General features: G+C 43.6%; 3 protein-coding genes, 1 long non-coding RNA gene and 4 other non-coding genes across 14 annotated transcripts; 1 reads left to right on the forward strand and 7 right to left on the reverse strand.

Moving 5' to 3' along the window:
- Positions 1 to 8,377: 8,377 nt before the first annotated feature.
- LOC106580079 (ubiquitin-associated protein 2) lies at positions 8,378 to 34,036 on the reverse strand. Of its 7 annotated transcripts, none has more exons than XM_082966223.1 (27): positions 33,896 to 34,036; positions 32,093 to 32,230; positions 31,339 to 31,416; positions 29,259 to 29,369; positions 28,399 to 28,555; positions 25,844 to 25,930; positions 24,238 to 24,301; positions 23,974 to 24,059; positions 23,564 to 23,619; positions 23,410 to 23,471; positions 22,795 to 22,984; positions 22,385 to 22,631; positions 20,196 to 20,476; positions 19,759 to 19,952; positions 19,435 to 19,663; positions 19,087 to 19,126; positions 18,821 to 18,950; positions 15,190 to 15,247; positions 14,798 to 15,008; positions 14,410 to 14,501; positions 14,144 to 14,194; positions 13,753 to 13,831; positions 10,718 to 11,065; positions 10,332 to 10,436; positions 10,023 to 10,096; positions 9,584 to 9,775; positions 8,378 to 9,156 (listed from the first exon to the last, which is right to left on the reverse strand). In XM_082966223.1, exons 2-27 carry the CDS (start codon positions 32,186 to 32,188, stop codon positions 9,064 to 9,066), a joined length of 3,411 nt encoding a protein of 1,136 aa, XP_082822349.1. In that variant the 5' UTR covers positions 32,189 to 32,230; positions 33,896 to 34,036; the 3' UTR covers positions 8,378 to 9,063. The 7 variants fall into 7 exon arrangements, with proteins under 7 accessions (XP_082822349.1, XP_082822351.1, XP_082822350.1 ...); XM_082966225.1 differs by having other exon boundaries at positions 14,144 to 14,191; positions 14,831 to 15,008; positions 22,370 to 22,631; XM_082966224.1 differs by having other exon boundaries at positions 14,831 to 15,008; positions 22,370 to 22,631.
- On the reverse strand, positions 17,173 to 17,248 carry trnav-uac (transfer RNA valine (anticodon UAC)). Its single transcript has one exon. It is a non-coding gene; the product is annotated as a tRNA-Val (tRNA).
- LOC123729368 (small nucleolar RNA SNORD121A) lies at positions 19,293 to 19,368 on the reverse strand. Its single transcript, XR_006761154.1, has one exon. It is a non-coding gene; the product is annotated as a small nucleolar RNA SNORD121A (small nucleolar RNA).
- A 13,624-nt stretch (positions 34,037 to 47,660) lies between the features above and the next one.
- LOC123729129 (uncharacterized) lies at positions 47,661 to 64,997 on the reverse strand. The gene is made up of 13 exons (XM_045702991.2): positions 63,877 to 64,997; positions 63,481 to 63,643; positions 59,401 to 59,498; positions 55,396 to 55,632; positions 53,445 to 53,532; positions 53,161 to 53,282; positions 52,632 to 52,737; positions 52,457 to 52,528; positions 52,177 to 52,286; positions 49,916 to 52,053; positions 49,185 to 49,722; positions 48,833 to 48,924; positions 47,661 to 48,637 (listed from the first exon to the last, which is right to left on the reverse strand). The coding sequence occupies exons 1-11, from the start codon at positions 64,605 to 64,607 to the stop codon at positions 49,616 to 49,618; spliced, it is 3,972 nt and encodes a 1,323-aa protein (XP_045558947.2). The 5' UTR covers positions 64,608 to 64,997; the 3' UTR covers positions 47,661 to 48,637; positions 48,833 to 48,924; positions 49,185 to 49,615.
- A 747-nt stretch (positions 64,998 to 65,744) lies between these two features.
- Positions 65,745 to 65,816, reverse strand: trnah-gug (transfer RNA histidin (anticodon GUG)). The gene has a single exon. It is a non-coding gene; the product is annotated as a tRNA-His (tRNA).
- Positions 65,817 to 68,610: 2,794 nt separating this feature from the next.
- On the reverse strand, positions 68,611 to 68,682 carry trnah-gug (transfer RNA histidin (anticodon GUG)). The gene has a single exon. It is a non-coding gene; the product is annotated as a tRNA-His (tRNA).
- A 4,037-nt stretch (positions 68,683 to 72,719) lies between these two features.
- On the reverse strand, positions 72,720 to 75,027 carry LOC106580077 (uncharacterized). The gene is made up of 4 exons (XR_001322799.3): positions 74,893 to 75,027; positions 73,921 to 73,961; positions 73,215 to 73,325; positions 72,720 to 73,109 (listed from the first exon to the last, which is right to left on the reverse strand). It is a non-coding gene; the product is annotated as an uncharacterized LOC106580077 (long non-coding RNA).
- Positions 74,772 to 80,255, forward strand: ub2r2 (Ubiquitin-conjugating enzyme E2 R2). The gene is given in 5 exon segments (NM_001139937.1): positions 74,772 to 76,032; positions 76,432 to 76,518; positions 76,623 to 76,720; positions 78,434 to 78,568; positions 78,774 to 80,255. Coding segments are annotated over 5 exon segments (756 nt in total). The 5' UTR covers positions 74,772 to 75,855; the 3' UTR covers positions 79,033 to 80,255.
- Positions 80,256 to 106,860: the final 26,605 nt, after the last annotated feature.

Consider the following 106,860-nt stretch of genomic DNA (forward strand, 5'->3'; position numbering starts at 1 on the left):
AGACGCCGCTATAGCCTACATCCACCACTGAGACGCCGCTATAGCCTACATCCACCACTGAGACGCCGCTATAGCCTACATCCACCACTGAGACGCCGCTATAGCCTACATCCACCACTGAGACGCCGCTATAGCCTACATCCATCACTGAGACGCCGCTATAGCCTACATCCACCACTGAGACGCCGCTATAGCCTACATCCACCACTGAGACGCCGCTACAGCCTACATCCACCACTGAGACGCCGCTATAGCCTACATCCACCACTGAGACGCCGCTACAGCCTACATCCACCACTGAGACGCCGCTATAGCCTACATCCACCACTGAGACGCCGCTACAGCCTACATCCACCACTGAGACGCCGCTATAGCCTACATCCACCACTGAGACGCCGCTATAGCCTACATCCACCACTGAGACGCCGCTATAGCCTACATCCACCACTGTGTGACACGGTACTAGTTGAGCTGGATAGAAACATCAAGTCTGAGGCAACAGAGTTATAACAGCCTATATACCCTAAAAATATTATCTTCACATAAGGGGGGCTTGGGGGTCTTCAGTTGGGGCCCATTATTGGGCTTTCCCTGTAGTGAAAAGGCCTCCTCAGTTTTATCCACCTGTACATGGAAAATGTGAAGATTTTTTTTTTAAAGTGCCCCCTTCAAAAATACAAAGGCGGGTGAGGGCCAATCGTATTGCTATGCAGGGGCTATCTATTGCACACCAGATCAAACATTAGTCCTCCAACTAAAGCAGCATACAGGGCCAGAGTGATTCATTCCTGAGGCAGTAGCCTCGTACTACCATGATGACCTTGCAAGCTTACATTCTGTTTTGCTACACAGATTCAGTGATTGATTGATGAAGTGAAACGAGAGTGCATCGGTGAGGCTGGTTGGGGATCAGGCTAGAGAAGCAGAGCCCTGCTGGAAACCAGAAGCATGAGTTAATTACCAAGTGGCCAAGGTTATACACATTCATAATGATCAAGACAAATCAGGGATGGAGATAGAATAGAAAGGACTATTAAAACTGTCTGTCTATCCGGACCTTTCTTTCTTCCTCTTGCTTGCACTCTCCTTCCCCACTCTCTCTCTCTCTGGGTTGGCTTCCAGAAAGCGAGATTTGACTTTGGCCTCTGACCCAAGAGCTGTGTAGACTTCTGTAGTTGAGCACAATGGCACCAGCCACTCACCCTCCCTCGTCCTGTCTCGTTTGGTCGGAATACGGAGCTCTATTCTGTGGGCCACAAGATTCTTCTTTTCTGTTTTGTCGAAATATAATATATATATGGATCCATACAGTACTACTACTTTCTATCATGTAGTTTAGAGAACACTGTCTGCACCTACACAGAATTAAGGTACTTGTATATGGTAAGACAATAGTATTGGTCGTTCCACGAAATGAGTGTCTTTTGCGTCCATTTAATACTTTAAGTAGAAATTGTGCACCAATATGGAATTTTAAGAGCCTGTTATATTCAATGAGGTGCCCTTTATTATAGACCACATGAGCTGCGTTTACACAGGCAGCCCAATTCTGATATATTTTTTTCGCAAATTGGTCTTTTGACCAATCAGATCAGCTCTGAAAAATATCTGATGTGAAAGGATCTGATTAGTCAAAAGCCCAATTAGTGCTATAACATCTGAATTGGGCTGCCTGTGCAAACACAGCCATGGAGAATTCAATAAATCTATTTTTTTAATATAAATGAAGGGCGTATTTGCTCAACTGACAAAATTCTGTGCATCCTCTGTGACTTCCAAGAAGATTTTAACCCACTTAACCCCCATGGTTTTCACCATCATTGTAAAGCCCTAGTTATTTAGTTGCTTTGACAAAGTCAGTTCTGAAGATTAATTATTTCATGTGATTAGTGATTCATTTAAAGACAAAAATTGACAGTGTTACGTGAACTGAACTCTTGTTTTAATTTGTAAAAAAAAAAAAATTATAATCATATTCAAAATTAACATTGAACATCTATTAGTCAAATCAGTGTAAAAGCAGGTGAGCTGGTTCTACTCTTCTTGGCCATTCTCTGGTGGAGAACTGATGGAGCATTACACATCATCCCTGTTACCCATAGATAGACAGGCTAGAAATGTTTAAAATGTTTTTATATTTGTGAACCTTGCATTCTATTTCCCCCTCCCTGTTGCATACATACAGTGCATTCCGAATGTATTCAGACCCCTTGACTTTTTCCACAGTTTGTTACGTTACAGCCTTATTCTAAAATGGATGAAATTGTTTTAATCCATTTTCTCTGAATGTCCTCGAGTGGCCCAGCCAGAGCCTGGACTTGAACCCAATCAGCTGTGCAGCGAAGCTCCCCATCCAACCTGACAGAGCTTGAGAGGATCTGCAGAGAAGAATGAGAGAAACTCCCCAAATACAGGTGTGCCAAGCTTGTAGCGTCATACCCAAGAAGACTCGAGGCTGTAATTGTTGCCAAAGGTGCTTCAACAAAGTACTGAGTAAAGGGTCTGAATACTTATGTAAATAAGGTATTTTATTTTTTTATTTTTAATAAATTAGCAAAAATGTCTAAAAACCCCTTTTCACTTTGTCATTATGGGGTATTGTGTGTAGATTGATGAAAAAAAGTGTTTCCATTTTAGATTAAGGCTGTAACGTAACAAAATGTGGAAAAAGTCAAGGGGTCTGAATACTTTCCAAATGCACTGTAAGTGTCCATTTCCCTTGTCACAAAGGGATTTATAGCCGATTTAATATGAAATCATCAATCCTGTCACTGTCCTTGTTATCCGTAATCCTTGGGACATCCCTACCCCACTGAAGTTGAAATGTAAAATGTTTAAGGTAAAGGTTAGTGTTAGGTAAGGGTCATGATTAGGGGTTGGGGTTTAGGGTGGCGGCGTCCCAAAGATCCCAGATAGCATCAACCACCCTCTTAGAGTGCCTGTAACTTTTTTTGGCACTTCAAAAATATATTATATTAATTCAACCTCTTGAGAAGGGAAAACATGTTTTTTTATTAAGTTGATGACAATGTTAAAATTGGGTGAAATTAAGTTCTGTTCCACATCTCAAAAGGCATCGAATTGGCGGAATGACCCATGTACATTCCATAAGACATTGAGTTATATTCAATGGGTATACCCAACAGCAGGAAATGTTCCGTGGCTTTAATAGATGTTACCTCAAAGGTAATGATGCTGTATCTTATAGAAGCTCAGTTGTATCTTTATAATGAGTACAACAGATTAGCAGTAGCATCAGCATGTTTAATGTTCCAATTTTGTTGCGCAATTTTAAGTTGACTATGGTGAATATCAGGTGGAAACTCCCTCTAGTCGTACCAATAATTACACCATTCTAATGCTTTATGATTAGAAGGGTTCAAGTGCACATTTTATTATAAGCGTACAGAATCAGGATCTGGCCTAAAACAGGCACCTAATAGAAGTCCTAATTCCAAGACCGCTTTGCGCCCTCCAGTGGTGAACAACCACATTACAGAGAAGGTATTTTTGGTGGTCAGGAGTAGGATTCTACTGTTAAAAGCCCATGCTGTGTACCACCTGTGTATTCTCATCATGAGTGATGCTCCCTCGACCTGTGTGTGCTTCTCTCTCTCATGCTGAACTGCCATATGGCATGGGAACAAACCACTAGCTGGAAACTACAGTAAGCCTGAATACAGTGCCTTCAGAAATATTTACACCCCTTGACTTTTTCCACATTTTGCTCCAGCCTAAATTTAAAATGGAGTAAAAAAACATTGTCACTGGCCTACACACACACACACACAATGTCCCATAATGTCAAAGTGGAATTATGTAAAAAAGGCACCAGTCCCTCCTGCAGCAAAGCACCCCCACAACATGATGCTGCCACCCCCGTTCTTCACGGTTGGGATGGTGTTCTTCGGCTTGCAAGCATCCCCCTTTTTCCTCCAAACATAACGATGGTCATTATGGCCAAACAGTTCTATTTTTGTTTCATAAGACAAGAGGACATTTCTCCAAAAAGTACGATCTTTGTCCCCATGTGCAGTTGCAAACCTTATTCTGGCTTTCTTTATGGCGGTTTTGGAGCAGTGGCTTCCTTGCTGAGCGGCCTTTCAGGTTATGTCGATAAAGGACTTGTTTTACAGTGGATATAGATACTTTAGTACCTGTTTCCTCCAGCATCTTCACAAGGTCCTTTGCTGTTGTTCTGGGATTGATTTGCACTCTTCGCACCAAAGTACATTCATCTCTAGGAGACAGAACGCGTCTCCTCCCTGAGCGGTATGACGGCTGTGTGGTCCCATGGTGTTTATACCTGCGTACTATTGTTTGTACAGAGGAACGTGGCACTTTCAGGCGTTTGGAAATTGCTCCCAAGGATGAACCAGACTTGTGGAGATCTAAAAAATTTTTTTTTTAAATGTCTGAGGTCTTGGCTGATTTCTTTTGATTTTCCATTGATGGTCAAGCAAAGAGGCACTGAGTTTGAAGGTAGGTCTTGAAATACATCCACAGGTACACCTCCAATTGACTCAAATGATGTCAATTAGCCTATCAGAAGCTTCTAAAGTCATGACATCATTTTCTGGATTTTTCCAAGCTGTTTAAAGGCACAGTCAACTTAGTGTATGTAAACTTCTGACCCACTGGAATTGTGATGCAGTGAATTATATGTGAAATAATCTGTCTATAAACAATTGTTGAAAAATCCCTTGTGTCATGCACAAAGTAGATGTCCTAACCAACTTGCCCAAACTATAGTTTGATTTAACAAGAAACTTGTGGAGTGGTTGAAAAACGAGTTTTAATTACTCCAACCTAAGTGTATGTAAACTTCCGACTTCAACTGTATATACAGTGCATTTGAAAAGTGTTCAGACCCCTTGACTTTTTCCACATGGTTACGTTACAGCCTTATTCTAAAATGGATTAAAAATAAAATAAAAAATTCAATCTACACACCATACCCCATAATGACAAAATGAAAACAGTTATTTATTTATTTTTTTAAACAGAAATAATCTTATTTACATAAGTATTCAGACCCTTTGCTGTGAGACTCGAAATTGAGATCAGGTGCATCTTGTTTCCATTGATTATCCTTGATGTTTCTACAACTTGGGAGTCCACCTGTGGTAAATTCAATTGATTAGACATGATTTGGAAAAGAACACACCTATCTATATAAAAAGGTCCCACACTTGACAGTGCAAGTCAGAGCAAAAACCAAGCCATGAGGTCATAGGAATTGTCCGTAGAGCTCTGAGACATGATTGTGTCGAGGCACAGATCTGGGGAAGGGTACCAAAACATTTCTGCAGCATTGAAGTTCCACAAGAACACAGTGTCCTCCATCATTCTTAAATGGAAGAAGTTTAGAACCACCAAGACTCTTCCTAGAGCTGGCCGCCAGGCCAAACTGAGTAATTGGGGGAGACGGGCTTTGGTCAGGGAGGTGACCAAGAACCCGACGGTCACTGACAGAGCTCCAGAGTTCCTCTGTGGAGATTGCCCAATCTTCCAGAAGGACAACCATCTCTGCAACACTCCACCAATCAGGCCTTTATGGTATAGTGGCCAGACGGAAGCCACTCCTCAGTAAAAGGCACGACAGCCCGCTTGGAGTTTGTCAAATGCACCTAAAGTCCTCTCAGACCATGAGAAACAAGATTCTCTGGTCTGATGAAACCAAGATTGAACTCTTTGGCCTGAACGCTAAGCGTCACGGCTGGAGTAAACCTGGCACCATCCCTACGGTGAAACATGCTGGTGGCAGCATCATGATGCTGTGGGGATGTTTTTCAGTGGCAGGGACTGCAGACTAGTTTGCATCGAGGGAAAGATGAACGGAGCAAAGCACAGAGAGATCCATTATGAAAATCTGCTTTAGAGCACTCAGGACCTCAGGCTGGGGAGAAGGTTCACCTTCCAACAGGACAACAACCTTAAGCACACAGCCTAAACAACGCAGAAGTGGCTACAGGACGGAGCCCGGACCTGAACGAGCATCACCGGAGAGACCTGAAAATAGCTGCGCAGTGACGCTCCCCATCCAACCTGACTGAGCTTGAGAGGATCTGCAGAGAATGGGAGAAACTCCCCGAATACAGATGTGCCAAGTTTAATTTTTTTTATACATTTGCAAACATTTAAAAAAAATAATAATAATAATCTTTGTCACTGGGTATTGTGTGAAGAAATTTTTTGCAAATAATTTTAGAATAAGGCTGTAATTTACACAATGTGGAAAAAGTCAAGTGGATGCACAAGTGGGATGTATAGACATTGTGGACAGTATGCTATTGGTATGCTTGTAATCAATAAGGACTAGGGAGTTAAGATAATAGAAGAGAAAAGAAAATGAAACGGAGAAAAGCAGACAAAATTCTAGAGGAAAACCTGGTTCAGTCTGCTTTCCACCAGACACTTAGATGAACTCACCTTTCAGCAGGACATAACCTTAAACAAGGCCAAATCTACACCAGAGTTGCTTATCAAGACAGTGAATGTTCCTGAGTGGCCAAGTTAGTCTTGATTTAAATCTACTTAAAATCTAATGTCAAGACCTGAAAATGGTTGTCTAGTAATGACTAATATCCAATTTGACAGAGCTTGAAGAATTTTTAAAAGAAAAATGGGAAAATGTTGCACAATCCAGGTGTGGAAAGCTCTTAGCGACTTACCCAGAAAGACTCAGCTGTAATTGCTGCCAAAGATGCTTCTACAAAGTATTGACTTGGGGGTGTGAATACTTATGTTAATGATATTTCACTGTATTTCATTTACAATACATGAATTTATTGTTTTCATTATGGGATAGTGGGTAGATGGCTGAGAATGTAATATTTAATCAATTTTGAATTCATGCTGTAACAAAATGTGGAATTAGTCAAGGGGCGTGAAAACTTTGAAGGCACTATAGGCATATGCTTACACACAATCTATCACAGCCTACAAAATAACGTAGTTTGTGAAGTACAAACCTATGTTACTGGCTTTGTGTATTATATACCCATAGCAGCCAACGTTCAAACAGCAATTGTTAAGATTAAGGTTGCGTATGCAGTTGACCGTTCTTTCTACATTGATTTAAAAAATAAATAAAAAACATGTAAAGTGTTGGTCCCATGTTTCATGAGCTGAAATAAAAGATCCCAGAAATGTTCCATTTGCACAAAAACTGATCTCTTTCAAATGTGTTTACATCCGTTAGTGAGCATTTCTCCTTCGCCAAGATAATCCATCCACCTGACAGGTGTGGCATGTCAAGAAACTGATTAAACAGCATGATCATTACACAGGTGCACCTTGTGGTGTGGACAATAAAGCCACTAAAATGTGTTGTTTTGTCACAACACCACAGATGTCTCAAATTGAGGGAGTGTGCAATTGGCATGCTGACTGCAGGAATGCTCATCAGTTTTGCTAGACAATTTAAAATGTTAAATTTCTCCACCATAACCCGCCTCCAACTTCGTTTTAGAGAATTTGGCAGTACATCCAACCAGCCTCACAACCGCAGACCACATGTACCCATGCCAGCCCAGGACCTCCACATCCGGCTTCTTCACCTGCGGGATCGTCTGTGACCAGCCACCCGGACAGCTGATGAAACTGAGGAGTATTTGTCTAATATTATTATAATTTTTTTTATTTAACTAGGCAAGTCAGTTAATAACAAAAAAATTCTTATTTACAATGACGGCCTACCGGGGAACAGTTAACTGTCTTGTTCAGGGGCAGAATGACAGATTTTTACCAGGTCAGCTCGGGGATTCGATCAGCAACCTTTCGGTTACTGGCCCAACGCTCTAACCACTAGGCTACCTAAAGGCCCTTTTGTGGAGAAAAATTCTGATTGGGAGCCAGGGCTAGCCAGTGGGTGGGCTTATGCCCTCCCAGGCCCACCCATGGGAGGGGCGCAGTTGCACCCCTGCCCAGTATGTGAAATCCATAGATTAGAGCCCAATTAATTTAAAATTGACTGATTTCCTTCTATGAACTCCGTAAAAACGGTTGAAATTTCAGAGTTTATATTTTTTTGCGATTAGAGATCCAGCTGTAAAGGGTACAACTTGAGCATCTCCAGAGATCTTGCTAGGGTTTCTGAGGATGCGTATTGTGTTTAGCCAATGTGAAATTAAATTGCTGCCAAATTAGCGGTGCGCTCGCTAATGTCCGCCCTTCTGCGAGTGACATCTGTGCCGGTTCAGTGGTATGGACGATGCTTGAGTAAGGTGTCGTGGTATATCTGGTCAATTCGAGCTCTGGTTAGGAAAGGGACAACACGACACAAACATACACACATTTATGACAACAAATAAGACCACAGTCTGCCTTGACAATAGTCCCTCTCAGACAGAAAGAACTTCTGTGCAAGACAAAGTTACAGCGCAGAACTTTTATTTAGAGGTAAACAATGGTTAAAATTACATTAAAATATAAAATTTGAATGGGCAAGTCTTTGAGGGGGATCGATGCGGGGAGGGCACAGAGGCGCCCCCCCCCTCCCCAGAGCCCCCCCCACCAGAAACAGAAAACAGGGAAGGGGGAAGAGATCTACGGCTACAAAATTGAAATGGAGTTTTAAAAGAGAGTCAAAATGAGTGGGATTAGCTGGGTCACTCAGATGTGTATAAAAAAAGGAGACAAATGCAGTTTGTTAATGTGGAAACCCTCCATCTGAGATGTCCTCATTTCATCAGTGGTAAAGCTCTTTCCATTTCTCTATAGGAGTTCAGATTTTGCTGTAACGTCTTCCTGCAGTTTTGAAAAAGTGAACAAAAACGTCCTTCAAAAATAAAAATGCAGCAACCACATTTCTTGTTCAACTATTACATATACAGTATATATATTTATATATATAAATACATACATAAATATCTTACATGTACAACCAATTTGAAAAAGGGAAAAGAAAGAAACTGTAAAGACTTTGGGGGTGAGGGAAGTTGGAGAAGGAGAGTTATGTTTGGGCAGTGTGTTTTTGTTTAGCTTCACACAGAGCCTTTAGGATGGGGGGGGACCATGGGGGGGAAGGACAGACTCCCCTAGGTGCCACCACAGTGCCCTTCAGTTGGCCCAGTAAGGGCTGCCATAGCTGGACTTGTTGCCCTGGCTCTTCTGCTGCATGCTGCTGGACTGGTTGCGCTGACCCGGACCACCCTGCAAGGGGGGTGAGAGAGCGCACACATACACCCAAGTCAATAGGCAGGTTTCAATTGACTCAAGTTTATTCGGCTAAAGCAATGTCCGGAAAAAACGATGACATGTGTAACGGAAACAGCAGCTATAGGAGAAACGTCAAAATGCCTACTGCTTGCTAAATCAATTTTTTAACTATAAAAATAGTGTTTCTTGCAGGACAAGGATTATCTTGACTTTCAAGAATGCCCGAATTGCGTCGACCTTGCTTTTCTGGTTGGCTGGATGCAAGTTTCACCATCCAATTATTTAAAATCTAGTCTACAGGAGTGCAAGTTCCACCATGGAGGCGTGGTACGGCTCCCCAGGAGACCATGGTGTTTATTAACAGCAAGTGGAGAATACAAGTCTACGGTGGTTATTAATAACAGGTTGGGGGGAGTGTTACCTGTCCATCTTGGGCGAGGTGATGGTGCAGCATCTGGGAGTGGGGCTGCTGGTGGGCAGGCAGGATGTGGAGGAAGGGGGCTGGGGCGTAACCGGGGGCACCACCGGGGTTCAGGGGGCCTGTGCCCCCCAGGGCAGACGGCAGGCTGAAGGGAGGGGGGGTTCCCGTGTGGAAGCCCTGCTTATCAAAAGCCTGGAGTGGGGTGAGGGGGCAGAAGACCATTATATTATGTCATGTCTGAGTATAATCCTGCATTTATCCTTGTTTATGTTTCAATCCTGTGGTACTGAGGTTGTGTGCTCCTCGATCAGACAGCTTTGCTATTAACCACAATTAATCCAAACAGCCGTTTAAATTCAAGTCTATTCGTTATTCTCAGACACGACATGGCTGAAACGCCCAACAGCAACAACTAAACACCAGGTGTGGACTGACTCACCTGTGTCTTGCTGTACATTGAAGCACCCATTTCAGGCACCCCTCCACTGCTGCCCGAGCCGGACAAACCTGGAGCTGTGAGCGAGAGGACACATCAAACGACATGTCAGTTTGACCCTGTGAGGTGGTAGGCAATGTTCAACATTTCTAGTGAGGGAGTTGAGCATTTCAAGAGTTAGTAGTGAGTGAGGTAGTATTTGTTAGTAGTGAGGAAGGTGTTTCAGAACAGTAGTTGTAAATCACGGCGGATAACAGTGAAGGAGGCGGGGGGGGAGGGGCGTCCTGGGGCAGCCGAGTTCAGTGAGTGTACCTTTCCCTGGGCCGCTGCCAGCTGATTTGGCCTGTGACTGGGCAGAGCCTCCGTACCCTCCCTTACTGTACTCCCCCGCGTGGCCCTGAGACAGGTCGTCAAAAGCTGAGAGAGGAATGGAAGAGGACCAGGAGGACCGAGTGAAGTGGAGGGGGGAGAGTAAAAAAAATCAATAAAAAAAAGACAGCAGAGGAGGAAGGGGGAGAAGAACCGAGAGAGAGAGAGAAGCAATAAGGTAACTGGCTAGAATAGCATGTGAACAGCGACTATATCCGGCAGAGGGGGGGGGCGGGGGGAACGGCATGCTCGCTAAGCAAGATCTCCCTCTCAGCCACGCACACAACAGACACCCACGGTCTGATTTCAGGTCATCCTCTCACACATACCTGTTCCATACGTGTGCTGGCCGTAGCTGGGCTGATGCTGTTGGTGGTACTGGCTGGAGGGGTTCCCCAGGCCCATGTTGGGCTGCTTGGCCGAGGCCGGAGGCACAAAGACGGTGGGGCCGTACTGGAAGGCGCTGGGCACCCCGGGCATGCCGGCGTAGTAGGGCAGGCCGGTGTAGCCGTAGCCCGGGGGCAGAGGGGGGTTGAGGAAGGCCTGGTTCTGGGTCTGCTGGCCCTGGCTCTGGCCTTGGCTCTGAGCTTGGGGGGGCTGCGAGGAGGGGCCCTGTGAAAGGCTGGTGGGGGGAGCCGGGGATGACGAATCCCCTCGGCCAAACTTGGTCGCTTCACCTAAACAAGAGAGAGGAGAGATAGTGATCAATATGAAAAAAAGGCAAATGCATAGAAGGGGATGAGAGCCAAAATGGGGTTTTGTTCCTGGGAATTTATCTAGAATTATTTGTTCAAGTTTTTTTGTTGTTGATGTGCAGTATTATTTTCAACTTTTAGTTTATTTGAAAGCTAATCAAGTACTGAATACAAAAATCTAGTTTTCTAAACCGAAAACATTTAACTAGCCTACTTATCCAATCAACTAGCTAATTGTTTGGATTCGAATACTAGCCACTTCTCTTATCTCCTGGATAGAAGGTCGGACCAAAGACTAAGAAATGGCAGCAACTTTCCTCCACTACAAGGATTCCGCAGAAGTTTTAGATTTTTAATAATTTTTTTAAACAACCCTGTGCAAGTAGCTCAAGAACAGCCTTATGCCATACGGGATCTTCTGGAAAACATGCAAAGACATGCAAAGACAACGAGGCGGTAGGAAACTGATCAGCAAATGAAAGTCTATTGTGCGCACTCGCAATGCGAGCAGTACAAGCACAACGGAGTTGGACCAATACATTTTACTTGCCAGTTCTGCAGGCTATTGACGACACCCACTCCAGTCCATACAAAGCGCAGCGGACCAACCAAAATGCAATGAATCCATTTCCACCAACGCCTCAACACGTTTTACACTCTACAATACATAAAACAAGTCTCCTCTTCTGTATGAGTACATGACATGATCTGCCTCACTGAAAGAATGTAGCAGCTCCACCTGGATACAAATGCATTGAAAAGGTGCACAGCCATATTTTAAACCCACAGATTGCTGCTCGTTCAGTCTTTTGAGTGCCCTGCTTTTAAAATGTAAACAACTAAAATCCTATTCTTGTTTACCGCCTCCCCAAGACAAGCACCTCTTACCTCAGTTTTCTTAACTATAATAAAAAATATAAAAACGCAACATGCAACAATTTCAAAGATTTTACCGAGTTAGTTCATAGAAGGAAATCAGTCAATTGAAATAAATTCATTAGGCTCTAATCTATGGATTTCACCTTACTGGGCAGGGGCACAGCCATGGGAGCTAAGCCCACCAACTGGGAAGCCAAGCCCAGCCAATCAAAATTGAGTTCTGCCCCACAAAAAGGCTTTATTACAAACAGAAATACTCCTCAGCACCCCTCAGATGATCCTGCAGGCGAAGAAGCTGGATGTGGAGGTCCTGGGCTGGCGTTGTTACACATGGTCTGCGGTTGTGAGGCCGGAGGTTGGTGCGGTTTGCACAGCGCATCACCGGGGTCAAACTACCTGCCCTCCAAGACACCTGCAGCACCCGATGTCACAGGAAGGCCAAAAAGTTGATCAAGGACAACAACCACCTGAGCCACTGCCTGTTCACCCCGCTATCATCCAGAAGGAGAGGTCAGTACTGGTGCATCAAAGCTGGGACCGAGAGACTGAAAAACAGCATCTATCTCAAGGCCATCAGACTGTTAAACAGTCATCACTAGCACAGAGAGGCTGCTGCCTAGATACAGACTTGAAATCATTGGCCACTTTAATAAATGGAACACTAGTTAGTCACTTTAACATTATTAAAGTGCCATTGTTTAAAGTATCTTACATTACTCATCTCATATGCATATACTGTACCTTATACCATCTATTGCACCTTGCCTATGCCGCTGGGCCATCGCTCATCCATATATATATTATATGTACATATTCCATCCCTTTAGATGTGTGTATTAGGTAGTTGTTGGGAATTGTTAGATTACTTGTTAGATATTACTGTACTGTCAGAACTAGAAGCACAAGCATTTCGCTACACTCATATTAACATCTGTTAACCATGTGCATGTGACCAATAAAATTTGATTTGATCAGTTGATGTACTGCCAAATTCTCTAAAATGGCGGAGGCGGCTTATGGTAGAGAAATTAACATAAAAATGATCTGGCAACAGCTCTGTTGGACAATCCTGTAGTGAGCATGCCAATTGCACGCTCCCTTTATCTGAATGACTTCGCCAGCAGCTACAGGAGGGTACACCGCTGTCTGAGCTCATAATATTTATCTCCATCTGATCATCAGATTGTCATTAACCAATCACACGTGTCAGTTCAGTTCACATTTATTTGGGAATATATTCATTTCGTAGAACAGACACGCTTCTGTCTATTAGGCTAAGTCACCTCCAAACCAGCCTTCTGCTACCTTGCCTCTCGCTTATGGAACGCTCTCCCTGACCATGCACCTCCATCATTGGGAACTTAAAAAAAATACAGGCCATAAAAGCCACTTCTACAGACTATTTTTCACAGTCCTAGTCCCAATGTATTTAACACCCATCCCACTACTACCATTTTACCTGCCTTGATTCTAAAGGCATGTTGTTTTTATTGTCTAATGTTTTTCCCCCACAGTAGAGTTCAGATAACTCACGAAAAGCGATATACAAATTAAATGTATTATTAAATAGTAAGTATGAATAGTTCCATCGCGGGATGGGGCTGAATCAGCCATTTGTTCAATTCATTAGTCAGAGGAGATGGGAGATTCAGTCATTGAGGTAGTCCACATATTAAGATTCAGCTATGTGCTTGTAACCATCATCATCTCCATATTATGGTGAACACACAAGATTTGGTTCTGGCCTCAGAGATTAGTGCATTTGTAAACGAGTGTGCAACAAGCGTTACCTGAGTATGGATTGTTGGCTAGCCCATCTCTGCCAGGCATCGTTGCCGTTGTACCAGGGAATGTGACTCCATAGTAGTCCTACAGAGAGATGGAGAAACACACCAGCTTAAACGAGAGACGGAAGGAGAGAAAACTAACATCACCAAATTAAATTACATCCTACACAGATGGGAGATTGTGACTGAGGTGGTCCACATATTAGGATTCAGCTAAGTGCTTGTAACCATCATCATCACCATATTAAGATGGGCACAACAGACAATATTAATCATTAACATTTATTTATGCCTGGTCTACTAAAACTACATCTGTACCAGAGATCCTACGAGAGTCCATCTGGGCAAACAGAAACCTACACAAGTGATGTTCCATGTGTGAAAGGTCACTCACCATAGGCAGACGAGACTGAAGCATCTGCAGGTCCTCATAGCCATAGATCTGCTTTAGAGGAGGACAAAGACCAAATGAAAACAGGTCCGTTGATACATCTCAACTGAAATAGTCAAAATATTCAACCACAACTCGCTAAGCAAGAACCAATGGCAGGCTAGAGAGAAAGACTAGAGAGAAATGGATGGGAATTCATGGGAAAAACAAACAAAAAAAAAAAACAGATCAAGAGCACGCAAGAGGAAAAAGAGGGGTAGCATAGTTACCGGGTATGCAGGAAGCAGGCCTCCAGGGCCCATAATGTACTGATTGGCCAACAGAGGGGGCACTCCTTGGGCCAGGTTAGGGGGGGGTTTGCCTGTGGAACACGAGAATGAGGAGTCAAAAAATCACACTGGTCTATAAATCAACGGTGAAATAAGCAGAGGGATTAGGACAGGGTTTCCCCAAACTCTTTCCCCGGGATCCCAAAGGGTGCACGGTTTGTTTTTATCTAACACCACACAGCCGATTCAAATGATCAACACCTGATTAGTTGGTTATTATAATCAGCTGTATAGCGTTAAGGTAAAAAACTAAATGTGCTCCCCTTGGGGTTCCGGGGACAGAGTTTGGGAAACCCTGGAGGAGAACCATTAAATAACCGTAACAAACCTATGTGTGACGGCAGGGTTCTCCTGGACTCACCCGAGGTGGTGGTCAGCAGAGGTTGGGCGGTGCGCCCGGCGGCTGAGAGGGTGGCGTTGCCAGTCAGACCAAGCCCTCCGGGGCCGTGCATCATGCCATTGGAGCTGCTAACAGCGGCGTTGATCGAAGGGCCCGAGGAGGAGAAGGCGTGGAGACTGCTGTTCTCCTCACTAGTCATCTGTATGGTAGGGTGTGGGAAGAGAGTTAGCCTGACAGAAACTTAGCTTTAATCGGGTTGCCTTTTTCCCTCTCCGGCGTCTGTGCTTATTTAAGATCAGTCCCTCGGCGATCAACAACCATAGACACACACTGTCTAGGAAGTGTTTTACGTTAGCCCAAGAAGAAGAGGTGGTGCTTACCGTGAGGGAGGAGCTAGTGGAGAGGGCAGATCCTGACGAGTATGTACTGGTCACATGACTGGAGAGAGAGCAGCAGAGAAAACAGGTAACGTTAACGAAGTATTAACCCAATGAGTCCCACCTTAACGCCAGCGCGTTTGACCTCTAACCCCTTTTAACCCCCTAGAATCCCCCCCAAAATCAGTCAGGTTAAGCTAGAGATCTTTTTTTTTTGCATTTGATGCGTCTCAATCCATCGCATCCGCCGACATCGCACTGTGGCAGACCTAGAGCGGTGTTTGACTATGAGACATTACGAAAAATCGGTCTTCTCACAAAATCTGTACTGTCTGAACGGTTTAGTCTACAAACTTATGACCCCTCTAAGGAAAGATGACTCTCACGAACACGTGTTCTTCGTTTTGCTCTACGACCAACACAAGCGTCTTGGGACTCGTCTGAAGTCAGTACAGCCGATCTGCCAACTTGTCTGTAGCGTCCGAACAGTTTGGGCTGCACACTAATATGACCCCTCTGTGGAAAGGTGACTCACGAACATGTTGGTTTTGCTCTAGGAACCCACAGGCCTCATCTGAAGGTCCCCTGCTACCAGTTTAAAAACAACATGAATGGAAGTATTTATGGAAGAAAAAAAAAGTTTACATCCATTAAAAAAATATATTTTAAAGGTCAAAAGCTTGGACACCTATTCATTCAAGGGTTTTTCTTTATTTGTACTATTTTCTACATTGTAGAATAATAGTGAAGACATCAAAACGATGAAATAACACACATGGAATCATATAGTATCCTAAAAAAAGAAGTGTTAAACAAATCAAAATAGATTTAATATTTGAGATTCTTCAAATAGCCATCCTTTGCCTTGACAGCTTCGCACACTCTTGGCATTCTCTCAACCAGCTTCACCTGGAATGTTTATTTTTTATTTAACCAATGCTTTTCCAACAGTCTTGAAGTTCCCACATATGCCGAGCACTTGTTGGCTGCTTTTCCTTCACTCTGCGGTCCGACTCATCCCAAATTGGTTTAAGTCGGAGGATTGTGGAGGCCAGGTCATCTGATGCAACACTCCATCACTCTCCTTCTTGGTAAAATAGCCCTTACACAGCCTGGACAAATGTGTTGGGCCATTGTGTCGTTGAAAAACAAATGATAGCCCCACTAAGCCCAAACCAGATGGGATGGCGTATCACTGCTGAATGCTGTAGTAGCCATGCTGGTTAAGTGTGTCTTGAGGTGTCACCAGCAAAACACCCCCACACCATACGGTGGCCTATACACATGCAGAGATCCATTCACGACACGCAGGTCGGAACCAAAAATCTCAAATTTGACCAAAGGACATTGTTCTTTTGCCTGCCAGTCTGAGATGTCTTGCTATTCGTAACTCTGCCCAGAAAGCCAGCATCACGGAGCCCCCTCTTCACATTGAGACTGGTGTTTTGCAGGTTCTATTTAATGAAGCTGCCAGTTGAGGACTTGTGAGGCGTCTGTTTCTCAAACTAGACACTAATGTACTTGTCCTCTTGCTCAGTTGTGCTCCCACTCTTTCTATTCTGGTTAGAGCCAGTTTGTGCTGTTCTGTAAAGGGAGTAGTACACAGTGTTGTACAAGATCTTCAGTTTCTTGGCAATTTCTCACATGGAATAGCCTTCATTTCTCAGAACAAGAATAGACTAAACGAGTTTCAGAAGAAAGTTCTTTGTTTCTGGACATTTTGCGCCTGTAATTGAACCCACAAATGCTGATGCTCCAGATACTCAACTAGTCTAAAGAAGATCAGTTTTATTGCTTCTTTAAAACAGCATAACAGTTTTCAGCTGTGCTAACAAAATTGCAAAAGGGTTTTCTAATGATCAATTAGCCTTTTAAAATTATACATTTACATTTTACATTTTAGTCATTTAGCAGACGCTCTTATCCAGAGCGACTTACAGTAGTGAATGCATACATTTCATACAACTTCATACATTTTTTTTTGCTGGCCCCCCGTGGGAATCGAACCCACAACCCTGGCGTTGTAAACACCATGCTCTACCAACTGAGCTACAGGGAAGGCTAAACTTGGATTAGCTAACAACATGCCATTGGAACAAAGGAGTGATGGTTGCTGATAATGGGCCTCTGTACACCTTTGTAGATATTCCATTAAATAAAAAATAAAACAGTTTCCAGCTACAATAGTAATTTACAACATTAAAAATGTCTACTGTATTTATGATCAATTTGATGTTATTTTAAAAATTGACTATTTGCTTTTCTTTCAAAAACAAGGACATTTCTAAGTGACCCCAAACTTTTGAACGGTCGTGTATATACTGTATTTTACACCATCTATTCCATCTTGCCTCTGTCATTGCTCATCCATTTATTTTTATTCATATATTCTTATTCCATTCCTCTACTTAGATGCGTATGCATTAGGTAGCACAAGCAGTTCACTAAACTCGCAATAACATCTGCTAACCATGTGTATGTGACCAAAACAATAGTAAAAAATATTTTTTTTTTTTAAACTTCAAAAAAAACTTGCGTAGGTGTTCTAAAACTTTTGACATGTAGTGTGTATACTTTTTCTGATCTTTCTTATATCTCATACATAGACTTCAGAACAATTTTTTTTTTTGGGGGGGGGGGCTCTGTTCCATGTAGTGCATCTTATTCAATGAGTTTGTATGAGCTAATAGCATTAAGGACAAACAAAAATGTTAAATAAATAAATATATATATTTTAATACTTCTAGAGTTCTTAAAATTCAAAATCAAATAGTTAAATTATTCTTGGTGTGACCTTTTAAAAGCAATTCCATACAGCTTGGTATGCTTAGACAGGGCTTAGAGTGCAGAGAGTTAAACATTGCGTGTTTGGATTCGTCCATTTTGTCTGCAGCCGTAGATACCATTAGTTTGTGTGATTAACACTAGAGCACTGTTTGAGACAATGGTGGATCCCGAAGGGGCCGGGTCTTAAAATTTTTTAAAATATTGTTAAGTCCAAATGGTTTGAGCTAAAAACGAGACTCTCACGAACATGCTTTACTCTATAAACCTCACAAGCTATACAAGAGTCGTTAGAAGGTAAGGAGTTCTTCTAGACAGATCCCAGGAAATCCCAGGACAGTGTTTATAACACTGTAATAAGCTCACAGTTGCTGTCACAAACACCAAACAGTTGTCACTGATTAGCTGGATATTAATTTCCCAGCAAACAAACAATCTGTACTTACAGCATTCATATAAATTCATTTTTATCAGGTTGGTTTGGTGGACTTTATTTTTTCCAATTGACATTAGTTAATAAAACTCATGAAAGCAACTGTTTAGGTCAAATTGTTTTGTTTTCTACTTGTGGCCCTGGTTGTCCTGAAAATAACATGGTCAAACACTTCGTTGTGAGGCTAAATATAAGGGCTGGACATGCAGACAAATGAAAAGACAACGTTTCCTTGGGTCTCGGGACTGATGGGGTTAAAAAGGGTTGAACCAACCGATAACAAGGACTTTTATTTTACAATTCTACTGAGTCAACACAGGAGATTCAGTCATTGAGGTAGTCCATATATTAAGATTCAGCTATGTAGTCCGTAAATATTATCATGAGAATGACTAAGGGGGTGAGTTATGGGCTTACCTGCTGAGGGATGGCAGGGGGGCGGAGTGGGAGGGCATGGGGGCCGGGGAGGGAACATGGTGGACGGGGCCACTTTCACTGCTCATGGGGGGCGACTCTGGCTTTTGGGTGCGAGAGGCCAATGACGTTGCTGAGAAAGAAGAGGAGAGAGACCGACAGATAAGCAAGCACGCCGGACTCGTTTTTGTCTTAAACATGAACTAAGAAAACCTTTTCCTTCAAAAGGGTTTCTGTTTTGTCAACCACAAATTCTCATGGGTACTTACAGTCCTGTGGGCCCTGTGTCCTCATGCCACAATAGCCATTCTGTGAAAGAAGACATTGACACTCAGAGGGCAATCTGATTTCACTAACAATGATACGTCCTGTATCAGTGGCCACAAGCCTTTTGATGTTCTTGGGCATATCGTGCTGTTACATTAAAGCTCTAGTAATCTTAAAATCCCACTTAGAGTATTGAAAATGTCCATTGACCATAGGAGATTCAGTCATTGAGGTATTCCACATAATAATCAGATATGTGCTTGTAACCATCATTATCTCCAGGTTTACGAGTGACAGGAGGAGTTGTCTTAATCGAGTCAGAGACAGTGTCTATAGTGTGGGTTACTCACGGTGAGAGGGGTGGAGGGGGCGTCTTTGCTCTGGGAGTAGCCCAGGTGCGAGGGCATGCTCCGCGGAGGGCCACTGTCCACTCTGCTAGCCGAGGGGTTGGAGGAGGGCGGAGTGGCGCTGGGGAGACCCAGGGAGGGGGAAGGTGTGGCACTGGGCAAGCCCAGAGACGGGGAGGGGAAACTGGGGTCCGACACAGGAGGCATGGACGGCAAGCTGCCCAGGGGCTCACTGCAACAGAGGGCTAGTGTGAGACAAGTTCACCTTGGCCTCTACGCTCATATTACAGTGAGACTAATTAAGCCCCAAAAAATGTTTAAACACACCTGACAGGTCCAGGTTTTGAGAACAAGCTACTCTGGGGTTGAGGTACGGCTGTGGAGGCCGGCTCCCTGGCAGGCTCAGCCTGTTGGCCCATGTCAGTCACACTGGGCTCCGAGCCAAAGTCCAGAGCCCCAAACTGCACGTTGAGACCAGACACGTCTGCCGAGCCTGGCATCTCCACCGCAGACGAGGGGATCTGAGGAGAGAAAGTGAGAGACGTAAAGAAAGAGGGCGAGGGACATTTACAAATGAAATCACATCAATGTACATACGCTATTCACAGTGTGATTAATGAGCACACTGACATTTCAGACCCAATGTGTAAGAGCATGCAAAGTTATTCACTACCTGTAGATGTTTACAAATAGAGAAACAAACTCCTTGTATGTACCCTCTGAGTGAGCAGGCAGCCTCTATTACCACACACACGTTTCCTAACCTTGGAGGGAGGTGGTACTCTGCGTCTCTGGGTCTTGATCTGCCTCTGTGGGGGTTCAGCCATGGGGGCCTGGTGGTCGAGAGCCAGCTTGACCCCGGGGGAAGTCCCGTCTCTGGGAGGCGGGGGCCCGGCTTCGTAGTGGCCGTGGCCTGGGGGAGTGGGGACCGAGGGGGGAAGAGACAGAGGCTCTGCCTGAGGCAGAGAGCTCTGCTGGGCCTGCTGCTGCCGCTGGGCTAGTTTGCTGAGGACAGGGGACGGCTCCGGCTGCATCTTCAGATCCACTGGAGAAGACAGAGACCAACAGAAGGGTTTATGGTGGTATTGGGAGTACGGTAAATACATGCATGAAAAACTTGTGCCAGTATGGCTGCTGATCCGAAATTGACTCCCTTCTCCTTCAATGTTTGCGCCACCACCACTACACTGCTTACACCTACCCAGACTCATCAGATCTGGGGTTAGGACCCAGGGGATTGGACTAAGGAATAAATAGGGACCGATGTGCGGCAGCTTTTACAACAGAACTCTGACTTAACTTCTTGGTGACAGGGGGCAGTATTCGGAAATTCAGATGAATAACGTGCCCAAATTAAACTGCCTGCTACTCGGGCCCAGAAGGTAGGATATGCATATTAGTAGATTTGGATAGAAAACACTGAAGTTTCTAAAACTGTTTGAATGATGTCTGTGAGTATAACAGAACTCATATGGCAGGCAAAAACCTGAGAAAAAAATCCAACCAGGAAGTGGTTTCTAGTTTTTCAACTGATTGTCTTTCCAAACTACAGTGTCTGTGGGGTCATTTTGCACTTCCTAAGGCTTCCACTAGATGTCAACAGTCTTTAGAACCTTGTTTCATGCTTCTACTGTTACTGGGCAGAGAATAAGAGCTGTCTCAAGTCTGGGACCAGTGAGTTGTTTACTGCGCACTCATGCAGGCGCACCGCTCCTTTTTTCTCTGTAATGAATACGCTATTGTCCGGTTGGAATATTATCGAATATTTATGTTAAAAAGACCCTAAGGATTGATTGTAAACATCGTTTGACATGTTTCTACGAACGGTAATGGAACTATTTTACTTTTCGTCTCGGGTTTTGCACTCACGCATTATGCTTTTGGATTAGTGATCTGAACGCGCAAACAAAATGGAGGTACTTGGACATAAATATGGAATATCGAACAAAACAAACATTTCTTGTGGAAGTGGGAGTCCTGGGAGTGCATTCCGACGAAGATCAGCAAAGGTAAGTGAAGATTTAAAATACTATTTCTGAGTTTTGTTGATTTGCTTTGATGGCTGAGCTCTGTACTCAGAATATTGAACAATGTGCTTTCGCCGTAAAGCTATTTTGAAATCTGACACAGCGGTTGCATTAAGGAGAAGTGTATCTATAATTCTTTCAATAACTGTCGTAAATTTTATCAACATTTATGATGAGTATTTTTGTAAATTGATTTGCTCATTCACCGGGAGTTTTGGAGGCAATACATTTTCTGAACATCACGCGCCAATGTAAAATGGGGTTTATGGATATAAATAATAACTTTATCGATTCAAAACATACATGTATTGTGTAACATTGAGTCCTGGGAGTGTCATCTGATGAAGATAATCAAAGGTCAGTGATTAATTTTAGCTGTATTTCTGGTTTTTGTGACTCCTCTCCTTGCTTGGAAAATGGCTGTGTGGTTTTTCTTGTTTAGGCGCTGTCCTAACATAATCTAATGTTATGCTTTCGCCGTAAAGCCTTTTTGAAATCGGACAATGTGGTTGGATTAACGAGAAGATAATCTTTAAAATGGGATATAATAGTTGTATGTTTGAGAAATTTGAATTATGAGATTGTTGTTTTGAATTTGCCGCCGTGCTATTTCACTGGCTGTTGAATAGTGTGTACCGCACTAGCGTCCCACATGTCCCAGAGAGGCTAAGGTTCTTGGTATACCCTGATGCTTCTCCCCACTGTCACTGGGGGAGAGGTAGAAAGAGAAGTTGAACAGAGTGATAATGTACTGGGGGAAAAATGCAATTTGAGGACAGAAGGAGATTCAGTCAGCGGTAGTCCACATTAAGTTTCAGCTATGTGCTTGTAACCACTATCTCCTATTCGACAAGCCGATATACAGACAATGACGTACCCACACTTGAAACTTGATTTCCGTGTGATAGTACCTGCGTGTGTCTTACATTGAGAGGTTGGAACTAGGCCATGTTCCACTCTTGGGGCCTTGAATTCGCTGGTGGAAATGGGCGAGGGGACTTCAACTGCAGGTGGGCCGGATTCTTTGGCGACACTGCCGTTGCCCGCTGTGACCAGCTGCTGATTGGGCCGCGGGGCGAGCCGGGGCCCGTTGAGCTGCTCTGGTATCCTGACCTCATCCGGGGCCGGCTTGGGCCCACTCAGAGCCCCAAAACCAGAGCCCAGGACTGAGGACTGTCGGGGGGGGGGGGGGGAGAGTTGATAAGGTCTGAAAGCATTTCCAGGTGTCTAAATTCACTTGAGAGCATAACACTAGTGTGTATGTATGTATAAGCATAAGAAAGAATATGAATGCGTGTAACCATGTTACGGGCATGCGTTCGGCTGGCTGCCTCACCAGGGCGGCGGGGGCGTAGCTGTTGGCGGCGGCACTGGCGTAGCTGTGTGTGGCGGTGCGAGTGCCATTGTGATGGGAGTTGGTGAACACCAGGCTCTGGCCCCCGAGGCCCTCGGCGGCGGGGGGCTCCATGCCACCCAGCTCTGCCTCCACGCCGCCCGTCTTGGGCAGCAGCAAGCCTAAGTCCACACTACAGAGGGGGCGATAAAACAACCAGCAGTCTACAATGGGACACTGAATGCAAAGTGTTGTACCCGGATACTGCTTTGTCACGATTAGATATCACTTCAATTTACTTATAATGCGTCTCATTTATTTCTCAACGAGAAGTTGAGCAGAGTGAGAATGTAATGGAAAAATAATGTACTTACAGGACAGAAGGAGATTCAGAGATTGAGGTAGTCTACATATTAAGATTCAGCTATGTGCTTGTAACCATCATCATCTCCATAATTTGAAAGGCCGGTAAAGAGAAACGCATACCAACCCCGGCCAATGTACTTTATTTGTTTGTGTGGTGAGAATTCGTGCTAGCAGAGAGAGTCAGAGGTACTCGAGTTTTTCATGGGTGTAAAGTGTGCTTTACTGTGGTGAGCATTAGATTGGAGCCCTTACTTGTGTCCAGGTGTGATGTGGTTTGCAGGAGCAGAGGCAGTGAACACTTTGGTCTCAGACAGCTGTTGATAAAAACAGAAACATCAGGAAGAGAACCTTTGTTGTGTGTGTGTGTGTCCACTGCAATATAAAGCCAAAAGTGGCAAACACTTACATCCTCATTCCAGTCTTCCGCAGCCCAGTCTTCTAAGGTGCCTCGCCATGTTCCTCCTACGAGGGTAGGGGACAGTAGGGGTACAGAAGTTAGACACGTCTTCATGCCTGGCCTACTCTGGCCAACAGAGTTCAGTCAGCAAAATAAAATCTGGGTTGTGTTCATTAGGATGCCTCCTAAAGAAAACGCATACAACGGGAAAAAAAAAGAGAAAAAAAAGGAGTTTCTTATTGGACAAACCTAGGTAGTCCCTTCCTGTGTTCTCCCGAATGAACACAGCCCTAGTTTTTTACTACTACACTTTAAAGCTCTAAAACATACAACTTGTAAAGGAGTGGGCCTTCATTTCACACCTCGGGGAAACCCATTTGGCCATCTAAAAATCAACTGGCGTGCCAGAAAGGTCTCACCTGTTCCATCGTCGATCCCCTCAGTTTCCCAGGTTTCCTGGCGAGACGCGCCCGAGTTGGCGTTGTAGTCAGCAGGGTTGAAGAGTCTGGAGGCGAAGAGGGGTTGTTTAGAGGTTCGTCTGTGTGTAATCATTAAATCGGCAATATTCAGCAATGCTACGATACAGTGAAACAGCCACCCACACACTAAAGACCTCCTGGATACCGGGCTAAATAGACATGAACAGCGGGAGAGAACGGTTGGGCTCTTTCTTTCCAACTCACCCCATCCCCTGAGAGGAGAACCGGTTCCCACCAGCTGCTCTTCCTCTGCCGCGACCCCCCGACCCTAAGGACACACACAGACACACGTCTGACCTCTGCTGCAAGACACACAAGCCTCTGTCTAATAATCACACGTGACGTTTGTGAGTTAAAAAATAAACAAAACAGACATACGTTTTCCGCACTCGTCTGATATGTTGCTTTAAAAACACACAGCATAGGTTAGAGGGGGGCATGTTAATAACCGGCCAGTTCCACGTGTAGACCGGTAGAGAATTTTGAACAGACATAAAGCCTAACGTTACTTGCTTATCAGAAATCAGTGTTTAGACTTTAGCTTGACAACAGCGACACCATTTGACAGGCTTTAGATCAGTATACGAGAGCGGGCTTAGCCTAGACAGCTTAAGTTAAAACGTATGACGAAACGCATCTAGAGACAGAAACTGCCGTCATAGGCACCCCTGACCCCACCCTCTCACTATGTACGTCTGTCTTTGACTGTCCCAACCAAAACAACCCCCCAGCCCCCACCTGGCACCCTCTCCCTAGCAGCTGCAGGACACAGGACATTTCACACGTTGTATGGCACTTGTGGTAATAGCTGGGCGACACAAATAGACACATTGCCAACTAAAATTCTACACCCACCCTACTAGACGTACAAAATTCCCACATCACATTTTGGATAGACAAGGGCCCCGTAGAGTAGAGGGAGTGGGTTTCGCAAAACTAAGATCAGGGAGGGTTATTGTGGAGGCTATTGTAGCGTACAGCATAGTAGTGGAATCTCATTGTGGGGCACACAGCACTCTACATTGGGACCATTTTGGTAGTATATACACATATATAGCTTGCTGTGCGAACTATTTTTATTTAACTTTTTTTTTTGGGGGGGGGCACCGGTGTTACGAGAAAAATTAAATAAGACCCAGATGAATTGTTCTAATAACTAGGTGTGGCTGTAGTATCCTAAAGAAAGGTGCCGGTCATGGTTGCGCCACTGCCACAATGAAAACAGATGTGTTTTTCTAGCCCAAGATATGTCCTAAATAACCAGCGTTACATATTTTCTCTTTCCATCACACATTGGCGGGACACATTTTTCCATCCATGTCGCGGGCAGTTCTGAAACTAATTCGACTCGCAAGCCGCTAATCATTTGTTTACACGTTGTTCAGTTATCTAGCTACTTAACAATCCGGTAACTTGACCAGTATATCCAAACATTTGAGGGCACAGAAATAAAGGAAAAGGGATAGCTTCTTCAGGAGATCACTGACCATAGCAACGAATGAGACGGACTGATCTCTTGCATGTTGTCAAACTTCTTTAGAAAGAGTGTGTACAATTTTTAAAGTAAGGCAAGGATACAAACCAGTGAGGGCGCACAAAGGTGACATTTTTCGCACCTAAAAAAATGCTACGACTACAAGAAATGTGACTATTTTCAGAGTGAGGTCGTCACAAGCTCAGCGTTTCACTAACGATGTGATACTAGGCCAAGTGTCACGATACCAAGTACTATCGGGATACCACAGGGTTCCCATTGCATCAAAGCTAGAGAATGTGGCTCCATTCTTTTCTTAGTACCAGTAACACTCACCTCTGCCTGCAACGCCTCTCCCCCTGCGACCACGGTCTGCCCCTCTATCTCCAGGACCCATTTCAAACACATTCTCCTCTGACCGCACTGAAAGGTAAGGGGGGGGGGGGGGGGGGGATGGGGGGGGCAAAAAAAACAATGACATACGTCAACACACTCGCAAAACAAAGAGGCGATTTAACAGTTTACAGAACATTAAGAATACCTCTTTCCACGAGACTAGCTGAAAGCTATGATCCTTTATTGAGGTCACCTGTTAAATCCACTTCAAAAATCAGTGTATATGAGGAGACGGGTTAAAGACTCATTTTTTAACCTCGAGACAATTGAGACATGGATTGTGTATGTGTGCCATTCAGAGGATGAATGGGCAAGACAAAAGACTTAAGTACCTTTGAAAGGGGGATGGTAGGTGTCCCTAGGGCTGTGGCGGTCATGAAAATGGACTGCCTGTCTCACAGTAATTGACCTTTAATAAACAAACACGTTTAGCTAAATCCATACACCTGGTGCCTAGGCTATGGTCTAGTTAATTTATAGCAGACAAGATATGCTTATAATTCCCATTATATGATTTTAGTTATATGAATACAAGTGACCATATAGCTGAATAAAATAGAAAGGATATTTCTCAAATGATTGCCAAGGGAGTGTGCACATTGAGCGGCCATTACATGTGGTGTAAAAAAGTGATTTGAAACAGGTCTTATACGCTTAATTTTGAATTATTTAGCAACCTTTGTGATAAAGCGTAGAATGTCTTAGAATTCAAAATATGGGCAGCATGATGCAATTTGATGATTGGGGAAAAAAGTCAAAGGCATTCGCTTGGTTTCTGGCCTAGACTGCAAACGCAGCCAGTCTCACTCCCAAGTGATAATATTCATCTCAACCATCAGACTAGTCGCAATTTAATATTGTCTTTACATATTATACTAGTAAATGGAAACCAATTTCACACATTAACGGGCCATTATCAGGACATGCCATTCGTATGCACCAATTTGGTAATAGCATATAGGAGTAGGCTACTCCGGATGTAAAGTGAATCATTGCGCATTAGGAGTTGAGAAATAAAATATATTATGACTAGAAAGCTGGGATCCTCCTTTTAAGAGGCCATCGAAACTCGTCGCACATGATTCCGTATAGCAACGTTGCTCAATGACTGGACTTAGAGAAACACTTATTTTACTCAATGCATCAACTAGCTGTTTGGGGAGCTGCCTCTGTCTGTGCGACCTATTCCTCTCAAACTCTATGCCGGGGCTCTCCAACCCTTTACCTGGAGAGCTACCCTCCTCAAGGTTCACTACAACCTCAGATGTTTATAATCCGATTCAGCTTAGTCCAAATGGCTACCGTTGCGTTAGGCTTCGAGTTTGAAACAAGATTGACGTAAAAATTGGATTGCTACTATAATAGAGCAGATTTTGGGTTCTAGCAATTTAATTGTTTGCATAATTTCTAATCCCCCTTATTCCACCACCCCTCCCCTGATTAGAGTCGGACCAACGGACAACAATACTTCCACTTACAGCTATTTTTACTCACATCTACAGCACATGTTTAATGATTTCCTCTTTCTGCAAGCGCTGGATTTTCACCCACAGCGGTCAATCCACCATTCAGTGTGATCTTAACTCCAACCCTCCGATGTCCACAGTATACCATTTTGCAATACATCCCTCCGAGGGTCTTGAACCTCCCCATTTGTTACATTTCTACCAATATTACCCTAAACAATACTTTACCAAAAGGGTATAATGATATTTCCCATTGACTGATGGTGTTTTTACAGATCCTAACATTACAGTTTGCATGTGCATCTAAACCCTAATATGACGTGGCCACCGTTCACTCTTTGTCTTTGCGCAAATTTAGTCACTACATCTGCATCTAAGTTATATCGCCGAGACTACCTTTAAGTGAAAGTGATATTTCTATTTAAAATTATTAGTGTAAGGCATTTATAGTTTAATGGGTGGCAGACAGACATTCTTTAAGAAATGTCCTCTTCCAACTGTGGCAGAGCCACAATATGTTGGTTGTAATTTTGTATTGAGCATACACCTCGAAACACTTAGTTACGTGTGACAATTTTACCGTTTACAATGTCTTCATACATATTATACACATTTTTCCCAAGAAAATGTGTTTTACCCCCTCAGTAAATTTGAGTTTAGCCATATTACCTGCTGTAATATTAGATCCGCCTTACCTGGAAGATGAAGCCATACAGAGTTGGCTGCAACTTAATTTACGCTAGCTGTACCCATAGACTTCCAGTCATTGAGCCAACAACTATCTACTTAAAACCGCATCTCGGCAGAAATATCTAAAGCACCAGTGAAAAGTTTGGACACACCTACTCATTCAAGGGTTTTTCTTATTTTTACTATTAGCAAGTTGGTTAGGCTATTCCTTTACAGAGCACAGCTTGAGTAGTTACAGTGACTCAACGATCACGTCGAATTTGACCACATTCATGACTCTTGACCGCCGTTGTGGCGGTAATATGTTCACCGTAACAGCCCTATGAGTCCCGCTCTCACCTTCTCGGCTGCGGCTGGTTCCACGGCCCCTCCTGTTGGGGCCCCCGCGGCCCCGGCTTGCCTCGCGATCCCTCTTCTCTCGGTTGTCCTTTGTCTCAGAGGGTCCTCCCTCCTTCCCGGGGCCTCGTGCCTTTTTTCCAACAGTCTCCCAGGAGGTCTGAATGACAAAGAGACCTTATTGCAAACAAACACACTCAACACTAAATAAGCAAACATGATAAATAGGTTGTAGATTTTTGTTATGAGAATACTTTGAGAGCGCAAACTTAGGACTGACTAATAAAGTAGTTAAAGAGCCTACCTGCAATTGGTATTCATTTTTGTACGCAAGTTAATGATGTATAGTTCAACTGTCATACTCCATAAGAACCCAAAATACAAGCTTGTAAAAAATGTAATTGTGATCAAACACCGTTTAGCAGGGCACTCCAAACCTGTCCTTGGAGAGCAACCCTCGCGTAGGTTTTCGATCCAACCTTAAGTTGTAACTAACCTGATTCAACCAGCTAATTATTAGAATCGGTAGGCTAGATTAGGGTCGCAGCAAAGACCTATAGGACAGTAGCTCTCCAGGTACAGGGTTGGAGAGAGATGTTCTGTATAGGCTGAAAACATGATTTAAACTATCATTTGGATCTCATGTATAGTCAGTACTAGCATCCATAACAGTCTCTAAATTTGAGAGTGGTTACACTTCTCCAGCCCTATCTACTCAGCCGTTTACCAAAACAGTAGCAGGGTGTCTGCTTTGTGGATATTTGAACTGCAGATTTCCCCTTTAAATTAGAGAGTTAGTGTCACTGGATGTGTATTCATGTGTCAGAGCATGGATGCTTGTGAGCGCCTGCGGTGAACCTCACCGTGTCAGAGGTGCTTTCCAGCAGGAAATTGATGGCTCTGTTGACATCCTCGTTGCAGTCATGGAGGGCCACCATACACTCATCTTGGGTCTTCCCAGTCACCTCAATCAGCTGTGGGAATACACACATATGATCAGCACTAGGCGGCAGGTAGTCTAGCGGTTAAAAGCATTGGGCCAGGAACCAAAAGGTCGCTGGCTCAAATCCCTGAGCCAGCAAGTTGGACAAATCTGCCGTTCTGCCCTTGAGCAAGGCAGTTAATCCCCCAACAAGTTCTCCCCGGGTGTAGAGGACAGTGATTAAGATGGGTTGAGGCTAAACACGGAAGACATTTCTGTTGAATGCATTCAGTCGTGCAACTGACTAGGTACACCCTTTCCCAAGTAGACAATTTTTAACGTTTAAACTGCCATTTAATAGTTTTAATTGGAAAATTTGTAAAAAATTAAGGGAAATGGGTCTCCCGAGTGGCACAGCAGTCTAAGGCACTGCATCGCAGTGCTTGAGGCATCACTACAGCCCCGGGTTCGATCCCAGGCTGTGTCACAGACAGCCGTGACACCCATGAGGCGGCGCACAACTGGACCAGCGTCGTAGGGGTTAGGGGAGGGTTTGGCCAGCCGGGATTTCCTTGTCACGTCGCACTCCAGCGACTCCTTGTGGCTGACATCGGGCACCAGTTGAAGGTGTTTCCTCCAACACATTGGTGCAGCTGGCTTCCAGGTTAAGTGAACAGTGTTTCAAGGAGCAGTGCGGCTTAGCAGGGTCATGTTTCGGAGGACACGTGACTCTCAACCTTTGCCTCTCCTGAGTCCGCAGGGGAATTGCAGCGATGGGACAAGACCGACTTCCAATTGGATATCACGAAATTGGGGAGGAAAAAGGGGTAAAAGTACAAAGAGGAAAATGAATAAAATTCCCCTTGAATTCACAACGCAGCTGTCGGCAACGGGTTGGGTCTCACGGCGAGTTCCTTTCAGATGATTAAACATTGCACATGTACTACCATTACTGTACCCCAACTCCACCTCCAAAAGTTGGCATTTCCTTCTCAAAGTATTGCCATACAGGACTTCGCTGCTGTTGCTTGCCTTTCTCTGACACATTTTTCTAACCGTTAACGGCAATGACAGTGGAGGAGACTCCCGGTGTGGACTCCATTTCTGAGCGTCAAGATTCGATTCTGCTAGGAATCGACTACTAAGATTGTGTTTTTGGGACAGACCAACTAGTTGCTGTACCTCCACATACACAACACTTGCATCTTTCATACTAAATTAGCGAGGGATGGAGTAAGAGGGCACAGTATAGGCAGGCCGGCCACCAGGCAGAGAGCAAGAACCGTGCACTAGGCTCATCTATCAGCTATAGCCATATCTCTCAATTTCTTGGCTTGCAACTTCAGTAAAGCAGGGCCTAATCAATGAATAGGGTAGGATATTCTAGCCGCAAAAAACCGAAGACTGAACAAACTCGCATCATTAGCTGAAAGAAAGAGCGTGGGCTGTAATCATTAGTCCAAACAGTTTGGAACTAAAACGAGAGTTTCAATTGGACAAAGTGAGGTAGGTCTCAGCCGTTTAGTTTGCTTCCTTCGCGATACAGAATGGGCGTAATGAATGCGACCCAGCGCGAGGGAAAGAGGGGGCACCATGTGTTGTTTTGGTAATCTGCATCTGGGAATGTCTAACATGCCTTGCAAATTCCCCAAAGTAGTCTAAAGGTCACCTCTTCTGGTTTTATTTCAAATTAAAACATTGCCCAGGCCTTTATCGTGTTGTTAGACGAACACAGAAAATAATATATTTTGTGATAACTGCACTGTGATTTGAATTTTGTGGAGAATTCTTTGGGGGGAGGGTTAGGGATTCTTAACGTTAAGGATCCCTATTTCATTTAAATGTTCACTGCCCTAATCAGCACGTGTGCACATAAAAAAAAACTCAGCAGTGCCGACAAACACAAATAGGATACAAACAGACATGTGTGGGATGATTGTGCATTGGTACTGTACTTAAAATCATACAGACTGCTATACAAATGCCACATGTTCACAACATCTTTCACACACTGTCCTCACCTGTTTGACCTTATCCTCAAAGTCGGCATCATTTTTGTCGTAGATCATCTGGGCAAGCCGAATCTGTTCCGCTGTGGCCTGCATTCAAAAAAAGAGAAGTTACACCCAGGCGACCTCCATTTTTTGTGTGTGTGATAAGACTAGAAGGTGATAGGCACATTTGAAATATGTACTGGTGATGGCAGGAATAACATGAAAAAAGCTAATGCAACCAATGGGAATGGTATAACAAAGGCTTGGTGGGACATTAAGTCAAGTTGGCCAAGACATGAGTATATTTAGCTCTCGAAAACCATTCTCCATACGTAGGGGTTTCAGTGGTTACATTCACCCACGATTGGCTCCATGTGAACTACAATTCTGATGCTGTGCCTTAACGTTTAGAAACAGCAATAATAAATCGCTTTCAAAATGGTTTGAAACATATGCCGATATGGCCTTTATCTTTCATGTCAGCTAGAAATAATCTTTCAAATAAAAAGATACACTTATGGTACCAGTAACATAGTAGAAAGGGGGGGAACATAACTGATTTGACGAAGTGCAGGCAGACATAACAAAACACTTAGAAAAAACGATTTATGTGCACACTGCAGAGCTCCCAATGCAATGGGTTAATCAAATAACATTTAAAAAAATCCATTGCATCAGAGCTATAGAACGCGGCTACCTTTTCTTAGTAACAGTCACCTCTGCCAGCAACCAAAAGTACACTGTACAGTGTTGCTACTCTGAAATTGTGTATGAAACTCACCTGTATCTGTTTTTGTGGCTGTGTGGTTTGTGTGGTGGTGGGCAGCGCTCTGTCTCGAGTTCCTCGAGCTGGATTGCTGACGACTGATGTCATCATATACAGTATATACAAAACAATGTATGTACAAAATAGAAAAATCTGAAACAGATCAATGGGGGTGGGGGGCAGTCAGTCAAATGGACATCATAGTAATTTCAACCTCACAGGACTACTTGTACTGAGTCTTGCTTTTGTCGTCACTGTTGCCTGTGCCATGTAAGACCATAACCCTGTCCATCGCCCCTCATGTTTAAATTTAGACATCCAGGCTGGGGGGGGGGGCTGTTCTGGTGTCAACTTACATCTCTCAAGCACACATTCAAAAACATTCTCACAAACATAGATGTAATGGTCAAACAAGCATCACTCATACATCTGGCTACAATCAATTTTATTGAATTAAAAGGCAGCTATAAGTACTGGCAATTTATAAATAACAGTTTTGTTGCTCTGTTGACAGTGGCGAATGTGGATGTGTAGCTAGCGTTCAACATTATAGCTAGGCATTCAAACCACTGCGCCTAGTCCAAATCATGGGCAGCCATTTGGGATTGCCCAAAAAAGTTCAGACGTGCCAATGGTTCATGACATGTGCCCGTGAAGTTACTAAAACTACTAACGTTTGCCAGCTAGCTAAATTAGGCGTCGCTATTAACGGAATGCCAAGCGGATATATGGCCTAGCTAGCCAACTAATTGACAAATTAAGTGTGATTCTGATAATCTAACGATAGTGCGTAGCTGGTTTGCTAGCTCTCGTCTAACTAACAAAGCAACTGCCATTGTTGTTGTGACAGCTGTGTTCTCTAATCGGGGTGGGTACACAACTGAACAAACCGGATTGGGTTAGCTTAATAGCTAAGCGTCCTTGTTATCGAGAAAAAAATATATAAACTATATTAATGTAAGATTTGTTTGCTAGCCATTTCCAGAAATAAGAGCATCCCAAAATGAGCTTGGTTGAGCCTTTATTATTTTGATGATTCACAGTAAAGACGATGACTTACGTTGGCTTGCTTGCTAGGTAACGACGCGTTAACGTAGCTAGTTATAACGTTACCATTGCCAATCTATTCTTTGTTCACGTCTAAAGTAAGCTTGAGAAAAGACCAAACTGTCTGCCTCGCTCTAAACGTTAAATAGATAACGTTAGCTAGCTAAATGTTAACTAAATTACTGTAACTATAGTAGCTAACTTAAGTATTAAGCCCATAACGTCCGTTTGATAGCTAGCTAAGTATGCTACCGCAGATAACTTTGTTTATTTTGGTCTCTGACAGTGACTGCAAACCATGTTGGACGGAGCTCTTTGTGTAAACGGCTAATATTAGCCAGTTAGCTAGTACCACTAGCTAATGATTTATGATAAGTGGCCAATACACTGTACTCAACACATGTGGACTAATGACATTACATTAAAGAATAACATGTAGCTAGTAACGTTACATCTACAAATGGTATACAATACTACAATGTAACCCGCTAGAAAGAAGTGTGGACATGGCTAGGTAGCTAGCTATTTGACCCGTGAGTTATCTGGCTAGCATGCTAGTTAGCATACATTTGAAAACGATAGCACAATGTGGATACGCTAGAGCTAACTTAGCACTGAAGTGGCTAAGCTAACTGGCAACGTGAAATGATAGCTCGGTCTATCTATTTTCGGAGTATCACTACAGTAAAGTGGATCAACCGTATACAACGACGGCCCCCACTGTATTTTTCTTGTTTATGATTATCATAACAAACCTTTTTCTTTCTTTACCTGCTAACACGCTTCACTCAGCCAGCAGCAGATGCCGTCACGTGACACACCGCGCCGTTGTTCAACCCCGAATAACCGAACCAGCCACTCATAACAGGCCTAGCAGATCAGGTTGTTTTACGCACTCTGCTGGTGTACGTGCTCGCTCCCTCCACCTCGGAACGCGCTGTTGATAAGTCAGTGGTTGGTTGGCCTCATTGGCATTTGATATGGATGGCTCTTGTTGGTGTTATGCCACCTGTAAGCTACTAAAAACGGCTCAAGGGAATCATCTTCTGTTCATCCTTATCTACCAAAATGACTAAAGAAAGGGAAGGTATTACAGTCTAGAATGTAGACATAGAGCAAAAAAAAACAGAATCTGATTAAACTATTTTGTGAGCTCAAACCCCAAATGTTAGTTACCAATCAAGAGACAGATGGTACAAAGTCATTTTATTTCAACTCCACTATCTTCTCTGGACACAAGCGAAGCAGTACATTTTAGATAAAACATTTAGTCATTTAGCAGGCGCTCTTACCCAGAGCGACTAACAATCAGTGCATTCAACTAAGGTAGACCACACATGTGTATAACAATAATTGAAAAAAAATCTAAATAGCCGCTTTATGCAAAATCGGGGTGGTCGGATGGTTTTTACTGAGCGGCGGCTGCAATAGAGAGGCAGGTGAGGTGGCATCTCGATGAGCCTTTGTCGACGAGGAAATAGACCGCCATTGCCCTCTGTCCTATTGTTGAAGTTATTATGTGACTTGTTAAGCACATTTTCACTCCTAAACTTATTTAGCCTTGCCATAACAAAGGGGTTGAATACTTATTGCCTCAAGACATTTCAGGTTTTCATTTTTCATTAATTTGTAAACATTTAAAAAAACATCATTCCACTTTGACATTATGGGGTATTGTGGTTACGCCAGGGACAAAAAAAATCTAAATTTGATCCATTTGAAATTCAGGCTGTAACACAACAGAATGAGTCAAGGGGTGTGAATACCTTCTGAAGACACTGTACATACCCCAACCAGATGCCATGGATTACAGGCAAGGCGTCAATACAGGACTAAGATGTAATCCTACTACGCCGGCTCTGACATTCTACAGATGTGGCAGTACTTGCAAACTATCATGGACTACAAATGGAAACCCAGCCACGAGCTGCCCAGTGACACAAGCCTACCAGATGAGCTAAATACCTCTATGCTAGCTTCGAGGCAAGCAACACTGAACCATGCACGAGAGCACCAGCTGTTCCGGACGAATGTGTGCTCTCTCCATAGCCGATGTGAGTAAGACCTTTAAACAGGTTAACATTCGCGGGGCCAGACAGAATACAAGGACATGTACTTACAGTGAGGGAAAAAAGTATTTGATCCCCTGCTGATTTTGTACGTTTGCCCACTGACAAAGAAATGATCAGTCTATCCTTTTAATGGTAGGTTTATTTGAACAATGAGAGACAGAATAACAACAAAACAATCCAGAAAAACACATGTCAAAAATGTTATAAATTGATTTGCATTTTAATGAGGGAAATAAGCATTTGACCCCCTCTCAATCAGAAAGATTTCTGGCTCCCAGGTGTATTTTATACAGGTAACGAGCTGAGATTAGGAGCACACTCTTAAAGGGAGTGCTCCTAACCGCAGCTTGTTACCTGTATAAAAGACACCTGTCCACAGAAGCAATCAATCAATCAGATTCCAAACTCTCCACCATGGCCAAGACCAAAGAGCTCTCCAAGGATGTCAGGGACAAGATTGTAGACCTACACAAGGCTGGAATGGGCTACAAGACCATTGCCAAGCAGCTTGGTGAGAAGGTGACAACAGTTGGTGCGATTATTCGCAAATGGAAAAAACACAAAAGAACTGTCAATCTCCCTCGGCCTGGGGCTCCATCCAAGATCTCACCTCGTGGAGTTGCAATGATCTGAGAACGGTGAGGAATCAGCCCAGACCTACACGGGAGGATCTTGTCAATGATCTCAAGGCAGCTGGGACCATAGTCACCAAGAAAACAATTGGTAACACACTACGCCGTGAAGGACAGAAATCCTGCAGCGCCCGCAAGGTCCCCCTGCTCAAGAAAGCACATATACATGCCCGTCTGAAGTTTGCCAATGAACATCTGAATGATTCAGAGGACAACTGGCGAAAGTGTTGTGGTCAGATGAGACCAAAATGGAGCTCTTTGGCATCAACTCAACTCGCCGTGTTTGGAGGAGGAGGAATGCTGCCTATGACCCCAAGAACACCATCCCCACCATCAAACATGGAGGTGGAAACATTATGCTTTGGGGGTGTTTTTCTGCTAAGGGGACAGGACAACTTCACCGCGTCAAAGGGACGATGGACGGGGCCATGTACCGTCAAATCCTGGGTGAGAACCTCCTTCCCTCAGCCAGGGCATTGAAAATGGGTCGTGGATGGGTATTCCAGCATGACAATGACCCAAAACACACAGCCAAGGAAACAAAGGAGTGGCTCAAGAAGAAGCACATTAAGGTCCTGGAGTGGCCTAGCCAGTCTCCAGACCTTAATCCCATAGAAAATCTGTGGAGGGAGCTGAAGGTTCGAGTTGCCAAACGTCAGCCTCAAAACCTTAATGACTTGGAGAAGATCTGCAAAGAGGAGTGGGCCAAAATCCCTCCTGAGATGTGTGCAAACCTGGTGGCCAACTACAAGAAACGTTTGACCTCTGTGATTGCCAACAAGGGTTTTGCCACCAAGTACTAAGTCATGTTTTGCAGAGGGGTCAAATACTTATTTCCCTCATTAAAATGCAAATCAATTTATAACATTTTTGACATGCGTTGTCTTGATTTTGTTGTTGTTATTCTGTCTCTCACTGTTCAAATAAACCTACCATTAAAATGATAGACTGATCATTTCTTTGTCAGTGGGCAAATGTACAAAATCAGCAGGGGATCGAATACTTTTTTCCCTCACTGTAGATCATGCACTGACCAGCTGGCAAGTGTCTTCACTGACATTTTCAACCTATCCCTGACCCGGTCTGCAAACCCAACTTTTTCAAGCCGACCACCATAGTCCCCGTGCCCAATAACGCCAAGGTTACCTGCCTAAATCACTTAAATCACTAGACTTTAACGTGAAATGCTTACTTACTAGCCCTTAACCAACAGTGCAGTTCAAAAAGAAGAAAATATTTACTAAGTAGGCTAAAATAAAAAGTAATAATAAAAAGTAACACAATAAGAATAACAATAACAAGGCTACAAACAGGGGGCACCGGTACCGAGTCAGTGTGTAGGGGTACAGGCTAGTTGAGGTAATCTGTTAATCTGCAAACAGCGAGTAGCAGCAGTGTACGGGGGGTTCAATGTAAATTGTTGTGCGGTGGTGATATTTATGAATTGTTCAGCAGTCTAATGGCTTGGGGGTAGAAGCTGTTGAGGAGCCATTTGGTCCTATAACCTGGGTGACTGGAGTCTCTGACAATTTTATGGGTTTTCCTCTGACACTGCCTATTATATAGGTCCTGGATGGCAGGAAGCTTGGCCCCAGTGATGTACTGGGCCGTTCGCACTACCTCTGTAGCGCCTTACGGTCAGATGCCGAGCAGTTGCCATACCAGGCGGTGATGCAACCGGTCAGGATGCTCTCGATGGTGCAGCTGTAGAACCTTTTGAGGATCTGAAGACCCATGCCAAATCTTTTAGTCTACTGAGGGGGGAAAGGTTTTGTCGTGCCCTCTTCATGACTGTCTTGGTATGTTTGGACTGTGATAGTTCGTTGGTGATGTGGACACCAAGGAACTTGAAACTCTCGACCCGTATATTTTTACTTTTTCCTCACTCAACTTTTTTCATTCAACTTTTTCACCCGGAGGTTTTATCTGGACATGGTTCGTCAGGACTTCAATCAGCCGAAGCTAAGTAACATTAACATGATGCCTTCTAATTGCAGTCGTTGTACTTATAATATACAGGAGAACGATCGCCTTACGGCAAGGATAGCTGTGCTGCAAGCCCAGCTTCAGACGCAATCGTTAGGCAAGGGCAATTTCAGTGTAGGAAAGGATGAAACAGCGTCTGTGCCACCAGTAAGTACAGATAGTAACGTTAGTTTAAACCCCCTCGCACGGTCCCCGCAGCCGGACAACTTTCTCATGGCTTCTGGAGGGAAACGCTGTAGGAATGCTCAACCGGTGTCGCTTATTCAGCCGACAGAAACTTTCAACCGGTTCTCCCCATTATGCGAGTCGGAGTCGGAGGCCGAGACTTCTCTGGTCTCTACTCCTCCCGTTGTGGGGTCTGAGACGCCGACGGCTCCCACCATTAGCTCTGACAAATTGAAAATCCTAGTCATTGGCGACTCCATTACCCGCAGTATTAGACTAAACACGAATCATCCAGCGATCATACACTGTTTACCAGGGGGCAGGGCTACCGACGTTAAGGCTAATCTAAAGACGGTGCTGGCTAAAGCTAAAACTGGCGAGTGTAGAGAGTATATTGTTATCCACGTCGGCACCAACGATGTTAGGATGAAACAGTCAGAGGTCACCAAGCGCAACATAGCTTCAGCGTGTAAATCAGCTAGAAAGATGTGTCGGCATCGATTAATTGTCTCTGGCCCCCTCCCAGTTAGGGGGAGTGATGAGCTCTACAGCAGAGTCTCACAACTCAATCGCTGGTTGAAAACTGTTTTCTGCCCCTCCCAAAAGATAGAATTTGTAGATAATTGGCCCTCTTTCTGGGACTCACCCACAAACAGGACCAAGCCTGGCCTGTTGAGGAGTGACGGACTCCATCCTAGCTGGAGGGGTGCTCTCATCTTATCTACGAACTTAGACTGGGCTCTAACTCCGTTTTAGGACCACTATTGTTTTCACTATATATTTTACCTCTTGGGGATGTCATTCGAAAACATAATGTTAAATTTCACTGCTATGCGGACGACACACAGCTGTACATTTCAATGAAACATGGTGAAGCCCCAAAATTGCCCTCGCTAGAAGCCTGTGTTTCAGACATAAAGAAGTGGATGGCTGCAAACTTTCTACTTTTAAACTCGGACAAAACAGAGATGCTTGTTCTAGGTCCCAAGAAACAAAGAGATCTTCTGTTGAATCTGACAATTAATCTGGATGGTTGTACATTCGTCTCAAATAAAACTGTGAAGGACCTCGGCGTTACTCTGGACCCTGATCTCTCTTTTGATGAACATATCAAGACTGTTTCAAGGACAGCTTTTTTCCATCTACGTAACATTGCAAAAATCAGAAACTTTCTGTCAAAAAATGATGCAGAAAAATGAATCCATGCTTTTGTTACTTCTAGGCTGGACTACTGCAATGCTCTACTTTCCGGCTACCCGGATAAAGCACTAAACAAACTTCAGTTAGTGCTAAATACGGCTGCTAGAATCCTGACTAGAACCAAAAAGTTTGATCATATTACTCCAGTGCTAGCCTCCCTACACTGGCTTCCTGTTAAGGCAAGGGCTGATTTCAAGGTTTTACTGCTAACCTACAAAGCATTACATGGGCTTGCTCCTACCTATCGTTCCGATTTGGTCCTGCCGTACATACCTACACGTACGCTACGGTCACAAGACGCAGGCCTCCTAATTGTCCCTAGAATTTCTAAGCAAACGGCTGGAGGTAGGGCTTTCTTGTTGGGTGCTTGTTGCACCCTCGACAACTACTATGATTATTATTATTTGACCATGCTGGTCATTTATGAACATTTTAACATCTTGACCATGTTCTGTTATAATATCCACCCTGCACAGCCAGAAGAGGACTGGCCACCCCTCATAGCCTGGTTCCTCTCTAGGTTTCTTCCTAGGTTTTTGGCCTTTCTAGGGAGTTTTTCCTAGGGAGTTTTTCCTAGCCACCGTGCTTCTTTCACATGCATTGCTTGCTGTTTGGGGTTTTAGGCTGGGTTTCTGTACAGCACTTTGAGATATCAGCTGATGTACGAAGGGCTATATAAATACATTTGATTTGATTTGACCCGCTCCACTACAGCCCCGTCAATGTTAATGGGGGCCTGTACGGCCCGCCTTTTCCTGTAGTCCACAATCAGCTCCTTTGTCTTGCTCACACTTAGGGAGAGGTTGTTATCTTGCCACCACTGCCAGTTCTCTGACCTCCTCCCTATAGGCCGTCTCATCGTCGTCAGTGATCAGGCCTACCACTGTCGGGTTGTCAGCAAACTTAATGATGATGTTGGAGTTGTGTTTGGCCATGCAGTCGTGGGTGAACAGGGAATACAGGAGGGGACTAAGTACACACCCCTGAGGGCCCCTAGTGTTAAGGATCAGCGTGGCAGACGTGTTGTTGCCTACTCTTACCACTTGGGGGCAGCCCGTCAGGAAGTCCAGGTTCCAGTTGCAGAGGGAGGTGTTTAGTCCCAGGGTTCTTAGCTTAGTGATGAGCTTTGTGGGTACTATGGTGTTGAACGCTGAGCTGTAATCGATGAACAGCATTCTCACATACAGTGGGGAGAACAAGTATTTGATACACTGCCGATTTTGCAGGTTTTCCTACTTACAAAGCATGTAGAGGTCTGTAATTTTTTATCATAGGTACACTTCAACTGTGAGAGACGGAATCTAAAACAAAAATCCTGAAAAATCACATTGTATGATTTTTAAGTAATTAATTAGCATTTTATTGCATGACATAAGTATTTGATACATCAGAAAAGCAGAACATAATATTTGGTACAGAAACCTTTGTTTGCAATTACAGAGATCAGATGTTTCCTGTAGTTCTTGACCAGGTTTGCACTCACTGCAGCAGGGATTTTGGCCCACTCCTCCATATAGACCTTCTCCAGATCCTTTAGGTTTCGGGGCTGTCGCTGGGCAATACGGACTTTCAGCTCCCTCCAAAGATTTTCTATTGGGTTCAGGTCTGGAGACTGGCTAGGCCACTCCAGGACCTTGAGATGCTTCTTACGGAGCCACTCCTTAGTTGCCCTGGCTGTGTGTTTCGGGTCGTTGTCATGCTGGAAGACCCAGCCACGACCCATCTTCAATGCACTTACTGAGGGAAGGAGGTTGTTGGTTAAGATCTCGCGATACATGGCCCCATCCATCCTCCCCTCAATACGGTGCAGTCGTCCTGTCCCCTTTTCAGAAAAGCATCCCCAAAGAATGAGCTTTCCACCTCCATGCTTCATGGTTGGGATGGTGTTCTTGGGGTTGTACTCATCCTTCTTCTTCCTCCAAACACGACAAGTGGAGTTTAGACCAAAAAGCTCTATTTTTGTCTCATCAGACCACATGACCATCTCCCATTCCTCCTCTGGATCATCCAGATGGTCATTGGCAAACTTCAGACGGGCCTGGACATGCGCTGGCTTGAGCAGGGGGACCTTGCGTGCGCTGCAGGATTTTAATCCATGACGGCGTAGTGTGTTACTAATGGTTTTCTTTGAGACTGTGGTCCCAGCTCTCTTCAGGTCATTGACCAGGTCCTGCCGTGTAGTTCTGGGCTGATCCCTCACCTTCCTCATGATCATTGATGCCCCACGAGGTGAGATCTTGCATGGAGCCTCAGACCGAGGGTGATTGACCGTCATCTTTTCTTCCATTTTCTAATAATTGCGCCAACAGTTGTTGCCTTCTCACCAAGCTGCTTGCCTATTGTCCTGTAGCCCCTCCCAGCCTTGTGCAGGTATAGAATTTTATCCCTGATGTCCTTACACAGATCTCTGGTCTTGGCCATTGTGGAGAGGTTGGAGTCTGTTTGATTGAGTGTGTGGACAGGTGTCTTTTATACAGGTAACGAGTTCAAACAGGTGCAGTTAATACAGGTAATGAGTGGAGAACAGGAGGGCTTCTTAAAGAAAAACTAACAGGTCTGTGAGAGCCGGAATTCTTACTGGTTGATAGGTGATCAAATACTTATGTCATGCAATAAAATGCAAATTAATTACTTAAAAATCATACAATGTGATTTTCTGGATTTTTGTTTTAGATTCCGTCTCTCACATTTGAAGTGTACCTATACATGCTTTGTAAGTAGGAAAACTGCAAAATTGGCAGTGTATCAAATACTTGTTCTCCCCACTGTAGGTGTTCCTTTTGTCCAGGTGAGAAAGGGCGGTGTGGAGTGCGATTGAGATTGCGTCATCTGTGGATCTGTTGGGGCGATATGCGAATTGGAGTGGGTCTAGGGTGTCCAGGAGGATGCTGTTGATATGAGCCATGACCAGCCTTTCAAAGCACTTCATGGCTACCGATGTGAGTGCCACGGTCATGGCTCAGATCAACACCATCATCCCAGACACCCTGGACCCACTCCAATTCGCATACCGCCCCAACAGATCCACAGATGACACAGTCTCTATTACACTCCACACTGGCCTCACCCACCTGGACAAAAGGAATACATTTACATTTACGTCATTTAGCAGACGCTCTTATCCAGAGCGACTTACAAATTGGTGCATTCACCTTATGATATCCAGTGGAACAACCACTTTACAATAGTACATCTATATCTTTTTTGGGGGGGTGGAGGGTGGGTTAGAAGGATTACTTTATCCTATCCCAGGTATTCCTTAAAGTGGTGGGGTTTCAGGTGTCTCCGGAAGGTGGTGATTGACCCCGCTGTCCTGGCGTCATGAGGGAGCTTGTTCCACCATTGGGGTGCCAGAGCAGCGAACAGTTTTGACTGGGCTGAGCGGGAACTGTGCTTCTGCAGAGGTAGGGGGGCCAGCAGGCCAGAGGTGGATGAACGCAGTGCCCTTGTTTGGGTGTAGGGCCTTTGTAAGAATGCTGTTTATTGACTACAGCTCAGCATTCAACACCATAGTCCCTTCCAAGCTCATCACCAAGCTCAGGACCCTGGTACTGAACATCTCCCACTGCAACTGGATCCTGTACTTCCTGATGGGACATCCCCTAGCGGTGAGGGTAGGCAACAACACATCCGCCATGCTTACCATCAACATGAAGCCCCTCAGGGGTGTGTGCTTAGTCCTCTCCTGTAGTCCTTGTTCACCCACGACTGCGTGGCCGCGCACTACTCCAACATCATCAAGTTTGCTGACCGCAAGACGGTGGTAGGTCTGATCACCGTCGACAATGAGGCAGTCTTTAGGGAGGAGGTCAGAGACCTGGCAGTGTGGTGCCAGGACAACAACGTCTCCCTCAACATCAGCAAGATAAAAGAGCTGATTGTGGACTACAGGAAATGGAGGGTCGAACAGGTCGAGAGCTTCAAGTTCCTCAGTGCCAACATCACTAAAGAACTATCGTGGTCCACACACATTAACACAGTCGTGAAGAGGACATGGCAACGCCTCTTCCCCCTCAGGAGGCTGAAAAGATTTGGCAAGGGCCCTCAGATCCTCAAAAGGTTCTAAAGCTGCCCCATTGAGAGCATCTTGACTAGCTGCATCACCTCTTGTTACGTCAAATGCAAGGAACTGGACTGGGTTTACAGCATGAGTGGTCTCAAGTACAGTACCAGTCAAAAGTTTGAACACACCTAGTCATTCAAGGGTTTTTCTTTATTTTTTACTATTTTCTACATTGTAGAATAATAGTGAAGACATCAAAACTATGAAATAACACATATGAAATCATGTAGTAACCAAAAAAGTGTGGGAACTACACATGCTGAAATAATCTGTTCACCTTCTCTGCGTCTCAAATTTGGACTCATCAGACTAAAGGACAGATTTCCACCGGTCTAATGTCCATTGTTCGTGTTTCTTGGCTCAAGCAAGTCTCTTCTTCTTATTGGTGTCCTTTAGTAGTGGTTTCTTTGCAGCAATTCGACCACGAATGCCTGATTTACGCAGGGTCCTCTGAAGAGTTTATGTTGAGAGATGTGTCTGTTACTTGAACTCTGTGAAGCATTTATTTGGGCTGCAATTTCTGAGGCTGGTAACTTTAATGAACTTATCCTCTGCAGCAGAGGTAACTCTGGGTCTTCCTTTCCTGTGGCAGTCCTCAGGCAGTCCTCATCATTGCACTTTATGGTTTTTGCGACTGCACTTGGAGAAACTTTCAAAGTTCTTGAAATTTTCCGGATTAATTGACCATGTCTGAAAGTAATGATGGACTGTTGTTTCTCTTTGCTTATTTGAACTGTTCTTGCCATATTATGGACTTGGTCTTTACCAAATAGGGCAATCTTCTGTATACAACCCCTACCTTGTCACAACGCAACTGATTGACTCAAAGACATTAAGGAAAGAAATTCCACAAATTAACTTTTAACAAGGCACACCTGTTATTTGAAATGCATTCCAGGTGACTACCTCATGAAGCTGGTTGAGAGAATGCCAAGAGTGTGCAAAGATGTCATCAAGGCAAAGGGTGGCTACTTTCAAGAATCCTCAAATATAAAATATATTTTTGATTTGTTTGGTCCATATGTTTTATTTCATAGTTTTGATGTCTTCACTATTATTCTACAATGTAGAAAATAGTCAAAATAAAGAAAAACCTTTGAATGAGTAGGTGTGTCCAAACTTATGACTGGTACTGTAGATGCGCTTGTTTTGAGATCAAAGCGAGAGCTTCATGTAGCCAAGGGTGCACATTTTGTTCATATCCTTTGTTAGTTAGTGAGTTATTAGCCCAGTTATAGATAATTTTAGTCAGCAAAAGGGGAGTGTTAATTATTTTCTCCTAGAGGGGCAGTGTTGCATTTTGAGACATGCTTGAATAAACTAAGTAGCCAATAGGCAGAGGGTAGCATAATTTGTCTGATTCTCTGTAATAATGGTATGGAAATAATAATACATTTTATTTTGTAAAGCGGTTTCCTGCATCAAAAACATAACAACATTTCCAATGAACTCCTTGTCTGAAGGACAGGTGGATAAACAGTTTAATGTCAAGCCCTACATATTTTTTTCAAATGTCTCATGGAATGTAGGCCTACATTGAACACCACACATTGGCTGCTACTTTAGGCTGAATGAGAACAGCTATTTCCGCGTTAAAATGTTATGGTATACATTTTCTCCATTGTTTTTGATTGTAGGTCACTCTGGTATGCCTACATTATGATCAAGTAGCCTACATGGCCACTGTTAAAACTGTAACATAAAGCGGGTACACCCTCAGTGTTCACAGTAAACACATGCTGAAAGTTGCACAGAATTTTCACAGTGTTAACGTTTGCGCTCAGCAGACTTGATTTGCTCAGTTCCGAAACAAATTAGAGGGAACATTGGTGGTAAGTACGGCATCACTGGGGTACATCACTGGGGCCGAGCTCCCTTCCATCCAGGACCTCTATACCAGGCGTTGTCAGAGAAAGGCCCAAAATATTTTCAGACTCCAGCCACCCAAGCCATAGACGGTTCTCTCTGCTACCGCACAGCAAGCGGTATTAGTGCACCAAGTCAAGAACCAACAGAAACCTGAACAGCTTCTACCCACAAGCCATAAGATTGTCACAACTTCCACCGAAGGCGGCTCCTCTCCTTGTTCGTTCAGCAATCGACGTCACCGGCTTTCTAGCCATCGCCGCTCCATTTCTCATATTCCATTGGTTTTGTCTTGTTCCATTACACACCTGGTTTTCATTCCATAATTACTGCATGTATTTAGTCCTGTTTCCCCTCCATGTCTTTGTGTGTAATTGTTTGTTTGTGATGTGGATTATTGTTGGGCGCTTTAGTTTTGCCATGTTCCGTGTTTTTGGCACGTTATTGTTTTTACAGTGAGGGGAAAAAGTATTTGATCCCCTGCTGATTTTGTACGTTTGCCCACTTACAAAGAAATGATCAGTCTAAAATGTTATAAAAGGATTTGCATTTTAATGAGGGAAATAAGTATTTGACCCCTCTGCAAAACATGACTTAGTACTTGGTGGCAAAACCCTTGTTGGCAATCACAGAGGTAAGACGTTTCTTGTAGTTGGCCACCAGGATTGCACACATCTCAGGAGGGATTTTGTCCCACTCCTCTTTGCAGATCTTCTCCAAGTCATTAAGGTTTCGAGGCTGACGTTTGGCAACTCGAACCTTCAGCTCCCTCCACAGATTTTCTATGGGATTAAGCTCTGGAGACTGGCTAGGCCACTCCAGGACCTTAATGTGCTTCTTCTTGAGCCACTCCTTTGTTGCCTTGGCCGTGTGTTTTGGGTCATTGTCATGCTGGAATACCCATCCACGACCCATTTTCAATGCCCTGGCTGAGGGAAGGAGGTTCTCACCCAAGATTTGACAGTACATGGCCCCGTCAAATGATGCGGTGAAGTTGTCCTGTCCCCTTAGCAGAAAAACACCCCCAAAGCATAATGTTTCCACCTCCGTGTTTGACGGTGGAGATGGTGTTGTTGGGCTCATAGTTAGCATTCCTCCTCCTCCAAACACGGCGAGTTGAGTTGATGCCAAAGAGCTCCATTTTGGTCTCATCTGACCACAACACTTTCGCCAGTTGTCCTCTGAATCATTCAGATGTTCATTGGCAAACTTCAGACGGGCATGTATATGTATTCTTGAGCAGGGGGACCTTGCTGGCGCTGCAGGATTTAAGTCCTTCACGGCGTAGTGTGTTACCAATTGTTTTCTTGGTGACTATGGTCCCAGCTGCCTTGAGATCATTGACAAGATCCTCCCGTGTAGTTCTGGGCTGATTCCTCACCGTTCTCATGACTATTGCAACTCCACGAGGTGAGATCTTGCATGGAGCCCCAGGCCGAGGGATATTGACAGTTCTTTTGTGTTTCTTCCATTTGCGAATATTCACACCAAACGTTGTCACCTTCTCACCAAGCTGCTTGGCGATGGTCTTGTAGCCCATTCCAGCCTTGTGTAGGTCTACAATCTAGTCCCTGATATCCTTGGAGAGCTCTTTGGTCTTGGCCATGGTGGAGAGTTTGGAATCTGATTGATTGATTGCTTCTGTGGACAGGTGTCTTTTTTACAGGTAACAAGCTGCGGTTAGGAGCACTTCCTTTAAGAGTGTGCTCCTAATCTCAGCTCGTTACCTGTATAAAAGACACCTGGGAGCCAGAAATCTTTCTGATTGAGAGGGGATCCAATACTTATTTCCCTCATTAAAATGCAAATCAATTTATAACATTTTTGACATGCGTTTTTCTGGATATTTTTGTTGTTATTCTGTCTCTCACTGTTCAAATAAACCTACCATTAAAATTATAGACTGATCCTTTCTTTATCAGTGGGCAAACGTACAAAATCAGCAGGGGATCAAATACTTTTTCCCCCCACTGTATGTGCTGTATTTTGTGGAACGGAATTAAAGTGCGCCTGTTCACTACACTCTGCTCTCCTGCACCTGACTTCGCCTCCCGTACACACCCTTGACAAAGATTGCTAAACAAGACTGCTAAATAGCTAATAAAATGGCTACCCGGACTACCTGCATTGATCCTTTTATGCACTAACTCTATGCACAAACACTGGACACTCACACATACTTACACTGACAACACACACACACACACACTACATACGCCCACATACACATAACATGCACACACATGCATACTGACACCACACACACACACACACACTTTCACACTCAACATATACGCAACTGTCTATTATCTATCCTGTTGACTAGTTCACTTTACCCCTACCTATAAGTACATAGCTATCTCAATTACCTCATACCCCTGCACATCAACTCAGTACTGGTACTCCCTGTATATAGCCATGCTATTTTTACTCAAGATTTTTGTTATTCACTGTGTATTTATGCCTCGTGTCATATCAATTTTTGATATAATTTTGATATATTTATCTTAACTCTGCATTGTTGGAAAAGGACACGTAAGTAAACATTTCACTTTTAGTCTACACCGGTTGTTTTATGAAGCATGTGACTTTTCTTTTTGAGTGAATTGTGCAATACATTTTCTACTCTGAAAACAAGGATTTTCACACACAGCGCCTCCATCTGTTGGCAAGACAGATGAAGAACTGGCAGACATCTTCTTTGCGTATGCATTTCAAAGGCCAACCACAGAGGATAGGCCTACCACATAAAAACAGTGATTTTTCTTCCATGTATATTTAATCTCTCGTGGACAGACTACGCAAACTACCAAAGTACAACATTATAATGATTCCATAACTTTTTATGATAAGTTACTCGTAGCAAAATTCTTGAAATGACAGAGGTTGGGAATCTCCATAGAGATAGAGGACTCATCTTTGTATCTGTGCCACTATAGCGTCTGTGACAGCATGGGCAGCACCATTGAGGCTATCTCCATTTTGATGTACACAATTGGCTGATCCCTCCTGATTACCTAGTTGGACATGACTCCAACAGGATCACCAGGAGGCATTAGACAATGAAGTTGAAAGTCCAATCCAGTTGACTACATTATAATGGTGGAAGCCCTCAATGGTGCTGTCCATGCTAACATGGCCTTTTGGCCACTAGAGGACTCTATCATTCTCTATGGGAATCTCATTATTTGTGATACAGTAGTACAGTGCCTTAATCATGAAGGTACTGACTATAAGTGTTTGTTCCTGTAGGCTACTGTTAAAAAAAATACAGCTCACTCCACACTCACACAAATGATTTGCCTGGTGTAATTTAAGGTACGTCAGGCAGGTTTGGGGTCAATTCAGTTTTCAATTCAGAAACAGAACTGAATTGAAATTCACTCCATGAATTCAAAATGACTAATATTTTTCAACAAGGATTTTTCAGTTGGGTGAGGTAGGGCTGTAGCAGAGCTCTCAGGCTCTGAACGCACACAGCCTTTTGCTCCATGATCTCCTCCAGTTTCTGAACGTACTCCCTAAAGTCCTGAAGAATAGAGAGGGACCGGTGAGACAGACAGGGAAGGAAGATGGATCAACAAATGGTAGACAGTCATGGAGAGCACTACTCTCAAACCAAGTGTCCCATTCAGCAACAAAAAGAGTAATTGCAATGAATCCAATCCATGATTTATGAGCTAGTATATTGAATACTTGTATATACAAGGTGCTGCGTTCTCACCATGTCAGGCTGTTGGCACAGCAATGTCCCCTCTCTACGACACAGAGACTATCTGCTTCAACTGCTCCCAATGGGTCTGGACAACACACCACCTGACGAGAGAGAGAGAGAGAGAGAGAGAGAGAGAGAGAGAGAGAGAGAGAGAGACAGAGAGAGAAGGAAAGTGGAAGAGAAGGAAAGAGGAAGAGAGGGAAAGAGGAAGAGAGGGAAAGAGGAAGAGAGGGAAAGAGGAAGAGAGGGAAAGAGGAAGAGAAGGAAAGAGGAAGAGATGGCAAGGGATAGAGCCAGGATGAGTAAGGAACCATACACCTACACATTGTTCATGCTACATAACAGATAGACTTGAACTTACTAGGCATGCTCCAGTGCTTCCTGAGTAGAGAAGGAGAGGATGGCTGGGGGTCCAACATGCTTTAACAGACCGTTTGGACCGTCTGGACTGCTTGAACCGCTGAGACGGCATGGAGTGTGGAGATTAGGAGAACTGTTTGAACTGGGTGACTGAGATTGGTCCTGCAAAATGTTAAATTGCACAGGGTTGTTCATTTGTTGGAGAATTTGCACACTAGGGATAGAGGAGTTGGGTGTATCCTGAAATGTGTGTTTAGTAGTGATGGGAGGTGTATGTGTACGTTGTGGTATATGGGTGGAAGGCAGAGGGTGTGATGTTTGTGTGTTGGGCTGGATTGGGCCTTGGGAGCACTTGGTTGTGTGTGTATTGGATACAGTGAGGTTGTGTGGTGAGTGGAGGTGTGGAGAAGGGCCAGGGGGACAGGTAGAGTCTCAGGAGCCTAGGACCTCCCTCCCTAACTGGGCTGGGGTTTTCAGGATTCCACTTTGGTCTTGGACAGACACCAGGGAGACCACAGGGGCAGATGGTTTGGTCATAGCTGGACAGAACAGACAACACAAGAGAATTAGAGCAATATTTGACATTTTTGTTTTTTTACACGCAATCCCCTAACAAAACCGCAATTCTCACAAATGAACAATGTCAATGAGAAGGTGGCAATTATTTACAGAGATTTTAAGTAAACAATGCGGGGGAAAAAGGCATTGCACAAGCTTGTGTATGTGACTCACCCATTCTCCAGAGAGGAGCAGCGTCCATCTTGGATCTCCTCTGATCCATGTGGCCTTCACTCTTCCCATCTATCCCTAGAGTTGGTACTAGAGACTGGCCACCCTCCACCACCCCTTTTCTCTTTCCACCTTCCCTAGGCAAGAGGGAGGGGGAGTAGGTGCTGTGTGGTACCTGCTGGCAGAGGAAGGAGTCTGTGGCTGCCAGCCTGTCTACTTGAAGCAAGGAAAGTGAGAGGGGGTCCATGGTGCATCTAGATGAATCGCCCGAGGACTCACAGTGTGGTGGTGAAGAAGGGGGCATTTGAGCCACAACTCCAGAATTATTTTGGCTCTCAGGGGGAAGCCTTGTGGTGCCAAAAGCTGCTCCCCTCCACGTCTGCACAAAGGACAGAAGGGGGGTGGCAGGGTCTATCTGACGTAGCAGCTCAGCACCTGGTAGCGCTGTCCTTTCTCTGGGGCTCAGTGGTACTCCCTGCTGACAGGGGCAAAGGGGGACATTTTGGAAGTGTAGGCACAGGCCACTGGAGCTCTGGTTGATGTGCTTGGACTCCAGGGACAGGTCGTTGAGCTTGGCTGGGGGCGGGGGTGGAGAGAGGGGCCTCTCGGCCGGAGCGTGGTGGCTGCAGTGTCGGTAAATGTTGTCGTTGTCACTGTTGCTGTCTGTGGAGCCGCGGGGGAAGTCATTAACCTCTCCTTCCTCCTCTGTGCTCCATTCAGCCTCCAGCAGCATGTCCTCTTCTCCTCTCTCCTTGTGTTCCCCTGCCCACCCCCTCCTCTCAAATGGCCCGCGGAGGCTAGATGGTAACCGTTCCTCTTCCCCAAGACGCAACACAGCCCCTGTCCACCTGCCGCCCTCTTCTGACTCGACCACTCTACACTCTGGCCATGCCCATCTCCCTCTCCTCTCCTCCTCCTTGGGTGACCCCCATTCGTCCCCACTCCCTCTCTCCACTCCTCCTCCTCCTGTCCCTCGGTCATCCAGCCTGCTGATGGTAGACAGCACTGATCCAGCCCCGGGGACGAGACACTCGAGGATGTGCTCTCCACTACCATCATTATCTCCTTCATTATCATCATCATCAACATCATTATCGCCATTGCGGCAGTGGCTCTGAGACGTGTTGTTAGAGAGGTGACTCTGTCCCTTCCCCTTTGCCTCCACTGTGACCCCTGCGGTCCCTTCCCCCCGGAGCGAGAGGTGGTCTCCCCCGGCCCCAGTCGTGGCCCTGTACCCAGCCAGCAGCTCCTCCAGACCGCGGCAGACAGATGGAGAGCCAGGCAGAGGCTGCTGGAGCCACTGCATCTGCTGCAGCTGCTGGTGGTATCTTCTCAAATGCCTCTCTCTTTCCTTCTCGCTCTCCCGCTCGCTTGGCGTCTCAGTTTCTCTCTCTCTTTCCCATTCTGTACTAGTCCTCCTATCTCTCTCCCTGCCCTCTCCTAACTCTCTCTGTCCCTCAGCCGTCTTCTCTCTCTCCCTCTCCCCCACAATTCGGTCCTGCTCTATCCATCTCCTGCCCTCTCCCTCTCCTTTACTCATAGTAGTCCTCTGCCTCTCTGCTCCTCTGAGGCAGGAAGCAGCAGCTGCCCTTTTACCTATGGCCATCTGGCTTGTAGTGGCTCTTCCTTCTCTGGGTATTTCCCAAAGGGTTGTCCTCCCCTCTCCCATTCGCTGTCTCATCACCCGAGCCACACCATGGTCCTGTTCTGTGTTGGAATCATCTGTCTTCTCACGTTCCTTTCTGTGCCCTTTCTTTTCCACCTCCCTCTCTCTATCCCACTTCCTCTCCCTCTCTCCCACTCCCTCACTCCTCCTGCACCTCCAAAGCCCCTGGCCCAGTGAGCCCCTCACAGGTGTGGCGTGCTCCAAACAGAGGTCTTCTCTCCCCCTCCCAAAGCCCTCCCCCGCCCCCCGGCCCTTTGGTGTGGAGCAGAGCAGAGCTCCCCCTGGGGCTAACCTCCTGGCAGGGGTGCCAGTCACATTTCGGGCCTCCCTGTGTCCCCCCAACTTCACCCTTTTTGGGGGACTTTTCCCCCTGCTGGCACTAGTACCACTGCTGCTAGTCTGATCATGTTTCGGGGATGGGGACGGGGTGACTGTGGGCCGTCTTCTCCCCCCTCCCCCCCCCAGCTCCTTCACCCTGTAGAGCCAATAAGAGATGATATATCACAGGCCAATGTCACTGACCAATTAATCAATGTCCTCAAAACTGTTGAGTCGGAGTGTGTGTTCTCATATGACCTAGTTAATACGTAACACTCACCGGTCAGCGTATCTCAGCGTATTGAGTGTGTGTTTGGTTGCTAGGTGACTGGGGGAAACGTTTGCAATCATACATGTCTTTGAATCACCAACAAAGGAGTCCTTCAAAACCTATACAGACAACAAGGTAAACAGAGTTTGAAAAAAAGTGGTACTGACCCAAATTCTAGCATTCCCTGTGGACAACACAGTTGAAGCACAAGCCCGGTGTGGAGTTGCTCAGATGTGTCGTTGAGAGTTGAACCCGTGAACGTTTGCAATGTGTGTGTGAGATTCTTTACCTGCGTGAGCTTGCTCTGTCTGAACGGTGTGTGTGACTGCTCTTGGTCCAGAGAACGGATACATTCTTTCAGCTGAAACAAATAGGCTACATGTTAACAGCAATCCCATGTTATGTGTGTGTGAAAGTGAACAATAAAGTATTGTATTGCATCCTATTGTGTGTGTTGCGCTCACTGCCAGTAGACTCTGGTTGATCTCTGCCCCCTCCATGCGACTCAGTCTGTCTGGGTCTCTGGAGTCTGCTGCTCTCTCACTCCCAGCCAGATCCACAAATGACATCCTACACAACACAGTGTGGGATACATCTGGTCCGATTACTTTTAATTTAATGTCACCTAAACTATGTTACAAAGCTACTGAATTGCATACACACACACACACACACACGCACACGCACACGCACACACACACACACACACACACACACACACACACACACACACACACACACACACACACACACACTGTGTACTATAGCTAATCATACATAAAATAACACATTCAATCTCAGGGATATTGCTGAATATGTGTTTTATTTTAGATTATAAAATGTCCTAATCTTGAAAAAGTCCCCCAAAAAATGTGTCTGAATTGCAAGGTGCAAACTCCATATACCTGGTTAATCATTTTCTATATATCAGTTTGGCTACCTGGAACTAATTTGGCGAATTTGTCCTATTACTTATTATAACGTGACACTGACTTGCCAGTGGCCCGATTGCCAGAGTCTCTGAGCTGTATCTGGAGCAGAGCGTGGGAGCGGGATGACACAGGATTGACTCCACTCACCCCCTGGGTGCGCTCCCCTGTACCCCACAAAATCACCTGGAGGACGGAGAGAGGAGAAGGTGGGGAGGATAAATGAGGAGGGGTGGAGGCAGGAGAAGCGATGAAAGGAGGATGGAATGGAGAAGGGAAATAAATCAAAACAGCGAGGCAAAACAGACGAGAATAGGAAGAATGAGAAGAGAGGGATAAAAGTCTCACCTCCAGCAATGAGTTGACAGACTCCACTTTGACCTCTCTTAGCCCTGCTATCTGAACCACTTGGTGCCCATCCTCCCTTGCAAACAAGCTGCATAGAGAAGACACAGATGTCATTATAAAGAGACCAATCAGAGGTTTACTGGTTCACTTATTTCCTGAGTGGTTCATTGAGTGGTTCAATGAGTAGTTCACTGGTTCCGTGGTTCGCTGAGTGGTTCACTGAGTGGTTGTGGTTAAAATGGTTCAGTGTTATTATGAAGGGACCAATCAGAGAGCATGGTTATGACCATGTCATTGTGAAGGGACTAGAGGTCGACCAATTAATCGGCATGGCTGATTAATTAGGTCAGATTTCAAGTTTTCATAACAATCGATAATCTGCATTTTTGGATTCCGATTACATTGCACTCCACGAGGAAACTGCGTGGCAGGCTGACTACCTGTTACGCGAGTGCAGCAAGGAGCCAAGGTAAGTTGCTAGCTAGCATTAAACTTATCTTATAAAAAAACAATCCATCTTCACCTAATCACTAGTTAACTACACATGGTTGATGATATTACTAGGTTAACTAGCTTGTCCTGCGTTGATATAATCAATGTGGTGCCTGTTAATTTATCATCGAATCACAGCCTACTTCGGCAAACGGGGGATGATTTAACAAAAGCGCATTTGCAAAAAAAGCACAATCGTTGCATGAATGTACCTAACCATAAATATCAATGCCTTTCTTAAAATCAATACACAGAAGTATATTTTTTTAAACCTGCATATTAACTAGGGGAATTGTGTCACTTCTCTTGCGTTCATTGCACGCAGAGTCGGGGCATATGCAACAATTTGGGCCGCCTGGCTCGTTGCGAACTAATTTGCCAGAATTTTACATAATTATGACATAACATTGAAGGTTGTGCAATTTAACAGCAATATTTAGACTTAGGGTTGCCGCCCGTTCGATAAACTACAGAACGGTTCCGTATTTCACTGAAAGAATAAAAGTTTTTGTTTTCTAAATTATAGTTTCCGGATTTTACCATAATAATGACCAATGGGTCGTATTTCTGTGTTTATTACATTATAATTAAGTCCATGATTTGATAGAGCAGACTGATTGAGCGGTGGTAGGCAGCAGCAGGCTCGTAAGCATTCATTCAAACTTTACTGCGTTTGCCAGCAGCTCTTAGCAATGCTTGCTTCACAGCGCTGGTTATGACTTCAAGCCTATCAACTCCTGAGATTAGGCTGGCAATACTAAAGTGCCTATTAGAACATCCAATAGTCAAAGGTATATGAAATACAAATGGTATAGAGAGAAATAGTCGACGCGTCATAATTCCTATAATAACTACAACCTAAAACTTCTTAACTGGGAATATTGAAGAACTGGGAATATTGAACCACCAGCTTTCATATGTTCTCATGTTCTGAGCAAGGAACTTAAACGTTAGCTTTTTAAATTGCACATATTGCATTTTTACTTTCTTCTCCAACACTGTGTTTTTGCATTATTTAAACCAAATTGAGCATGTTTCATTATTTATTTGAGACTAAATAGATTTTATTTATGTATTATTTAAAGTTAAAATAAAAGTGTTCATTGTTCATTCAGTATTGTTGTAATTGTCATTATTACAAATATATATATATATACAGGAAAAAAATAGGCCGATTAATCGGTATCGGCTTTGTTTGGTCCTCCAATAATCGGCATCAGCGTTGAAAAATCATAATCGGTCGACCTCGAGAATGGACCAATCAGAGAGCAGGGTTATGTTCAGTGATGTAGTCAATTTACTAAACCTCGAGTGCGAGTCAAGTCCCAAGTCTCTAGTGTTCGAGTCAGAGTCCAAGTTAGAGTGTTACATTATGAAATATTTTCTGAAAACAAAGTCACTACTACTGGTCGAGTTAAGTCAGTCCTGAACTTGAGTACATACACAATCACACACGCACCGTTTTCTACAGTCCAACAAGTCGTAGAGCTGGCCACAGTAGATCTCAAAGAAGCTGACATAGACATAGACGTGGGATGGGACTGTAGAGTTGCCACAGTCCTGGGTGGAGTGCAGCTGGGTAAATATGTCCCTGGCAGCCAGAGCATATAGCCCCTGTCTCTGAGGAGGACAACCCAGCATGGTGTGTGTCTTCCCTGCTCCCGTCTGGCCGTATGCAAAACAAGTGGCCTTGCCTCTGCCAATGTACATACAGACAGAACTAGGTCACACAATATCCCATTTCAAATCAAATCTAATTTTATGTGTCACATGCTTCGTAAACAACAGGTGTAGACTAACAGTGAAATGCTTACTAACAGGCCCTTCCCAACAATGCAGAGAGAAAAAATTTAGAAATAGTAGAAGAAATAGAAAAATAGACAAATAACACAAGGAATAAATTGAAAAATAATAACACAAGGAATAAATACATAATGAGTAACGATAACTTGGCTGTATACACGGGGTACAAGTACTGAGTCGATGTGCAGGGGTACAAGGTAATTTAGGAAGATATGTACAGTTGAAGTCGGAAATTTACAGAGACTTCAGCCAAATACATTTAAACTCAGTTTTTCACAATTCCTGACATTTAATCCTAGTAAAAATTCCATGTCTTAGGTCAGTTAGGATCACCACGTTATTTTAAGAATGTCAAATGTCAGAATAATAGTAGAGAATGATTTATTTCAGCTTTTATTTCTTTCATCACATTCCCAGTGGGTCAGAAGTTTACATACACTCAATTAGTATTTGGTAGCATTGCCTTTAAATTGTTTAACTTGGGTCAAACGTTTCGGGTAGCCTTCCACAAGCTTCCGACAATAAGTTTGGTGAATTTTGTCCTATTCTTCCTGACAGAGCTGGTGTAACGGAGTCAGGTTTGTAGGCCTCCTTGCTCGCACACGCTTTTTCAGTTCTGCCTACAAATTTTATATAGGATTGAGGTCAGGGCTTTGTGATGGCCACTCCAATACCTTGACTTTGTTGTCCTTAAGCCATTTTGCCACAACTTTGGAAGTATGCTTGGGGTCATTGTCCATTTGGAAGACCCATTTGCGACCAAGCTTTAACTTCCTGACTGATATCTTGAGATGTTGCTTCAATATACCCACATAATTTTTCCTCCTCATGATGCCATCTATTTTGTGAAGTGCACCAGACCCTTCTGCAGCAAAGCACCCCCACAACATGATGCTGCCACCCCCTTGCTTCACTGTTGGGATGGTGTTCTTCGGCTTGCAAGCATCCCCCTTTTTCCTCCAAACATAACGATGGTCATTATGACCAAACAGTTCTATTTTTGTTTCATCAGACCAAAGGACATTTCTCCAAAAAGTACGATCTTTGTCCACATGTGCAGTTGCAAACCGTAGTCTGGCTTTTTATGGCGGTTTTGGAGCAGTGGCTTCTTCCTTGCTGGGCGGCCTTTCAGGTTATGTCAATATAGGACTCCTTTTACTGTGGATATAGATACTTTTGTACCGGTTTCCTCCAGCATCTTCACAAGGTCCTTTGCTGTTGTTCTGGGATTGATTTGCACTTTTCGCACCAAAGTACCTTCATCTCTAGGAGACAGAACGTGTCTCCTTCCTGAGTGGTATGACGGCTGCGTGGTGTTTATACTTGCGCACTATTGTTTGCACAGATGAACATGGTACCTTCAGGCATTTGTAAATTGCTCCCAAGGATGAACCAGACTTGTGGAGGTCTACAATTTATTTTCGGAGGTCTTAGCTGATTTCTTTTGATTTTCCCATGATGTCAAGCAAAGAGACACTGAGTTTGAAGGTAGGCCTTCATATACATCCACAGGTACATCTCCAATTGACTCAAATTATGTAAATTAGCCTATCAGAAGCTTCTAAAGCCATGACATCATTTTCTGGAATTTTCCAAGCTGATTAAAGGCACAGTCAACTTAGTGTATGTAAACCTCTGACCCACTGGAATTGTGATACAGTGAATTATAAGTGAAATAATCTGTCTGTAAACAATTGTTGTAAAAATTACTTGTGTCATGCATAAGGTAGATGTCCTAACTGACTTGCCAAAACTATAGTTTGTTAACAAGAAATTTGTGGAGTGGTTGAAAAATGAGTTTTAATTACTCCAACCTAAGTGTATGTAAACCTCCGACTTCAACTGTACACGTAGGTCGGAATAAAGTGACTAGGCAACGGGATAGATAATAAACAGTAACATCAGCGTATGTGATGAGTCAAAAGAGATTATTGCAAAAAGGGTCAGTGCAGATGCTCCAGGTAGCTATTGCTTAACTATTTAACTAACTATTAGCAGTCTTATAGCCTGGGGGTAGAAGCTGTTCAGGGTCCTGTTGGTTCCAGACTTGGTCATAGGTACTACTTGCCATGTGGTAGCAGAGAGAACAGTCTGTGACTTGGATGGCTGAAGTCTTTGACAATTTTTAGGGCCTTCCTCTAACACCGCCTGGTATAGAGGTGCTGGATGGCAGGGAGCTCGGCCCCAGTGGTGTACTCAGGGTTCGTACAGGCAGTGTGGCAAGTCATATTCAAGGACCATTCATTTTTTAATAGTTCATATTATGCAATTGTTTCTAGTCGCCAACAGATGGCAGTATATCGCCACAATCTCTTGAAAAAAACAACTTATTTACTACATACATAGGCGGTAAGTCAGTACTGATGATTTTGTCATTTGAATAGCAGAGTTTTGGAACATGCCTACTGGTGAACACACATTTCCTATTCACATTACTACACAACTCCAGCATAATGATTGGGTGGGCTGTGCGAGGGAAACGGCACGTGAACGGCCACCAGAAGGGCATGAGCACGGCTGCTGCTTGATAAGGCGGAATATAGCCGGAGCCCTGTGAATGAAAAGCTCTGGAGGTTGTTGCAGAGAAAATGTCACATAATGTAGAACTGGCGCCAGTGCAGGATGCAGCGTTGTGTCTTTCCCCCTTCATGTGGCTCTTCGGGGACGATTCACAAAGGGCCTATTCACCCAGTCTGACACATTTTGTTGCACCTTACATGGTGTGGGTTGATTGGGTCCAGTGATGTAGTGGTAAGAAATGGTGAGTAAATTATACTGAACAAAAATATAAAACGCAACATGTAAAGTGTTTCATGAGCTGAAATAAAAGATCCCAGAAATGTTCCATATTTCCCGGCAGTTTAGCTATCGATGTGATGTTTGGCGGTGCATAATCAGTCAGTTTTGTACCAACCTGGCTGAGTGGCAGGGTGGGTGGAATGAGCGAGCTCGCCTGGCAACCACAGCACGAAACACGTGAGGCAATAAAACTCAGTAGTCTGCCTGGAAATTCATTTGCAAGACCAATACATTTTTATCATATTTTTTGTAAACATATTTGATCTGTTCTCCTCTCATTTTAATTCAAGTACTTTTCAAGTACCAACCTGAGAAGATGTCTGATTTTAAGGTATTCCAGTACTTGAATTTCAAAGTGCCAAATTCAGGTACTTTAAGCACCTCAAGCACTTTGTGCGAACCCTGTGTCCTGGGCGTACGCACTACCCTCTGTAGCGCCTTGCGTTCAGATGACAAGCAGTTGCCATACCAAGTGGTGATGCAGCCAGTCAATATGCTCTCAATGGTGCAGCTGTACAGCTTTTTGAGGATGCCAAATCTTTTCAACCTCCTGAGGGGGAAGAGGCGTTGCCATGCCCTCTTCACGACTGTGTTAATGTGTGTGGACCACGATAGTTCTTTAGTGATGTGGACACTGAGGAACTTGAAGCTCTCGACCTGTTCGACCTGTTTGAGCGCAAGTGTTTTAGGGTACATTACGGTAAACAACACCTAGTTGCTCCTCTGCAGTTACATTATTGTGTTACAGCAGGGGTCTTACACACAGGGGGAATATGGCTAACATTGACAGACTTTTCTTATTGGAGTCCCTCCCCGCTTTCTTTTGTTTGGAGCCTAATGAACACAACAAAAGGTTCCTTACCCGTTGAGGACATGCTGTATCAGCGGAAAGGCTGTTTTCAGGTACACATCCACATTGGAGCTCTCTTCCCCAAACACCTCATCATAATTAAACCTGTGCTGTGGAGGGGACCAGAGAAGAGTGCAGACACACACACAGATCAACACTGTGTTACAAGGATCAGGGGGCCTGAAGCTATATGAATAATATTTATGTACCTTAACTTGGGTTGCAAAGAGTAGGAAACTTTCCGGGAAATTTCCAGAAATTTTTCATGGGAAGTTAAGCCCTGGAATTTAGGACATTTTGCTTAAATTGATGAAAAAAGTTAGCTTATAACAGTGACATTTTTTTGTAGGATACACATAAGGCAATTCTAGGTCTTATTTTGGTTAAACTATCCCCTATTCAATGGAATTGCAACCCTTTGCATGCACAGTGCATTCTTCCATCACATGTACAGCTGATACTCAAGATCCTGCACACTAATGAGATGCTATTGAGCCCACACTACTACACTGTCTGAGCCAAGGACTACATGCTTTCTGGTAAGTTTTGATTACAATACTGGTTGGGGTGAATATATTTTATATGACATATATGATTTTTTTTTTAGCTAGTAAATAGTAGCCTACAGCAAAGTGTGTTTAAATAATTTCTAACTTGTTAACAATTTCTCTTAGTTAGTTTTTGCTACCATGTGGGTTTTAGCTTGCTTGAGCCTGCTAACTGAGGAGTGTTAATTCACCTGTTTCCATATATGATTCATTTTAAAACATGTATCTTACAAAATGTAGAAGGAAAAGCTGTGTACATTTGCTAATACTGTGCTAAATCATATGTGAAGAATGCAACAAAGATGAAGAATTATCTGGCCAAGTGCATAAAGTTCCCTCAGCGCTCACAACAAGCAGCCTCTGACAAAAGTCCCTCAACTTCTATTTGAGGTGAAAATAATGAATCAGACACCTTATCGATAGCAACAGCTCATGGTCCTTCTGGAATCAGAAGTTTTTTTGACTCAATGGAGGAACGTAGTCAGAGAAATGCTGATGGATGTCTTGCTCGAGCTGTTTATGCAATTGGTTCACCTCTGATGCTCACAATTTGTATTGGTACTCACAATGTGTATTGGAAGAGATTTCTGAATGTTCTTCGCCCAGCATACACCCCTCCAACCAGACATGCTTTGCTGGATGCAGAGTTCAACAGAGTTCAAGTGAAGGTCAAGCAAATCATAGAGAAAGCAGACTGTATTGCAATAATCTCTGATGGGTGGTTGAATGTTCGTGGGCAAGGAATAATTAACTACATAATCTCCACCCCTCAACCAGTATTCTACAAGAGCACAGACACAAGGGACAACAGACACACCAGTCTCTACATTGCAGATGAGCTGAAGGCAGTCATCAATGACCTTGGACCACAGAAGGTATTTGCACTGGTGACAGACAAGGCTGCGAACATGAAGGCTGCTTGGTCTAAAGTGGAGGAGTCCTAACCTCACATCACACCCATTGGCTGTGCTGCTCATGCATTGAATCTGCTCCTCAAAGACATCATGGCACTGACAACAATGGATACACTATACAAGAAAGCCAAGGAAATGGTTAGGTATGTGAAGGGTCATCAAGTTATAGCAGCAATCTACCTCACCAAGCAAAATGAGAAGAATGAGAGCACCACATTGAAGCTGCCCAGCAACACCCGTTGGGATGGTGTTGTCATCATGTTTGACAGTCTCCTGGAGGGGAAGGAGTCTCTCCAAGAAATGGCCATATCACAGTCTGCCGATATGGACAGCCCCATCAAGAGGATCCTCCTGGATTATGTATTTTGGGAGAGTAGTAAGCAGCCTGAAACTCCTGAAACCTATAGCAGTAGCCATTGCACGGATTGAGGGACACAATGCCATCCTGTCTGATGTTCAGACTCTGCTTGCAGATGTAAGAGAAGAAATCCGTACTGCCTTGCCCACTTCACTGTTGCTCCAAGCAGAGGAGACTGCAGTTCTGAAATACATCAAAAAGCGTGAAGACTTCTGCCTGAAGACCATACACGCCGCAGCATACGTGTTGGACCCCAAGTATGCTGGCAAGAGCATCCTGTCTGGTGCAGAGATCAACAAGGCCTATGGTGTCATCACTACCGTGTCTCGCCACCTTGGCCTGGTCAGAGGGCAAGGTTCTTGGCAGTCTGGCGAAGTACACTTCCAAGCAAGGGCTTTGGGATGGAGATGCAATATGGCAGTCGTGCCAACATATCTCATCAGCCACCTGGTGGAAGGGACTTAGTGGATCTGAGGCTCTTTCCCCTGTTGCCTCCATCATCCTCCAAATCCCACCAACATCAGCTGCCTCAGAGCGCAACTGGTCCTTGTTTGGGAACACACACACCAAAGCACACAACAGGCTGACAAATACAAGGGTTGAAAAATTGGTGGCATTCCGGGCAAATTTGAGGCTTTTTGAGCCTGACAATGAGCCATCCTAAACAAGGTTGTAAAGTGACAGTGAAGATGAGGCCTCAGAGTCTGCTGTTCAAGAGGTGGACATTGAGGAGGTCCAGGGAAAAGACATGAAAGCCTGGGAGGAAGACAACCAAATGCTTTATTTTCTAGAATATCATTTTACAGATTTATGTTGCAAATGTTTTTGGGAGATGCGATGGATCATTGGGGATCATTCAATATTCCCTTTCTTTTGTTGTTCAGTGAAATCATCCCATGTGAAAAGTCAACTCATTTAATAAAGTTCAATTCGTAACTAAATTGTTATTTTTATTTCTACTGGAAGGATTTAATCATTTGCAATTATGTCTACTTATAATAAGGTAAAATGGTTATGTTTGTTTCCATATGATATGGTAAATATATCCAATGCAAAAAACATCTACATTTAAATGGTATTCATATTAATTTTAATATATTTCTGTTAATTCCAATATGTTCCAGTTAATTCCCATATATTCCCACAGAAAGTTTTCACCTCTGAATATTCCCCAAAATGTGCAATCCTAGCCTTAACACTGGTTAATACTGGATGATGTACACAGTACATCCAAACATACAGATGTAGGATCTTAATTTGATCACTCTTTTGTTGCTGAGAATTTTCCTGCACGGCCGGCAGGAAATGCAAGCTTGTAGTGTATTTGCGTTTTGAAAAGGCTTCTAAAGTTTGTTATTTCTACTTTGAAATTCAGACTTGACTTACCCTAATGAAAAATGTATCAATGTAAATGAACTATTAGCCACACAATAATTCACATTTCCTGTTGTTGCAGGATCATTTTTCTGCTGTAGCAAACTGGCCCAAATTTAAGATCCTACATCTGTATGATATACAAACATACATAATGTCTCCTTTATTGTACCTACATACTGTATATTCACGGTCTGTACTGTATACACTGCTATATTCAAGTCTTGCTAGACTCTGTCCTCTGTGACTGTGTGATGGAGCCTCTGAGTGTACTGTACTTTAGAGTTCTGCTACCAAACCCGAGCCCGACAGGCCCCGACATTATACATCGGGTTACGGCCATCAATAACTAGGGTACGGGTAGGGCTTGGGTATCACTAAATTGATCAATAAAATGTTGAAGCTGAGCCATTTGCGCGCGCCCTGCTGCGCAGTACAGTCACATCTGACTAAGATCATAACGTGGCGTCAGAAGTGCTTCAACCTCGTCAAATATAAGACTGGAGAGATTATTTCACCAAAAATTATAATTCTCATTGAGTTTTGTCGGAGTTTAGAGTGACGAAAAGTAGCTAACAGCTAACTGCTCTCTCATGTTTCTTCACTGAACAGAGCAGCCCAAGCGGAGGCATTGCTATGGATACTCACAGACTCAGAGCGCCATGAGCAGAGCGCATGCAGAGTGTGCTTCGCGCAGGGAGTGAGTGACAAAGAGGAGCAGCTAATGGATTTACTAACGGGGGAAGTTATTTCTGGTTTCGGGCAGGGCCGGGCCGGGCCTTAAATTTAGCAGAAGCAATCGGGCCTGGGTAGGGTAGGGCCTGAGCATGACCAGCATGGGTAGAAGCTTGGCTTTAAATTCATGCCTGTGCAGGGCTCTACTGGACCTGGTACCTACTTGGAGTATGTACTGGGTCAGGTCCACTGCCTCTTTGCTCTCATGGACTACCACAGAATCTCCATCATGGGCTGTGACAACGTCTGCCTCCCCTCTCCTGTTCTCAGCATAGGTCAGGGGCCTCTTCCTCACACACACACTGATCCTCTGCCCACCTGCCTCCCTACAACACACACACACAAGAACAAATTACAGGTATTTTGAACAACAGTATAATTAATAAGAGAGAGTTACCTTTTCCAACTAACCAAGTGTGAGGGGCAGTTATTTGGAGAATGAAAAGAAGTAGGAAAACAGATGAAAGGAGAGACAGCAGCAGACCAGAGACTACCAGCCTAGTAACCCATACACTAACAACAACAGCATTATACACAGTTGAAACATAATACAACTTACTTTCTGGTTGACACCGGGCTACTCAGGGGCAGACCATAGTTGCAGCCAAGAGTTCTCCTCGATGTGTACATGTATGTGGGCTCATCCGTCCTCCTGGATGTCCCATCCTCCTCCCGGCACACCTCAGGTCTTGGCCTGCTGCCGATGGTCGTCCCGTCCTTGTAAATGCAGACGCTCTGACGATGGGTCACTTTGCTGTTGCTCCTGTGCATTGTGGTCCGTCTGACAGTTTGCTTGTGAGGACAGCTACGCCTCGGCGTCCCACTGATCTGGGTTCTGTGTATGGGTGACCCTCTGCTGAGGTCGCAGCATGGTTGGGGTTTAACCCCTGTGTTCGGGCTCGGGAAGGGGTGGACACCAGCCCCCCTGTGACTGTCATAGTCACTGAGCCATCCGCGTTTGGGCTCGCTAGACCTACCATCACCATCAAAATCTAGCTGCCTGCATGTGGGGACTTTGCTGCCTGAAGTGAAAGTCTTTGTTGTTATCACAACTCTATCGTCATCGTGGCCCCCATGGTCCTCCTCTTCCTCTTCCTTCAGAGACTTGACCAGCTGTACCAGGTGGAACAGCCGGGCACGGTCCTCCATGCTGTGGACCCCCAAGCTCGAGTAGTCGCCCATGGTGAGCAAAGACAGGTGTCCCGCGCGTCTCAATCCCATGGCTGTAAAACAAGGGTAGTGACGCTGAAGCCCGACCTCGCGCAGGCACTCGTACAGGCATGATGTCATCGCCTCAAATGGTACCTTCTCACCTCTGGCATGTGTTCGCAATCCCTGTGAGAGAATGAGCGGTGGTCATTCCATTTGGTTAACGTTGGAGCGCACTGTCCCCAAGGCGGCACAACCAAATAGACCTTCAGTAGCCTCGACTACAAATGTATAAACCGGTGGCACATTACAAGACAACTCCCTTGCTTACACCTTGCCTTCCTCCGTGCTTTTTGTTCATGAACCGAACCCTAACCCTACTCTTGTGGCTGGGTGTGCTGCATGCTTTGGTGCTGAAACTTGACACTGCTGATGGTGGCACTACGTCACACATTGCAGTGTAGCAAATATGATAAATATAGATGAGCCAACAGAACAACAGCTGTCATAGCTTTACAGTTATGTTGACAGCTGCAGTGTTCTGGCAGTTGTGAAGGACCACGTCATGAAAACTCTGAACCAAATAAAGTGGAATTTGGAATAGGAATTCACTGGGATGTTGTTGAGGACCCAGGGGAGGAAAATGCTGTAAACATTTAAATAATAATTTTGCCTCTCGCCTCACCTGGCTACGTTATATAAGTTAACCTTCTTGCAAGTGTGCTGGCTGTAGTTTTTACAAAGCAAGGTGAGGTGCCAAGCAAATAGGTTAGTCCAAAAGTGCCCACATCACTCACCAATGTTCGAACTTCGAAGTCAGTCTCCTCTTCGGGAAGATTAACTGACCAAACGAGCTCTCTGTCTCGTGTATCAAAGCTAAGAAACTAACATACCGGTATGCATTACATTTTTAAACAGTGGACATCTCCTTCCGACTGTTTCCATACACAAAAAGCATCTCCATAACATCGGTTTGAGTTAGCGCATTTCTTCCCGCTGTAAACTCAGACCAATGAGCTACTGCTGCTGCATGTGCATTGAGTTGAGAAAGGCAGATTTAGTTTGCTTTGTGCGCCGGCTGCCGGCGAATCGGAACCATTCCATTTACACACGGCGCGCTGCACTAACATGGCTCCTCGCATTTTGTCTGTTGTTCTTTAGCTGTGGGCAAAAAGCTATGTGAGAGGTAACTTGATTCTTTTTATTGTAGGGAAGACTACGTTTCTTTCAAAAAGATCTAAAAACAGAGCCCTTTTGCCGTGACATTGTGTATTGCAATGCCGTGACCCGGATTCGAACCGGGGTTGCTGCGGCCACAACGCAGAGTACTAACCACTATACGATCACGGCGAGCTACCAGGGCTTGCCCCTCTAGGGGAGAATTTAGGATTTGTAGTGACGTTGGTAAAATAAACTGGCTAACTGTTAAGTTATGCCACGTATTTTTTATTTTATTTTTTTACTTTTATTTTAACTAGGCAAGTCAATTAAGAACAAATTCTTATTTACAATGATGGCCTACCAAAAGGCAAAAGACCGCCTGCGGGGACGGGGACTGGGATTATAAATAAAAATAAATGACATATAAATAAATACAGGACAAAACACACATCACGACAAGAGAGACAACACAACTACATAAAGAGAGACCTAAGACAACAACATAGCAAGGCAGCAACACATGACAACACAGCATGGTAGCAACACAACATGACAACAACATGGTAGCAGGACAACATGGTAGCGGCACAAAACATGGTACATTATTGGGCCCAGACAACAGCACAAAGGGCAGGAAGGTAGAGAAAACAATACATCACGCAAAGCAGCCACAACTGTCAGTAAGTGTGTCCATAATTGAGTCTTTGAATGAAGAGATTGAGATAAAACTGTCCAGTTTGAGTGTTTGTTGCAGCTCGTTCCAGTCGCTAGCTGCAGCAAACTGAAAAAACGTGCAACCCAGGGATGTGTGTGCTTTGGGGACCTTTAACACAATGTGACTGGCAGAACGGGTGTTGTATGTGGAGGATGAGGGCTACAGTAAATATCTCAGACAGGGGGGAGTGAGGCCTAAGAGGGTTTTATAAATAAGCATCAACCAGTGGGTCTTGCGACGGGTATACAGAGATGACCAGTTTACAGAGGAGTATAGAGTGCAGTGATGTGTCCTATAAGGAGCATTGGTGGAAAATCTGATGGCCGAATGGTAAAGAACATCTAGCCGCTCGAGAGCACCCTGACCTGCCGATCTATAAATTGTCTCCGTAATCTAGCATGGGTAGGATGGTCATCTGAATCAGGGTTAGTTTGGCCGATGGGGTGAAAGAAGAGCGATTACAATAGAGGAAACCAAGTCTAGATTTAACTTTAGCCTGCAGCTTTGATATGTGCTGAGAGAAGGACAGTGTACTGTCTAGCCATACTGCCAAGTACTTGTATGAGGTGACTACCTCAAGCTCTAAACCCTCAGAGGTAGTAATCACACCTGTGGGGAGAGGGGCATTCTTCTTACCAAACCACATGACAATTGTTTTGGAGGTGTTCAGAACAAGGTTATGGGTAGAGAAGGCTTGTTGGACACTAAGAAATCTTTGTTGTAGAGCATTTAACACAAGGGGCCAGCTGAGTATAAGACTGTATCATCTGCATTTAAATTGATGAGAGAGTTTCCTACTGTCTGAGCTATGTTGTTGATGTAGTCGTTGTTGATCTAGTCGCCAACAGATGGCAGTATATCGCCACAATCTCATGAAAAAAACCGACTTATTTACTCCATACATAGGTGATAAGTCAGTACTAACGATTTTGTCATTTGAATAGCAGAGTTTTGGAACATGCCTACTGGTGAACACACATTTCCTATTTACATTACTACACAACTCCAGCATAATGATTGGGTGGGCTGTGTGAGGGAAACGGCACGTGAACGGCCACCAGAAGGGCATGAGCACGGCTGTTGCTTGATAAGGCGGAATATAGCCGGAGCCCTGTGAATGAAAAGCTCTGGAGGTTGTTGCAGAGAAAATGTCACATAATGTAGAACTGGCGCCAGTGCAGGATGCAGCGTTGTGTCTTTCCCCCTTCATGTGGCTCTTCGGGGCCGATTCACAAAGGGCCTATTCACCCAGTCTGACACATTTTGTTGCACCTTACATGGTGTGGGTTGGTTGGGTCCAGTGATGTAGTGGTAAGAAAAGGTGAGTAAATTATACTGAACAAAAATATAAAACGCAACATGTAAAGTGTTGGTCCCATGTTTCATGAGCTGAAATAAAAGATCCCAGAAATGTTCCATATTTCCCGGCAGTTTAGCTATCGATGTGATGTTTGGCGGTGCCTAATCAGTCAGTTCTGTACCAACCTGGCTGAGTGGCAGTGTGGGTGGAATGAGCGAGCTCGCCTGGCAACCACAGCACGAAACACGTGAGGCAATAAAACTCAGTAGTCTGCCTGGAAATTCATTTGCAAGACCAATACATTTTTATCATATTTTTTGTAAACATATTTGATCTGTTCTCCTCTCATTTTAATTCAAGTACTTTTCAAGTACCAACCTGAGAAGATGTCTGATTTTAAGGTATTCCAGTACTTGAATTTCAGAGTGCCAAATTCAGGTACTTTAAGCACCTCAAGCACTTTGTGCGAACCCTGTGTCCTGGGCGTACGCACTACCCTCTGTAGCGCCTTGCGTTCAGATGACAAGCAGTTGCCATACCAAGTGGTGATGCAGCCAGTCAAGATGCTCTCAATGGTGCAGCTGTACAGCTTTTTGAGGATGCCAAATCTTTTCAGCCTCCTGAGGGGGAAGAGGCATTGCCATGCCCTCTTCACGACTGTGTTAATGTGTGTGGACCACGATATCTCTTTAGTGGTGTGGACACTGAGGAACTTGAAGCTCTCGACCTGTTCGACCTGTTTGAGCGCAAGTGTTTTAGGGTACATTACGGTAAACAACACCTAGTTGCTCCTCTGCAGTTACATTATTGTGTTACAGCAGGGGTCTTACACACAGGGGGGATATGGCTAACATTGACAGACTTTTCTTATTAGAGTTAACTTGATTCTTGTTTTTGTAGTGAAGACTAAGTTTCTTTCAAAAACATCAAAAAATAGAGCCCTTTTGCCGTGACATTGTGTATCGCAATGCCGTGACCCGGATTCGAACCGGGGTTGCTGCGGCCACAACGCAGAGTACTAACCACTATACGATCACGGCGAGCTACCAGGGCTTGCCCCTTTATGGGAGAAATTGGGATTTGTAGTGACGTTGGTAAAATAAACTGGCTAACTGTTAAGTTATGCCACGTATTTTTTATTTTATTTTTTTACTTTTATTTTAACTAGGCAAGTCAGTTAAGAACAAATTCTTATTTACAATGATGGCCTACCAAAAGGCAAAAGACCTCCTGCGGGGACGGGGACTGGGATTGTAAATAAAATAAATAAAAATAAATGACATATAAATAAATACAGGACAAAACACACATCACGACAAGAGAGACAACACAACTACATAAAGAGAGCCCTAAGACAACAACATAGCAAGGCAGCAACACATGACAACACAGCATGGTAGCAACACAACATGACAACAACATGTTAGCAGGACAACATGGTAGCGGCACAAAACATGGTACATTATTGGGCCCAGACAACAGCACAAAGGGCAGGAAGGTAGAGAAAACAATACATCACGCAAAGCAGCCACAACTGTCAGTAAGTGTGTCCATAATTGAGTCTTTGAATGAAGAGATTGAGATAAAACTATCCAGTTTGAGTGTTTGTTGCAGCTCGTTCCAGTCGCTAGCTGCAGCAAACTGAAAAAACGAGCAACCCAGGGATGTGTGTGCTTTGGGGACCTTTAACATAATGTGACTGGCATAACGGGTGTTGTATGTGGAGGATGAGGGCTACAGTAAATATCTCAGACAGGGGGGAGTGAGGCCTAAGAGGGTTTTATAAATAAGCATCAACCAGTGGGTCTTGCGACGGGTATACAGAGATGACCAGTTTACAGAGGAGTATAGAGTGCAGTGATGTGTCCTATAAGGAGCATTGGTGGAAAATCTGATGGCCGAATGGTAAAGAACATCTAGCCGCTCGAGAGCACCATTACCTGCTGATCTATAAATGATGTCTCCGTAATCTAGCATGGGTAGGATGGTCATCTGAATCAGGGTTAGTTTGGCAGCTGGGGTGAAAGAAGAGCGATTACGATAGAGGAAACCAAGTCTAGATTTAACTTTAGCCTGCAGCTTTGATATGTGCTGAGAGAAGGACAGTGTACTGTCTAGCCATACTCCCAAGTACTTGTATGAGGTGACTACCTCAAGCTCTAAACCCTCAGAGGTAGTAATCACACCTGTGGGGAGAGGGGCATTCTTCTTACCAAACCACATGACAATTGTTTTGGAGGTGTTCAGAACAAGGTTATGGGTAGAGACATCTTGTTTGACACTAAGAAAGCTTTGTTGTAGAGCATTTAACACAAGGGGCCAGCTGAGTATAAGACTGTATCATCTGCATTTAAATTGATGAGAGAGCTTCCTACTGCCTGAGCTATGTTGTTGATGTAAATTGAGAAGCGCGTGGGGCCTAGGATTGAGCCTGGGGTTCTCCCTTGGTGACAGGCAGTGGTTGAGACAGCAGATTTTCTGACTTTATACACTGCACTCTTTGAGAGAGGTAGTTAGCAAACCAGGCAAAAGACCCCTCAGACACCAATATTCCTTAGCCGGCCTAAAATAATGGAATGGTCTACTTTATCAAAAGCTTTGGCCAAGTCAATAAAAATAGCAGCACAACATTGCTTAGAATCAAGGGCAATGGTGACATCATTGAGGACCTATAAGGTTGCAGTGACATATCCATAACTTAAGCGGAAACCAGATTGCATACCCAAGATAATACTATAGACATCAAGAAAGCCAGTTGATTATTAACAAGTTTTTCCAACACTCTTGATCCACAGGGCAAAATAGAAATAGGCCTATAACAGTAAGGATCAGCTTGATTTCCCCCTTTAAATAAAGGACGAACCGTGGCTGCCTTCCAAGCAATGGGAACCTCCCCAGAAAGGAGAGACAGGTTAAAAAGGTCAGAAATAGGCTTGGCGATGATAGGGGCAGCAACTTAAAGAAGAAAAGGTTTAAACCATCTGACCCAGATGTTTTTTTGGGGTCAAGTTTCAGGAGCTCCTCTAGCACCTCGGACTCAGTGACTCCCTGCAGGGAGAAACTTTGTAGTGGGGCAGGAGGAAAAGAGGGAGAAGCATCAGGGATAGTCACATTAGAAGGGGTGGGAGATGAGGAAATGTTGGACAGGCAAGGCTGAGTCAAATAGGAATCCTGACTTAATGAAGTGGTGATTAAAGAGCTCAGCCATGTGCTTCTTGTCAATAACAACCACATCATCAACTTTAAGGGACATGGGCAGCTGTGAGGAGGAGGGTTTATTCTCCAGGTCTTTAACCGTTTTCCAGAACTTCTTGGGGTTAGATCCACAAAGAGAGAACTACTCCTTAAAGTAACTAACTTTGGCCTTCCGGATAGCCTGAGTGCACTTATTTCTCATTTACCTGAACGAGAGCCAGTCAGCCTGAGTATGCATGTGCAGAGCCTTTCGCCAAATGGAATTCTTGAGGTGGAGTAACTCTGCAAGATCACGGTCAAACCAGGGGCTGAACCTTTTTTAATTCTCATTTTCTTTATGGGGGCGTGTTTGTTAACAATACCACTGAAAATATCAAAACAGAAGGTCCAAGCATCTTGGACAGAGGGGATCAAGCTGATTCTATACCATTTTACAGAGGTCAGGTCACGAAGGAAGGTTTGCTGATTAAAGTTTTTTAGCAAGCGTCTATGACAAATCAGGACAGGTCGTTTCACTGAGCAGCCATTACAAACACAGGCTGTAAAACAGTGATCGCTAAGGTCATTACAGAAAACACCAGACTGATACCTCTCAGGAATATTTGTGAGGAAAACATCAAGAAGAGTAGCCTTTTCTGGGTCTTTGGAGTCATACCTTGTGGGATTGGTAATAATCTGAGAAAGATTTAGGGAGTCCCATTGCTTTAGGACTTGGTCAGGTGGTTAGAGCATGTCGCAGTTCAGGTCACCTAGCAGGACAAATTCAGACTTGGTGTAAGGGGCCAGGAGAGAGCTTAGGGCAGATAGGGTACAGGCCGGTGCTGATGGAGGACGATAGCACCCAGCAACAGTCAACAAAGAGCTATTTGAAAGTTTAATAGGTTAACATCAGTATTCAAAACACTCTTCCTTAACCACGTCTCAGTAATGACCAACACATCTGGATTGGAGCTCTGAACCCACACTTTCAATTGATCCATTTTAGGTAATACGCTTCTACTGTTAACGTGTAGAAAACCCAGGCTTTTACGGGAGCAGAAATCAGAGGAGCAGATATCAGAGCACAAGTCAGAATTGGGGCTAGCAACAGTAGATGGACCAGGGTGTACATGCACATTTCCAGATATCATCAACAGAAATACAATCAAGGTATAGTACAGGGAGAGCTCTGCAGTGCTGATTTATGACATCTGAATGTGCATCAGATGGCAACAAGATCATATTGTACAGCAATTTCATCAGGTAACATGAATACAAAGCCGACGAGAGGTGGTTAGAATAGGATGGGAGGCCAAAAGTCCGTGTAACCAAGTCAGAGCCCCGAGTGTGGGAACAAACAGTCTGTCCCACGGTTGGGTAAAGACATTTTGTAGTCAACAAAGCATGCAGGAGTCATGAGGCAAATAGCAAAATGCACAAGAAAAAACGAAAATATGTAATGACTTGGGGCTTACTAGTTGGAACTAGGAGACTCGGAAATGTCAGACTTTCTAACTTATTGTAGTATACATGTGCCCCACGCGGTGGCCAGGCGTGTATAGCCGTAACAGACATTTTGGTGACCTTATTTGACCTTTTCTGCTGCTTTTGAGATACGGTTCGATCCCTCCTTGGGACACTACTTGATCGAGTAAATAAAACACTGAAGAATCACAATACAGTAACTATTGGTCCCTGTATAATGTATTATTCTAATATGTATTTATTCTAGCATTGTGTCAGTTATTAATGATAAACCTTTAAACTGCACTCTTCCTCCCCATCTCTCTATTTTTCAGCCCCAGATGACAAAACCTACACAGTCCAAGGGTTGCAGGTCTGCCGACTTCCTTCTGGTCACACAATGTATTCAGAGAAATATCCAATAAATCAAAGCCATTGCTTTAACTGTGAATGTACTTTATTGCAGATATTTTCCTCAAATAAAATGGAGCATACATAAAATAAACAAGTTATTACAATTTATTTACATTTGGTCTAGTGTGTGTGAGAGGGAGACATGTTTTCAACTTTGATTTGATTGATATTTAGAGTAATTATGTGGGATATTGAGTATGGATATGAAGGAGTAGATATCTCCAATCCTAAAATAAAATGGAGCAAACATTAAATAAACAAGTAATTACAACTTATTTACATTGTGGATAATGTGTGTGAGTGCAAGTTCTGTTTTATTTTTCCTTGTCAGCCGCCCATCTCTGCTTTGTCAGTCTTGATAGGCCCAGTGTCTTCTGGGTGAGGCTGTCAGGCAGTGGTCTAGTGCATGCCAGATCTGAAAGAGAGATGCACAAAGCGACACTAAGTATACAACTCAACAACATGTCTGTGTGTACATCTGTTGGTGTGAGTGAGCATATGCAATATAATTCTGATTTACCTGTATCCATCTAGGTATTCTCAAAGGTTTCTCCCTTCACGGCCAGTGTAGTAGGAACCGGTGTAGCAGAGGACTGCTGTGACTGCTGCTGAACTGCTGGGGGTGGCAGATCTAAAAGAGAGAGGCACAATTTTCTTAACTGACAATATTCATACAACTAAATAGACTGAATGAGTGTAAGGCCTAGATTCAATCAGATCAAGAGTTAACCTGCGATAGCCGACACCACATAGCTGATGTTTTGGCCGTGTCGGAGGTGTAACTGCGTTGGATATGTCAAATCAGTAAGCAGCAGCTCTTGATCATTGTCACAAAACTACACCCGTCCTACTCTCGTTACTAGTTCAGAACGAGAAAGTGTAGGTTATATAGAAATAATGACGCTCAAATTCAAAATCATTAAACTAAATAATGAGGATTTCTATCAGCCTAATCGAGGTGTAGATTACATCTCAAATTGCAGCGTTCTAACCTGTAAACAGGGCTGCATGAGATTTCTGTTAATGCGACTCCGTGCAGCCAATGGCATTGTCCGCCTTAGGTATAATGGCAGGAGCCGCTTGTGGATTTGACAGCTCTAACACAGTTCCACCTCAGACACCACCAAAACAACCGCTATGTGGATGTCGGCTGAAGCGGAAGTGATTGAATAGAGCCCCAAGTGAGGGAGAGTGTGCATGTGTGTATACATACATGTGATAATTACCTGTATCACCTGTCGTGGCCGGTGTAGCAGATGCATTAGATCTGAAAAATGGGCACAATATAATTCTAATGACAAAGCCTTGACTACACACTAACCTAAACAGAACAGACTATGGGAGGCGCACTGTACTACATAGAGCCATGACTACATGGAACTCTATTCCACATCAAGTAACTCACGCAAGCAGTAAAATTAGATTTAAAAAAACAGATAAAAATATACCTTATGGAACAGCGGGGACTATGAAGAGACACATGCATACACACGATAACATACGCACTGTACACACACGTACACAAGGATTTTGTGTTGTAGATATATGATAGTAGAGTAGTGGCCTGAGGGCACACACAATGTGTTGTGAATGCATTGTAATATATGTTATCCCTTATGAGATTTTGTGCCAAATGCATTACGTTGTTACAGGTGTCAAGCATATGGGCATGTGGCAGCAGTGTGTAGGAGAGAGGTGTGGGAAGTGTGCAGAAGGGCATGAGACAAAGGAATGTGTAGCATTGGGGAAAGTAGTGGTATGCGTTAATTGTAGGGGTGCCCATGGGGCTGGGGATCAGAAATGTCCTGAGTAGAGCAGAAGTTGTCATATGCTGAGGCAGTGAAGAAAGTAGGGGGAGATGGGTCAAGGGGGAGGGATCCTGAGAGGAGTGGTGTGAGTAGTAGAGCGCTACCAGTACAGAGGGAGAGGCCAACAAGTTATACAGAATATGTTTCAGTAAGATTAGATTTTTTGCATTTATAGCAATGGTTATCAACTGTACTGCAGGGATGGAACACAAGTCACAGAAAATTGAGGCTGTGGTGGCAGCTGCAGAGAGGTATTTGAGTGTGCAAGACTTGACGTCAGAAGAGTTACAGGGTGTGTTAAGTGGCCTGAGGTAGGACTAAATATATTTAAATAGTGGAGTAGGGTGGTGTTTTAAAAAAAAATGGTAAAGCAAAATAAGTAAGTTATACTCCAGTCTAGTAGGTGACGGTAATGCAACATTTATAGGACGCCAACCACCCTTAAACCTCATCGAAGAAGAAGTGGCTAGCTTCACACAGGTATGGCGCGAGGCAGCAAGTGCACTGGAATCTGTTGAAAGCAAACTGCGAAGTGAGGAAAGAGAGAGAGAAAATGAAGTTCCTACACACGTGGATTAATTTATATCACTGTAGTTATTTTAAAGAGATTATGCCTGTCAGACGGCTTTAAAACTAAATCATTAAACGTTCGTTGAGTTTGACTCTAGTGGAGAAGCTTGCTATGCTCACGCACACAAACAAATGACTGAGAACAACCCGCTGGACGTGCCGAGACCGTGCACACCTATCGACAGAGAACGGACGAATGACACGGGGAAACATTTTAGAAACACCCTTTGTCGTCTTAATTTATTATTACACAAGTTAAACTGTTCGGAGATCAAAGACGCTAGCAAGCTATATTTTTTTAACGTTTCGATAGAAGATAATTTGTAAACGGCACCCCCTCCCTCCAGGATAAAACCATAACATATATGATCAGATTAAGGAATATGCGGCGTTAAAAACATTTGACGCGTCATAAAACCGTATAGGAATATTTTAGCCTCTACCAAAAGCAGCTTCCTCATTATCTACAGAACTGTCAACAGAGCTAGCAGCAGTTTTATCGCTTTGTTTACCTCGCTACTGTAGCTAGCTAGCTAACGTTTTTAGAGCAGGCTCCACAGTTGGATGGATAACGTTAGCTAACCTAGCTACCAACTAAACGTGGTGCCACCACTGGTGGGTAATGCTTGCAGCCCCTCTATATGACAACCAGCTATTGGTTGTTGGGACGAGCAATTTGAATTGGTCCTGTTTTATTTGACTGGCTGTTAGGAAAGCTTCCAAAGAGCGAGTGCAAACGGGGTCGTCCGGTTTTCAGCCAGTCTTCATTGCCACTGGGTCACCATGGCACAGCAGCAGATGCCAAGCTCTCAGAAGGCACTAATGCTTGAACTGAAGTCTCTCCAAGAGGAACCAGTGGAGGGTTTCCGCATCACACCAGTAGAAGAGTCCGACTTGTACAACTGGGAGGTGGCCATATTTGGACCCCCCAACACACTTTATGAGGGAGGATACTTCAAGGTGAGGGAGGATTTCTTCTGTCATGTCTGTGGGCAATACATCTGATCTGGGACCTATAGCTAACTAGTCTCGAGTATAGAAAGTATATAAATAACAAGAATCCAAACAGTAACGTTACTTATAGTATATACAAACACACTTTTTTGATATATGTAGACAATCCCTGTACCCCTGCCTAGAGAGCAGTGTTTCCCAAACTTGGCATACCGCTTGTAGCCTTTCCATTGTTTTTTTGACCATATAAATAAACATAGCAATATTTTACGTTACAACTGAGTCTTAAGCTGTCACCCAGGAAGAACTTGCCACAACCCTCCAGTGGGTGTTGATATGCGACACACTATTTGTGAAAAGCCAGAGTATTCCTTCCCTCACACATCACTGACTCTCATTTCCCAGGCACACATGAAGTTTCCAGTTGACTACCCCTACTCTCCACCTACTTTCCGTTTCCTCACAAAGATGTGGCACCCCAACATATATGAGGTGATGTATACCACATTGTATGTTTGTCTTGATTTTATGTGATTTATGAGTTTATGGGCAATTGTTGGTCTTGCTGTGGAGAGTAACTTGTTGCTTGTCTACAGAATGGGGAAGTGTGTATCTCCATCCTTCACCCCCCTGTTGACGACCCACAGAGCGGAGAGCTACCCTCTGAGAGATGGAACCCCACCCAGAATGTCAGGTAAAATAGTCCTTCTGAATACTTTCCGAATGCACTGTAAATGCTTCAAAATGAACAAAAAGTGATGTTAGCTGATGAGTTTCTCATAGAACAAAAACGTATGAGATCTCCTAAGCCTGTAGTTACCACAGACTTTATTTTCGTAATTTATCCAAAAACCTTTGACAAACCCAATTTCCCCATAGGCTTTGGCCAACAAGCCATGGCGGAGTTAGCCTCCGTTAGTGCCTTAAAAAATATGCCATTAGAATTTTTTTTAACCTTTATTTAACTAGGCAAGTCAGTTAAGAACAAATTCCTATTTACAATGACGGCCTATTCCGGACAAATCTGGATGACACTGAGCCAATTGTGCGCCGCCCACAGTTGACAGTGTATGTCAGAGCAAAAACCAAGTCGTGAGGTTGAAAAAGTGTCCGTAGAGCTCTGAGATCGGATTGTGTCAAGGCACAGATCTGGGGAAGGGTACCAAAAAATATCTGCAGCATTGAAGTTCAAAGAACAGTGGCCTCCATCATTCTTAAATGGAAGTAGTTTGGAACCACCAAGACTCTTACTAGAGCTGGCCGCCCGGCCAAACTGAGCAATTAGGGGAGAAGGGCCTTGGTCAGGGAGGTGACCAAGAACCCGATGGTCACTCTGACAGAGCTGCAGAGTTCCTCTGTGGAGATGGGAGAACCTTCCAGAATTACAACCATCTCTGCAGCACTCCACCATTCAGGCTTTTATGGTAGTGGCCAGACGGAAGCCACTCCTCAGTAAAAGGTGCATGACAGCCCGCTTTGAGTTCGCCAAAAGGCATCTAAAGACACTCAGACCATGAGAAACAAGATTCTCTGGTCTGATGAAACCTAGATTGAACTCTTTGGCCTGAATGCCAATTGTCACTCCTATAGGAAACCTGGCACCATCCCTATGGTGAATTATGGTGGTGGCAGCATCATGCTGTGGGGATGTTTTTCTGTGGCAGGGACTGGGAGACTAGTCAGGATCGAGGGAAAGACGAACAGAGCACAGTACAGATCCTTGATGAAAACATGCTCCAGAGCGCTTAGGACCTCAGACCGGGGTTAAGGTTCACCTTCCAGCAGGACAACGACCCTAAGCACACAGCGAAGACAATGCAGGAGTGGCTTTGGAACAAGTCTCTGAATGTCCTTGAGAAGCTGTGCAGTGATGCTCCCCATCCAACCTGACAGTGGTTGAGAGGATCTGCAGAGAAGAATGGGAGAAATATAGGTGTGACAAGCTTGTAGCGTCACACCCAAGAAGACTTGAGGCTGTAATTACTGCCAAAGTTGCCTCAAAGTACTGAGTGAAGTGTCTTAATACTTATGTAAATGTGATATTTCAGTTTATTTTTAATACTTTTGCAAAAATTTCTTGACCTGTTTTTGCTTTGTCATTATGGGGCATTGTGTGTAGATTGATGAGGGGGGAAAAAAACTATTTAATCAATTTTAGAATGAGGCTGTAATGTAACGAAGTGGAAAAAGTCAATGGGTCTGAATACTTTCCAAATGCACCCTATACCTAAAAGTTGAAAAATGGTGCGCAACATTTCAGGAGAATGTCTCTTAGCTAAGTTTTACAACAGTACGTACTAATTGTTTAATCAACTGAACATACCCCTGACGTGCCTAGTGAACACGGCCCAGATGTACTCACCTGTGACCTTACCTGTGTACTGTTTGTATATGAATGTCTATTCAGGACCATCCTACTGAGTGTGATCTCTCTGCTGAACGAGCCCAACACCTACTCCCCGGCCAATGTCGATGCCTCTGTTATGTTCCGCAAGTGGAGAGACAGCAAGGGCAAGGACAAAGAGTATGCTGAGATCATCAGGTACCTAGAATTCTCTGTCTTTAACACACAATGAAAAACAACAATATACTCCTTCACACACACGACTAAACATGCAAATTCAGTGCAGTCAATCACTTAATTTTTCTACCTGGAATCTTACTCTCTTTCACTCGTCTCTGACATTGTTTTTACTGTTGGTTGTGCTCTCACCCTCTATTTTTCTCTCTCTCCCTCTTTCTCTCAGGAAGCAGGTAGTGTCCACTAAAGTGGAGGCGGAGCGGGATGGGGTGAAGGTCCCTACCACGCTGGCGGAGTACTGCATCCAGACCAAAGTGCCTTCCCACGACAGCAGCTCGGACCTGCTTTACGACGACCTCTACGATGATGACATTGAGGAGGATGACGAGGAAGACGAGGATGATGCAGAAGCTGGGTGCCAGATGGCCGGAGAGGAGGGGAACTGCTTAATTGACGAGGAAGACTCGGGCAACGAAGAGTCATGACCTTCCTCCTCTCGCTTTTTATCCTGCTCCTCCCCACACCCTTCCTACCAGAGACTCTGCTGCAGCCTCCTCCTATCCTTACTTTCTGATTCCTTACCACGTGCGCACACAAACACACACTCTTGCTGGATTCATCCCATTCTTGACGGCTTCCCATAGCACTTAACATGCCCATATTCTATTAAGGCGCTCTACACCTGAAGCAGGGATTTTTAACGGCTGTATGGTGGTCAGATTTCATGTTTTTTTATGGCATTTTTCTTATTCAGCAATTTGAGGGGTCAGTTTTAAACAGTTCAACATAATCACATGCTTTATAATGACACCAATCTGGCTTGTATGATGTCTACCAGTGTTGCCAACAATTTTTTTGCGAGAATTCCTATTTGGCTGCTTGATTTGTTGCCAGATGATGTTTTGCTGTTACCATGACATTTTCTCCCCTTCTCTCACTGCACACCCCCTCCCCTTATGCTTCTGTACCTGTGTGTGCGGTGTTGCTGTGACTTCTGTTGCATAGGCAGCTTTTCTCACTTCCGTTTGTGGAATTATTTAGTGGGAAAAGTCACTAAAGGGTATCAAAACTCATCTCCAAGGCAGCCTGAAAAGTAGCTTAATTTCTCGCTAGGCCCTTTGACAAATAAAAGTTGCAGTGGGGGTCTGAAAACTCACTTAATATAGCGACTAAGTTGGCAACACTGGTTTCTACCCCTCCCAGGGTTAACATGCACTCTCCTAAACTAGTTCTAATTCCGTTGTGTTAAACCAAATCCTATTCAGACGTAAAAACACAATTTAAATTAACTCTAATTTGTTCTTAAACTGTGGAACAGGGTGGTAAGATGCACTCAATTAACTTGCAGGACACAGCCAGTGAAATATCAGTGCGGCAAATTCAAAAACAACAAAATGTCATAATTCTACTTTCTCAAACATACAACTATTTTACACCATATTAAAGATAAACTTTTCGTTCATCTAACCACATTGTCCGATTTCAAAAAGGCTTTACAGCGAAAGCAAAACATTAGATTGTTAGGAGAGTACATAGACAAAAATAATCACACAGCCATTTTCCAAGCAAGGACATGTCAATAAAACCCAAAACACAGCTAAATGAAGCACTAACCTTTGACGATCTTCATCAGATGACACTCCTAGGACATTATGTTACACAATACATGTATGTTTTGTTCGATAAAGTTCATATTTATATCCAAAAACAGCATTTTACATTGGCGTGTGATGTTCAGAAAATGTATTCCCACCAAAATGTTCGGTGAATGTGCACATCAATTTACAAAAATACTCATCATAAACGTTGACAAAATATATAATTATTTTAAGAATTATAGATAGACTACCCCTGGATGCAACCGCTGTGTCAGATTTTAAAATAGCTTTACGGAGAAAGCACATTTTTCAATATTCTGAGTACATAGCTCAGCCATCACGGTGAGCTATTCAGACACCCGCCAAGTTCGGCGCAACCTAAACTCAGAATTAGTATTAGAAATGTTCTGTTACTTTTGCTGATCTTTGTCAGAATACACTCCCAGGACTGCTACTTCCACAAGAAATGTTTTTGTTCGAAATAATCCATATTTATGTACAAATACCTCAGTTTTGTTCGTACAGATCACGTATACAAAGGCATAACGCGCGAGCGCGGAACGAGAGACAAAGTCAAAATGTTACATTACCGTACTTAGAAGCATGTCAAACGCTGTTTAAAATCAATCTTAATGGTATTTTTAACGTAAAATTGCGATAATATTCCAACCGGACAATAGCATATTCATTCAGAGAAGAAAAAGAAGGAACGGCGTGCTGGCGTGCTCGTGTGACCGCGCATATCCAATCCCTTTGTTGCCAGGCAGACCACTCAGTAACTGAGCTCCTATTATCTGCCCAGTGACAGGAGAATGCTCAAACCACTTTCTGAAGGCTTTAGACAGCCAATGGAAGCCTTAGGAAGTGCAACGTCACCCACAGACACTGTAGCTTCGATAGCGAATCAAAAGAACTACAATTCTCAGACTTTTCACTTCCTGCTTGGATTTGTCTCAGGTTTTTGCCTGCCATATGAGTTCTGTTATACTCACAGACACCATTCAAACAGTTTTAGAAACTTCAGCGTGTTTTCTATCCAAATCTACTAATAATATGCATATTCTAGTTTCTGGGCCAGAGTAGTAACCTGTTTAAATTGGGTACGTTTTTCATCCGGCCGTGAAAATACTGCCCCCTAGCCCAGACAGGTTAACGTACTCTTACTCTCACACATAGTCAACAAGATGAAGACCCTTCAGTTAAAAAGATAAATAAACCAAAAACCTACTCTTTCTGTATTGCCCTGGCAGGGATCTGAACACAAAAAGGACACTGCAATTTTTGCTTGGTTCCCCGTGTTTCTCTGAGTCATCCACTCAATCAAAGATCGCTAGCAGATAGGAAGGGTTGGGCACTGACTCCCAACATGCATCTCTTTGAGTGGATTCATCTCAACATGCATCTTTTCAACCAGAGACCGTAGAGAAGCAATCTCTGCTCCAACTTCTGAGGTGAAATGCACCTGAAACTGATAAAGGGTTTCTGAGACAGGATGCTAAGTCTCACGACTGATGTCACTTAAACTCTTGTTCTCTCAAACAGAAGATGCTTCCGAATATTGGTATGGTACCAGCGATGGATCATTTCCATGGGGACTGGACTGGCGACATGGCGTTGTTTCCATGGTGACTGATTTGTAACAACCACTTCTTTCTATGCCTATGGGGGACTTGAACACCAGGGGTGAAGGAGACAAGTGGACAACACCCCCCCCCCCCCCCCTCCATGCCACAGAGCGCCACAAACTGCTCTGCACAGAAAACAGCACTGAGAGAGGCACCACTGCTGTTTCAAGTAGAGACAATTTGTTCTGTTAGTATTTGCTGTAGTCCGTAATCTCCCGTTCAAGGTTTGATGAAAACGTCTCTCTTTACCCAGAAACACAGACAATGAATGCTGGATCACCATGGGAAGTTTTGGCATTTCCATAACACTTTGTTACAGCTTGAAGTTTGGGGTGTGTCACCTTCCTCTACTAAGGGTGTGTATAAGCAACAGACCTGGGTTCACATACTATTTGAAATAATTTAAAATGTCATAAAAGTGCAAACCCCACTCACTGGACACCCCAGACTGTTGAAAGCCAACTATTTGATTTGAAATGGTATTTGAATGCAGGTCTGATGAGCCAGACATTGAGGTTAAAAATGCTTGGGTATAATGGAGTGAACTGAAAGCCACTTAATGTCTTTGATTTTTCATTTGAGTTTGGTAGTCCTCAAGTGGTTCCAAAGTAAATGTGATTCATGATGTTGTGTTGCCAAAGAGATCTCCTCCCAGTGCCAGTCACAGGCCCTTGACCACAGATAGGTAATCATTACATAGAAAAGCATTCCATAGAAAAGCATTCCTTTTGGGGACACGTAGAGCGCTTCATAACCATTATGATAATTTATTAGATATCTCAATTATGTTTAATTTTAATTTAAGTTCAAGAATCGCATAGAGACTGTGGGCTTGATTCAATCAAATGCACAGGGCAATATTTATGCAGTAGTATGTAGGCCTAAACAGTGGGTAAACGAAGATAGTGTAAACATTGCTAAGGCAGGGTGGCTTGGATCCGGCCCTTGGTGTCTTTCAGCTAATGTTACGTGTTTGTTTTGGAGTAGAAAATTCACATTGTTTTTCATGGTCTAACTGAACTTAAGTCATGAACGTTGACTGAAGATAAAATAAGCTTTCTTTTGTGAACCTAAGGCTTTATATTTGGGTTGTTTGTTGCACAAAGTCAAATAAATACAGAGAGCGCTGGAAATTGTCAAAGCTATTTCAAAGTGAGAATTATTTTCGCCATTAAAAACATCCACTTGTTAGATATTTGTTTCAATGAAAAAGGAAACGCATTCAAATGAAATGCCCGCCCCAAAAGTTTGCTGATAAAAATCGGAGGGGTGAATGAGAGAAAGTCTGCAGATGGAAGCAGAGGCAATCGAGTCTCAATCGCAGGTGTCTGTAGCATTGAGTTCCTCCCACTACTGATCTCCCTGTGTGGCACAGGAGGCTACTGAGGGGAGGACGGCTCATAATAATGGCTGGAATGGGATGGTATCTAACAAATGGAAACCATTAGTTTGATGTGTTCGATTCCATTTATTCCGTTCCAGCCATTACTATGAGCTGGTCCTCCACAATGAAGGTGCCAGCAGCTGCCTGTGGTGTGAGGTGAGGCTCTCAACCTTCTAGCTTCTGTCCTTTTTCTTTGCAGCCACATGGGCCTGAAAATAGATAGAGTTAAGAGCCATAAACACTGGATATTTCTGTATCAACAGGTTCAACTGTATAACAGTGCAACAACAGGCTTCTTATTTTTCCCTCACAGTGCTCTCCAGAGTGATGAGAAGCGTCCCCTTCCTCTGCTTTGCTGCAGATGCGATGCTGAGGCGATCACCGGGAGAGAAAACGTCTGCGAGGGCTCCAGGCTGGTAGCGTCAACTACACTGAACAAAAATATAAACGCAACATGCAACAATTTCAAAAGATTTTCCTGAGTTACAGTTCATATAAGGAAATCAGTCAATTGAAATTCAGTAGGCCTGTAATCTATAGATGTCACATGACTGGGAATACAGATATGCATCTGTTGGTCACAGATACCTTAAAAAAAAAAAGCGTGGAAGCTGTCATCAAGGCATAGGGTGGCTACTTTGAAGAATCTTAATCTTGGCAGTGTGTTTCCTACCCGATTCTGCATTTGGTTAATTACGTTTTTTCCCCATGAGACACTGTGGACACGGAAGCCTATTTCACTTCCTTAAAATCCCCAGAATGAATCTAAGATAACTTAAGAAATCTGTAATTAATTTTGAGGATGTTTTAGTTGTGCAATTTTCCATCTAACTAAATGTGTTTGGAACAGTATTTCTCAAGTAAAAAATGTGCTACGTGTTGTCTCATGTAAACAAAGTCGGGGCTTCTGAGCAGGTCTGTCTCACTATCTATGCTATGGGATAGAGAGCAATCACAGTAGCTGTTCACCCCATGTCAGTTGGCAAATGGACATTGTCAAATTAAAACCCTACCTTAATTTACCCGTTGTGAAGCATGGCGGTTCCAAACTCCGTTTTAGAGGAGACTGACTTAATGACCAAAAGTATCCTATTTACACTTTGTTGTACATTTTGACTCTAGAATAACTGTTTGCCTTAAACTGCCTATTTGGCATCGATAATCAGTCTTTAAAATGTTAATTAATGACCTAATGAGACTATTAAGGTATTGTTCTCTAAAGTTGTGCGAGCATGTGTTAGCTGGGATGATAACCCACAGAAATGAATGGATTTAGGCGCACAGCAGACACCTGTTGCACAACTTCTGCCCACCTTTCTGAACTTTATTTGCCACAAACCTAGACATCTGTGTTTAGTTTAGATTTTGTCCGGTCTGGACAGGCCTTGATTTCAAGTCCACAGAGGTCCGTCTGGACCGGCCTATATTTGGCCCAAACATAGACGTCTAGAATTGGTTCAGATTTGGTCCGGTCCAGATCAGACCAAATTTAAACCAATCATAGACGTCTATGTTTTACAAGTTTGGACAGCACAGTATAGCAAAGTATACAGTACAGTAGAGCACAGCAGAGTACAGTACAGTAAAGAAAAGTATAGTACAGTACAGTAGACTATAGTAAAGAAAAGTATAGTACAGTACACTACAGTAAAGAAAAGTACAGTACAGTAAAGAAAGTATAGTACAGTACACTACAGTATAGTAAAGAAAAGTATAGTACAATACACTACAGTAGAGTACAGTAAAGACAAGTATAGTACACTACAGTAGAGTACAGTAAAGAAAAGTATAGTACAGTAAAGAAAAGTATAGTGTACTGTATTGTACCCTACTTTACTAAGGTCTTCACCGGTCCACCTGAACCTGAATACCCGAGACCTGACCCGGGTCTAAAATTCAAACTTCTCTCTCTGGTCTGGGTTGGGTCCAGTTTGGTTGTCATCAGCCAGCTTTTTGGACCCGAGAAGACCCCTACTACTGAACTCTAATGTACTCTATGCTACTGAACTAAATTGTACTGTACTCTACTGAATTAAACTGTACTGTAATTTATTAAAATATACTGTACTATACTGAGTTAAACTATACTGTACTCTACTTTACTGTACTTTACTCTAGCAAATTAAACTGTCCTGTACCGTACTGTACTCTACTGGGCTCTACTGTACTATACTCTGCCATAGTGTACTCTGATGTTAACTTGTGAAACATAGCCTAGACGTCTATGATTCTTTCAGTTTTGGATCTGGTCCACACCGAACAAATGTGTACTTATTTGGGGGCAGAGCTCATTCGAATAATACCCAGTATGCTTTGTAAGGGTTTGTTTTTACATTTACATTTTGATCATTCAGCAGACACTCTTATCTTACAGTCAGTGCATTCAACTAAGATAGTGTCGTGGAAATTCTAACCAAGTGAGAGAGACTTAGTCATTTGTTCAAACAATCCATCTTTATTATAAGATTTGCAAATCTGGAGCTGGTTATCAATCCACTCAACAACAGTGCAGAGTTACGAGCCTATCTAACAAGATTCGCGTCTCAGCCTTTATAGGGTAATACAATCTCTGTCTACGTGGCAGTTTAGCAGGTGTGTGAGATCATCGCGCACAAACAAGTGATAAAGCCAGTCTTATTACTCATTTCTGCTGATATAATTGTCATTGCTGCTCAAGCTAGCCTCTGTTCTATTCATATCTCCACACAGCTGTGCCCTTGAAAGATAGGAAAAGAATAGGATTGACCAAAAAAACAGGTCACTCAGAGGCTCTTTTGTCATTGGCCACGTGACAGTTACTCAGAAACAAGAGAGGAAAAACACTGGCTTCCTCTTACATGAGAGAAACAGACAGTGGAAATGTACAGGTTTAAGGTTTATACAGCCCATGTGTATAACAGAGTTTGTAATTTTGCCACAACAGTACATAAACAACAACATATCACAGTCACAGCAATAAAATTAAAATAAAATCTGTAACCGTTACTGAGAATGTTATTGTAGTTAAAGTGATCTGTCGGTTTATTCTGTAGGTTGGACTACTTTGAACATCATTGCTGACAGTTTTGAAGCTTTTGAAAAAGTTAATATACAGTGCCTTCGGAAAGTATTCAAACCCCTTGACTTTTTCAACGTTTTGTTAGGTTACAGCCTTATTTTAAAATTGATTCAATTGTTATTTTTCCCTCATCAATCTACACACAATACCCCATAATCACAAAGTAAAAACAGGTTTCTAGAAATTGTTGCTAATTTATTGAAAATAAAGAACTGAAATTTCGATAAGTATTCAGATTACAACTTCGAGTCTTCTTGGGTATTACACTACAAGCTTGGCACACCTGTATTTGTGGAGTTTCTCCCATTCTTCTCTGCAGATCCTCTCAAGCTTTGTCAGGTTGGATGGGGAGTGTCCCTGCACAGCTATTTTCAAGTCTCTCCAGAGATTGGGTTCAAGTCCGGCCTCTGGCTGGGCCACTCAAGGGCATTCAGAGACTTGTCCTGACGTTGTCTTGGCTGTGTGCTTAGGGTCGTTGTCCTGTTGGAAGGTGAACCTTCACCCCAGTCTGAGGTCCTGAGCAGGTTTTCATTAAGGAGCTCTCTGTACTTTGCTCCGTTCATCTTTGCCTTGATCCTGACTAGTCTCCCAGTCCCTGCCGCTGAAAAACATCAGCTTAGCATTCAGGGCAAAGAGTTCAATCTTGGTTTCATCAGACCAGAGAATCTTGTTTCTCATGGTCTGTAAGTCTTTAGGTGCCTTTTGGCAAACTCCAAACGGCTGTCATGTACCTTTTACTGAGCAGTGGCTTCCGTCTGGCCACTACTATATATGCCTAATTGGTAGAGTGCTGCAGAGATGGTTGTCCTTCTGGAAGGTTCTCCCATCTCCACAGAGGAACTCTAGAGCTCTGTCAGAGTGATCATCGGGTTGTTGGTCACCTCCCTAACCAAGGCCCTTCTCCCCCGATTGCTCAGTTTGGCCGGGCGGCCAGCTCTAGGAAGAGTCTTGGTGGTTACAAACTTCTTCCATTTAAGAATGATGGAGGACACTGTGTTCTTGGGAACATTCAATGCTGCAGAATTGTTTTGGTACCCTTCCCCAGATCTCTGCCTCGACACAATCCTGTCTCAAGCTCTACGGACAATTCCTTTGACCTCATGGCTTGGTTTTTGCTCTGACATGCACTGTCAACTGTGGGACCTTATATAGAATAAGGCTGTAACGCAACAAAATGTGGAAAAAGTGAAGGGGCCTGAATACTTTCCGAAGGCACTGTAAGTGCATATGACATATGGGCGCAATAATAAATATTCAGTTGGCTCCTCTTTCCTATATTAAGAGCCTTGAAAAATGATTCATGTGATATAATGCTTACTTTATTGAGAATATACACTGAGTATACAAAACATTAAGGTCACCTGCTCTTTCCATGACATAGACTGACCAGGTGAATCCAGGTGAAATTTATGATCCCTTAATGATAAATCCATTTCAGTCAGTGTGGATGAAGGGGAGGAGACAGGTTAAAGAAAGATTTTTAAGCCTCGAGACAATTGAGACAGATTGTGTATGAGCTTGTGAATGGGCAAGACAAAATATTTAAGTGCCTGTGAACGGTGTCTGGTAGTATGTGCTAGGCGCACCGGTTTGTGCCAAGAACTGCAACACTGCTGGGTTTTTCACGCTCAACAGTTTCCCGTGTGTATCTAGAATGGTCCACCACCGAAAGGACATCCAGACAACTTGATCCAAATGTGGAAAGCATTGGAGTCAACATGGGCCAGCATCGCTGTGGAACACTTTCAACACCTTGTAGAGTCAATGCCCAGACAAATTGAGGCTGTTCTGAGGGTCAATGGGTGTTCCTAATGTTTGGTATACTCAGAGTATGTGCAGTTGAAATTTGGCCAAAGAATCATTGACCTAAAAATACATATTTTCAAAGTCTGTAAATGAATTATTTTTAACATCCGGAAAATATTTTTGAAGTGAGGACATTACGTCTTTTCACCTTCCGTTCAGCACCTAAAATGCACCTGATTTCAATGTCCAGAACATACAGTTGAAGTCAGAAGTTTACATACAATTAGGTTGGATCATTAAAACTAGATTTTCAACCACTCCACAAATTTCTTGTTAACAAACTATAGTTTTGGCAAGTCGGTTAGGACATCTACTTTGTGCATGACCCAAGTAATTTTTACAACAATTGTTTACAGACAGATTATTTCACTTATAATTCACTGCATCACAATTCCAGTGGGTCAGAAGTTTCCATACATCAAGTTGACTGTGCCTTTAAACAGCTTTGAAAATTCCAGAAAATGATGTAATGGCTTTAGAAGCTTCTGATAGGCTAATTTACATAATTTGAGTCAATTGGAGGTGTACCTGTGGCTGTATTTCAAGGCCTACCTTCAAACTCAGTGTCTCTTTGCTTGACATCATGGGAAAATCTAAATAAATCAGCCAAGACCTCAGAAAAAAAAAATTGTAGACCTTCACAAGTCTGGTTCATCCTTGGGAGCAATTTCCAAACGCCTGAAGGTACCATGTTCATCTGTACAAACAATAGTACGCAAGTATAAAATCAAACCCAGAACAACAGCAAAGGACCTTGTGAAGATGCTGGAGGAAACAGGTACAAAAGTATCTATATCCACAGTAAAACGAGTCCTATATCGACATAACTTGAAAGGCCGCTCAGCAAGGAAGAAGCCACTGCTTCAAAACTGCCATAAAAAAGCCAGACTACGGTTTGCAACTGCACATGGGGACAAAGATCGTACTTTTTGGAGAAATGTCCTCTGGTCTGATGAAACAAAAATATAACTGTTTGGCCATAATGACCATTGTTATGTTTGGAGGTAAAAGGGGGAGGCTTGCAAGCCAAAGAACTCCATCCCAACAGTGAAGCATCGGGGTGGCAGCATCATGTTGTGGGGGTGCTTTGCTGCAGGAGGGTCTGGTGCAAATAGATGGCATCATAAGGAAGGTAAATTATGTGGATGTATTGAAGCAACATCTCAAGACATCAGTCAGGAAGTTAAAGCTTGGTCTGCAAATGGGTCTTCCAAATAAACAATGACCCAAAGCATACTTCCAAAGTTGTGGCAAAATGGCTTAAGGACAACAAAGTCAAGGTATTGGAGTGGCCATCACAAAGCCCTGACCTCAATCCTATAGAAAATTTGTGGGCAGAACTGAAGAAGCGTGTGCGAGCAAGGAGGCCTACAAACCTGACTCCGTTACACCAGCTCTGTCAGGAGGAATGGGCCAAAATTCACCAAACTTATTGTAGGAAGCTTGTGGAAGGCTACCCGAAACATTTGACCCAAGTTAAACAATTTAAAGGCAATGCTACCAAATACTAATTGAGTGTATGTAAACTTCTGACCCACTGGGAATGTGATGAAAGAAATAAAGGCTGAAATAAATCATTCTCTCTACTATTATTCTGACATTTCACATTCTTAAAATAAAGCGGTAATCCTAACTGACCTAAATCAGGGAATTTTACCTTGGATTAAATGTCAGGAATTGGGGAAAACTCAGTTTAAATGTATTTGGCTGAGGTGTATGTAAACTTCCGACCTCAACTGTATGTATTTTCAATGTCGGAAAATATGCTTTCACCTAAAATGCACCTGACATTGACTCCTTGAAAAGTTGTCTAAAAGACGTCTTTTCAACATAATTTTGCTTACTGGGAAGAGTAAAATGAAAGTATGAATTCACTTTCTCTGTACCATGAAGGGTTGCCCTATACGATTTTTATTTTATTTTTGTATGCCCCGTTTTGGGAGGGTAAAAGTGTTGGCTGGTACAAAACCATTACAAAAATGGATTACTCCATGTCTAGGAATTGATGGATGACAAAGGGTAACAAAAATGCGTCCACTCACCGTTCGCGCACCTGTTACTGTATTGAGGTAATCCTGGATTTTATTCTTCATCTCGTCCAGTAATGTCTATGAATTCCTTTTCTATTTTTTTTTAACAATACAAAATATGCATACAAACAACAGCATACAAACATCAACGACATCACACCTGCCTGGACCCACCTGCTCACACCCCCCATCTCCAGCGCCGCATCACTCTGCGCCACATGGCCTCAAACTGTCCCATTTTGTTTCTCTCTGTCTCACACACACTTTCAACATTTAGATAGTAAAGCGTTTGACCTTTCTAATCTGTTAACGATAGAGTATTGGTTGATTTCCAGTTTTTAAGTATACGGTTTTTCAAGATGAGTGACAAGAAAAGTATTGTCCAACCCATCGGGTATTTCACCCTAATATGCCATGTCTTTAAATATGCAGACAGGTGGATTAAAAGGAAATTGACGTAATACTTCTGACAGACAACTTTCTAACTCTGCACATAACTTTTGGACTTCATAGCATTCCAAGAAGGCATGGATTATTGAGTAATTGTTAGTTTTACACTTAAGACATGACTCTGCCGTTGTGCTGTAAAATTTGTGAATTGTCTCTTGTATAATAAGTATCTATAAATTACAAGTGTCCAGATTTGAATCCATACTTTGACAAAGCATCATTAGCTATTACGCAAAATGGGCATGATGGTTTTAGAAACAAAACTACTTTGTCTATATCCCCTTTAATTCTGTCTGCAATGAATGCCTCAGCCATGTTGCTATTTAGAGAGTAGCAGGGTAATGAATGGAGGGATCCTAAACAGATTGTTGACTGAAATTGTCAAAGACAGTTGGCGATACTAGTATGGTGCGCAGACTTAAACAAGTTTATATTGGACAAATTCAGGTAGATCCCTCCCCGTTTTGTTGCTTATGCTTCCATGGGTGTATCATGGGGATATCGTCTAGCAACCCAAATGTTGTGTGTTCCAATCTCATCCTGGACAACTTTAGCATTAGCTAATTAGCAACTTTGCAACTACTTACTACTTTTTTAGCATGTTAGCTAACCCTTCCTGTAACACTAACCCTAACCTTTTAACCTAACTTGTAACCTTAACCCTAACATAAGCCCCTAACTCCTAGCCTAACTAGCAGCTAGCTGACGTTAGCCACAACAAATTGGAATTTGTGATGGACATTCACAAATGAATACATATCATACGAAATGTAACATATCAAAAGAAATGGAGGGAGACCCCTGAGTCCAGGTTCCAGCCATACACCCCGGTAGTAGCAACTTCACAGGAATAGAGTGGCATGGACCAATAGTAAAGCGTGTCAGCTCACGTTTCAAACATCTATCCATATTTTACATGAGATCTATTCAGGCTTATTATAAAACATCTTCCAATCAGTTGATTTGATATTATGGGGTCAGGTGTGTTAAATATCACAATATCATATATCACGAGGCAAGTGGTGCAGTGACCGTTAGGCCAATTCTTTGTTGAAGAAAGTGTTAAAAACGAATTTGAATAAATATAATTATTATTAACACCCATCAATAATCTCACTGTTGTGCATTCGTTTATTTTCCCACAACATTATGAATTTTCACTTTTGTCCAGTAGAGTCCGCCCCTACCCAACAGCAAGGTTGAAGTTTTGTAATAGTAGGCTTAGTCTAGAGTCTAAGACCACCTTATTCCAGTCTGATTCAAAACCAAGACAGTGGGGGGTTGAGAGCAAGTCAAGACCAAGAGTCAAATGTGAGACCAGGAAGTATTAAGGATTTCCAAAAAGTCATTTTCTAACACCAAATTTGCCTAAATGTCTTATTGCCATCAGTAGTCTGCAATCACAGGAAATAATGCACAATTTTATATACATTTATAATTCTCCAAGACTGAGTCAAGACCGAGTACAAGACTACAACACTGGTGATTTCATAAATGAAAAAAATCTCACAGCCCTGTGTTGTTCACCATCTGTTAACCTTCTCATGTGTCAGTTCCAAATACATCTAACAGTCCCCCCAGCGTGAGTTTTTATATGCACATGATGTCAGAATGCGCTCACTGTTCCAAAATGTGATTGTTACACAACAGGACAATTAACTTGTCCCCCCCCCCCCCCCCCTCAAACCAAGGCACGCTGCCTGCTAATTATCTATAGGCTATGTTTCAACTTGTCAATTTGAAATTATTTTCAAACAACAGTTATAGTTTGAAATTGAGGTGCGTTCCGCCTCTTCGTTAATGCGGGCAATTTAAGTTTGAGGCATACTATGCTAATGTAATGCTAATCTCCAGTAAGAACAGAACCTGACTGAACTTTATTCCTCTAGGTTGTTTTCCTTACTAAAAGACGTTGTGGCACAGATGCTGTAATGTAAAGAAATGGTCTCGGTTTATGCACCCTCACGCATCCTCAATGAAGTAGGAAGCCCATGTAATGAAATCATTCAGCATTGCCTTTACATAACCACACACAATAACATGTGTAGCCAAATACATGGTGTTGTGTAGTCCGTTCAAGTGGATTCAAGTTGAAAAGGTGCACTTTTCACACATAATCTGTTGAGTTAGTGTTTTTAGCTAGCAAGATTTGATTCACTGATGAAACATGGCACATCATGACACAGGCAGTCTTCATGTATCATTGCTGTCAAGGGTCATGTACTATGTCATGTATCATTGTTGTTACAGTGCAGTGTGGCTGCCTTTTTGACACCTCCTCCTTTCCCTGAGCCCCTACAATCCAACATGAGATGACCTTGGGTGTGTCCAGACCAACCCCAAGTCCTACTGTAGTCTATTAATAAACACGGCAACTATGTCTATAATACAACTCCTTAGACTGATAATATGACAATTCACATATGTACCATGTTGTCTACATGGCAGGCTCTCACACTCATGTAATCCAATATAATGACAGAGGCTATTTTCCTGTTTTTAGACCAGGGGTGTGGTGTTTGGTGTTTTTCAACAAATGTCATAGCATTGCCCAGAATAGAGTTCACACATCTCCCTTGTGCTCACCTTTCAGACAGTGGCCAGTGGTGTGACAGCAACTGGTCCCCATGTGTGAGTGTGTGAAAAGGGAGTAGAGGCCAGTAGCACTAATGAGAAATGTTTTAGAGGAAGTTTAACATTTGAGAAGAAACGTATCCCGTTTGTCAGTCGGTTTTCTTTACGAGTTAAGTGAATTGAGTGTCGTGACACTATCAAAGCACCAGGGGGTGATCTTTCTGTTGAAAAGAGGGCAGTACAATGTAGCACATGTCGTAGCTTTCTCAATTTTTGTATTTCTATTTAGTGCACCGATCTATTCTCCCATATCTGATATATTGGTATAATCTATCTACCTTATATCTGCTTTGGGTAAACCTGATAAACTGCAAAGTCTACCTGCCTTTCAAATTTGACATTGCTGTTTAATACCTTGAATTTATTTGTTGTGCTTATTTGTTAGCACCACAATGCAAATGTATTGTTTTTATGAAGAACCTCTCCCTCTATCTCATTCTCTTTCTCTCTCTGACCTCGACATATTCCAAACATATAATAATCACATTGTTAAGTATCAACCATCACATGAACCTGTCTAACACAGGTCTTTAGATCTAACCTTCAAATATGGCCTTTTGACAATTGTGACTTACACTATTGTTATGGATTCATGGTGAGATATACAGCAGTCCAACTGAGAATATATATAAGCTGACCATGGGAGGTTTGTTGACTTTACACTTGATCAATAGAGTTTGGAACTTATATTCAGAGGGTCGAAGCACACGAGGTTGGTGGAACCTTAATTGGGGAGGACGGGCTCTTAGTAATGGCTGCAACAGAATAAATGGAATGGTATCGAACTCATCAAACACATGGTTTCCATGTGTTTAATACCATTCTATTCACACCATTCCAGACATTATTATGAGCCGTCCTCCCCTCAGCAGCCTCCTGTGATTCCAAGGTTCATAAGCTCACACTAATGATGCTATTCGCTATATTAATTCTCAACAAGACAAGTTTGCCAAGTTAGGCTTTTTCAAAGGTCTCCCTTCTTATGCATTTGGCACATTTGGATCAAGGAGTCAGGCTATTGAGGCCAATAGCACTCCAATAAAAAAACTCCTGTTACATATCACCATCTAGCCCCTCTCTCTCATTGACCACCACATCTGGGACTTTGGCATGGAGGAAATAAGTTCAAGCCACATGCCTGGAGGGTTGACTAAAAAGAAGGAAACACAGATAATGAAAGACAAACAGAGACAGAACAAGTTGGGGGAAAGAAGGGAGGAAGGGAAGAGAGAGCAAATATACACGTGTGTCTTCATGCTTGCTGTTGACTGATGACTGGACACAGCAGTTGCTGCTCCCTTTAGGGGGGGATTGAGCGATGGGCCAACTGAAGTACTGCTGTATGCTCATCACTCGCTCCGCTCCATAATATGAATTCCTAGAGGAGCCACTCAGATTAATGTCGAACATGCTCAGCCGTGTGAGTCAGGGTGGCACTATCTTTGTCCATGCAGCCCAAGGGAACAGAGGGGCATTATTATCACTGACGTGGTAGGTTTATGGTGGGTGGTCAGTGAGCAGGGGTTGGGGTCAGGGGTCACCATCACTGTGGCGAGAGACTAAGGAGGGGGTTTGACAGAGAATGAGGTGTGGGGTATTTACAGGTGGTAGGGATGGTGAGCTGGGAGCCATGGTTTCGGTGGTTAGGTTTGGTTGACAGATCACATTCTTCAGGTCCCTTGTGCTGCTAAGCAGGGGGTGGTGGGTGGAAGTGGCGCATGTTAGTAGAAATCAGGACAGGAATACAGAGAAGACATGCTAACTATCTACACTATCCCCCCCCCCCCCCCCCCCCCCCCCCCCCCCCCCCCCCACCACCACACACACACACACACACACACACACACACGTGCAAAGGCTTTTCTCACTCCTTGTATTTACCAAAAAGCTCTTCTCACACTCCATACCTGCCCCCCCCCCTCCATTGTCCATCATGTGTCCTACTGAGCAGTCAGCTCTCCACAGTGTTCCTTGATATGGTTACTCCTGTTAATCTATGTTGCATTTCACATTCTAGACTTCCTCCCGTCCATTGCATATGTGGACCTATAGGTAGTATTCATACCCCTTGACTTATTCAACATTTTGTTGTGTTACTTCCTGAATTAAAAATTGATTCAATATATTTTTTTCCTCTCACCCATCTACACACAATATCCCATAATGACAGTCAAAACATGTTTTTAGACATTTTTGCTAATTTATTGAAAATGAAATACAGAAATATATAATTTACATAAGTATAAGTCAATATATGTTAGAATCATCTTTGGCAGCTGTCACGGGTGTCGTAGGGATTGGACCAAAATGCAGTGGGAATGTGTATGCTCATTTTCTCTTTTATTGAAGAAACGAAACAAAACACACAAACAAAAATAACAACGAAACCAGTCCTGTGAGGCACACAGCTAAACAAGGAACAACTACCCACAAATCCCATAGAAAAAACAACCCTCTTAAATAGGACCTTCAATCAGAAGCAACGAGGAGCAGCTGCTTCCAATTGAAGGTCAACCCAATAAACACCACATAGAAATAGACATACTAGAACTAACATAGAAATAAACTAACAAGAACATAGCCCAAACCCCGAAACACTCTAAACAAACACCCCCTGCCACGCCCTGACCAAACTACAATAACAAACAACCTCTTTTACTGGTCAGGACGTGACAGCAGCGATTACAGCTGTGAGCTTTTCTGGGTAAGTTTCTAAGATCTTTGTACACCTGGATTGTACAATATTTGCTCATTATTATAAAACAATTCTTCAAGTTTTGTCAAGTTGGTTGTTGATCATTGTTAGACAGCCATTTTCAAGTCTTGCCATAGATTTTCAAGCCGATTTAAGTTAAAACTGTAACTAGGCCACTGAGGAACATTAATTGTCTTGGTAAGCAACTCCAGTGTATATTTGGCTTTGTGTTTTAGGTTATTGTCCTGCTGAAAGGTGAATTTACATTTGAGTAATTTAGCAGACGCTCTAATCCAGAGCAAGTTACAGGAGCAATTTGGGTTAAGGGCCTTTCTCAAGGGCACCGACAGATTTTTCCCCGAGTCGGCTCGGGGCTCGGCGACCTTTCGGTTACTGACCCAACACTCTTAACCGCTAGGCTACCCATCTTCCAGTGTCTGTTGGAAAGCAGACTGAACCAGGTTTTCCTCTAGGATTTTGCCTGTGCTTAACTCTATTCCATTTCTTTTTATCCTAAAAAGCTCCCTAGTCCTTGACGATGACAAGCATTCCCATAACATGATGCAGCCTCCACCATGCTTGAAAATATGAACAGTGGTACTCAGTGATATGTTGTGTTGGATTTTACCCAAATCTAACGCTTTGTGTTCAGGACATACATTAATTTTTTTCAAGATCTTTTTGAGGGGGGTAGATCAGCTTTAATATTGCAGATAGATTGCAGCTTCCATCAATGTAATTGTCTGCATCATTTCCAATCCCCCATATTTTTTGGTAAATATATATTGTAATATTTAACACATTCGAAAGTCTCTCAGCCTATCAGCCTATCACACAATGTTATGCAAATGAGTTGCTGTATGTGAGGATGCGAGAGGCATGCTGAGAGAGAGTTTTTAGGAAGGCTTTGTGAGCGGCTGGTCAGTGCTGGGGTGCACTGTCTGTTCATCCAAATAAAATACAACTTGATTACTCCATGGAAAATCCGTGTCCTAGACTGTTTATGCTAGTCAAAAAACAACGTGCAAGTTTCGGTGCCCTTACGGTTTGTTACAATATATATATACTACTTTTCAAAAGTTTGGGGTCACTTTGAAATGTCCTTGTTTCTGAAAGGAAAGGACATTTTTTGTCCATTAAAATAACATCAAATTGATCAGAAATACAGTGTAGACATTGTTAATGTTGTAAATTACTATTGTAGCTGGAAGCGGCAGATTTTTTTATGGAATATCTACATAGGCGTACAGAGGCCCATTATCAGCAACCATCACTCCTGTTTACCAATGGCACGTTGTGTTAGCTAATCCAAGTGTATCATTTTAAAAGGCTAATTGATCATTAGAAAACCCTTTTGCAATTATGTTAGAACAGCTGAAAACTGTTCTGCTGTTTAAGGAAGCAATAAAACTGGCCTTCTTTAGACTAGTTGAGTAGCTGGAGCATCAGCATTTGTGGGTTCGATTACAGGCTCAAAATGGCCAGATATAAAGAACTTTCTTCTGAAACTTGTCAGTCTATTCTTGTTCTGAGAATTGAATGCTATTCCATGCAAGAAATTGCCAAAAAACTGAAGATCTCATACAACACTGTGTACTACTCCCTTCACAGAACAGCGCAAACTGTCTCTAACCAGAATAGAAAGAGGAGTGGGAGGCCCCCATAAACTTGGATTAGCTAACACCACGTGCCATTGGAACACAGGAGTAATAGTTGCTGATAATGGGCCTCTGTATGCCTATGTAGATATTCCATAAGAAATAGTCATCTACAATAGTCATTTACAACATTACCAATGTCTACACTGTATTTCTGATCAATTCAATGTTATTTTAATGAAAAAAAAGTGCTATTCTTTCAAAAACAAGGACATTTCTAAGTGGCCCCAAACTTTTGAACGGTAGTGTATATACTGTGCCTTCTGAAAATATTCAGACCCGTTGACTTTTTCCACATTTTGTTACTTTACAGCCTTATTCTAAAATGGATCAAATGTATATATGTCCTAATCTACACATAATACCCCATAATGACAGAGCAAAAACAGGTTTTTAGAAATGTTTGCAAATGTACATAAGTATTCAGACCCTTTGCTATGAGACTCGAAATTGAGATCAGGTGCATCCTGTTTCCATTTATCATCCTTGAGCTGTTTCTACAACTTGGAGTCCACCTGTGGTAAATTCAATTGATTGGACATGATTTGGAAAGGCACACAACTGTCTATATAAAGTCCCACAGTTGACAGCGCATGTCAGAACTAAAAACCAAGCCATGAGGTCGAAGGAATTGTCTATAGAGCTCGGAGACAGGATTTGGTTGAGACACAAATCTGGGGAAGGTTACCAAAACATTTCTGCAGCATTGAAGGTCCCCAAGAACACAGTGGCCTCCATCATTCTTAAATGGAAGAGGTTTGGAACCACCAAGACTCTTACTAGAGCTGGCCACCTGGCCAAACTGAGCAATCAGGGAAGAAGGGCTTTGGTCAGGGAGGTGAACAAGATCCTGATGGTCACTCTGACAGAGCTCCAGAGTTCCTCTGTGGAGATGGGAAACCTTCCAGAACGACAACCATCTCTGCAGCACTCCACCAATCAGGCCTTTATGGTAGAGTGGCCAGACAGAAGCCACTCCTCAGTAAAAGGCACAGGACAGCCTGCTTAGAGTTTGCCAAAAGGCACCTAAAGGACTCTCAGACCATGAGAAACAAGATTCTCTGGTCTGATGAAACCAAGATTGAACTCTTTGGCCTGAATGCCAAGAGTCAACTTCTGTAGGAAACCTGGCACCATCCCTATGGTGAAGCATGGAGGTTGCAGCATCATGCTATGAGGGTGTTTTTCAGCAGCAGGGACTGGGAGACTAGTCAGGATCGAGGGAAGATGAACGGAGCAAAGTACAGAGAGATCCTTGATGAAAATCTTCTCCAGAGCACTCAGGACCTCAGACTGGGGCGAAGGTTCACCTTCCAACAGGACAACAACCCTAAGCACACAGCCAAGACACCACAGGAGTGGCTTCGGGACAAATCTCTGAATGTCCTTGAGTGGCCCAGCCAGAGCCTGGACTTGAACCCGATCTAACATCGCTGGAGAGACAATTGAATCAATTTTAGAATAAGGCTGTAACGTAACAAAATGTGGAAAAAGTCAAGGGGTCTGAATACTTTCCGAATGCACTGTATATGGATTTTGCATATTGCTATTGATATGTTTAAGAATCGTATATTCATATTACATATTATAACTCCCTTATGGACTCAGGAGAGAAGAAGGTCGAGAGACATGCGTCCTTCAAAACATGACCCTGCCAAGCCACACTGCTTCTTGACACAGTGCTCGCTTAACCCGGAAGCCAGCCGCACCAATGTGTCAGAGGAAACACCGTACAACTGGCGGATGTGTCAGCGTGCATGTACCCGGCCCTTCCACAGGAGTCGCTAGAGCGCGAAGGGGACAAGGACCTCCCGGTCGTGGCTGGTTGCAAAACACCTCATTCTTTATATTGTAGAACACTTAGAGCATTGGGGGCTTCTCGGAGGAGGAAGGGGACGACCATCTTCCTCAGTGAATTTCAGAAAAATACTTTTTTGATAAAACTACACTACACCAAATAATTTATTAAAACACACTGTTTTGCAGTGAAGGTCAACAGGAGCCTCAACACCACTCTGTAAGGTAGCACAATGGTGTAGCCGGAGGACAGCTAGATTCCGTCCTCCTCTGGGTATATTTACTTCAATACAAAACCTAGGAGGCTTGTGGTTCTCAACTCCCTTTCATAGACTTGCATAGTAATTATGACAAGTTCCGGAGGACATCCTCCAACCTATCCGAGCTCTTGCAGCATGAACTGACATGTTGTCCACCGAATCAAAGGATTAGCACTGAAAGCATAAGCTACAGCTAGCTAGCACTGCATAAAATGTGGTGAGTAGTTGACTCAGAGAATAGTTGAAAAACAACTACATTTCTTCAAAAGTGAAGGAGAAGCAAGAGAGCTAGCTATATTTCATTGTATTGTTTTTCCACTTTCACTTAGCTAGCGAATGCAGATTGCTAGTTTAGCCTACTCAAACACCCAGCGAAAACAGAGAGGGATACTATGTTAGCTAGCTGGCTATGGCTATCCAACACTGGAACTCTTTTAAGTCAAGGTTTAGCTTTTGGTGTTATTCATTTATTACCACTGGGCCCGCCAGTGTAACTACTAAACTGCTTGCTGACTGTACACTGTACTCTGTGATTATAGCGGGTTTACTAACGCGTTAGTTCTAGTAGATATGTTGACTATGACGTTATCTAATATGGCGACAATGGTGTGTGCTGTGTGTAGCTGTTTCGATATGAAGATTTGGCTTGGAAAGTTTTTTTTCTCGCATTGTCTCAGACAGCTGAGGTGTTGAAGTCCACAAGTGAAGGGAAAAGGTGAGAGGAGAAGAGCGCGTAGAATTATATAACGATTAAAGGGATCATGCTGTTTGTATGTGGTTGCTATGAAAGTGAACTGTGTTTGCGTGTGATCAGGGGTGTATTCATTCCGTCAATTCTGTTGAAAAACGTTTTCTTAAACGAAAGCAAACGGAATGAAACATGGATAAACATACCTGAATTTGTACAATAGAAACTCTCTTTGGAACTGTTGGACTAATGATAACACCCTAGATCAGCTACAGTGGGGGAAACAAGTATTTGATCCCCTGCTGATTTTGTACGTTTGCCCACTTACAAAGAAATGATCAGTCTATAATTTTAGAGTGTGCAAAGCGTTATTGAATATGTCAATGTCTATCTTTCCTGATTACTCAAAGTTCTCTCGAACTGTGCACCTATGTTGTATACTTTAAATTATAGGCTAGGTTGTAGCAACCTCATGATGGGTATAGGGAAAATTTGAGTATCATGTAGTAGCCTAAATCTATCGATGTTACATTGAGCTGGGTGAATGAAATATGAATGACATTGTCATGGCCGTTGTAAGGATTGGACCAAAATGCAGCAGGGATGTGAATGCTCATTTTCTTCTTTATTAAATAAATGAACACTGAACAAAAAGAACGACGAAAACAGTCCTGTCAGGCACACAGCTAAACAAGAAACAACTACCCACAAAACCCATAGAAAAACACCCCTACTAAATAGGACCTTCAATTAAAAGTAAAGAGGAACAGCTGCCTCCAATTGAAGGTCAAAACAATAAACTAAAAATAGAAATAGAATAACTAGAAAATAGAACGTAGAAATACAAAACATAGAACACTACCCAAAAATCCCGACAACACAAAACAAACACACCCCTGCCACCTCCTGACCAACCTACAATAACAAATAACCCCTTATACTGGTCAGGACGTGACAGTACCCCCCCCAAAAGGTGCAGACCCCGGATGCACCTAAACATAAAAAACACAAAAATAAACCCAAACTGAAGGGAGGGGGGAGGGTGGCCACCATCACCAACGGTTCTTGTGCTACACCCCCCCTCCCCAATCCTCCTACTACGGAGTTGGCTCAGGCTCCGGCCTTAGTCCCCAACCTAACCTGTCCACCCCCGCTGAAGGCTCGGGGCTAAGGCGCGTCGCTGGAGACCTCGGGTTGATGCGCATCCCTGGAGACCTCGGACTGGCGGGCGACTCTGGGAGCTCCGGACTGTAGGCCGTCTCTCTCAGTTCCGGACTGTAGGACGTCGCCGGAAGCACTGGACGGGGAACTGTCGCCGGAAGCTCTGGACGGGGAACTGTCGCCGGAAGCTCTGGACGGGGTACTGTCGCCGGAAGCTCTGGACGGGGAACTGTCGCCGGAAGCTCTGGACGGGGAACTGTCGCCGGAAGCTTTGGATGGGGAACTGTCGCCGGAAGCTCTGGACGGGGACTGCGCACTGAAAGCCTGATGCGTGGGGCTGGCTTTGGAGACGCCAGACTATTTACACGCACCACAGGGCTAGTGCGAGGAGCATGACGTACTGGACTGGGCTGACACACTGGAGGCCTGGTGCGTGGGGCTGGTACTGGAGGTACCAGACTGGGGACACGCACCCCAAGGCTAGTGCGAGGAGCGGGAGCAGGACGTACTGGACTGGGCTGACGCACTGGAGGCCTGGTGCGTGGTGCTGGCTTTGGAGACGCCAGACTAGGGACACGCACCTTGAGGCTAGTACGAGGAGCAGGAACTGGATACACCGGGCCATGAACCAGCACTGGAGGTCTGGAGTGCACAGCTTGCACCACCCGGCCTGGCTGGGTAGTCACAGTAGACCTACACGGGCGGAGTGCTGGCACAGGGCGAACAGGGCTGTGCAGAGGCCTGATGGCTGCCGTGCGTAGAGCAGGCGCAGGGTAGCCTGGGCCCAGGTAACGCACCGGTGGCCAGATGCGCTGCGCAGGCATACTCTTACCAGGCTGCACGCCCACTCTAGCACCGCACTTGCGAGGGGCTGGGATCGCTCGCACCGGACTGTGCGTGCGCATGGGCGAGATTGTGCGCACCTCCGCATAGACCAGCGCTCTCCTGATCCGCTGCTCCCCATAAAGAGCACGGGAAGTTGGCTTAGGGCTCTTGCCTGACCAAGCCACACGCGCGTGTGCCCCCGCAAAAAAAATGTTTGGGGCTGCCTCTCACACTGTCCAATCGGCGCGTATAATGCCTCATAACGGCGCCGCTCTGCCTTGGCTGCCTCCAGCTCCTCCTTAGGGCGACGGTATTCCCCAGCCTGGTGCCATGGTCCAGCCCCGTCCAGAATTTCCTCCCATGTCCACGATTCCAGATAGCTCCTCTCCTGGTGCTGCTCCTTCCTCCGCTGCTTGGTCCGTTGTTGGTGGGTAGTTCTGTCACGGCCGTCGTAAGGATTGGACCAAAATGCAGCGGGGATGTGAATGCTCATTTTCTTCTTTATTAAATAAATGAACACTGAACAAAAAGAACGAAGAAAACAGTCCTGTCAGGCACACAGCTAAACAAGAAACAACTACCCACAAAACCCATAGAAAAACACCCCTACTAAATAGGACCTTCAGTTAGAGGCAACGAGGAAAAGCTGCCTCTAATTGAAGGTCAAAACAATAAACTAAACATAGAAATGAAATAACTAGAAAATAGAACATAGAAATACAAAACATAGAACACTACCCAAAAACCCCGACAACACAAAACAAACACACCCCTGCCACGTCCTGACCAACCTACAATAACAAATAACCCCTTATACTGGTCAGGACGTGACAGACATTCATCCAATTTGCTGTAATAGAAATATCTTAAATGGCACCGACCGCCTCTGACTTAGAGGGTAGTCACAATTATGAATTCAACCCTTTCCAAATCTGGTTCTGAGTCACGTAGCGCTACTGTAACAGAGTAGGTCCTGTACTTGCCCCAACTAGGGAATGAACCTGCAACCTACTGTACAACATCACCGACTCCTGAGAATATGAATATGATAAATACGTCATAGATTTTAGAACTGTTCAGTGGCAATAGTAGCATGTAAATCTTGGTGTGGCAAAATCACTACACAACACTAAATAATACATGAATTGCACTATAATGATGACAAACTGTGCCCACAAACTCTTAGGGCCTACATAAAGCTGCCCCAACAGCAGAGCTTTCTTTTCAGCACCATGGAGTGAATCCTTACCACTGCTGCACCTGGCTATCAGCGGAACCTTGTCTGGCAGCGAAACTGTTCATTCAGCCTCATTTACTTCTTTAAAAAAAATATATAGCTGAGATGCTTAACTTGCTTAAACAAATGTGGTTACTACTGTCAATTGAGATGTACAAACTATGGCATAAGGGGACGATGAGCGGATAAAAGGCAAGCCGTAATTTTGATTAAGACATTAATGAGCGAGCTAGGACGGATGTAGTCATAAGTATTTGTTCAGCACTTTTGAAATGAACAGCGACAGAATTAGAAACATGGGCCATTCTTACAGTATTCTCCTCGTACACCAAGTCAGAACCGTAGGATAAATAAAGGGAGCATATAAGCAGACAATGAAAGTTCTTACAATATTTGATGATTACATTTATCTAAAACCGGCCTTCGGCTACATGTGAATCACCAAGTCAGAACAGTAGGCTAAGTTATGAGGGGGAAAGGGACCAAATGATTAGGGTGAGACACATGGGCTACTAACAAACAGCTTACTACACAACATACACTTATTATTACTTTCTTAGCTACAGTATACATATCTCTTTGGCATATTGCATCATTTATGCAGCAGCATAAAATACATTTTTGGACTCACCTTGTTGTGATGTGCTCACTTGAACAGGAAGGTGGCGCGGCGGTCCTTGTCATCAAACTTTATCATCAAATTCTGTCATTCTATGGATTTATGGTGCTTTCAAGATAACTTGGAACTTAGAAAAAAAACAGGGTCAACTCATGATGTCAGTGATCTTCAGGTCGGAGCTCAAGAAAGAGGCCCGAGTTCCCAACTTGGAATTCCGAATTGGATGACCGTTCAAAACACATTTTCCCAGTCGGGGCTAGGTTTTTTCAGAGTTCCCAGTTGTCTTGAACTCACTGAAGTGTGTTCCATGTGACTGTTTATCCTTTTAAGCTTGGAAAAGAGACCCTTAAATCCAGACTTGGACCACACACCCACTCCACTGAATAGTAGGCTAGTGATTGCTTTGCAACGCCTGCAGTTAACCACTGATTCCTTCCAAAACACTCATTGTTGAATTTGCAATTTTCAACTTGTTGTGTAATGTTTATGTTCAATGGCCGATGAGCACCGACACGTTTTATCTATAATTTCTCTTCATATGACAAGGATTGAAAAGGTTGTGCCAGTAGATTGTCGTCTTGATTCATGATGATGACTGCTAGCTAAGTTTTTGAAAGTATGATGTTGACATGATCAGTCTAATCAAAGCTACAGTAGATATAATGTGATTTGACATCATTTTATCTGGGGCCAATGACCTTGAGCCTTCTTGGATGGGCACTTCTGATGTAACTCTATGGCAGCACCCAAGGGGCTTGAATTTTCGAGCTCTCCACGTAGATTTTGCGGTGACGTAGTGTCCCCATGAGTAACAGAACACTGAGCCAATCACTGCGCAACTAGAGGACATTACCAACCCCTACGATCAGTATTTTCCCGCTGGCAGCCCCATCCCCTCAGAAAGCACTGAGCTAGGCTGAATCACCTGTATTTTGGAGCTGTCTTACTCTAAAAAGCAAAAAATGTCATCAATAACAAAGTGGTCACCCAGACTCTGTTTCGGTGAAAAGCTGAGGGATGGGCCTGGAGGAATGTAACCACTTTCAAATTCATTGACAAGGACTGACCATCCATGATATCAAAATGATAGTTTTTTATCATGTTTTGAGGCTATACAGTGTTTGTTTATATGTAGGCTATATTGTTCACAAACATTGGGATAGCCTAAAAAACAACTCATATTTTGGGTTCGAATGGGGTACGACAGTTCAACTAAATCGTGAGGCATTAATAAATTGTAATCTTCAAGAATCAATGGGTACATATCATTTCATTTATAAGTAAAAAAATGTATGTAGCAATTAAGGATTCAAGTTTTAATCTCCCCCTTTCTGGGCCATGCCAAAGGGAAACCCACATTTCAGAGGTCCCAGTCTGACCATGTAGTTACATCGAAATTCCAAATTAGGCTATATTTGTGCCATTGGTGCGCAATGTCGTTACATTTTATCATAGTTTTAAGAGCGGCATTGTACTTTGTGTTAATCTGATTTCACTTCGTTCACTCCGTGAGAAACAACCATGGGCAAGTAACTAAGAATTGAACCAGTCTTATGTCAACAAAGAGATAAAGAATGATTGTAAAACTTCTTCTGTTTCTTGTCAAGTAGGGACCTAAATGGGGTCATAGACTAGATGTAACATAGTAAATGAAAGTCCATGACACTCAAATGAGTATGATATGTTACGTTTGGTATTGTTACATAAGACATAAGGTTACTTAAGGCAAAAACGAAAAGAGGATGGTTGGTCGGTGCAGATGAGTGGGCGTATGAAGTGAACGTCTATAAACCCAAAAGGTTGCGTGTTCAAACCTCATCATTGATAACTTAATCAGTTTAGCTAATTAGCAACTACTTTCTACTTTTTAGCTACTTTGCAACTACTTAGCATGTAAGCTAACCCTTCCCCAACCTTAACCCCTAACATAGCTAACCTTAGCCGCCTAGGTAACATTAGCGTTAGCCACAACAAATTGGAATTTGTAATATATCATACCTATTGTAAATTTGTAACATATCATACGAAATGGATGATGGACATTAGGGGTGTGCTGACATGGCCATTGACAGTTGATAATCGGATCGGATGATACTCGTGATCAGAAAAACCTGAATTGTTTTAATATACCTAAATAGATGTTCGCAAAATACCTCCCTGCACATTCTCTCTGCAAAAGAAACGGCAGATTCAGAGCAGCAGGATCAACGCACAGCCCGCTTTTCTCTTTACAGTGAGGCAAACTAGCCAGTTGAGTAATTTAGACCATGCAAAACCTTGCACATGACTGGTTGACATGAGAAAGGTGCGTGCTGGCACCGGAAAATATGTTTTTAAAAAAAAATTCATAATCGTATCCATAAAATTGCCCATATCCGTTACGATACTAGTTTTGTCTGACTAGTCGGCACACCCCTAATGGACATCCACAAATGAATACATACCGTACCAAACATAACATTAGTCCAGGTTGGATAATGCCCTTTTGGTGTAAGAGCTGTTTGAGAAGACCACCCGAAATGTCAGCCTGTTTTGGTGGGATGGAGTTTTGGCCTGCCAGGTGAAATGAGTTAATAGACCATTGTAACCTTTATTTAACTAGGCAAGTCAGTTAAGAACAAATTCTTATTTACAATGACGGCCTACCTTGGCCAAACCCGGACAATGCTGGTCCAATTGTGCGCTGCCCTATGGGAGTTCCATTTAAGTTCCAAACCTCTCTGCTATTAACAGCTAATTTTCAGTTTTCCCTTCAGTCCTTGCAAAATGTTTGCTTGAGAAATTGCTC

This window comes from Salmo salar, chromosome 20, assembly GCF_965601325.2.
Source record: "Salmo salar chromosome 20, fSalSal1, whole genome shotgun sequence".
In the NCBI taxonomy this organism is placed as follows: Eukaryota; Metazoa; Chordata; class Actinopteri; order Salmoniformes; family Salmonidae; genus Salmo; species Salmo salar.

What these genes read in the sequence shown, in the direction of transcription:
- LOC106580079 (XM_014160693.3), bottom strand. Translation starts at nt 32,188, where the DNA reads ATGATGACATCAGTCGTCAGCAATCCAGCTCGAGGAACTCGAGACAGA. An exon ending in GCCTGCTTCCTGCATACCCG is followed by an intron (nt 14,195 to 14,409) that starts GTAACTATGCTA and finishes CCTCCTCTAAAG; the next exon opens with CAGATCTATGGCTATGAGGA. An exon ending in CCAGCACACGTATGGAACAG is followed by an intron (nt 10,437 to 10,717) that starts GTATGTGTGAGA and finishes TTCCTCTCTCAG; the next exon opens with CTTTTGACGACCTGTCTCAG.
- LOC123729129 (XM_045702991.2), bottom strand. Translation starts at nt 64,607, where the DNA reads ATGACATCATGCCTGTACGAGTGCCTGCGCGAGGTCGGGCTTCAGCGT. An exon ending in TCAACCAGAGTCTACTGGCA is followed by an intron (nt 52,529 to 52,631) that starts GTGAGCGCAACA and finishes TATTTGTTTCAG; the next exon opens with CTGAAAGAATGTATCCGTTC. An exon ending in ACGCTGAGATACGCTGACCG is followed by an intron (nt 52,054 to 52,176) that starts GTGAGTGTTACG and finishes TTGGCTCTACAG; the next exon opens with GGTGAAGGAGCTGGGGGGGG.